The sequence below is a fragment of the Rosa rugosa genome, chromosome 2 (assembly GCF_958449725.1).
Source record: "Rosa rugosa chromosome 2, drRosRugo1.1, whole genome shotgun sequence".
Taxonomy (NCBI): domain Eukaryota; kingdom Viridiplantae; phylum Streptophyta; class Magnoliopsida; order Rosales; family Rosaceae; genus Rosa; species Rosa rugosa.
The window spans coordinates 6424693-6563899 of record NC_084821.1 but is presented as its reverse complement, the minus strand read 5'-3'; the positions used below and the strand labels follow the sequence as shown (position 1 = coordinate 6563899).

Here is a 139207-nt window from a genome sequence, read left to right as displayed (position 1 = left end):
TGGCAATTGCCTACATCTCTTGGAAAATAAAGACTTAAACAGAATTGGCGATCTATTGATCCCAGCCAAATTCGTAGTCTTCAACCCTTCACTCTAGATCATCTTCTTGATCTTCTTGTTCTACATAGTGAGCTTCTCTTGCTTCACAAATATGCTTTGTAGGCGGTGACAAGTTCTTCACGAGCTCTACAAATGTGTGCCCAATGATCAGACACTCCACATTGAGAACATACATCTCTTTGCTCAAACTCCATTGATTAAGGCGCTTTGAAAGCGTCATTAAGATGGCTCTTAGTGTTGGTGGAGCCACCAACATGGCCAGAGGCGTTGCCTCCCTCTCTCTTTCCACGTTGACCTCTTCGGTTCCGTGTTCGCCTATTTTGGCGATTACCTTCCCAAGTAGAGCGATTATATGGACCAGAAAGTCCAGAAGTATCCCTAATGTTAGGGTTTTGCTCTTGGCGCCTTCTCTTAGGGGCACGACTATAATTGGATTCCGGAATATGCTCTGTTTCCACGGATCTCGAATTATAGTTCTTCACAAGGATGTTGTCATACTTTTCAGTGACATTCATAGCTCCAATGAGCTCATGAAACCTTGTGATCCGTCCTGCAGTAACATCAATTCGATAGTTCTTAGCAACCATCAATGCAGAAACGGGGAAGGTAGAGAGAGTATTCTCAATCAACATCGCATTTGTGATCTCTTTACCACAGAATTCCATTAAGGATTTAATGCGAAGTGCTTCCGAGTTGTAGTCAAGAACTGACTTGAAATCATAGGAGCGGAGGCTATGCCATCTCACTTCTAGGTCAGGAAGCAAGGAAGGAGTTACGGACGTTGCCAAATCTTTCTTCGAGTGAGACCCACAGCCTTCTGGGGTCTTCTTCATTCATATGCTCGTACTGGAGCGAATCATCCATATGACGAGTCATTAGGATGATGGCTTTCGCCTTATTTGCCTCTAAGGCTGCTCTATTTGCTTCCAAAGCTTGAGCTTGCTCAACAGTTAGCACGTCCTGGCTAGGCTCGAGCATCGTATCCAGGATTCCATCGGCCTTGAGATGCTGGCGGACATCACAAACCCACCTGTGATATTCAGAGCCAGTTGTTCCCAATGGAGCAAAGTCCAATTTGTTCAGGTTACTCATCCTGAAAGAGAACAAGAAATTAGGGTTAGTTTCGGAGCGTGAAAGGCTACCACGAAAACATATAAAATTTCTGAGCGTAGTCGCTTCCAAGAAATTAGGAATTTCCGAGCGTAGTCGCTTCCAAGAAATTAGGGATTTTCTGAGCGTAGTCGCTTCCAAGAAAATCCGATTCCAAGAGGGGTTTTGGATTAGATCGAAACAATGATGTATGTGGTCGATCGTTTTTCTTCTCAACAAACTCTAAGTTTGGAGGACTCTACAAGCTCCAAGCTTGGAGTGAGCACGAACCCCCACAGTTCGGCTATTGGTCTCCCCTATGAAGAAGAAAGGGGGGTAGAAGAAGGGATGTTGGAAGTCCCTGAGAAAAAGAAGAGAAAAGTAATAAAAACTTCAAAAACGGGAACTTTTAGAAAAGTTTACCTTGAAAAGTTGCCGGAAATCTTGACCGGAAAAGTTGGCCGGAAAAAAGTGATCGGAAAAGTCGCCGAAAAAATGTCGCCGGAAAAGTGACCGGAAAAGTCGGCCGGAAAGGGTTGACCGGCGTTGACCTGGGGTGCTGATGTGGTGGCCGGTTGCTGACGTGGCACTGACTGGTGCTGACGTGGCTACTAACGTGTTGCTGACGTGGCTTGCGTCAGTGGGCCGTGGCTTAGGCTCGGCTTGGGCTGCGGCTTGGGCTCGGCTTGGGCTGCCTCTTCCCCCTTTTTTTTTTTTTCTTCTTTTCTTCTGCCGGTTTTTCTGCCGGACTTTCAGTCGGCCGGTTCAGCAAATTTCAGGCCGGTTTTCAGGGAATTTCTTCCGGTTCTGGATTTATGGGTTTGAGATGCTACTGCTGGAAAAATTTGGTAGAAATCGGAAGTCCGGAAGGTGGTGAACCGGTGAGATATTTGCTGCGGTTTGTTTGGAGCTTCCGGTGGCCGGTTCGGTATGTTTCCGGCCGGTTCTTGGGGTGGCGCCGCCGGTTCTGGACTCCTGGGAACGAGTGCTTTAAGGTTTGAGGTGGAGGCAGAAAAGGCTTCAAGGTTTTGTATTCGAATTCAAGGTTTTTAGCTTCTTGAATCAGGGTTTGGCTATTTGTTTTAGGGTTAGGGCTTCGTGCTGATAACGTGTTGTAGAGAAACTGAATTTGAGAGGAATTTGCTGTGTATTCTCATTGATAATAGGGGCCTCTTTATATAGAGGATTACAATGCATAGAATCTCAATCATACAAGGAAAGTAATCTTACATTGAATAGGAATCTAGATCCTTCTAATTTAACCATATTACCACTAGGTCAAGTAACCTAGAGTTTGGGCCAAACACATAAAAGAGAGATTTCCTTAAACAGTCTCAAAATTTTTACAAGCATTATTGATGGGGGAAAAAAAATCTTGGTAGCAAGCCTTAGATTAGCCCGCTCCAAGTTTACATCCTGGATCCGCCACTGGTAGTAATAGTAGCCTGTTCCGGAGTTTTCAAATAAGTCTTCTGAATCTGTGGTCAAGGACTCCATTCTTGCCTTCTCCTTCCAATCTCCCCAAGCTTATGGAAATGGACATGTTTTCCTCTCTTATTTTATAGATAATTAAGCCTTTGGCTTCTACTAACTTCCCATTGTCTTTCGATTTGGCTACTCTTGTGGCTCGTGGTCTTCGTCACAATCCAAGACCCAATCATCCCAGACGAACCAAACCACCTCCCGTGCACTCTTGATTTTTCGATGGAGTTGGTGTTGTGTTCTTAAATTGAAACAAAAAGACATGTTTATTAATGGGTGGAGGATGAAGAATGGTAGTGGAGCATGAAGAACTGGAAGAGTGCGCAGGATAGCTAGAGAGAGAAAAGAACAAGGCATATTGGCAATAGTAAAGGAAAAGTGAACTTTAGAAGCAAAATGAAAACCAACGCCATTAGATCTAATAATAGACACATGTCTTCATCTCCTTGAAAGCTTAGGTAGCTCAGGTAGCTCAGGTAAAATACTAGCTTAGGAGAGGATCCTCTCCCGAGAGAAACTCCCACATTCTCCAACAAACTTCAATCAAAGACATAACCTCATATACAAATTTTGAGACAAATGTTCACAATTCTCACTACTTAAATCATCATAAGTGAACCCTTCTGGAGTACTTCTGGTTGTGAGTAATATGTTATAAATTAATAGGAATTATAAATGACCTTTTTCTCTTGTCTTCGTAGAAGCTCTTCTCACCAGTCGTACGTGCAGTGCTCTTTTATAAGTTCATTAGGAATCATACGAAGCCTTTCCTTTCGTGTTTCTTTCATTATAGTAGCGCTAGCGAGTTGAGTAGACGAAACCTGCGATGAAAAACGTACTAAACCACGCAGATAAAGATGATAGCATGCGTAAATCATAATGGCAGTTTTGGGGACCCCAAAATAATCAATAATCATGCATTTTCTCTCTTGCAACTATCTTTTTCTCTTGAGAAAAGAATACGATCGAGGGACTAAAACAAAGCAACTATATATCCTATAATGGATCGACTAAAGACTAAAGTAGTCGATCAGGGTCGGTATAACCTATGTGTTGAGATACAAATGACCTAGCGCGGTTGAGAAACTGTACATATTGAGTTGGATCAACTTGGAAGATAAACTCTTGAACAATCTTTTCACAAGAGGGTTTCGTTATGCATGAAAGAATGAAAGATCGAGCTTATGGATGAGTGAGTGAGTGACTCTAACCGGCCAGTTGGTGAGTGAAGTTATGTTAGGAAAAAGAACATTTTTAAACAATATTTTGAACCGATGGGTTTTAAATTATTGATCGGTAGTCAACATTTTTTACTTAAGGTTTAGATCATACGTCTTCGATTGTTGAACTATATTATCGTTGAAATATGTACTAATCAATATTACCAATTAAAAAAACTCTATTACACATCTTTTAGCTTACGCAAGTTTTGCAAAATTAGTGCATTGAGTTATCCATTAATCTCGCTCAAGGTTCACTCCTCAAATGCATGGTAAATTGCCTTTAAGCATGCATATATGCTAACTCAATCATTCTCTGCTGTCATTAATGACCACATAGTACAAATAATTATTATGCTTATAAGAGAAGTCTTCTTCTCTCTCACATAACTTTCACTAAATTAACCAAACCAAAAGTAAATTAACTAAGAGAGAAAGCACTCTATGCCCCATAATTTGATATAAATGGAGAAGGTTCCACTAAAATGGTCCATCAAATGGGGCACCAAATGTAAAAAAGAATCGAAAAGCTTTCCCTCCGCAATGATTTGAAAGTGGGGGATCCAACGTTCGAAAGTAAACCTAACCAGGACTAACTTTTGCCCCCTTGTTCATTTCAAAAGAATAGAAAAGAAAACCCTAACGTAAACTTGGTTTGTTTGCCTTTATTCCACGAAGAATGTGACCCAGCCACCGAAGATATTGATTGAAAAGCACCTCACTTTACCTACCAACAACGAGGCAGCACAATGAGGACAACTACGTAATTCTCATGTTTTACTATAAAGTCATGCTTTTACCTTCTCTTCGAGAACCTAATCTAACTAATTTTAACTACTTCTCCACTCTCATTCACCGTTGAGGTCGATCCCAAAGAGTTGAGTAATATAATACACTCGCTATAACAAAAATGAGCCAAGTTGTGAGTTACTTATGCGGACTGACACTACGCTACATGGCTAGCTACTTCATACTTGTGCGGGTGAGGTGTATGGCGGACTGGCGGTCCTAAAGTAAATATTTGACGTATCAGTACTTCAGTGCTAGAGCTCCAGATTGATATTTAGTTAAATATGATGCTTGCTTAGATATTTAGTTTACGTTAGGATGTGTTGGACTGCCTTAACCACAGACTATTTTACGAAACAGAGAGACATTCCTTTATTTCTTTAGCAAGAAACAATATTGTTTTCATATAAATTACGAATGAGTCAAAAGCTATAGATTATGGTCAAGATCAATATCAATCAACCAATGGAATCTACATAAGCAAGATTTGGCATTGCTACTCTTCACTAGTACCACTAGCTAGGGATCATAAAAATCCTATTCAACACTAGAGTATTTGGCGAACACCATTGAACATGTAGAGGTCCAACAATACAAGAATTAATGGATGCAGCATTTATTATAAGTCCAAGCAACAATGCCTTTAATAAAGCAGCTTATAATGCTAATATATACTCCCATCATTTTAGCCAAATCATGCCGTCCAGTCCAAAGATCAAAGATCCCCAAAGGACTACACTTTTTATAATCTTATGGAGCTCTTATACCACATTTTGTTGATCTAATGATGTAATAAACTATTTTATTTCGGCATTTTGTTTTTTGATGACATTTATTTCGGCGTTGTTATAGGATATTTTTTTTAAAGTTATTTTGCTCAGCATAATTTATAGAGCAAATGGCAAACATGCATAATTAATTATATGGGAAATGCTAACAATTTTCTTCTATTTAATATTTTTAGAATAATAAAATATTTTTCCACTCAACATTTTAGTATAAATTTAAGCATTCAACTAAAAAAAATCGCCAATAGGTGGGAAGGCTCAAAATTTTAAATATTATTTGTTAGGTTTAAATTATTCAACGATATATTATTTTCCCAACACCCTTAATTACTCATGAGTGACCACACATCAAACTGGCATGGAATTGTAAACACGCAGAAGAAGAAAAAGTCAAGTCATACGAATCACAAACATTCATAATACACATCATATAAGACACATAAAGACGTGATTGAACGGATATATAGCTCATAGTTAGCTTTTATCCTTATGATATTATGTAAAAATTGGGACATCCAACTCAAAATCAGTTAACACTGAATTACTGAATGAGAAGGCATAGAGTTTATATGTTTTTGCATGACTTAAGTTAAGTTTGCTTTGAACTCACTCAAAATATCATTCAATCTACAATTTGACCGTTTTTTCTGGGAGTCTATTTGGAACATCATGGAGTTGAGTAATTTGGTGACTTTAGCTTTTCCAACCTGATACGAGATCACCTCTGCCACGTGGAGGGACCAGATCCAAGTCAAAGTCACCTCAACTTTGACTTCATTTCATATTTCGTGTTTGTAAGCCTTGGACAAGTTGGGAGACAACAACGTTTCAATTTCAGGTCTTTTTAATGTAATCTATGTACCTCTCTCTCTAGCCTCTCCAATTCTCGTTCTCTCTCTCTCTCTCTCTCTCTCTCTCTGTAAGAGTACATGAACAGTTGGAGGAGCATTCAATGAGCTTCTACTAAATTTTGAATGCTGCTTCTTTCACAAAGAACACGGGAAACCTGCTTTGCTTCACCTTCCCATTCCTCTCCTTCAGATCAGATCTACTACAAACTCAAATTCTCAAACCTCCATTTTCTTCTGGGGCTTGCTTAAATTCTCCAGGACTTCAAGACCCTTTAAAGGTTAGAGCTTCACAACCACACTTCACTTGTTCACACCATCAATGTTTCACAAATTTCGTTTCTTTTCTGTGATTAGTATAAAGGCCATACCTTTATTCTTCAAACTCTGTTTCTCACTGACTCTGTTTCTCTCTTTTCTAGATTTTAAGTTTTCTGATAGTTGATTGAGGTTTTTGTCCAATTATATAGGCTAACTAGTTATTTAAATTGCATTGGTTTATGTATTGCAGATTGCAGAATAAAGAATATTAAGTTGTACTTTTTTCTTGGAAACATCAAAATGCCGCAAGAAAATTTCTTATCAAATATCTTTGCATCATCTCCTGGCAAGAACTTGAGAGGGTTGAAGGGTTTAGTCTCCAACAATGATCAGGCTCATAATCCATATGCAAACCCAGATGAGCTCATCAATGACTATGAATTGGCTCAGAGAAAAGCAGAGGAAGCAGGTATAAAAACAGCAACTACTACTAATTAGTGTACTGGGGTGTCACACATGTATTATAATTTAACCTTTTCCCAAGATTCTAGGCCTAAATTATACTTATTCTTGGGATATGGTTCCCCTATTTTTCAATTTTTTCTAAAATATATGTTTTGGTAGAACTGTTTTGAATTATTAATTCACTGTTATTTGTTTTCCTGGTAAAAAAATGTATTTGTATTTACAAAGATATTAAATTTCGTAGTATAGATGGCCATAGTGCCATATACCATAATGTTGCGCAGAATGCGGGTGCTGCTGAAATGTGGTGATTATTGCTTGTGATGGTTTGGGCCCGAAAAGACATCAACTTATGACTTGGACCCATTTTTTGTAATTTTTTGCTTTTTGACTCTTCTAATCTTATACATTAATCCGAAAGGAGGCTTAGAATAAATTTGTACACCAGTAATCATTGATCATGATTCTAATGAGATTTGAAAGCAAAACATATATTTCTTTTGCTTTTGATATCAAGATCAGCGTCACCACGCTTTCGAACCCCTCCAACTTGTGGGTTATTGCAAAGTCGAGTGCATTTCTTTAAAAAACTTACAAAATTTGCATAAGAAACACAAATTTTCAATTTTTTAAATTTGGTTCTTGACCTTCAACGGGGAAGAAAAAAAAACGCTTTAATCTTTAGTTCTTGATCACCTTGATGTGTTTATAGTCTAGGATGACCAACTTCAGTGATGGGTTTGTTTGACCTGAAAGTTCAAATGGCACTTTACGTGTATTTGAAAACGTTTACGAGTATTTGATGACTGTAAATTTGTAATTGTGCTAATTTTAGCTGCAAGGAGATACCAAGCAGCAGAATGGCTGAGGAAGATGGACTATGGTGCCTTAGAAACACTGTCCAAAGAACCCTCTGAAGAAGAGTTTCGCCTTTCACTCCGCAATGGCCTAATTCTCTGCAATGTCCTCAACAAGGTCAATCCTGGTGCTGTTCTCAAGGTACCCTTCCCTTGTTGCAAAAATAAGTTCTAGCCAGGGTTAACAGTTTCAATAACAAGGATGAAGGAAATGTGTTTCATCTTTGATTGCATACATGGTTCTTGTTTATCATAAGTAATGTCATACTTTCTTTCTCATTTTTTGTTTCTCTTTTGGGTTTCGAAATAGGTGGTGGAAAATCCCATTATTGCTGTTCAGTCGACAGAAGGGGCAGCACAGTCTGCAATTCAGTATTTTGAAAACATGAGGAATTTCCTCGAGGCTGTCAAAGCCATGAAGCTCTTGACATTTGAAGCCTCCGATCTGGAAAAGGTCAGGTTCTATCATAGTTTGCAACATATTCAATAAAAATATGCATTTTACTGCCTTTAATTCAAGACAGCATGAAATACACCTACTTTAGTATTTCAACCCTCAGCTTGTTACGGTTTCTCTATGGTTCTATATGTCCTTCAATTGTATCTTTCTATGTTTGCTGGTCTTTTCCTTTTCTAATTTTTGAGAGGTTCGCATTTTCAGGGAGGCTCGTTGAGTAAAGTTGTAGACTGCATTCTGTGTCTCAAAGGTTACTATGAATGGAAGCAAGCAGGTGGAATTGGAGTTTGGAGGTATGGAGGGACTGTGAGGATCACATGCTTCCCAAAAGGGTCATCCTCCTCCTTAGGAGGCAGTGAAAGCGCTGATGAGTCAATAGATGAATCCGATTCATCACAATTTGAACAACTGTTGGACTTTCTTCATCTCTCGAGTGAGGTGTCAACTGAGGAATCCAGAACTGCCGCTGCTTTGGCTTTCCTTTTTGATCGTTTTGGCCTTGGACTTCTTCAAGCTTACCTTCATGAGACTAATGGGATTGAAGATTTTCCTTTGAATGCAATGGTAGGTAAGACTCTTGTTATTTATATGATTCTACTGTTTTACACCTTTTAAATAAAGATTCTATTGTTTTATGGAGTCTGATTAGTATAAGTTGTAAAATTCTATAGGTAATAGATACTTTGCTAAGTAAGGTAGTCAAGGATTTCTCAGCACTACTTGTTTCTCAAGGCACTCAGGTATGTAAACATTTTTGCTCATCAAAAAGTTTTTCCTGTTACTAGTATCTTGTTGAAGTACTTCGTTAATTGGGTCCAAAGATTTTGCCTGATTATGAATTTCTTGTAATAGTCAACACACAACTAACCTTATCTCTCTTTTGCAACGCTCTATAGCTTGGCCTGTTTTTGAAGAAACTATTGAGAGGTGATATTGGTGCTCTGTCAAAATCTGAATTTTTAGAAGCCATGAAAAATTATCTAGCACAAAGAAGTCATATGCTGTCGAATGATCTGTCCAAATTCTGTATTTGTGGGGGAAAACGAGAGGCTCTCCATCATAGTATTAGTCACTCATCTGATCATGAAGAATTAATTGCCATTCAACAGAAGCAGCTTGAGGTGAGGAAATGCAATGCTCCATTTCCTATAAGTACAATTGTGACATTGAGCAAGGAGCTGTCAACTGAAATTTTAATCTGCAGTTGAGTCTTCTCTTATATCTTACTGTCTGTCTCGGATATTTTTAGGAGTTAAAGTCCTCTTTCCAAGAAACAAGACTTGAAGTCAAACATGCTCATTCAAACTGGGAGGAGGAACTTAGAAGGCTTGGTACGTTCCATAGATTTGAACATTTATGTCAAATAGGAAAGGAGTCAGTTATTGTATTACATTTCGTCAAAGGATTGGATGATCTTACACTTTCTTTTGTCTCAGTGCACCATATTAAAGGTCTTGAAGTAACTTCCTCTTCTTACAACAAAGTTCTTGAAGAAAACCGATTTCTCTACAATCAAGTTCAAGACCTCAAAGGTGTTTCACCTTATGCCAACTCAATAAATTATCCGGTATATATATATATGATTTCATGATTCCGAGCTTAACTGAAAGAGTTTGTTTTTTACAGGAACAATTAGAGTTTATTGCAGAGTGAGGCCCTTCTTAGGTCAATCAAATGGACAGTCCTCTGTGGATTACATTGGAGAAAATGGAACCATCATGATTGTTAATCCCCTTAAACAGGGAAAAGACTCGAGAAGGGTCTTTACCTTCAACAAAGTGTTCAGAACAAATGTCACACAAGGTAAATGAAATGACATGCACGCTTTGTTAGATCAGCCATGAGTAACATTCTTTTATAATTTTTATAGCTTAACAATTTGTCCTCGGACAAGACTCATGATCTCTCTTCCCTGTTTTGTGCAGAGCAAATATATGTTGACACTCAACCGTTGATCCGATCAGTTTTAGATGGTTATAATGCCTGCATTTTTGCATATGGACAGACTGGTTCGGGGAAGACATACACTATGGTAACTCTACCTATTGTACTGTGATATATGTGGCTTCGAATATAACCTACAGCTTGATCAGTTGGTCTTACCTAGTAGAGCATGATTGTCGCATAATATAAACTATATGTTTTTCCTTTTACAGAGTGGCCCTGATTTGTCAAGTGAAGACACATGGGGAGTGAACTATAGAGCCCTGCGCGACTTATTTCAAATATCAAAGGCAAGGGTGGACATAATAAGATATGAAGTTGCAGTACAGATGATAGAAATATACAACGAACAAGTGAGAGACCTCTTAGTTAATGATGGTTCTACCAGAAGATATCCTTAACAATTGTATATTCTCAATTAGGTGTCACAAATTCATAAGCTATATACTACATTGCTGCTTTATTTCCTTAACAACTTGTACATTAGATATACGGAACAAGTCACAGCTGAATGGCCTTAATGTACCTGATGCAAGTTTGGTTCCAGTTACCTGCACTCAAGATGTTCTTGAGTTGATGAAAGTTGGTCATAGAAATCGTGCTGTTGGTGCTACAGCTCTGAATGAAAGAAGCAGTCGGTCTCATAGGTAGATGTTTTCATTTTTTCTGTCAAATTTTAGCAATTTTAATGAATGGTGTAAATATTTTTTCTTGTAGTAGAAGTTATTCTAACTAGTGACTTTTGTATTTCTTCTGCAGTGTCTTAACAGTCCATATACTTGGAAAGGAGTTGGCTTCTGGTTCTATTCTACGGGGTTGCCTCCATCTCGTGGATTTGGCAGGGAGCGAGAGGGTTGATAAATCTGAAGCCACTGGTGAGAGACTAAAGGAAGCTCAACATATAAATAGATCACTTTCTGCACTTGGAGATGTCATCTCTGCTCTTGCACAGAAGAGCGCACATGTTCCTTACAGAAACAGCAAACTTACTCAAGTCTTGCAAGATTCTTTAGGTAATTTCAGAATCTATGTTTTAATTTTAAAAAAAATTCCCTATACTTTATTATTGTTATCTTGTTCAACTGGAATGTATACTGTGATAATATAGAACTTTACTTTGTCTATGTTTAGGTGGTCAAGCCAAAACAATGATGTTTGTACATATAAACCCGGAACTTAATGCTCTTGGGGAGACGATTAGTACACTCAAGTTTGCTGAAAGGGTTGCATCCATAGAACTTGGGGCAGCTAAATCTAATAAAGAAACGGGTGAAATCCGGGAACTCAAAGAAGAGGTCTGTTCATATTTCTATTCTGCTGTTCTATTAGTTTCATCTTTTCATCATCAGATGCTTAAAAGCATATTCATATCTGTGCAGATATCAGATCTTAAACTGGCATTGGAAAGAAAGGAAGCTGAACTAAACCAAATCAAAGGTGGTACAAGAAACACCATTGATTCCCAAAAGTCTAGAGCCGTTTCACCTTTTCGTATTCCAAGGGGCATTGGCAACAGTTCAAAGCAAGAAACTTGTCAGCGACCCTTAGATGATGCTAAGATTTCTGAGGTAATATGTACATGTCCAATATCTTTCCATTTAATTCTACGTTTGAAGGCATATTGATGGTCAAAATTTAATTCAGTGAACAGCCAATGGATTGATAAATGTACAAATATGAGATAGCTGAAAATTGAAAGTACATTTTCCTTGACCTGTAATGGTACCACTAGACATCTGACATAGCACATGATAAATCTTCAACTCGGTTTTTCTCAAATTTTACTCTACTCAGGCAAGAAGCTGTTCTTCGGGCAAGCAAAGGAGATCAAGGTTTCCTTCTGCATTCACCGAGAAAGAGATCATTCCAAAGATACCATTTCCAGCTGAAGAAAGATTAGTGATCTCTGGAAAACACAGATCACCATCTCCTCCTGTCAGGCGATCAATATCTACTGATAGAGGGGCTCTCATTAGACCCAGAGTTAAGGCTGACACAACAGAAAACCAACCAATTGCAAAACCAACATTTCCATCAGCTAGAGTACCAGTCAATAAATCTCTTGCTAGTACCATGCCATCAATCCCATCAACGGAAAACTTGAGGGTACTTATCAGTTCACAAGAATCAACAAAGCACGATGACATTTCAGATGCATTGTATAGCTTCCAGAAGGCCAAAAGAGTTCATCCAGAAAATGAAGACGAGCAGTTTAAGCAAGCTCTTAATGTAAGACATGGCGGTATCAGAAAAAGCAAGAATGAGACCAAGGCTAAGGCCAAGCAGAACCGAATACCAAAGTATGATGCAGTGACAGCTTTGTCTTCTGACTTGAATGGTCGTGAAAGGATCGAAGAGGCTCGAAAGAGTGACTTCTCGGAGCCAGAAAATGAGCATCTCCCCATTAGTTCACCCATGCATAGTTCTTTGATGGCAAAAAAGCTTCGGCAAAACTCATCAAGGAACTATATAAATCTTGAACCACGGTACGATTAATAGATTAACCTTTTGCTTGGGCATTTCATTTTTTTTTTCTATGTTCATTCTTAACCATTGTAGTGTGCACGTCCTGTTACATGCAGAGGATCTGTGCAAGCAGCAGAACCTTTAATGGCTGGGAAAACAGAAAACAAGCTTCCAAATGGTGGAACTCGATATCAGAAAGAAGGCAGCAATATGTCCATGCCTGAATTAAGAAGAAGCCGGTCTACACCTCGCGGGAAATTTTTTAATTTTACATAGAGAGTTTCAAAGTCTTCAATTTTCTTTTAGTGCATTTTTGTATAGTGGCTTTTTGTGTTCCAGGTGGCATAGTATTGTATCTGCTCTGAGTTTACAGGAGGTCAATTCTTGAACCTTTTTTCGTATATCAGACAATAATCTATCTAATGCAATATGGGTTATGTATATGTTAATTAAAAGAACAAAGTTATACCACAAAGAGTATTTTGTACTGTCAAAGCTGATTTTAGCTATTAATACCTTCTTTTGCGTGTATGTGGTTATTGAATTTACTATAATGATGATCGACAAGTATTATTCTGTTTTCTGTTGAAATAAAAAAAAATAAAAAAAAATAAAACCTCAAAGTGGAACTTTTATTAGTTATGGTGTAGTTTTCTTTGGATGAATAATTTGCTGACGTATTAAAGCTACTAAATTAGCTTGAAGAAACGAAGGAAGATTGTAGTGCCAATAAGATAGCCATCTAGCCACCCCGGAAGTAAGGAGACACTATTTATAGAAGACAGTAGAACAAAAAGAAGAAAAATTCTGTTTCTCTAACCTCATTAACAGAAGGGTTCGTCAACGTAGTAGTTAACTGCAGCTTGACGCCATAGTTTCCTAACTTCCAACCTATTCTTTGAGTCTTAACCAATTGACTTTGATGTCTCCAAATACTGAAGTCTTGGCTTCATTCTACATATTTTGTTGCTTCAATCATCTCAAAGAATTCTGTTCAAAAAAAAAAAAAAAAATCATCTCAAAGAACGTGATCAGCTTCAATCATCTTCCGAAAAAGGGAGAGCTTATCGTATGATGTAATTTAGACCAATTAGATGATGAGGCCTGTATTTCATTGTGACAATGTCTAATCATCTTCTTGGATCCATACCCTTTTCGATTTCAAAACCACCATCCAACGAGAATGTTTGCCAGGTACAGGAAAGTAAAGATAAGGCAGCTCCACAGAACGCTGTGACCTATGTCTATCAAGCTAAACTAGCCGGATTGTGCTGCAATGTCACAGCAACATGGGGCAAAGACCTCAAAAATCATTTCCTTTGCATCGAAGTGCCAAAGCCTTGTCAAGAAGCTCTCTACATTTGCAAGATTGACTTAAATTCTTGTCAATTGTGGGGCAAGAAAGGTCTCAAATCCTTCGACATAGATGGAAGACGAGTAGATGTTTACTGGGATTTTCGACAGGCAAAATTCTCTGGCAACCCGGAGCCATGTTCCGATTACTATGTTGCCTTGGTGTCCAAGGCAGAGGTGGTTTTACTGCTAGGGGATCTAGTGACAGATGCTTATAAGAGAACCAGATCAAAACCGGCTTTAGAAGAGGCTACATTGATGTACAAGAAGGAAGTTGTGTGTGGAAAAAGACTGTTTTGCTCCAAAGCCATGTTGGAAGTAGGGAGAGAAGAGCATGACATTGTCATTGAAGCTTCACTATCAGGGCCTAATGATCCTGAAATGTGGATTACTGTAGACGGGACAATGACGATTCGGATCATGAACTTGAATTGGAGATTTAGAGGGAATGAGAGTGTGATGTTGAATGATTTTCCAGTTGAAATTTTGTGGGATGTGTATGATTGGTTGTTTAGTAAACAAGCCACAGGCCAAGGCTTGTTCATTTTCAAGCCAGGCAGGCTTGATTGGGAGTCTAGTCATAGCGACCCTGGTAGTAGAAATTCTGAATACAACTCACCAAAAGAGAGCTCATCAACTATAGAGTTTTGCCATTTTCTTTATGCCTGGAAAACTGAGTAAGAGTTGTTGATTGCAAATTTGCTAAAGTTCATATCCAATCCATTATCACATTTGCTTTTATCCCAATTGTTATGTAATGCACTAATGCCTAATTGGGACTCAGTTTGTTCATGTAATTCTTTATTATTATTTTTTTGCTTAAACCCCAAGGAGCAAGAGTAATTTATCAAAAAGAAAAAAGAGTACACCATAGTACGTAGGAGGGACCTAAAGTTATCCCACAAAAAACAATTAACAAACCTATAGCTCGCAACTAACAAAGAAAACCAACATAACTGAAAGTTGGGACGCCCCAACCAATCGCGCGCTATTACAAAAAGAGAGAACAGAATCCGATGGCAAGTCCCACCATGTCAAACTTGATGAATTTATCCCTTCATTTGCCAAAGCATCTACAACTCGGTTACCTTCACGAAAACTATGAGAAGAGCGAAACTCCATCTGTGAAATTCGGTACAAGCAGTTGCTCCACTCTACACTTAGTTGCCAAGGCACTAAAGTAGGAGAGTGAAGGAAATTTAGAACTAGCTCTGAATCCGCTTCCAACCAAATATGCTTCCACTCCCTTATCCAAGCTAATTCAATAGCTTGGATAACAGCCATAACTTCAGCAGCAACGGCACTTGGAATGTCCAAGTTAGAACAAAAAGCACCTAGAAACTTGCCTCTATAATCCCGAAGCTCCTCGGAGGAATTAAACATGCAGCCAGTAGCTATCTTACTTGATGAAATAATATGGCCAGAAATTAGAGAACATGCACGTACAGCATCCACCCTAAAGCCATCATATAAAATCTTAATTCTTGAACTCCAAATAAACCAGAAAGAAGTAACAAAGCATGCTGACCAGAATTCCCTTAATTGTGGACTACGAGAAGAGCTTAGACCAAGGCTCTTAATTCTTGTTCTTATATAAGGCGAACTCTTCATTTTACTACGTACAGAGATGAAACTTTTATGTCCAGCTGTTTTAGCTTATTATGTAGATATGTAGATATATATATGTTACAGAACACTATGTAATTTCTTTCAATATCATTGAAAAACCCTCAACAAACTCCAGTCTTTTGGGGTTATCTGTTAAAGCGTTTATCAAATTAAAGAACCACACAGAAAAGAAGATTTAAGTATCTGAATAGCAGTCAATATACCCATTTTTCATCATCAAGAAATTAAAATCAACAATGAAATTAATTAAATACCTTAATTATCAATCTGTGATCATGATTACTTCTTCGGTGGCCTTGTATACTCACGACAGACATGGTGCCAAAGCTTTCTGAATGTGATACCACCACTTTCATATATGGAATATGGATGCTCTGTTCTAATGATAGTGCTCGGAGCTGCTCCTAACTATCTCTGTCTCCAATTGCCTATAAAATGCAACCTTTGGAATCCCTTCTGTCATATAGTTGGACATTTCTCGAAACCTGCAGGTATGTTAGATCCTTAACAACCCTAGATCTTAGATTTCGATCTTTTTGCTGATAACTGTATTTTCTTGATTAATATATAGCAAATAATGTTATTAATAATGATCGACTTACATGTACCTGTCATATGTGCAGATTCATTACGTACCAACATGAGGACCATACTTATCATATGCGTTATTGGCTTTGTGTTGATGGTGGCATCTCTGCAAGCAGATGCTAAACGGTTTGTTTTGAATGACCGTCACTTGGTTCAAGTTAAGAATGAGCCAACTCTGCGTCGAAGCGCCGAGGCTCTTGCTAGTGGCGGTGCAAAAGATCAATCTCAGTCTCAGCCCCGGACCACAAACAAGAGTAGCAGCAACAGCGATGCTAAGCATGATGATCATGCCGACGATGATTCAATCATTCAAACGAGACTTATGGTAAGTCCGGACATGGCTCTTCCGAAAATGGTGAGAGCCATTTTTTTTATCGGCGATACGTACATGAGATCCCCCAGGATTCCTGGTGCTGGCAATGGACCCCATTAATTATCCACTGATCTGGAGCCTTCATAAATCAAGGACGTGGTGCAATATGTATGTTTAGCTTGTACCTTACGTGATTAATAAAGTGAAACTACATGTAAAATTCTTCTATGCATTATTGTTGGTGAAAATGAACCAGCAATTTTAGCAAATCTGAGCCGTTAATATTTATATGTAATTTTTTTTAAATAATAAAAATGTAATTGATGTTATTCAACCGTTCATTTATGTTGGTGTACTAAATACTCTCTCCTCTCTTATGTATAGTTTAAAAAGAATTGTGTACGAAACAATCAGGAAATCTGAGACCTAATTTGTAATTTTCAAACTTCCCATTTCACATTGCTCGAAATTTGCATTCCTTGATAATTTCTATAACACTAACACGGCTTTCGACTAAAAGTACTGATATGGATCAATAGTGTATTTGGATCAACGTACGTATTCAACCGAAATGATTGAAAAAAAAAATGAAAGAGCTAATAATGCCTTAAATAAATGAAGTATAACTGATCCCTCGAAACTAAGAGTAGTAGAAGTTCCCAGGTCTAGCGTTCGAATCCCAGCTCCACCCCATGGCCAGCAGATTTGAGGGACCTAGGTTGATTAAACACCAAGGTTTGTGCGTCTGCGGTGCAGTGATTAGTCTGGCTACGATGGGGTACACTGCATGAGGGTGTGTGTGTGGTTACTACGTACTGTCGTCCAAACCTAAAAAAAAAAAAGAGTAGTAGAAGTACTTATATGCCCCAAATTTTTCTACGCAGTGATGAATCATGCAACTGGCCTCTGTTGCAAATATGGAAGTTGGTCAATTTCCATATTTTGAATGTTTTTGGCGTTAATCAAAACCTTTCCAAGATAATCTAAGCATGAACAAACGCGCAGTTATATACAATAAATGAATGCTGTTTAGAAGAAGGAACCCTAAACGGTAACTCTTGGTTTACATGTGTATACCCTAAAGCCTATATAACTCTCCTGCACTATCCCCAATATAGCTAGTCCCATTTTGGTTTTATACAAGGACGTGCAAAGGCTGTCTAGCATGTTTATATACGGCAACTGTTCATACAGACCTCCTATTAATTATATAGTTACAACTACAAAGGGACCTTTTAATTAACTTCATAGCGTTTATTATGACAGCATATTAATTGACCATCTAGTTCTTTGTGTTGAACGCAGTGTTGCAGTATTCGTAAGAACCCTAACACTGATGGGTTTTTATGCTTCTCTGTTTAGGGTTGATCAAATTTCTCATTAATAGAAGTAATCAAAATTACCAGAGAATTAAGTACTAGATCAGAGTTGAATAGCGGTCAATTTGTGATACCCACAATTAATTATTAAATAATTAAGTTCAGCGGTGAAATTAATTAAAAACCCTAATTATTGATCATAATCATAATTACTTCTTTAATGCATAAGCCTGTCGATTGACAGATATGGTGCCACAGCGTTCTCGATGTGATACCACCATTTCATACATGCTCTGATCACTCAAGTGTGCTTAGGAATGTTAATTATCTCTAATTAATGCCACCTTTCGAAACCGTTAATTATATATGTCATGTAATTGCTTCTTCATGTAAAACCATAGTTACATGCTCACAACATATGCACAACAATCATAATAGGTTTAAGGCTTACCTTCAGCAATAACAGTCATGGATTCCATCTTATGCAACTGCTTAACTCGATCACTGAATATAGTCTTCTGTTACTTACCAACTTGCTTCTCAATGGACAGAACAATATGCAATAGTCGTGGTAGTAATCAGGGACCAATTCATCTGTATATATATATGAGACTTAAACCTCAAGAAGCTTCCCATTAAAGCATTCCTTGTCGGTTTAGGTTTCACTGTTAGATTCCTAATGTATCACAACTTGTAGCCTTTCTTGTAGACTAAGCAATGGATTACTATCCTTAATGAATTGATACACTATTCATTAAGTTACTAGTATTGATTTACTGTTTGTATCCATGTTAAACTAGGATTGATATTAAGCTAATCATCAATTACTTTATGATGATATGTGTTATGTCCATATTTGATCTTACAATCTCCCCCTTGGACTCACACATATCATGCTCGATGATTTGCACCAGAGAACATCAAAACCTACTTAACTTACTGAAGTGCGCGCCAGATAACAAACTCAAATCGAAAATCCATTCCAACATGGTCAGATCACAGTTACTTATGCAGAGCAAGAAACAGTATACATTTTAACAAAAATGCAGAGTTTCAAAACCACTAACACAAGCTTCTGCAGTCCACATATGTTCAACCAGAAGTGATACAATATATGTTAATGTGTATCAACAAGTAAACATATATTAGGTCCTACTTTATGTTTCCAAAACCAGAAACTCAAGCAAATTCACTGAACACTGATGGCTTAAAAAATATTGCTTGAACCTTAACATCATGCTTCACATGATTTAAGTCATCTGATAGCAAGTATGATATTCAAAACAAGATGATAATTTCCAAAATAAAACAATAAAGCTGCAGCAAAATCATAACTGGAAATACCTCAAAAGTTTATTGATAATAATAAAATCTGTCATTACAAACAAGTTGTGATAAATAAAGTCAAAAGACCACAACTAAAAAAAATACAAGAACTCAAAAACCTTAGAAATTTAAATTGCTCCAACTGGATTAACTCTCTACTGAACCTAAGCATCTAGACTAGCTAAAACTCCAATGTTGGCTGTATGCTTCTGGAATGCTGCTACTGACAATGCCTTGGTGAAGGGGTCTGCTAGCTGTGAATTCGTGTCAATGCTCAAAACAGCTATCTCACCATGCTTAACCCTTTCTCTAACACTGTAATACTTTAAATCAATATGCTTAGAATTATTTGATCTTTTACTGTTCTTACTGAAGAAAACTGCAGCTTCATTATCGCAATAAATCACAAGTGTGTCTGCCACAATGTGACTTAACACTTTGGTCTGCATCAAGAAATTCCTGATCCAAAGTCCTTCACACACAGTTTCATATACTGCAATAAATTCAGCTTGCATGGTGGAGGTTGAAACTAGAGTTTGCTTCATGGTTTTCCAAGCAACTGCACCTCCTGCTAGCATATACACGTATCCACAAGTTGACTTCTTGGAGTCTGGATAATTCCCTGCGAAATCAGAATCTGAAAATCCAACGAGGTTCAGATCCTCCACTTGCCTATAAACTAGCATGTGACTTTTAGTTTTCTGCAGGTATCTCAACACTTTCTTCCCAGCTACCCAATGTTCATGGCTTGGATTAGACTGAAATCTTGATAAAATCCCTACTGCAAAAGACAAGTCTGGCCTAGTGCAGACTTGTGCATACATGAGACTTCCTACAAGTCTAGCATAAGGCTTTGACTCCATATTTTCTTTCACAACATCACTTTTGGAACTTTGCTTCTTGGTTAGTTTATCTCCTTTGGACATGGGGACTTCTCCAGTTGCACACTTCTCCATACCAAATCTCTTTAGAATTTTGGTAACATAATTCTGTTGAGACAAACCAAGTAGTCTCTGTGCTCTATCTCTTTTAATCTCAATGCCTAGTACATAGGATGCTTCTCCTAAGTCTTTCATGTCAAAATTCTTTGACAGAAAGCTCTTGGTGTCTTTAAGCAGTTTGATGTTACTGCTAGCCAAAAGTATATCATCGACATAGAGTACTAGGAAAATAAAATTGTTCCCAACTGTCTTCAAATAAACACACTCATCAACAAGATTTTCTGTAAATCCAAAAGTAGAAATTACAGAATCAAATTTCTTGTACCACTGTCTAGAAGCTTGTTTTAGGCCATAAATTGATTTTCTTAACCTGCATACTAAGTTTTCACTTCCAGTTTGCACAAAACCTTCTGGCTGCTTCATATAAATCACTTCATCTAGTTCACCATTCAAAAAGGCTGTCTTAACATCCATTTGGTGTAGCTCCATATCAAAGTGAGCCACTAAAGCCATGATTATCCTAAACGAGTCTTTTGTAGAAACTGGAGAAAAAGTCTCAGTAAAATCAATGCCCTCCTTCTGTGTAAAACCCTTGGCAACTAATCTTGCTTTATGTCTCTCTACATTGCCATTTGCATCTCTTTTGGTTTTGAAAACCCATTTACAACCTATAGGTTTCTGATTAGGGTCAGGTTCAACTAATTCCCAAACTGCATTTTGGCTCATGGAATCAATTTCTGCTTCCATTGCTAGCTGCCATTGGTGAGATTCATTACTTTCAATAGCCTGGTTAAAAGTAGTTGGATCATTGTCCTCTGCACAATCTATTTCAATTTCTGCTTCTTGCAGATAAACAATGTAGTCACTATCTTCCCCCCCATAAGTTGGTTTTCTTGCTCGCTGTGATCTTCTAGGCTGAGGGTTGTCAGTTACGTGGTCAGTTACCTGACCAGTGACAGTTACTTGGTCAGTTACATGGTCAGTGACATGACCAGTGACAGGTACTTGACCAGTTACTTGGTCAGTGACATGACTAGTTACAGGTACTCGACCAGTGACTTGGTCAGATACTTGACCAGTTACATGGTCAGTGACTTGTCCAGTGACATGGTCAGTTGCTTGACTAGTTATAGGTACGTGATCAGTTACTTGGTCAGTTACTCGACCAGTGACTTGATCAGTTACTTCTTGTTCTAAAGGCAATGCTACGCTTATATTCTCATCCGACACAAGTTCCTCAAAATCTGAGGATAAATCCTCAAGGTTTGTATTGTGAACTTTTTCACTTAGAAACTTTACTTGATGTGTTTCAAAAATTCTAGGTGAATGATAAGCAGAATATAATTTATAGCCTTTAGATTTATCTGGATAACCTATAAAATAGCAACTAACTGTCTTAGGATCAAGTTTATTCAAGCTTGGATTATAAATCCTAGCTTCTGCATGACATCCCCAAACATGGCAGTGATGAAGACTAGGTTTTCTGCCACACCAAAGCTCAAAAGCAGTATTTTCTATGGCTTTGCTAGGTGTTCTGTTGCAAATATAATTTGCAGTTTTTAAAGCCTCACCCCACAGAAATTTAGGCAAACCTGTTGTACACATCATGCATCTAACCATGTTCAAAAGAGTCCTATTCTTTCTCTCTGCAACACCATTCTGTTGTGGGTTATAGGGTGTTGTATATTGAGCTTTAATTCCATTGTCTTGTAAAAACAAGGCAAATGGACCCTTTTGTTGGCCGGATTCAGTGTACTTGCCATAGAACTCACCTCCTCTATCTGATCTTACTGTTTTGATTTTCTTTTCTAGTTGATTTTCTACTTCAGACTTAAAGATTTGAAAGGCTTTCAATGCTTGTGCCTTTTCTGAAAGTAGATAAATATAACTGTATCTAGAAAAGTCATCAATGAATGTGATAAAATACACATTTCCACAGATAGTTTGATGCCTAAATGGTCCACATATATCAGTGTGTATGAGTTCTAATAAATTTTGGCTTCTATATGCAGTCTTCTTTCTAGTATTAGTTATTTTTCCCTTAAAGCATTCAACACAGTCTGTTAGATCAGAAAAATCAAGTTCATTTAGGATGTTGTTTTTCACCAAAATTTTCAGTCTCTCTTTTGAAACATGGCCGAGTCTTCTATGCCATAAAAATGCAGACTTTTCATTTAGTTTGGTTCTTTTAACACCTGTTAAAGTGCTAGTACTGTTAGTGTTATTTTCAACAAGTAAAATTTCTTGTTGAGCCATTGAACAATTTAACTGTAAATAATCATTCATAATAACACCAGAACCAATTTGAACAGAATTTTTAGAAATAAGAATTCCATTACTATCCATAACAAGTCTACAACCAGATTTTACTAAAAGAGAAACTGAAACCAAATTCCTTCTCATGGAAGGTACATAAAAAACATTGTCCAGAACTAATAATTTTCCTAATCCTAAATCGAGCTTTAAGGTTCCAATAGCCTTGACTGCTACTCTCATGCCATTTCCTACACACAGGTTCACTTCATCACTTTTTGGGATTCTCCTCCTTATGAATCCCTGCAAAGAATTAGTAATATGAATAGGTGAGCCTGAATCTATCCACCAAGACTGTGGTTCAACATTTATAAGATTAATTTCTAAGGAAAAAACTGTATTAGAAAAAATCTTACCCTTTTTGGCTAACCAGTTCTTATAGCCAGTGCAGTCCTTTTTCATGTGTCCTACTCTTTTGCAAAAGTAGCACTTGAACCTGAATGGCCTGTTTTCCTTGGCCACTACAGCTGTTGAACTCTTAGTTATGGCTTTGGTAGGCTTGAGCTTATTCTGGGGCTTTTTCCTTTTAGGCTTCTCAATGAGGTTAATGGTTGTAGCAGGTTCCTTTTCTTCCTTGATCCTAGATTCCTCATCCACACAGATGGATATAAGTTCATCTAGAGTCCAGTTTCCCTTTTGAGAGTTGTAACTGGTCCTAAGATGACTAAAACTGTTAGGCAAGGAATGTAGTGCATAATGCACTACTTGCTCATCCCTAACCCCCATCAAGAGTTCCCTAAGTCTGCCATTTATATTGATCATCTTCATAATATGCTCTCTAACTCCCCCTGAACCCATGTACTTCAAATCATGAAACTCCTTAGTCAGCCTAGCTGCTTCTGCTTTTTCACTTTCTTTAAACTTAGCACCTATGAGTTCCAGAAAATCTGATGCTAGCTCAGGCTCTTCTATACTTCCCCTGACAGTCTTAGACATAGATGTTCTAATGAGGTTCTTAGCCATTCTATTGGATCTATGCCACTTCTTGTAAAGGTCAGTATCTTTCTTGGTGCTCTTTTCATTTAACTCTTCAGGCTTATTCTCAGTAAAGCAGTAGTCTATGTTGTCATGCATTCCCATATAATTTTCCACAGAGTCTAGCCAAGCTCTATAGTTGGTTCCAGTTAACATCAAGACACTGTTCAAGTTCATGTAAGAGTTACCTAAGGAGCAAAACAAAAATTCGAGTGAGTTCTCAGTTTGTAAAGAAAATTAATTTTAAGTTTTCTGTGTTTTATTTAGCTTTAAGCAACCAAAACAAGAACATACAGAAAACCTAAACAATCCATACTTGCATTTATATCAGTCCATAACCAAAAACAATGTTAAGCAACACTTTTGAGCAGAAGCATAACATTCTGGAGTTCTTTATCAATATGCCATGTTTAATGAAAACAAGTTATCCAAAGAAATTTATCCACATCTTTAGACAGAAGAAAAATTTCTAAGTATCCGAATTTATTTTCATCAAACATGCATACTGCTGTTTTGTATTCTAAAACCACACTTGACCACTTCTTTGGAAGATAAAATTGAAGCATAGTTTTAAAACACAAAACACAATTTTAGTTTTGTTACTCGATCAGGTACAGTTACTTGGTCAGTTGCTTGGTCAGTTACTTGACCAGTTACACGTACCTGATCAATGTTTTCTGCCAACATCAATGAAGGATGCTTTGTGCATCATAATCACTTATGCCAACAGAAAACCACAAAACATATGAGCTCTTTTACTTTACATTCTATCCAGATTCATCCTTGTAAGAAAATTAAGCTCTTGTATCTGTCAACTTTAACGTGTAAACAAAATCTGGGAGATTTCTGTTCTTCATACAATTTTACACAATCACAGATACAATACCATATCATCAATCAATTCAACATGCATATTCAAGCATAACCAAAATTGATTCGATTCCAAGAAACCACAGAACAATCAAGAAATTGTAAATTTCATCCGGTCACCATCTACTCTAGCCTAACGCACGCCGGGAATGCAACTAGGGTTCTTGGGCACAATCAAAACTTAATTATCATGCTATGAATCGAAAACAATTTTCACAGAAAAACCTGTTTTTGCTTTTTCCCCAATTTGCTGCTAAAAAATCATAGCGGAAGCGTGAATTTTATAATTAACCAGATGCAGCAGTCGACTTAAGTAACTTACCTTGATCAGGTACCTGACCAGTTACTTGGTCAGTTACCTGGTCAGTTACTTACTTGGTCAGGTACCTGATCAGTTACATGACCAGTGACTCGGTCAGTAACCTGATCAGTTACTTGACCGGTAAAGCAAAAAACCCTTAAAAATTTTATGTTCGTTTTGCAAAACCCTAAAACGATTTTTCATATTTGTGAGCCTATGCTCTGATACCAATTGTAAAACCATAGTTACATGCTCACAACATATGCACAACAATCATAATAGGTTTAAGGCTTACCTTCAGCAATAACAGTCATGGATTCCATCTTATGCAACTGCTTAACTCGATCACTGAATATAGTCTTCTGTTACTTACCAACTTGCTTCTCAATGGACAGAACAATATGCAATAGTCGTGGTAGTAATCAGGGACCAATTCATCTGTATATATATATGAGACTTAAACCTCAAGAAGCTTCCCATTAAAGCATTCCTTGTCGGTTTAGGTTTCACTGTTAGATTCCTAATGTATCACAACTTGTAGCCTTTCTTGTAGACTAAGCAATGGATTACTATCCTTAATGAATTGATACACTATTCATTAAGTTACTAGTATTGATTTACTGTTTGTATCCATGTTAAACTAGGATTGATATTAAGCTAATCATCAATTACTTTATGATGATATGTGTTATGTCCATATTTGATCTTACACTTCAGACACTAGACATTTCTGATAGAAAAAAGCTAGGGTATGTTAAACTTCCGAAACCCTAAACGCTAGGCTATGTTACACTTCCAAAACCTTAAATTAACCCGAGTCAAATTGGAAGACAGTAAATATTATTGGCTAATACAAGCTATTAGCTTATTATTGAAAACCCAAAACAAACTCTGCTTTTAAAGTAGGATTGGTTGCGGGGGACTTTTCCTCTCTCATTCAAAAAAAAGTAGGATTGGTTGTAATATTTGTGAAAGAAGGATTGGTTGAATTTTGAAGAAGTAGATGACTTAGTTGTATATAGTTTGAAGAAGAAGAATTAAGTGATTGTGAATGAAGAAGATTTAGTTGAATATTGCAGGCCATTTTTTTTTTTTTTGGACGGGATGGTTCTGGATATGATTTTGGTGTTGGTTATGGTTTGAGGAGTTATGGAGGTGGAGCAGGTGACAAGATTTTATCCACTGGACCACTGGTAATAGCAGCAACTATGATCCTGGATTCCTGGTGTTGGTGTTGGACTGTTGGTAGTGCTGTCAACTCTACTATTGGTAGTGATGATAGATTTGGTGTTGGTAGGGCCTTGATTGTCATCGAGGATCATTCACTTGCCATTGTCTGGAGTAGGGAGGATGGTCTTGCCTCAATTATTGTGTACTAATTTCAGAACTACCCGTAGAAAAGGAAGGTGTATCTGTAGCAAAAGTTAAGGAAAACCTTTTTGAGTGGCTTAAGTGAACCTTAATGCTTGCAAGTGCTGATGTTCCTGTGGTTTACTGCATTCTTCATACAGACCCCGAACCCTTATCAGTATCCTATTGGGAAGAAAGTATGCAGCTGTAAATCCTTGTTTTTGCTTCTGCCATGGCAACTCTCTGGGACTGTATATCATCTTAGAGTCTATGCGCAGTTGCGCACTCTACTTTCTGATGAGGATGAGTTCAGCTTGATCAAAGATCGAGAGCAATGGGTTGTGGGTATTATGCCCGTTGTCACTTTGGTGAAATTGCTTCTGATGCTTTATTGCCACACTGCTGCTGTAGTTTTATTTGATGCTTTGCTAGATTAGCAGGGTTTTTCTTTGTTCCTGTTCCAACCATTATGCTTGGATACCAAGCATATGATTGAGGGGGTATGTTAAGGTAATAATAGGTATTAGGTAGGTGTGGTCATTTTAGAATAGTATAAAGGCATTAATTTCTCTGTTCTCTCCCTTGCTCTCCCTTTCTCTTCTCTCTTTACCTTTCTTCTTCAAGTTTCTCTGTAATGCTTTCAGCATAGCGCGCAGTCAATATTTGGTACTCATCATTCGTACGCGTCATCAAGTAATCAAAGTCAAAATGAAATCTATACCTAATTATCACTCCATAATCATAATTACTTCTTTGGTGGCCTTGTACCCTCTCGACAGACATGGTGCCACAGCGTTCAGAATGTGATACCACCAAGGATTAAAATATTTGTATCTACATATCTATCGGAACTTAAAAAAAAAAAAAAATATCGGAAATATTGGGGATACATGATAACAAATATCGTTTTTAGAAGAGTCAATTTATTGGAATTACATAAACATACATATGAATGTCAACTTCATCTACAACAAAAAAGAAACTCTAGGTAGTTAAAAAGCCGCTTGCTGATCTACGAAAATGCAATTATCAGACCAAGACATATAACCCATATAGTGCGAATTGTAGTGATGAACATGATAATTATATATCTCTTTAAAGCTACCAACTGTTTCCCCTATAAGGGGATAATAAGGATGAATCCAACTGGATGATTGATCATGTAGTTCTCCATATTGATTATATCCATAAGCATTATTGCCAAATTGATTGTTGCATTCATAAGATTCATTTGAGGTCTCACTGTGCTCTATGCCTAAACTGATAGAGTCAACACTTAAGGCAATTGAAGAAACATCAGATGGGGTACTTTGATCATCAGTTGCACCTCTAGTCCTCCTTCCATATGGGGTCTTCTCTTGAGCACCATGACCAGCTGTTCTCACTCCGTGGTCTTCATCTTGGGTGGTATGATCAAAATTACATTCACAGGTAAATTGGTTTAATCCTCCACCCACAGAAGATTGTCCATATTCGTATCTTTTACCTCCACCACCTGTTCCGCTTCCACCATCATCAGAACTATATGGAGTTGCTGTACCACCTTACGCATGCATCATCACTATCTGAATTATCTCCTTTTGCAAAGTCACTTGGCCTCATTTGAATAATTGAACCTTTATCTTCTTTATATTATTCAACTACAGACTACATATAGACTACAGAGTACGAAATGATTCATATAATTGCACCACTTTTTGAATTACTTCTCAACCAGAATCGCCTTGAGGGAATTTCTCCTCACCCAGATTTGTCTTGAGGAGATCTCTCTTCACACAAATTTGTATTTAGAGAACTACTGAGTTTTTTTCTATTTTTTTCATCAGATTTTACAGATATTTCTTCACTTTATTAGAGATATATCATAAATATCTAATATATTGGTGATATTTGATGATATCAGAGAAATTTCGGGGAATAAGGTGGAAGATAAGATATTAACCCCTTAGATATATCGGTCTGTCAAAAAAGGAATATATCGGGGAAGATATCGGAAATATCGCATATATTTCAATCCTTGGATACCACCACTTTCTCATATGTATGCTCTGATCTAATAGTGTGCTCGATCAGAGTATAAAATGCGATATTTGCGTTCTTCATCTTATAGATGTTGCTTTAGACATTAGATATTTCTAGAAGTGCAGGATATTCTATATCTTCCACAACCCTAATTGATCTTAGTTTCAATCTTTTCTTAGTTTTGATCTTTCATTCGTATTGACTTACTAACTTTTACTCGTCATATATACGTGTAGATTGATTACTATCATGAGGACCATACTTACCATATGCGTCGTTGGCTTTGTGTTTATGGTGGCATCTCTACAAGCCGATGCTAAACGGTTTGTTTTGCATGACCGTCACTTGGCTCAAGTTACAAATGATCCAAATATGGATCAAGCCCCTGAGGTTCTTGCTAGTGGTGATGCAAAAGATCATCAGTCTCAGTCTCAGTCCCAGACCACAAGCAAGGGTAGCAGCAACAGCGATGCTAAGCATGATGATCATGCCGACGATGATGTGAACGATAGTTATGGTAAGTCCGGACATGGCTCTTCCGAAAGTGACTCTCATAGTGGATATGGACTTGCATGCAATATTGGAGATCGAAAGAGGCCTCATTGTAATTAACTACTGATCCTAAAGCCTTCATGCATGAATATATCAGTGACGCTGTGTAATATATATGTATGATATGTTTAGCCTGTACGTACTTTAGGTAATTAATAAAGGGGAACTCAAAAGCATGTGGCAAAAGTATCCAAAATAATTATAAGGCACATATTTGTTTTTCCCAGAATCTTGATAATTAGATGGTGATCAGCTTTTAGTCTGTTACTATATATGTGTTTGAACTGTATCATATAATAAAACGTTATGACTTCGTGCATGGCTTGTCAGCTTGTGTGCTGCATGTGTCGAATATTTACAAAATATCTGCAGTTAGATGCATAGGCACTGATGTGAATTCTTAATCAACCGCCTGAATCGTTTTGCAAGTTGGAGAATGAATTATTAGAAAAAACTAACTAGATTTATTTAGATTTTCATCGACTGTAAAAAAAAAATTAAAACTTCGCTGTTGTTTGCTATCAGTCGTACCTATTTAGTAATTATATAGATTACTAGAACCTCGAACCCTAGTTTCAAGATGTGAATACTTTGCAAAACCCAACTATTTCCAACAACTTTAATGTGTTTGATAATTCACTTCAAATACATGTTTAAAATAGAAAATTAAGAAAATTCACAAGTAAAAGAATTAATCATATTGTGTACTGTACTTACTTCCAATTTCCATTACAATAAAAATCTTTATGCATGTAAAAAAAAAAATCGGGAAATCCAAGAATTTATAATTTAACCTCCTACTGTACATTGTTTTATTTTTTGAGCGAAGTATACCAATTGTGTTGATGAGATATAAATATACAAAATAGTAATTGTGTTGAGCGAAGTATACCAATTGTGTTGATGAGATATAAATATACAAAATAGTAATTGTGTTGAGCGATAAGGGTTAAAGTAAAGTAAACCCCAACAGAGGATGTATAGTCATGACAAGAGCTAGCGGGCACCTATTAATTAGATCCAAGGCACACAAGAGAGGAAATATGGCTCCACCAAACAACAACACAAAGGAAACAAGGGTAGAAATGGTTAAGTATGCTGAAAGGAAACAATGACCAAAGTGCCAAGATGATTTTTTTTTTTTTTTAGGGAAACGGAAAATAATTCAATTGATAAAAATCATATGACCTTAAATTGGAGGGGGGGGGGTGGCGAAGACCACTCCATTACATCCACTACTCAATTATTTATTACTAAAATTTAAAAGGAAAATGTAAAAACTAAAATCCACAAAACAAAATGCAACGAAAAAAAGAAATCTAAAAAAACTTTCACACAACCCTAACCCTAAACACCCGTTTTACTTGCTTGTGGCCTAGAGACCTTCTTGGTTTTACCTCTCCACAAGTCAACACAGGATAGAGCCCAGGTTTAAGGCAGTGCAAGGCCACCTTTCCTAACCCTCTTGGGAAAGGGATTGCTGCTCCACTCCATCATCAGTACGGGTACCAAAGTCGGTACCTCCAGAACTGGTCACCCTAGACTCCGACTGCACCAGCTTCGGGTTAGCCATATGTTTGGGGTTGTTCCTCCAACCACGGGGTCTGCGTGCCTCGTTTTTTCACTTTCTTGGCCGAGGTAATGGTCACCTCAACCAAACCCTCTGAAGATAAAGCCAGCCCAAGGTCCTCGGATTGGAGACTTGTAGGAGCAGCGCCAAGTTGTTCTTGGTCCGTTTGCCACCATCCACCGAGTCATCCCCCCGCTGACGGCGCACACCCAAAACATTAACAGAAGGTCAGAAGTGACAAGATGACCTTGATAAAATCTTGGCCAGATAAAAATTTTTGGTATAAAACTTTAAACAGATAAAAGAGTACCACAAATAAAAAGTACCTCACAAGTTGCACAGTGATTCGTTGCAAAGATAAAGACTCGAAGGATGCGAGCCATCATCCTACTCTACATCGATTTAAAATTAATTAGGAACTTAACTATATATATTTCTATCACACCGACACCTTCAAACTAAGAGTACATCGGTATGTTTGCATATCAATGCCCCAAAAGTGGATAGTGGAAGTTGGCCACATTTTGAATTTTTATGATGTCCGTTACACAAAACCTTCCCAAGATAACTGTAAGTACGAACAACATATGGAGTTAATTTAGTACCAACTCGATGCACGGAATATATTTACTATTTACAAAATGAAACTTTTTTGAATAAATCCAAATCAGGTGTCAATTTCATTCATCACATGCACAGCGGCTATTACATACATTTCTGCTGCCTTCAACTAGACATATTAAGAAGGTATGCTAGTACCCACAGTGGTGCATAGAAATATGTCCACTCATTATACATCAAATTCGTATAAAAGCGTAAATCCTCCTTCAGTACTACTCCAGAGGCACTTAGAGACACAAAAAGTGCATAGATCCCTATAAAAATTTAGGAAGTTATTGAAAGTAAAAAAGCTACTAACATAGGATCCCTAAAAACAAAAGAGAATTTTTTATGGGCCTAGGGCAAAACCCAGCCCAAATCACACAAGTCAGAGAACAAGCCAAAGAATAGCGGGCTCAAAGCCCAGCAGGCCGACCTAACTCAGGCCCGACTCCATTCCTTTGCACAGCAGCCAAACATGCCCTATTCCAGCGCCGCCGCCGAAACCAGCCCCGCCAGAGCGCGTCATTGCCCGAAATGAGTTCACCTGAAAAACCAAATCGATGCGTCCATCAGAGGTCGGTGTCCCCTCTTGGAAGTAAAGCAGATCGAGATCCAGCCTCCTCAGTGGCGGAACCACATGGAAGGCTGTCTGGGCTGCAGCCTAGACATAATTTTGGTCCAAAAACTCTCAAGTATATGTATATTTCCCTTCAATCCATACTAGCCCCCAAAAAAAAAAAATTATATGCAGCTACTCGACTAACTCGAGCCCTCGTGTCCTCGGGTCCTCGTCTCCTTGACGGCAGTGCGGCACCAGTTGGAGACGAGCTCGATGATCTGGTCATCTTTGATCGATGGACTCCCCGATGACTGCCTTGACCTTCTGCTAAACAAGCAAAAACTAGCGAGAAAGAAGATAAACGACAAAGACAAAAACACCGAGCTACTTACTCTGGTTGATTCTGAGGATTAACTGCACCGTTAAGATCCATCTCCTATCAATCTGTCTATGATTTCTCCTTCTCTTTTCCGATACCCGCTGTTTGTTTGTTCAAATATGACACTTTGCCCTCGTCTATATATAGGAAATATAAACCTCTAGTGGCTAAAATGAGAGTAAAACAAGTTTGCAGAGTATTATTTTACAGAGTACTACTATTAACGTACGTGTCTAGCTTAGCTTAGGATGGTTCCAACTTTCAAGTCATGCTGTTGATGTCAAGTTTCCTTTACTCTGCACTTTTATTTTTTTAAGTACTCTGCAATATACAGTGTACTTCTAATTAGCCTAGATGACTTTTGTATCCTGAATCCGCCACTGCCTCCTCCCATTCCAAGCCGCCGCACACAGCCCAGAAACCGAACAACCGGCCACTGTGATCCAAAGAGAATCAACCAGCCAATCGTCGAACCGTCAGCCAATGCTTCGAGCAGCCGCGATCCCAAGAAAACTGTCTCTAGCCTTAGTCCTCATCACCCGTCCGGCAGCGAACCACAAACGACAGGAAGGCCAGAGGCCAGCCCAGCAGCTCCATGTGCCGCCGGACGAGCACGATCGAAATAGAACGACACCTTAGAACCCTAAGGGTGCGTGCAGCGCGTTCCACTCTTACGCGTTCCTATTTACAAAATGAAACCTAAGAGTAAGTTTACGTATGTATAGAGCTAGCCCCATATTGGTTTTATACAACGACCTGCAAATAAGCTGCTCTCTGCTCTCTTATATAGGGAAATTCTTCATACAAACTCCCATCCCTTATATAGTTCCTACCACACAAAACATGGACCTTTTAATTAATTACTTAATTAACTTCATTGCGGATGTTATGACAGCATATTGATCAGCACTATCACTGACGTGGTGCAATATGTGAAATATGTTTAGCTTGTACCTTAGGTGATTAATAAAGTGGAACTCAATAGCATGTGGCCAAATATCTTTGAAAGGGAGCATGTTTAATTTCACCAGAATATTGATTGTTATCAACTTTTACGTAGTATGTATGTGTGTTTGAATTATACCGTTTATGCTCATCTATTGATCACATTAATTGTAACATATAACAAAACGCTGTGACTACATGCATGGCGGGTGTGCTCTGCCATTGTGTTTATGACATATCAATAGCTAGCTATATACAATTATACATAGCATTTGCCAAGTTTAATTGAGAATAATGTTGGAATAATGTTTCTGTAGCTGTTTGCTTGGGCTAATTTTCATAAGTGCAAAACGTTTTTGGGACGTGAGTAATTACTCTGTTGAGGTACATCCTTAACAGGCAAATATGTACATTCTTAACGTCATAGATGAGCAGTTTTTTGTTTATAAAGAGATAAATAATGTGCAGAATCTCAAATACTATTGAATTAAAGGACCTTTTTGTTTTTGTTTGAAGTAAAGGTTACATTACAAAACTTTAAGTAATACTTTTTGTTCATACCACATGGGTGCAAAGGCACAAACATCAGTAATATTTGGCTCAATAGCCACCAAAAGCAATGAAAAGATCACTAAAGGCTAAGAATATGCGCCAAACGCCAGTCAACTATCCCTTACTATCCCTTAACATGCAAAGGGAAACATTCCCACATCGAAGAAGGAATAAGCACTCCACCCAATATCACCTATAAAAAGGGAAAATCCTTCCCAATCAAATAAGTCCACTATTACACTCTATATATTTCTCTGTCCTTATCTCACAAGCAGATACTGACATAGGTATCGGAGGGTTATAGACCGGCAACCCCGGTCTCCCCCCTAACCTATTTCTATGTTGACAGGTATCGGAACAGAGTGTTCAACCCTTCCATCCCTGTAGATAGTGGCTCTCGACACCGCATCAACACTTTTAAGTAAAACATTATTAATGGGTGATTTCCTTCAATATTCAGTAAGTGTCCGGTATCAGTGCGCTGAGAATTTTATGAAGTTTTGTCACTTAATTTAGTTTTTGTGTATGAATCATAAGGTTAGTTTTCTTCCAATACCTCAAATTCTTCACAAGCAAAGAGAGTCCATAACTAACATATGAGAATTGGTCACCATTTCCACAGGGAATATAAACAACACTAACACACTTTTTGAATATACATATGAACGCAACAGAATCCTCATGATTTTGCCAGAAAGAAGAAAAACAGTCATCTCATGCCTTACCTTTTTAATCACATCCATGGACATGGATATGGCATTTCGATTACTGAGAAATGAGAACAGACACCTTTCTGCTCTAGTGATCAAAATTAAACCAAGAAAAGAAAAAAAAGGAAAACAAAATTCAGAGAAATGACAAATTTTGGACAAAAGTGGAGGTTACCCTCGATTTAAACTTGGTCTTGCCATTGGGCTTCTATATCATTTCTGGATTTGGGCTTGAGATATTTAAACCCAACCCGGCCCACACCTGTGACTCGTCTACTTGCTTTATCCGCTCCCTTTAAACCAAAACCCTAATTCCATCCAAACTGGGGTTTTCAGAAATTCACCAAAATATGGCAATTTACGCGGGAACCCTCTGCTTCAAAACCCAATTTCAGCTTCACTGTCGAGTTTTCTTCATGCCCTGGTGAGAAATTCTCATGCTTTTTATCATTTTCTTCTTTACTATGTTTCCCGGAAAATGAAGGAGAACTTCAAGAATGAAACTTTACCTTCTTTGATATTTCAAATTATAAAAACCCAATTTATTAGTTAACAATTTGAGCGACTTGGGTTCTTGCTTCTCAGTCTCAAACACTGAAATGTACTGATTTTGTTCTTTTGTTGAGCTTATAGTAACTAGAAAGAAACTTCAGCTTAGGAACTGAGTCTGATGTGTTGAAAGTTTTGGGTGATGAAACTGTGGTGGGTCAATATTGAGTTTTTCATTTGCAGGGTTAGAAGGAACAGTGCAATTTCATGCTTGAAAAATAGAGATTACAGTTCATCAGTTCCGGCTAGGTACATTCCGAAGAAATCTTCTGAAGTTAACAAATCGGAAACTTCTCCCCAGAGAAAGGGTTCTGATAAAAAAGAATTTCGTGAGCTTTCGGATGGTTTTGCATTGAAGAGTGAGGTTAAATATCGGAGAAGTGTACAGAATTATAAGAACTTTGATGACAAGCTTCCCTATAGTAACTCATTGTCTAATGACGTTGAGCAAGGTATACCATTTTTGAATTTCACCTAGCAATTGTGTTTCCGTGTTTGTTTGTTTTTCAAGCTCCACTTTGGTATCTGTTTATGCACAAATTTAAGTGAATTACTTCGAAACATTGTAGCATCTCCAGAGCTGGAGGATCAGATCAATCATCTATCGGGGGCTGAAGGCGATGATGTACTCATGGAAGAGCCTGAGGAGGTTTCTGAAGAGTTGAATGTATTGCAAAATAGTAAAACTACGCATGAAGTTGAGAAAGCAGCAATAGAATTACTTGCCGGAAGGTTCGAACTTCTGCAATTTCCATAACCCCTGTTGCATATATGTTCGCTAACTTTGATAAATAATACTGTTGATTCAATACATGGTGTAGTGCCTAGAATGTTTAGGGGCATAGATACTTCTGAGTACATTACTTTGGCAAAGGTACTTTTGGAATTCATAGAATTTTGAGCAATTTTTAAATGGGAGTGTGATTCTTAACATTTTATAGATAAGACTGTTTTGCCTGTGAATGAAGAAAAAAATTCAAGCATTTCTTTTCCTATGTAGGGCTTTCACCGCAGTTGAATTGAGAAAGAAACTATGTCGAAAGGGATTTTCTCTTGACACCATTGAGGCAGTGATAAAAGATTTCATGAGAAGGTATCTTTCTACATATATGAATGGCATGTGTTAAGAATGCTCTTCAGTAAAAATGTCATAGTGATCTGAGTTACTGATGCTTCATGTGTTGCATTTTGTACCACAAGTTCAATTACTATTCAAAAGAAGCAGAATAAAAGCTGATGACAGACACCTGGATTTACTATTTGCAATTTTATAGGCACTAGGCGCCTTAAAGCTTGATACCACTCGCGTTGATATTTTTTCCAGCCTGAATCAGGTCACTTTTTGTCGTCAATGTTAGATCTTATAGGGAATACCCTGTCACTAAAGGAGTAATACTGGTGTAAAAGAATAAACATCTTAATATGGCATGTGTAACCACAGGGGCTTTTGTACCTCAGTATCCTTTCCCATCCTTTTCTTTTCCTTGGTCTTTTAAAACACCTGATGAACACTTCTTTTTTTTTTCTTTTTCTTTTTTACAGTCATTAATAGATGTTGGTATAATTCATTTGGATTACATGTTTGTCACTGCACATGTGAACTGATCTGCTGCAAATATGTACTTGCTTTTGCTGGAGTTACTTTTTTAGTTGCATAAGTGAGTTCCAAAATTTTCTCTCCTTTTCATATGTAATAACAGTAATATAGACCATCTAATATGAGATATATCATATTGATAATGATTCCTTAACCAAAGTATCTTTTGACATATTATCCGAGTTTGTCCTTCTGTGAATTGTAGAGGGCTAATCAATGATAGCATGTATGCGGAAGCATTTTCACGTTCTAGATGGTCTTCCTCAAGTTGGGGACCAAGGCGGATAAAGCAAGTAAGTGATCCTATCTGAGTATGAAAAGTTACTTGGTAGATTGACATGACTACTATTAGAATTGATATGCTGAATGACAGAAATTGTCATAATAATCGTCATTTTACCATAGTGCATCCTCATCTAAGCAAGAGTAGTCATCTTGATGTTACATTAGGTAGTCAGCTCCTTGTCAGAGTTTTAAACTTCATAGAAGTTTAATCAAGAAATTGCTAGAATTACCAAATTAGTTAGGGTGTCATATCTGCCTTTATATAATGAAACCAAATCTGTTTAATCAGGCACTTTTCACCAAGGGGGTTAGTGAAGTTGATGCTGAGAAGGCAATTAAACTGGTGTTTGAGGATAGAAAATCAGATGAGGATGGAGAATCAGATGAGGATCAGGAGTTAATTCATGGCATGTCAAAGCTCTCAATGGACCATTTATTTGTTCAGGCCTCGAAACAATGGCTCCGAGGACGAGAAGTTCCTAAAGAGACGAGAAAATCAAGGATTGTTCGATGGCTTCAATATCGTGGTTTCAACTGGGGTGTTATCAGCTTTATATTAAAGAAGTTAGAATCTGAGCACCCACCCTAGAACACAATAAACTCATCTCATTTTCAGGCCATGTAAGAACAAAATGGTGTTGTCCATACTCCATAGCCATCAACTGAAATGCATATTGTGTAGTAGTGTTCGGGTCTCTGTTGTCCCTTGTTACTGTAGCCAGAGAACTAGTCACTTTGGACCTTATCAGAACATAATGTCGCATTAGCCGACCCTGGCACCACCTAGTTTTGATGAGTTGAAGCCTACACTAATGACAACATAGCTAGAGACAGGCAAGAGGTGGGCACTACTTAGCTGTTGTTGGTAGGATCAACATTTTTGGAGCTAAAAAGGAAACTCTCATGTACTGTAAATAATTTCTTCAATAAAACTTGGTCGTTTCTGTTGCTGCATTTGATAATCACCTCTACACAACCTCTTTTTATGGTCTCGAGTGTAGCTGTCAACACCTACGTATTTGTATCTGTCGATGTGTATGTATGTGTACGTTAAAGGAGTAGCAACTCATACTAATTGTTATAAGATCCGCTAGATTTTGAATCACTCCATACTCTGCTTTAAAAAGTGGGATAATCGCAGTTCTTCCTCACCCATCTCCGTAGATCTCTCTGCAATATGCTGAAAAAGTAGACGCAAATCCATGTGAGGTGTAATTTTATAGAACAGTAGCTACTTTGTTCGAGTATTATATGTGTTGCAGGTATAATGGTCCTACCTTTCTTCTGCATGTGCTTCTGATTATGACTAGCGAGTCTTCTAATCCAAGATTAGTATCCTTTGCTGGAAAGTCTTGCTCAGATAAGAACATGGACATGTGATAAGGAGTTAGGGACCATGTGAGCTTTGCTGGAACTACTGGCTCTCACCCACAAAAACATATACATATATTAAGAGAGAAAGAGAGAGGTGAAGGAATCTCGTTCCCATATTAAATTCTAATTACATAAATCCAAAAATACCAATCATTGTTATAACTTCTACATGCCCTACTAGGCTACTACTCTTGCTGCTCCACAAGACAGTTAAGCCATCCTTGTTCCCAAGAACATCCCCATAATAGTTGGGGGGAGCCATTAAGGAATTTGAAGATTTCAAACTCCCCCAAGACCATTGATTATTTCAATCTACAAGAACCACAAATAGTGAAAAAAAATTAATTTACACTATAATACCCTAACATTCTCCCTTTGTTGTATGGGACTTTCCGAAGAGATATTCACATAGCTTCTCTTTTACTCTTCTTCACTGCATTGAATCTTCAGAGAAAGCAAAGGAGCAGTTAGAAGAGCCTTGTGAAACTGCTTTTCTAGCAGCAGGAGATGCTAGAATTGATTGCAATGCTCCTCCCTTTGACATTTCTGGCTCTGACCTTGCAGTGTCAACGTGTCGAATTTCTTTGAGCATTGCCACAACATCTTTCATAGTGGGACGATCGCTGGAACGAGTGCTGACACAAAGAAATGACACAGCTAGTGTTTGTTGCATTTCGTGCATTGTAGGATCAGCTCTTCCTCTAAGCTTTGAGTCAAGAATGTCTGATGGGTCTCGCTTTGCGGCCAAGTGCTCACGAACCCATTGAACTAAATGTGCACCACCAGGCAAAGTTGGGTCTAGTGGATGCCTTCCTGTTAACACCTCTAACAGAACCACACCAAAACTGTACACATCACTCTTTTCATCGATCCTCTGCATCGAAGCATGCTCTGTAGTTATCAAAAAATGAAAGCACGGTTAGTCATTTAGAGGAAGAAAATTGGTTAGACAATAAGGAACCAAGTAAACACAGTGAAAATGATTAGATGTAGATTACCTGGAGCCATGTAGCCATAAGAACCAGCTAACTGAGGCCTTTGACTTGGTTTGGATAACTCATCATCATCACCATTGCTGCTCACGATCCTAGCTAAGCCAAAGTCAGCAAGGCAAGGCTCATATCCAGGACCCAACAACACATTCATGGCTTTCACATCACCATGCAAAATAGCAGGCACACAATCATGATGCAAGTACGATAAGGCATGTGCCACACCTAAGACAACATCATATCTAGACTCCCAATCTTGTCCTCCTTTACCAGCACCATGTAATTGTGAGCTCAAGCTTCCATTGGGAAGGTAATCATAGAACAGAAGCTTCAGGTTTCGGTTGGAACACCAACCAAGGAGCCTGATGATGTTCTTGTGCCTAACTGAACCAAGTGTCTGAATTTCAGAACTGAATGCTCCTGACTCTTCTGATGACCACATCTTCTTCACTGCTAGTGTCTCCCCATTTGGAATTGTCACCCTGTATACAACTCCAGAGCTTCCAGTGCCAATTACATTAGACGAAGTTAAATTCTTGACAATGTCATCAACAGAGAACTCGAGCTTCTGGTACAAGGTCATTTCCCAGCTGTCATCTTCCCTGAGAATGTTGTTGGCTATTCGGGCACGGATTAGCGTGTAAACTGCAAGCAGGAGAAGTAGTGCACTAGCACTAATGAGAATGGACATGATTAGCTTCATAACTGATCTGCTGTGGCCGGCTCTCATTCTGTCAGCTGGAGTTACAACCCCGCCTGCGATGTAGAGACCTTTGTTTGCAGCAAGGTCACTAAGAGGGAGTTTCCGAAAGAATGGGGTGTTTGGCAATTCACCGGAGAAGTCATTGTTAGAGACATTGAGGGAAACAAGGTTTTGAAGGTCTGTGAGAGTGTTTAAGTTTCCTGAGAGCTTATTGTGGGAGAGGTCAAGGACTCCTAGCTTGCTAAGACCAGAGAATTGGGATGGGATCTCACCAGAAAAAAGGTTACAGCTTAAGTTGAGAGAAATTTCAAGTGATGGAATTTGACCAAGTTGCTTTGGGATTTCACCTGAGAAGCCATTGTTGCCAAGGTCTAGCAATTGAAGCTTGGTGCAAGAAAGAATCTCAGCTGGTATGCCTCCAGAAAGTTGATTCTTCCCGAGATTGAGTTTCGTTAATTCGGTTAATGAACCAATGCTGTGAGGGAGCTGACCGTTGAGCCTGTTGTCTGAGATGTCAACAAACTGAAGACTTTCAGGCAGAGTATCAGGGACAGAGCCAGTGAGACCATTTGAATGCAGATCAAGAAACTCAAGGTTTTGACATCCTGATATTGCTGGAGGGACAGCTCCAACAAGGCGGTTGTTGCTCATGTCAACAAAATTCAAGCTCTTCAAGTTGCCAATCTCAGCTGGAATAGCACCTGCCAGCCGGTTCTGATTCAGCCTTAATCTGTACAAACTCGAGCAGTTTCCTATATCCGGTGGTATAAAGCCGGATAAATCATTGGAAAGTAGCAGAAGCTTGGTGAGATTTCTCAGTCCAAAGATATTCTTCGGTATTGGACCAAACAAGTTGTTGTAAGATAGATCAAGAGCTTGAAGCTCCTGGCAATCAGATAGACTCTCAGGAATGTTGCCTGTGAGCCTATTTTGCCAGGCGAAAAATAGAGTTAAGCTCTTGAGGTTGCCAATAAGAGGAGGAATCTCCCCCGAAATGTCGTTGTTGTCAACTTCCAAGTGTGTCAGGTCCTTGCAGTTTGAGATTTCAGAAGGGATAGTACCTGATAGCTGATTGACACTCAACTGCAGCTCCTGAAGTTTCGAAAGCTCACCAAAAGTTTTCGGTATCTGGCCTGTCAGAAGATTTTCGGATAAGTCCATGACTGTGAGCTCACTGCAGCTTCCTACCTCATTTGGAATTGAACCCACCAAGCTGTTCTGCCACAGCAGCAGACTCTGAAGCTTGCTGAGCTCACCTATCTGCTTTGGGATTGGACCGGTGATTGAGTTCTGGTACAAGTACAGGCTCTGCAAGTCACTGCAGTTTCCAATCTCTTCTGGGATTGGACCGGACAAGAGAGACGTGTATATGGCAATTGTTTGGATACTTTTCAGTAGTCCAATCGAGGAAGGAAGACTTCCGGTAATGCTGGTCTCAGCAAGGCCTAACATGACCAAGTTGGTGCAGTTGCCAATCTCCCAAGGAATCTCACCATTGAGGTTTTTGTTCCCTCCTGCTCTGAAGACTTGTAGCTTGCTCAATGCTCCAATACTCTTTGGGATTTCGCTGCTGAGTTGATTGTCGAAGAGTGTCAGGTACACTAGGCTTGAGAGGTTTCCAATGCCTGAGGGGATTTTGCCTTCAAGGAAATTCGTGTTGAGAGATAAGGTTTCGAGTTTGCTCAGCCTGCATATTTCCTCTGGGATTTCACCAGAGAGAGAGTTGTCACCGAGATCAATGAAACTTAGCTCATGATAATCTCCAAGCTCTTTCGGGATTGTCCCGGTGAGATTCGTTGAAGAGATGATGAGGCTTCTCAAGGACTTGAGAGGCTGAAAATTTGAAGGCAATGAGCCTTGCAAATCTATTGCCTTCAATGTTATCTCTGTGACTTCTCCATTCGAGTCGCTGCAGCGGATCCCAAACCACTTGCATGGACTTGCGTCTGAAGAAACCCATGATTTCAATGCATCTGTGGAGCTGTTTAAACTGTTCTTCCATGCTAGAAGAGCCTGGCCTTGTTCATCAATGGAATAACATGAAGAAAAGAAAAGAGAGTTTATTGAAAGAAGTAAGATTATTGAGAAGATGTTATTGGGAGAAAGCAATGGATTCCTTAGAGTAGCAGGCATTGCTGAGAGAGGAGAACAGTTGATCTGTTTTGGGATTGTAGAGGGAGGAACCCCATGTTTTGTTTATAGAAGAAAAGCAGAAGATCTGGATCCAAGAGAAGGCAACTTCTTTATTCTATTAATTAATTTGTGATTGGGTATACTTGTTAATTGGGGGAGATGGTGATGCAGATGGGGTTTTTGGTTTTATTATAAAAGTGGGTTTTCTTAAATGGGACTCGTTGTTCATTCTGTGTCAAGTAATTAATTGGCAGAAAAGGTTTTGGTTTTTTCTCTCTAGATGGACTGTCTTTGGTGTTTTTGTTAAGCCACTTTCTTTTACCATGTGTAATACCCAGAAATCACATTCCTTCTGTCATAAAAGAACATTTCCTTTTGCATTGATTATTTTGACAGTTAAACCCTAACTTGGTTGAAGAGTAAAACCATTATCCCAATTTTTGGGGATCGGCTCTTAGACAGTGATAGCTTAGTGATCAAACCAACAAGACAGAGCAACTCATTGAATGTGTTAAGCTGTGGATTGTGTTAATCAAGATGACAACATCTTCTTAAATCGGGCAAGGTCCCAAACCCCAAATGTGGTCCATCAATCTTTGTGGCCACAGCTTTCTTAGCAGCGGCTTGTAGTAAGTTATGGTGATTGTAGTAGACTAGTAGGTAAGTACCAATCCATGTTCCTACTCAATTGAGGAACACACCCATCTAAATTACCTCGTCACAGACGAATATTGAAAAAAGATTGGTTTTGGTTAACTAAGAGTTAAAAAATAAAAAAATTAAATAAAATAAAAAGCAAAGGAAATTCTTGTTTTGCAATCATTGCATACATCCTAAATGCTAAAGCTATCAAGAAATGAACCAACAATTTGAAGCATACACAATTCTTTAGGGGCAGCCATATCATGCCAAAAACCTTTAATTATCGAAAAATGAATAGATAATGAATATCATACTAATCGATTTCTATTATTTATTCAAAATATACTTGAATTTCAGGGATCAGGAATGGTTAATCTTTAGAGGCAGAATGAGTTGTATATAGTCATTCTTTAAAGGATGGTGATCTATTTGAGTTTATGTTCGGAGGAAATATGTATGTGGAATGACTGGAATCTGGTGGAGTAGTGAAGTGCACATGGAAGTGAGGAATATGTGAAAATATGGTTTTTTTAGTTTAATTACTGCAAATCTGGTCATGCTGTCGGATGGTCTTGCTGGAAAGATTAAAAGAAAACAAAGAAGGAATGCTGGCCTTGTTTGGAAGGAACAAAGTCACCAACTAAGACTTGCTAATTATTATTAGTTCTAATCACAAATCAAAACCAAATCACCTATATATGAAACACAATGAGATCATGTTGTTTATAATATTGATGGCCAATCAGCATAATTAAGAGTTCACGGGCTTCAGAGCTTATTAAAACTAAGTTGGTTTTTACATGTTTGTTTTTTGGGATTGTGTGGTGGTAACATGCTTCTTTTGTCTCTATTTTCATTAATAAATAAATTACTTAATTGTGCATAATTTAGTTTTACTACATGATAGTGGCTAGCCAGCAGTACAATTTAAACCATTAGTTGTGTGAAGATGTGCTTTTTAAGGATAATGTTATTGATATATGAGCAGATATATAAATTCCATATATACCAGCAAACAAGTTTTAAGCTTTTATCAGTGTTGCCAGGTTAAGTTATCTTGTTCTTAGACAAGAACTGTGATTTTAGATAGGGGTAAAGCTATGATATGTTAACATTTCTCATACATCAACTATTTTTACCACTTTAAGGACTCATGTTACCACTTTGAGGACTAATATTACCATTTTGAGGACTCATATGGTAAACTAAGAAAATTTACCACTTTAAGGACTCATGTTACCACTTTGAGGACTAATATTACTATTTTGAGGACTCTTGTGGTAACTAAGAAAATTTACCACTTTAAGGACTCATGTTACAACTTTGAGGACTAATATTACTATTTTGAGGACTCAAATTACCACTTTTAAGGCAATTGTATGCATGTCATACGTTAACATTTTGTAGAATTTTCCTTTAGATAGATTATCCATTTAACAGATATAACAATATTACAGTTAAAATAATGCAGTGAACAATAATTGGAACTGATATAGACCCCTTCAGGTTTGGACAGCTTTAAGAACACATAAATCTTCTTCTCATCTGTTCATGAATATCTATTCTGATGTGAACCCTTGATCGCTTAAAGATCCTTTACGCACACAATTCCGTCTGTATATAATTGTGATTGATTTAATTTCTCTAAATTTTCGTACGCCTTATATTACATGAACACAAATCATCCATGATATATATGGACCCCATATGTGCCTCTCCCTTTTATGTTTCACTCATTTGCTGTCCAGAAAGAAATCTATATCACATACAAGGGAAGCTAATAAACAATATAGGGACACATACACCTAAATTAAAGAAGGGATACAACCAAACTACAGTTAGATATAAGGGTAGATATAATTTATGTGTCTTTCTCTCCAACACCACTTTTCTCATTTCTCAAATTTCTTTGTGAAAAGCAAGCTAGCTCAAAAAGGCTTCTTGTCCTAGAAATTTATAAAGGATTTTTTGTTGGATATAGAATTTTTCTATGCACGAATGGAAGTGGATCATGTGATCACTTTTTTACTACTCAGCAATAATAGGTAGTCAAATATTGAAATTCATAGTGCATTCATTATTTCATTGTTGACATAAATAATCTAATTATCTATATATATATATAGCAGATTTGTCTGTAACTTGTTCATCTCAATTATTAACCAGCTGCATGCACTAACTTATGAAAATGCAAAGGCAGTGTGTGATTTGGATCTAAATCAAATTCTCTTTTATATTTCAGATCCCATCACATGCTTGTATATATTAATATTGGGTAACAATATATCCCATATTCATAGATTACCCAGAGAACTTATATAGGAATCTGATCTTTGTCAATGGTTTGTATTGTGCACATGACAAGACTTAATGGAGTCTGTTTGGTTTTTCTGATATAGAACATCTTGCTTTCTGGTTGTTCAAATAGTGCATGTTACAATCCTCACTTGGTGCAACTATTTTATTATTAGGGTTTTGTCAGCTCTGGTTTCTGGCATGAGACCCGCACATGTAGAGAGAGAGAGAGAGAGAGAGAGTATGGAAGAAGGGTGGGTTTGGCTTTCTTTATAGTTTATGAATAAAGCTTTGCATATCGAATTTGTATATGGATGTATTTTCAGGGCGATCGAGAGTAGAAGCTAGGGAGGAGAGGAGCTGAAAGAGTCTTTGTCATGGCACACGTGCAATGGAGTTGGCAAAAATGGCTATGAACCCTAGGGCTTTTTAGTTCTGGAAATAAAAACTACTGATGAATAATAATGATAGACCATGATGGATCCAAGTCATTTGTCATTTGCCTATGTGATCTCATCGACTAAGAGATCCATAGGGGTCTATTCACCGTCCAAAACAAGAGCAACTTTGGTAGGATTGCAATGTCTTATTATGATGTTGATCAATGTAGTAGGCTAGTCACTCAAAAGCGCCACTATTGCTTTGTATTGAATAGCTAAATACTCAAAAGCGTCAATAACTGATATAGCAATTTAGCTAATTAATATTAGATATAATGATATAGGATTTTTCTCTAGTAAAAATACAGAAAGGTTCTGAGTTCGATTACCTCTTCTCATTTTGATTAATATACATGATAGTGACAAAACATGCAGATAGTTTGTGATATATATAATACGAATTCAATGGAGTTCATGTCATAATATTTTGTTACCTTTCTTAATTGGCCTACACAATGTACTTTAGCTTTCCACGGTCAAATTAATTGGAATGCATAATTGGGTAGCTATTTGTATTTCTAACACTAATACTAGTGAGTCAATGAAGCACTCTAAGCATCTTTTTGTTCACTTTTGATTGAAATCTAATCTCTCATCCAAACTCTAATATGATAATCCATTTGTTTAGTAGCCGGCTTAGGATACACCAATTGTCCTCTCACTTACCCATTTGAACGCTACTTTGGCTTTGGCTTAATTTATTTCTGATTATGCCAATTGATCTTTGAACCCATCACTTTGTTTTACTTAGTGGAGAAGATGGCCCTAACCTTTCTCAATAATGTTAATACAAAAACAAGGCCTTAACATATAGAATGTGTTCTCTTGCGTAAGCTCCATCAAAAGGTCAAAATCCTTGTCGCCTAGTTACAATTTGTTGTCCTCATCTTTCCTTGATTTCTGGATTTTGTTGTTTGAACACAGCCTTTAAATCATTTTGTATCACTATCCATTGTCATTAGACTCAATTCTATAAGAGTGATTGGAATTGGTGTAAGGTAGAGGACTAAACTCGTTCCTTTATCTTAAAGCACCGCATGTGCAACAATTCTAAACCGCACTTAAGGCCTTAATAGTCAAAATGTGTGTGCCAAGGGTCCAAGGTTTTTTGCTTTTACTGTATATCTTTAGAACATTAATCAGTTTTTGATAATTTGATAAAACTAATCACTTCCTAATTCCTAACCAGACATGGTAAGTCGTAACACCCTACCAATGGAAATGAAATCTGTAACCTTATTTCAAAACATGTTGGATTAAGTTTTAAACTCTAAATTCTCTACACTCAGAGGTTCCAAGTCTGATCTTCTATCTCATGGCCATTAAAGAAACCCTAAAAGGCTAAAACCAAAAAGAAAAAGAAACTGTAGTGTTGCCGGCAGAAGCTCCTAGCTTCTCTGCAAGGGTGTCACTGAACAAAGGAAAATGTGGATTTAAAAGCACTTGCATCTTCAATTATACATATTGCTGCCAACTTAATAATCCATTGGTTTTGCTCAGAACAGGAGGACAAAGCATTGTCATTTCATCAAAAGATTTCTTCATTGATGTGTTTCTTAGCTGTAGTGTTTCAGGAGAAAAACCAAGAAGAAAAACTTCAATGTTGTGCACTTGGAACCCTATCTTGTTTGGGTAATATAACAATGGAACAGAGCAGGGTCCAGCATCATGTGGCTTAAATTATGTGATCCATAAACTACTAGAAACTAATCAAAATTGAAGACAATTGCATAGAAAAAGTGGGGTTGGTTCTATGGCGCATGATAATAATGCAGAATGGCTAGTATAAGCATCCATATCTAGCCCCAACATGGTAGCCTACCACACAGTAGTAAGTAAATGCTAACTGAACCCCGAATGTGGTTATAGGAATAGTCTCACTTCCAAGATAATGAACAACTTGCAGCAACAAAGCTTTCCAATATTTTTATGGTAGTATGGTCTGATTATCCCAACAGCACCATTTGTATCCTATCATAATTTGGTCTTTTGGCACGGATATCTGACTTAATTTAAAGTTCTAACTAGGGACATACTAAAAGTCTTTCTTGCTAATGTCACTTCAAAATGCAAATTTGCAGTTGTAAGTCAAGACAACTGAAACGAAATAGACAACTCCAAAACCTATTCATAATGACATCATCCTAGTTTTCAATCTCATTCTTGTTACCACTCACCAGGCAATATGATACAAATTGACTCGTATATATCATGCCTTGCAGAGACAGCATTTCAGTCACCTCATATTCAAAGGGGGAGACTAATAAAACAGTAAAAGAATGTAGTGTCAGCCCCATGGGATGGCCGTCCATGACATTGCCTTGGCCGGCCATCCCATTGCCTTGGCCAGTAGATACTCAAACAGGTTTACTGCCAATTGATTCATGGTGTCACTGATTCACACTGATTTTTTTTTTCTTTTCTAATGAAGGTGCACTATCAACTTCCAAAGGAAAGAAACTCTTACATTTCTTAAGGGTTCAAATTAGAATTCTTTCTCATGCCATCCCATAGTTTCAACTACACTTACAAAAAAACTTAGGCAAGAAATATACACGGCAATCATAGAAGTAAAAGAGGTCAATGTCACCTCCCAAAACATTTCATTACTGAAGACGTAAGGGCAGAAGATAGGAACTTCAAACCCGCTGATCCACCAGGAAAGTATGAAACAGCATAGTATGCAAGAGCCAGAACCTGGTAATATCATTTGAGCATGAGTGTCAATGTCTGATTGGACATATAACTATCATACGATGCACATACACACACACACACACACACACACACATATATATATATATATTTTTTTTTTTTTCCTGCTCACTAAAACAACCAGGGTGATGAAGTTTCAGGAGTCACAAATAAATTCATATTAGATCTACTTCAAAAAACCAAATATGAGAAGCAGAGAAGGACTAGACAATCACAGGAAATCATCTGAAAAAGCAGAATCAGCAACTAAAGCCTAAGAACAGAACTAAGAAGAAGAATGAGAGAAACAAAGTTAGATACCTGTAATACAGAGAAAAACACAGAGAGAATATAGCTGTGAAGCACCATCGAGACATATATGGTACCCACCATACTGCCTAAAAATCCAAGTGTGAAAGGAAGTCTCTGCATAAGTAATGGAAAGTTAGAAAAGAGTGAAGTATACATCCTGTATATTAGCTGGGAGACAAGTTACAAAAACAAGAGCATAGGTAAATGTGGTAGAGATACCTCTTTTGAGGACATGTGAACAAACTGATTCTTTGGACCTTTAAGTGCAAAGAAGGATCCAATTATAAAGGCACACCCGAGTGTAAAGCAGATAGCAAACTTCTGTGGCATCAATACCATAACCGGAAGGAACATGGTAAATGCAATAAAAACGAAGAACACCCCAGTTGCCAGAAACAAACCAAAATACATGAGAGCTTTTCCTGAAGGGACACTACTAGTGGCAGACTGGAGGTTCCCAGGTAGATCTCTAACTCCTTTGGAAACCCTAAACATGTATCAACAAAAATCAAATAAGGATTCCATTGTGAGATAAACAATGACACAGAACAAAATTAATATGAGACTCTGGTTTAGAATTTACCAAACTTATCCCCTTGACCATTAATATGCCGTTAAAATTTAACGAGTGATGATATGTTACAGAAGAATAACAACCTTTCTGAGGTATATAGAACAGAAAAACCATTGAAATAACTGGAAAATTTCAGTCTTGTTTTAGTTCTATTTATGAAACTGCACACTAAAAAGCCAAGGTTAGCCTCGAACCTCTAGTTTACATAAATCCAGAGTGCTAAACTCAAATCCTCTACGGAAAACCTACATAGGTACACATTTTCTTCAGTCTATAAAGTCAGCATTCTTAATTTCCTCCATGATGGAGCTAACTCTCCATATTCTCACTCAAAAACCTTCATCGTAGAAGCAAATGCTTCAGTTCCCTAGCATTCAATCACGCAATCCGACACAAATTACAAACCTTTAAATCATTTTACGAAAACATAACCAACATCATGCATCAGATCAAGTAGCAGCTCTCACAAATTTTCAATAATGAAGCAAAGGAATCAACTCATAAGACCCCAAAATCCAATTCATCTTCGATTTCAGATTCATCAACATACAGTAGTACATACACACAAACATCACCAATCCAGTATTAGACTTCACTTAAATCGTACACAAATCAACAAATCCACCTAAACAAATCAAATTCCAACTAAAAATGCTGACTTGAATCGAGAGAGAGAGAGAGAGAAGAGTGAGATCAGATATCTACTTACACGCTGAAAGTGCCCGAAACGGTGTCGTTTGCGGAGCGGACAGCGGATTCGAGATCGAAGCCGAGGGCCGAAGAGGAGCTGTCCTCTGCGGATTGGGAAGCGGCGTAGGAGTTCCAATCGGCTAAGAGAGAAGACGCCGGCTGCTGAGAGTCGCCGCCGGCGCCGGTGCTGCCGCCGGAGAACCATTCCTGTGCCATTTTCTGCATTGTGGGTTTTTTTTTTATTTTGGCTCACACCCAACAGTCTCTGACTATAGGCTTTTTCTGGGAATTTAAAATTGAAAAGGGAAAGGAAAGAAGCGTTTCGGGTTTGAATTGGGGGAGTTTCTTTTTGTCGAAACGTCTGTTTTAGTTCGCGCGGTTGAGAGGCTTAGGAATTAAGCAAAAAGCTGAATGGTTTCAATTGAAGAATGGCGGTGGTGGTTTTGGGCTTGGTTAGTTTAGACTTTAGTGGAGAGGGGATTCTTGGTATGACTTTATTGAAATAAATTGAAATAATCATATTTCATGCAAAATAAGTTTCACTCGCAACTCACAAATTAATCACTTTAATTCCTACGTAATTATATTTCTCGTCCACAACTATACATAAATAATCATATTTTCACTAGAAATAATGGGATCAAGAGTAACTAATATATGGTCTGCGACTATCACATGTCTATGATCCTAATTACTATGACATCGACACATACATATAAAGCAAAGGAAAAAAATTCCTTATGAGCACACTATATAGTTCAAACTTCAGACTTATCAAATTCACTGTGAGACGCAGAATAACTTGATGATGATTTAGTCTTCTTCACTAAACAGTCTAAACCTAGCCAGACTCCCCTGAATTATGGACTCGGTCCAAGATATTGATCAAACATTACAGGAATACAAGATACCATAAAGATGACCAACTCAACCACCCTAAACTTGCATGGAAAAAGAAGATTGATGATATTCTACTACTATAAAGTGAAACCCTCAAAAGTTTCAGCAAATTTTATACTACCTTAATTACTCATATTAAGTTAATTGAAACAAATAAATACAAGGATTATTATTGTAATAAGCAAAAGAAATAGACAAAAAAAAAAAGGAGATGGGTAGTAGGAGAAGTATATGATAGATAACTGCATCTATTTCAAATTCTAACGTCTAAAAGTACGTGGACGAATTGATTATTGTTTTTGTTACGTGACTTTGTGATTCCATGCAAATGCGCGACAATATGGGTAAAAATAGTATGCTATAAACCACAATCATCATGACTTTATTGTCAAGCTTAAATACACGACTCCACGTCGGTATCTATTTCTAGTTACTTTTTTCTTTCTTATTACGAAATTATGCTTTTATAAATATCGGAAAAATAGACAGTCAAGAATTACTTCTCTATGGATCGTTAATAAGTCTGAAATAGCAACATATCAGATTTTGTAGTATCAGCTAGATTGCTTCCTGAGAAACATGCACCATACTTTTGTAGAATTCCACTGATATAAGGTCTTGAGCAGAGAAAAACATATAAAGGAAGAAGAAATTGAAGATAGTGCTAAAACGCGCCTTAGCATCGTGGATGATCAACAATTGTCCCGCACAATTTTTTCTTGTCATCGCCGTTTGGCTGATGGCACAAGGCGAAAATTAATTCGATGGCATAGCAATTATGGAAGTAATAGAACTCTGCAGCCTCGAGATCAGCAGAGAGGACCGGATTGCCAGCAGGGTCGTTCGAGATGGAAACTCGAAACACTGCTACACGCGTATACCGAGAGTCCATTAGATCATTTCCAAGATACACTAACCACATCCGGCCACCGCCACATTTACCCATTGCATAATAATTAGCGAATAATAAAGGGCAGAATATCACATCAAGCTCATGTAGTACCCGATACAGCTTGGGGACCCCATTTGAATCCCACCGATAAGCAACAAGCCCCTTTCCGAACATAGGTACGGCAATTAAAAAGCCCTTGAATTCTACAACAGCATGAACCTCATGAGGGAGTGCTTTCCAAGATTGATCTTCACCAAAAACCGTAAGAGATGGATACCCATAACCATTAGCTTCCCCCGGAACATAGGATTTGTCCTCGATATCGATGCCGGTGAATGTGTAACAAAGATCCTCGCGAATGGAACCCTCGCATTGGCGAAGGGATGGACCCTCTGGGTCAGTTGGATCAAAGCAATAAGTCACTAGATCACAGTCAGGAGAAGAATGATCGGAACCCTCAATGTACAGTTTAGAACCCACAAGTGTGTGTCTTCCTTGTAGGGGAATTTTTATATGTTGTCCAGTGGGAATTTTACTTGGATGATAGTAATCATCGCCGTCAGGATGAGAAGCATCGTCGTCAGTATCGTCATCTTTGAGTTCACACAAGCATTCAAATAGCAACGGATTCTCAGAGTTTCTTTTGCAGAATTCATCAATATTTAGACGGCATATAAGGTCGGACATCGTCAAGTACAAAAACCAATCCTTCTTTGGGGGTGTTTCTTCCATCTCAGTCTCGGGAGAGAAACAAGAACAAAGGTATTTACTGATACTGAGACCACAGAATCGATCGCACATCTCCGGCCACCGCATTGTCATATTCTCTTCTATCTAATAAGCTTCTTGATGAGACGATTGCAGCTAGCTAGGGTTTGTGTTTTGTGTTTTGTGTTCATGGGAGGTGCTGCCTCCATATATTTATAGGATTCCCACTTGTTGCAGTTCCTTTCTCCTCAAGTATTATCTTTTCCTGTTAGGCTTAGGGTTTTATTATTTTGGGCCGTTTTACAAGGAATAAACATAATCCTATTAGTAAGCAGGATATTGAATAAAGCAAATTATTGTATTTCATGCCTTGTAAGATTATCAAATTACTTGTCATGGCCCAAAAACAGAAAGAAAGAAAGAAAGAAAAAGAAAAACCCCAAATTTTTCTTTGCTCTGTTTTTCCTGCGATGCAAAGGATAATCTCCTTGACCATAGATTATATCCTTTGATTTATTACGAATTTTGGCTTAATTGACGTGCTTGATCAGACAAAGGATGTACAGAGATATCAACTCCTGCATGTTTAGGATTTTGCTGATGTTACACCCTTTGGTCAAGGTTGGTCAACACCAGTGCTTTGGCACCATCTTTGCTGTAATCCGTAGCAGAATGGTGAATACTAACAACAATAGTTCAGACCGGCATCCATCCATGGTCGGTTGTTATGTTATAAGCTTTTTTTCGGTTAATTGACAGGCATCAACAGGAATTGGAAGCAAAACCTCAGAGCACCAAATCACAATGGCAGAGGCTCCCCGTCATGAATATGTCTAAAGTCGAAGATGGAGGAATCCATTTCAAGTTTTCTACTAGCTAAAAGTTGGACTACTGGGTGCTAATCACTAGGCATGGAATTATATTGCAGCTCTTGAAGGTGCACAGTCAATTTTGTTCAACTAATTGAAGGAATTTTCATAATCAGCTGGGTCAAAGGTCCAAATAACTATATCACTCCGGTGCAAAATCTTAAGAGTATTTATCTTGGTACAACTTTGTGAGTGTTTGTATACATATACACTCAATAAGAGTTTGAATATATTTACACTTTATAAGTGCTTTAGTACATATACACTTCATAAACTCAAAGTAGTTTCAAGAGCTGCACCTCGAATATCAGAGGCTCATTTACATGAGACAAGAGGCTGCGTCGAGGGCCAAACTGCAACCAACAGAATTAACGCAGATTACTTTAATCTGTGGGCAACCGAAACTACATCTTCAACTACAGTCATAGCCATAAGGAAAGCTAGGGAATGAAATAAAAAGAGGGTTTCTAAATGAATGGCACGCCAAGAAGAAACCATTTAACAAGAGTTGAGGGAAAGTATCAAGTATTGATAAGTTTACCTCTTCAGGAATTGGTTGTAAGCTTTCAGTTGTGTATCCCACAGAAGGAGGTATCAATGCTCTCCTTTTTCCTGAAAAGTAAGCTGAATATGAGTAATTTGTTCTGTATGTATCTAATAACTCTTTTTTGGTCAATACTATGTATGTGATAACAAAACTCAAAAAGATGGTATCTCAGGCCTAATAACATCATGCCAACAGATCAACAATATTTTAAAAGCCATATATAAAAATTCAAGCCAATTACTTTTTAATTTTTTTTTTTATACTTTTTCTCTCATAGAATGGAAGCGATTTTGGACAGAATTGAAGACATCTCAAACATAAGATACATTACGGATGATCATATTGTTAGTTTGTTACACAATGCCTGACCTAGCAATGAGAGGAAGTATAGCAATAACAAAGAAGTACATCTATCAGTACAAGAGTAATGGCAAGAGGAAAGATCAACCGCAGTGATCCTTGATCAAAACTGTACTTTATTTTTACTGTATTCCTAATTATAAAAAGAGTAAGAAACCAGCAAACAAGTAAATAATGCAGCTCTTATAATTGTAGCGTTAAGAGTTAGAACACACCTCCAATTCTCATGCCAACCAGAACCTCCTCCAAGCCTTTTATAATCTGAATAGGAATTATGTAAGACTTGATGGCGTATTCAAATGAAGTCTGGAGTGCTAACATTCTCAAGAATTCATATGCTACAATGAGACAAAATATAACCTGATTTTTGTCCAAAGGAAGTACCACAGGTGTGCGCTTTCTCCACTAAATTGATCAACAGTGCTACATCAGAACAGATTGGTAGTGAGAAACATTGAAGAGCTAGAAAGAAGAAAATTCCAAATGACATTGCTTACAAATGGAACACAATCTACAGGATTTAGTTATCTACCTATGAACAAAATAGCCATTTGTGCGATGGCATACGTAGTTAATTTCAACCAAATCTCCTTCGGTGGCTGCTGGTCCTTGCCCTCCAACAATCTCTAGGAAAAGGAAACCCTGGATTAATGTCACTCAAGATTAAATTGACTTAATCACACAAGTCCAAGGGACCTTGTTGCTGGGACAAACGATGCAATTCTATGAAATGGGAATGTGATTTGATTCCACATACCGGGTTTTCAAAATTTTGAGCTCAAATTACCAACAGCTACGCTCATGGAAATAGCACATCACATATCTTTTGTGGAATCTTAGAATACCAATCATTATGTGGAATTACAGGCAAATCCTTCCTGAGTAAGCATTATGTGGAATCTTATAAATTCTGTACCTTGGATCCTCACACCACTGGGAAGCTTTAAGGTCCTGGAAGCTTCAAATTTCCAAAAAAAAAAAATTACATATGAGACATACATATTTTAAATATGAAGCTCATCCTCAACATCACCATCAGGCTCTCAACTTTGAGCTTAAATTTGAAAGCAAAAATCAAAACCAAAACAGAAGCAAACAAAAGCCCACATACAGAACCTTACCGAATCACTTCAGGATCCTTCATCTCCGGCATTGGTGCAGCTAAAACAGGATGCGATAGGATTGGGAAGAACCCCATAAAGTCATAAACTGCAAAAGCAGCCTCCTTGGTAATCTTTTGGGAAATCTTTCATGCAAATTCTTAGCAGCCATAGTGTTCTTGGCAAGCTCTTTATCTGCATTTCTGGTTTACACACAATAACATAATCAATATTATCTCCCAGCATTGAAACCAATATGTAAGGAATATAAAAGATGACGATGACATAAATCTCAATCACCCAAAATTGTCTGTATAGCTCCAATCAGAACACTGAGCAGCAATTTGGTAAAGACCCAAAGTTGCATTATGATCAATATGAGAGTATGAGAAGCAAAAATTGGATTTACAAGTTTCAATGCATATGTAAGTCAATAGAAGAATTTACACACAGTAACATAATCAATAGTCTTCACACAGTAACTGAAAATATATGAAAATGAAAATATATGACAGAACATAGTAACTGAAAATATATGACAGAACATAGTCAAGTGGAAGAACATAGTCAAGTGGAAAACATAAATTTCAATCACCCAAAATTGAATCTTTAGCCTGAATCAGAACACTGGGAATCAATTTGGGTCTTGAGCACATTGTTATGCAATTCTATAAGAAATCTTTCATGGGTGATCAATGTAATTTGGTTTACTATATTGAATGCATTTGAAAGTTGATAGAAGAATTTACCTTGGATTTTTTGGAGAACATGGGAGTTGAAGCAAGCTTGGAAAGGAGAGAGTTTCCATTTGCCTAATGGGAGTTGAAGAATTTGGAGATAAATGGATAAACCTGGAGGGACCTAAAATGTGGAGGCTTGGGAAGGGAGGGAGAGTTATGCTATGTGTTCCAGTGTGCATGGAACACTCCATGAGCCATTGGTTTTGGACCCGAGTCACCCGACCCGGAGGGCAGGGTCTTCGAGTCAAGTCAGTCAACGGGTACAAATGATTCATGAAGAATTAAGCAAAAAGCTGAATGATTTCCTATTGAAGAATGGCGGTGATGGTTTTGGGTTTGGTTAGTTTAGCGGATAGGGGATTATTGGGCTTTCCCTGTGTTTTAGGACTGCAAATCTGTGGTTTTGCTATCCACCTTCTTGTTGAGTGGGGCATTTTTTCACTAGAGATAATGTGATGTTAATCCCTTTGAAAGAGTAATTAAACTATGGTTCATGACCATCCCGTGTCTGTGATCCTAATTACTGTGACATCGACACATACATATCAAGAGAAGAAAAAAAAATAGGGACAATGACTATGAGCACACTTCACAGTTCAAACTTCAAACTTATTAAATTCCTTGTGAGATGCTGAATAACTTGATGATGATTTAGTCTCCTTCACTAAACGGTCTAAACCTAGCCAGACTCCCCTGAATTATGGACTCAGTCCAAGATATTGATCAAACATTACAGGAATACAAGATACCATAAAGATGACCAACTCAGCCACCCTAACCTGGCATGGAAAAAGAAGATTGATGATATTCTACTACTATAAAAGCGAAGCCCTCAAAAGTTTCACCAAAGTTTATACTACCTTAATTACTCATATTAAGTTAATTGAAACAAATAAACACAAGGATTATTATAGTAATAAGCAAAATAAATAAACAAAAGAAATCAATAAAGAGATGGGTAGTAGCCAGTAGGAGAAGTATATGATAAATAACTGTATCCATTCCAAATTCCCACGTCTAAAAACAAGTGGATGAATTGATTATTGTTTTTTTTACGTGACTTTGTGAGTCCGTGCAGATGCGCGACAGCATGGGTAAAAAGCTAGTATGCAATAAACCACAATCATCATGACTTTATTGTCAAGCTTAAATAAACGGCTCCACGTCGGTGTCTTTTTTTTTTCTTTTTTTTTTTCTTTTTTTGAGAAACTGTCAACTCAATTTTATTAATAATAAACAGAATAAAGATTACAACGGATAGATGTAGAAACTACATCAAAATATAAAATAGTAAGAAAAATACTAGATGCAACAAAGCATCGGAAATAAAACCTAGCACGGGTACGAAGGGATGCAATTAAGCATTTGATGAGGCACCAGACAGAGTCCGGGCTATGTAAAACGGTACCAATAGTATGGTCTACCATACTTCCACGCAAAGATATGCGTCGAATAGAGGGTAACCTTCTATCAAGGTGACCGCCGGTAGTGTGACCGATCTTGCCTACTCCACGCAAAAAAATGCGCTGAATAGAGAGCAATCTTCTACCTAAGGAACCAAAGCAGCAGATCCAAAACTCATAACAATGTAAGATCCATAGAGCGTCGCCGGGATCCCAAATGCGAACCCGAACCACTATGGGCTCATACACCATTTTCAAAGCCCTATGAATGAAGACCCACTCCAACACCCTTTGGCAGTCCAACAGAGCAAAGGCCCATATCCACAGCCTGCTATGGGCACCCAAAATCACTCTTGGCACCCATGCCATCCCTGACCTCAGCCTTGATCTCTGCTCCACCGTCCTTCGTCGCAGAAAGGGTATCCCAACCGGAACGCAGATCTCGCCCAGATCGATCCCACCCTGGTCACCTCGCCGCCAAACACATTCACAGACGCCGCCCTCCGTGGCGCGGATCTTGGTTCGACCCGGGACTGCGCAATTGCTCCGCCACACCCAGTCCCCTCTCAGATCGGAGGGACTCTGACTAACCGAGCCTGACTCCGACAAACCCCTACCCAGGAGAAGTATATGATAAATAACTATATCCATTCCAAATTCCCACGTCTAAAAACAAGTGGATGAATTGATTATTGTTTTTTTTACGTGACTTTGTGAGTCCGTGCAGATGCGCGACAGCATGGGTAAAAAGCTAGTATGCAATAAACCACAATCATCATGACTTTATTGTCAAGCTTAAATAAACGGCTCCACGTCGGTGTCTATTTCTAGTTATTTTTTTATTTCTTATTACGAAATTATGCTTTTATAAATATCGGAGAGGTAGACAGCCAAGAATTACTTCTCAGCATTTGATGAATTAAGAGCTCAATGACTTCCAAAAGAAAACCACACAATTTCAGCGCTTCTTCGTTGATTTGTTGCTTATTGGAATTTTTTCACGAATAGCAATAATGAAAAAAAAAAACTCGTTTATTGCAGGAGACATGGGAATGCAAGGACGAAACAAAGAGAAAAAAATTATGTTATGAGAGAAAGTCTCTATAGACAAGTTGATCTTTAGTTGTATTAAACAAAGTGAGATCGACAATTTTTATTGGTTTGACCATATTACTATAGAAAAAGATGAATGAGTAAATCTGTACAAATATCAATAAAGATGAAATAAAACTGAAAACGCTTGAATATTTACTATATACTAATTCTCAACGCCACTGTTCATCGGCTTATGAACAGTACCGACTGGAGCCGAGCCGGTAATGGACGAAAAGACCATTTTGCCCCTGCATGCTGTGTCTTGCTTCAACACCTGGGGTGCTGCTCGGTGCATGCTGTTTCTTGCTACAACACCTGGGGTGATGCTCAGTGCTGTCGTGTCTATGGTACTTCACTCCACCGAAAAGATGAATGAGTAAATCTGTACAAATATCAATAAAGATGAAATAAAACTGAAAACGCTTGAATATTATCTTTGAATTGAAACAATACTTGGCTTCCTATATGAAGGTACGTGGCTTCCATAGTTCTACCTCTTTAATTACATCTCTATAGATCGTACAAAAAATGAATTAGCAACACATCAGATTTTGTAGTATATATATGTATCAGCTAGATTGCTTCCTGAGAAAACATGCACTATACTTTTGTAGAATTCCATTGATATAAGGTCTTGAACAGAGAAAAAAAATGAATATATCTTCTTCTTTTTTTTGAAATGAAAAAAAAAAAAAAAGAATATATCTATCTATACTATTATTAAGAGAAGAGAGCTTGCTCTCCAAAATTAAAATTTTGGACCAATTTAACCTTTATTTATTATAAAACTATGAATTATAATGAATCAATAGGGATAATATGGTAAATTGTATAATAGAAAACAAAAGAATAAAAAAAAAACAGAAAATGTGGTAGTTGTACTATAAATTTCTCCACTATCTTTAACTTCTCTCCACACACATAGTGGGTGGACCTTGCTAATAAAGGATGAAGAAATTGAAGATAGTGTGTTCCCACTAGGAGAATTTTTGTGTAGTTATCTATTTGAAATTTCAATAGTGATACTTAAAAAGGGATGAATCACAAGTACATATTATCTATTGAAAAAGTGCAATTCCATTTATTTAGTTCTCAAGTAATAAACATTACATAAAAGATTATCAGCAACTACAAATCTCGCAACATATTGCCGCAATGGCTAGTTTTTTCTGTTTTGGACCATCCATGTGAACGCTTATATTGAAGCTTGGATATACTATCTTTTTTTATTTTTAGGAAAAAAAAAATCTAATATAATAAAACTAAAAGGTACAAAAGCTTTAGTGAATCACATTTGGGAAAATCATTCATTATAACCAAATACATAAGTTAACCTTCCTTAGCAATCTAGTATTTGGAAAATTTGACGCTTCAAAGCTTCTGACTCAAATCCCTAGAATTCGACAACCATCATCTTTGAAATACCCAAAATCCTTAAAAACAATGTAATTGATAAATTTTATGACAAACAGATTCATTAATAGAGATGCAAGATACCCTCAAAGTTAATTTTCTATTTGGAGACTTCTCTTGATTAAAGTGTACGATTTTAGTGAAGATTTATTGGGAGAGAAAAATTGTTTTCTGCTCACCGATAACAGAAGATTTTGAAAAGTAAAGAGAACATAGGAGAATGTTTGTTCCTCCAATTGCTGAACACGAGAGAACGTACACCTGCTATTAGGTTTTCTATGTACTTTGTTACTCTTTTGTCCTTTTTTTACTAAATCTGTTTGATTATAATATATAGAGTTTTAATAAATCTGGGCATTATGTGTAATTCAACAATTTAACCATCCCTTCCCACAATTTTGCTTAATTATTAAAATAAAAATGCTGTCAGTGTATGATTGGTTGAGAGATATCTGTTGGTGTACCCTCCCACACATAATCAACTCTTCATCTTGGTAGCCCAAAGCCCACGCAACTCGTCTCATTTTCAGTTTTTTCAATTTTCACAGCCGCGCTTGAGTCTCGATCCTCTCTCGCTCTGACGCTCTCTATCCCCTCCGCCGTCTCAGGCTTCTCTCCGCTCACTCTCTCTCAGGCTTCTCAGCATTCGGGTATAAATTTTACGGTTTGTGGTTTGCCGTCTCTGATTGTTAGAGTTTCGATTGCTTGGGCATTCGATTTTTGTTTGCCATCTCTGATTGTTTGGGCTTTCGATTTGCTGTGTGTTAATGGATTTGTGGTTTACAGTTGCTTTGTTTGCTAATTTGCGTTGTTTTTGCTTTGTTTGCAGTGTTCTAACCAGAAGTGTTATCGAAATGCACACCATTATTGTTTGGAACCTGCATTCCGGAATTGACAACAAGGCACTGGAAAAGGAATTTGAAAAATATGGCCCTATTCGAAGGTAAGAGATTCCCATTCTTTGGACTAGTTCAATTTAGGGTTTTATTACTAATATTGATTTGTCCAGTGCAAGGGTTTTTGTTCCGAGTATACCGGGAGAGATGAACAGAGGAGTGGTGGAGTTTCAAACTACCAGTGCTGCTGCAAGTGCAATTTGTGAAATGAATAGTTTGTCTTCTTGAATTCTTGAATCTGTCCCCGTAAAATTGTGCCATTGCGACTTTTTTCGTTTTTTAATTTCAAATTCTATTTTTGGTGCAGGGAAAAATGGATGGATTGTTGAGTATGCTAAAGAAGGAGCTTGCTGGTGGTTAAGGTGAGTGTTGAATTCTGGAAATGTTAATGTACATGTTCATATTTTGTTTTGATGAGGATTTGAATGTCTTATAATTAGGGCTTTTATAAAGCTATATTTAGGGCTCTTAGAAGGTTACAGAGTCTATGGTTTTAGTCATGTGCTTAGGGCTCTTATAAAGCTATATTTAGGGCTCTTAGAATGTCTTATAATTAGGGCTTTTCAGGCTTGTTCATTTCACTTTCTCCCATTTGACTGCTTGTATATTTCCTTTTGGCCATTTGCTTAGTTGTAGAGATCAACTTAACATATATCCGTCAAATTCTTTTGAAATTTTAGTGCATCATGGTATGGCAAGCAATCTTTGATATAACAATTGTGATATAATGGTGTTAAGTGCAGTGGTTCCAGTTAGTTTTATAGCTTCTAAATGAAGTGGGTATGGTAGTGAAGTCTTTACCATCTAAAATAATCAGTAACCCTTTTAGACATTCTGCAATCTAAAGAATTGACTTTTATTTTTACTTTATCAGTAGTATTCAGAGTACTAATAACTACAACATACTTAATAGCTGTTTAATTATATTGAATTTCTCATCAGTCCCGCCGTACAGCCTTCTGGACTGACGCCTTCCTCCGGTCAGACCATCCCCAGCCCCAAGCTCAATCTGGAGGACGTTAATGCCCAATTGTTGAAGATTATGGGTCACTGGACAGAAGATCCGGTCTTGCCTGTAACTTCTGTGAAAGCTCAGACCAAGTTAACGATTGTTGAACAACCTTCTCACTCCTGGTTAACGAATGCTATTGCACCAAGACAAGCCAACTTAAACCCTCCACCTCCACAGACCAGCACAAGCAACATTGTCTCACAACCGTTTCACTCCAGCTCAAGGAATGCTATTGCACCAGGACAGGCCAAATCAAACCCTCCACCTTCACAGACCAGCACAAGCAACATTGCTGCACCACCTGCTCCACCTACGAAAAAGAGAAAATGAACACTTGTTTTCTTTGGTGTTAACTACTAATCTCTGCAAATTTTGAGCATTTCGTTGTTAAAATTAAATTGCTTCTCTTTCACAACTTTGTCAAGACAAATTATAAGTCCATCGACTTCTTATCTGATTTGCTTTTATACTGCCATTTTCCAGTGTCTTGTATAACTACTGGCTTTGGGTTGCTGGATTGACAAACTCTTGCAGTTTCAGTCTTTTATATTTGTCTCTTTCTGCTTCTTTGCTCACTTGTACTTGTATAGATGACTGTTTTGTCTGTCTCCGAACCTCAAGCACATGAATGGCTGAAACGGTGTGTGCATAAACACATACACCACATAAGAGACTACTTCTGTCATAACTTTTTGATTATCTAGGTGAAGAATCTAAGCTTACTTTAGAGAACTTTAGAATAGTTGAAACTTCCTTTACTTCGTAGGAGGCTCCATAGAACCTCACATGCTTTCTGTATATGCTAGCTTCAGAAGCTTTGTCTAGATAGCTGTGGTGTTAAATTTGGAGGAATCTATGAGAGACTTCGATGGTACACATGAGAAAAATGATTTAGGTTGACTGGATCTATACTGAAAAGTTTATTCTATAGTCTCAGGAGAACTGAATTCACTTCTTGAAAGGTTCAACTGAAGGGTGTAGGCGCCTTGGTGATCCTTGAGGGATGCTACAGCTAAGGGGAGGATGATTAGTTTACAGGGCAGACACATTCTTCTTTCTTATTAGGCTAACAAAATGTAGTGGTTCGTGCAGGGCCCTAGTTTATGATATCTTGCTATTACGTTTAAAGGTTATGCTGAAAAAAAGTACATGATAAATCACATCTAAGTTTACAATTCAATTCGTCTAGACCCCTTTCTGATATCTTATTTTTATAATATTAGATTATTAGAAATGAATCTCATTTACTAGTTCCTGTCTAAAGTCTTCTGCAACCATATTCTAAAATTTACTGTTTTGTTCTATTGAAATGATTATGTTCTGTATTTATGCCGAGCTAAAATTGGTGGTAAAGGGTTGAGTGCATAACCAAGTGAAGTCAAGGCTTTGTTTCAGCTTAGTGAATTGAATGTTGTGTTTGGACCTGTGCTCAGTCAATCTTAATAACACTGTTTTTTTCTTCTTTTTTTTGGTTGAAGTAATACTCGTCTGTTGCCCTGTTGGTAGAGAAACATTAGGCTTGTACTTCGTGCTTAAATTACCTTAATAAACTATAGAAAGATAATAGTTTACACAGTAGTGCTAGTATTCAGTAACTATAACATAGCAACAGTACCAAGTATGACTCGTTTTTGTGAGGATTGAGATGCTTGAGGCCTTTAGGGCTGCTAACCTTAAGTTGATACATTTGAGTGTTTGACATTTGATCATGAATAGGACTTGGGCAGATATGATTTTTTTTTTTTTGATGCGATATGATACATGCTTGGATTTTGTGGCAAATGGTCATTCATGTTATAAGAGTCTACTTTGTCACCAGTAGACCAAATGTATATTTTCAGAATGTTAAATGGGTGGTTTCAACTTTCAAGTGTGTCTATTCATGGCTACTCGGACATGGATAGGTAAATACCTTACATGACACAGCAGGGGAAGTACACGTACGACTTGTTAGTCACGTGATGAAGGTAAGAATGCTGACTCCGTTAGAACCAGATTTTAAATCTAAACAAGAATCATCGACCACCGACTGCCTTCAATGAAAAATCATCAGACATCTTATCCGACCTACACACTTTGGGAGCTAAAAATCTTTGCGCCGAGGAGCTACTCCGGTCATCCGAGTCCGCGCAGCCCAATACTTGCCGGCTTGCCAAGTCCTCAACTTGATGGACACCCGGCACTAGACACCACCTCTGTTCAGAGTCGACGTTGACTGTAAATACAAAAGGACCAATGGATGGCATGGATGGCTGACCCACATATGGACGGTTCATATTGCATAAAAGTTGAATGCTTACACTGCCGTGATAGAAGATTTTTCGGACCATTTAGGCCATCTTAGCCTCTTAGGGCATCTCCAACAATGGAGTCAAAAGCCAAGGTCATATGCAAAATTTGACTCTCCTAGTGTCATCACTATTCATTCAATTTTTGCATCTCCAACCATCTTTAGTCAAAAGCTAAAGTCATTTAATAAATTAATCATTTTAGAGAATTAATTAACTACAATATGAATTTATATATCATACATAATTATATTATATAATATATCGTCATTATAGAATTTGTTAAAGTTACTGTTCCAAAGGGCAAAAAACATTTTTCTGATTTTTTGGAAAATTTTCTTTTATTTTTTCAATTTTTTTTGGTTTAAAACACATTTACTTTATTATTAGCCGTTGATTTTAATCCATATAATTTTTTGAACCGTCAGATTAGATATTCCCACAAAATATATTTATTTTTTTATTTTTAGAATCAATTAATCTCAGCCTTTCATTTTAAATAGAATTAATCAAGCTTCAATCTACACCGTTGATTTCATGACCGTTGGAGCTTGCAACGGCTTCTGTCGCAGGCGGGGCCCGCTGTCGGCCACTTTTCTCTGCGTGTGTAAGGCGCGTTTCTTCAACTCTGATCGTTATATTGTCTTTTTGCGAGAGTAAGGAAGTCAGACTCCCTCAAGTGCGTTGCTTGTGGCATCTAATTAAAATCCCATGTGTGGCTGGGACCCACATCTCTTTCACTCCTTAGGTACATTTTCTATTCTGCTTTAAGAGACATATTCGCATAAAAAGCTTGCTTTTTTAGGTACATTAGGTCAGAATAAGAGTTGGCTGAGAATTATGATATAAATTCAATAATTAAATATTTTTGGTTCTATTCAAGAGCACCAATGCAAATATGTTCTTTTGTCTTAGACTTTTGTTATCGAATTTCTATCAAACATTATAATGTTGATTTTTTTGGATCAGTTAGTTATTTGATTATTTAATATGTAATTAATATATGATGTGGTTTAATTTAAGGAAAGAATAAAACATGTTACTAATAAAATTTAGGAAAAAATAAATAAATTTAAGCATTAGTAAACTTTTATTAATTTTTTTTTTAACCCACCCTATCTTAAAATCCTAGCTCCGCCAATAAGAAGAAAGGAGACCAGAATAAAGTTTATAGGTTAAAGAAAGCTCTGTATGGACTAAAACAAGCTCCGCGGGCTTGATATAGTCTTATAGAGTCCTACTTTGCAAAAGAAGGCTTCGAGAAGTGTCCCTACAAACACACTCTGTTCATTAAAACAAAGGAAAGAGGTAAAATGTTAATTGTATGTCTCTATGTTGATGACTTAATTTTTACGGGCAATGATGAGCATATGTTTATTCAGTTAAGAAGTCAATGATGCAAGAATTTGACATGACAGACCATGAAAAAATTAGATATTTCCTTGGTATTGAAGTGATGCAAGGATCAGAGGGTATTTTTATCTGTCAAAAGAAATATGTGCAGGAGGTGTTGGAAAGATTCAATATGGACAAGTGCAATTCAGTCCACAACCCAATGGTTCCTGGTTCCAAGCTTGTGAAAGATGAAAATGGAGTGAGGTTAGATAATACTCTTTATAAGCAGATAGTAGGAAGTTTGGTGTACTTGACTGCCACTCGTCTTGATATTATGTTTGTGGTGAGTCTCATTAGTAGATACATGGATCGTCCTACTGAACTTCGTCTACAGGCAGCTAAGAGGGTGTCGAGGTATTTGAAAGGAACTTTTGATTTGGGGATATTTTACAAGAAAGGAGGAGATGAAGAGTTGATTGCCTATACAGACAGTGACTATGCTGGGGACCTCAACGACAGGAAGAGCACTTCAGGCTATTTGTTCGTGTTAAGCTAAGAATCAGTTTCTTGGTCATCAAAGAAGCAACCAATAATAGTCACTTTGTCCACTACAGAATCTGAATTTGTTGCTGCAGCTTCATGTGCTTGTCAAGCAATTTGGTTAAGAAGAATGTTGAAGGGTCTTACTCTTGCTCAAAATAATGGCACAATATATAGTCTATTGTGATAACAGTTTGGCGATTAAGCTGTCAAAGAATCCAGTACTGCATGGTCAGAGCCATGAATTTAGATTTTCTGGGGCACAAAAAAAAATAAATTTAAATGTAATTTCTATCTATTACAATGGTAATTGCCCTCGATGAAATTTTATATTTTGAAATCCTTACATGATAGTCTCATTATCTATGCTAGTAAAAATGTTTTTCTCAATATATGAAATCAAGCAATCATCAGGAAACTCGTGAGCTCTAGGTTGACAATGACCTTTTTGAAGATAATATCTGCGTACTTCATTTTGAACATTAGGATGATAAGTTGAAATTAGAGGACGATTTCCATGATTAGAATGATATTTTTCATTAATTTCGGGACAATGCTTCTCTAAATTACTATCATTCTTCTTTGTTTTTTTTTTTTTGCGGGAGATGAATCTAATGAGGTATTTATACCCAACGACTCCTCTGCATCAGGATTTTCTTTTCTTTTAAAGTATCTTAATATATTTGAATGATCAAAAGAAGTTACTACAACAATACTCTTCACAAGAGAATTGATTGAGAATTGTCAAGTGACTATATATATATATATATATGTTATTGATGTAACAGAATAATTTTTTTTAATCCTTTTTCTATTAGACTTAAAAATTTATAAATAATGAGAAAATAAAAATCATTAATTGTAATCAATTTTATTGTTGATGTCAAAAAAATTAAGAAAAGAAAAATATCATATAAATCAAACGTGGGAGCCCACGTTTTCTTCCTCAAACAATCCCAACAAAGAAAACAAAAAAACTTATCAAAAAAAAAAAAAAAAAAACAAAGAAGAGCACGTCACGTGCTCTCTGAAGGTGAAAAAAATAATATAAAAATATATATTAAAAACCGGATATTAATATAATACTAATACTATATATATATATATTAACTTTTTAGTGAAAATGTGAGTGGGGCACGGAACCCACTGGGCCCCTTCCTCCCTCCGCCTCACTTGGCTGGCAAACACAAACAAAAAGGCTTGTGAACTAATGATCCTTCATTCTCTATTTTATTCATTCATTCATGTTCATCTACTTTGTCCTTTTTCTTTTCTCATTTTCCTGGTAATTTGAAATACTGGTAATTATTATTGCTTAGCTGTAAAGCTGAAATTTTCCCTAAACGTTGATTTCTTCCACTTCTCGTATTTCCTAGCGCGGGTAGTCATCTTTCCTATTTTGTGCAAGATTCTGAAGACTAGACTCTGGAGGCGTGCTTGGCAATTTAAGATAATTAAGATGACAACAACTTTTTTCGTTTGCAATGAAAAAAACGATTCGTGAGCCATGAAAGTTTTCTTTTATGAATTTATTTTTTGAACAGAAAAAATTCGAACAGCATATATTTTGATCAAGAAAAAAAAAAAAAAAAACCTAGATCGATGGATTGCTGCAAGCCTGCAACTGAAAACATAATTAAAAATAGAATTTAAGGCCAAAATTAAGCACCTTCAAGAACATAACTGATATTCAGAATTAATTAATTAAAGCATATACTATAATAGTTTGATCTGATCGATCCACCAGTACGTACTCAAGGATCCAATAATAAAAACCAGACACACCAGTACGTAGTACCCTAAGAAGATGAAGATGAAGTCAACTAAACCCTACCAAATTCATGAGACCGAGCCTAGCTTGAAGAAGAACTAGAGCCAGTACCCAATCAACAGCAGAATGCAAATAGTGATGCCGTTCACCAATAATATGTGGCCTATGTTTTACAAACCACTAACGTGATATGTGGCTAAGACCAAATCAAAACTAGACAACTATCCTAAACATGCATTTGGGATTATTCAAACAGACTTATTCAACTAACATTTCAACATTTCCTCCCTTAAACTGATTGCTGACATATGGATTTGAGCAAACTCCCATTAGGCTTCGCATCTTTACAAACATATCAAGCTTCAAAGGTTTTGTCATTATGTCTGCCACCTGCTCATCAGCATGACAATGAACCGTCTTTACAACTCCATCCTTTGTCAGCTCTCGAAGAAAATGAAAATGGACATCTATATGCTTGCTGCGAGTGAAGTGAGAAAGCCTCACTCTACTACTTACAGAGACAGCTAGCTCAAAGCCTCAAACGTAGTACGTATCATTTTTCTAGTTGACATATGCAATATCCAACTATACACAATGCTTAAAGTAAACTTGGGACCTAAAAAGTTATAATTTACGACAAATAAGTTAATTGTGTTTAACAATTTAACGACACAACATATCAAATAGAAATAAAATGTTTTTCAAACTTAAGATGTCTTTTATTTATAGTCCATGTCATGTAAGGACTTAAGCGGTTTCATCAACTCTTGAATTTAATAGTCAACATATTCGAGCAAGAGAAAATTGGAGCAAGGGAAACGTTATGTAGACTTAAAATATATAAATTAGTAAATTGGCAGCTCATTGTCAGGTTTGTGCTTAAATGCGTACCATGCAATATACAATTTTTAATTGTTGTGGGTAAGACCGTTTTGTTCTTTTGTTTGTTTATTGTCATCATTTGGATTTTGAGTGCTTTCCTCATCAACTAGGTCTTCACTTATTCAATTACTAATCCTAGCTAGCACCCGAATATTTAAGCCTCGTTTAGTTCGCGCAAAGGAAAGTAGTTCTTTTGTTTTTCTCATGAAAAGGGAAATGAAAATTTCTAAAGAACTTTTCATTCCAATGTTTGGTAATGTAAGAAAAATTATCCAAAAAATTGTTAAAAAGTATGTAATTAATATATTAAAATAATGTGTTGTGAGTAATAAATACAAGGAAAGAAGGGGGAAAATGATTCCTTTAGAGCAACTCCAACAGGTTCTCTATAATTTTGTATTATAGGATAGCAAAAGTCAAAGTTTTAAGCAATTTTTCACGTCCAACTCCAACAAAATTCATATTTTACAGCAATCTCTAAAATCTTCATAATTCTTCCTTAAATTTTAGAGATTGCTGTAAATTTAAGGAATTTTGTTTTCTCTTTCCTCACTATCTCTAAAATGGGGATAGTTATAGGGAATCTGTTGGAACAAAAGAGGTTAATTATATTTTTCCCTAAAATAGAGAAAGATTAAAATATAGGGAAGCTGTTGGAGTTGCTCGAGTATGGAAGAAACTATTTTCCCCCTATTTTCCTTTGCTTCAGAAAAATATTTCATTTCCTTTTGAATCCCAAACACAGGAAATGAATAACTTTTCTTTTCTGATATTTACTTTATGCGAATCAAATGAGGCTTTAGAATTATGCATACATTATTATATTTCCTAAACTAAAGTTACGCATTAGATGGCCAAAAGATCCACACAAAAAACCCTTAGATGACCCAAAGTTTGTCTGGTTATAATCGAAAGGTACTTCCGTACTTGCACATGGCATATTTGAACCCTCTCTCTCTCTCTCTCACACACACACACACACAGCACCAATACAAATAGTAAACCTATTTAATTTTCACAACTCCACCTTCTTTACTCTCCTCCCCTGCCTTCTACCTTCAAACCCTAGAAATAACTCACTTTTAAAATGCAATTGCCTCTCTCCCACAACCCTACAAAACCCCTCAAAATCAGATTGAGCTCAAACCCATCTCCACCATGGTCTCCCATATAATCATATATGTGGTGTGCCAACATGAGGTCCCTCGTAGAATCATATAAATGTGCAATATCTACCCTATCTTCTTTTCTTTTTAGTAGAAATAGAAAGATTTCTGGAGACATTTTATCAATTACATTACCTCTATTGTTAAGATATCAATTAAATTGACGAAGTGGTGTTAGCTCAGTGGTTAGAGCACCCACTACTTAAGATCAATGTCATGGGTTCGAGTCACCATAGAGATAGGAGTGAAATCCTTTATTATAGTAAAAATAATAATAATAATAATAAATATCAATTAAATTTTCCTTCTTACCTCCCACTTGGTTTACTTAGAAATGAGAGAGTCTGAAGATTTATCTAAATTTAAGGTTTTTTTCCCCCTTCCTTTTAAAGAACAAAGTGAGAAAACACTTGAATAGAGTGAGAATATAATGAATTTGCAGTAATGAGAAACAAAATTTGAGGGAAGAAAAAACATGATGTAGTGTGTATCGAGTGACATCTTGTTCTCATTTCTTTGTAAATTAAATCTCATTCATTTGCTAAGCTAGACTAACAACTCATGGAGGAGACCGTGTTGATTTAATATGAGGTTTCCTCAGCAGCATCTTCTCTTAATATTAATTCAACCACATGGATCCATAAATTAGGTAGTTTAGTACAATAGTAATATTGTAGTATAGGACTGAGCTAATCTAGAAGGACTTGGCTGTATATGCAACACTGAATAAGTTGGGGGTCGTCTTGGATACCTTAATGTATGTCATACTTTTAATTTTTTATTTTTAATAAATTAATGAAGTAGAAATCTCCCGCTTAAATTTTGACATGCGTCATTTTTAAAAATAAAATTTACTATATTAACAACACATTATTCCTTAATATGTAATATTCAGAATATCAATATGTAATCACTTATTGTCATAATAGTGAAATATTATTAGTACTTAACAATAACAATCTTCGTGAAAAAACCCTAGCTTTCTCTCTTTCCCATAGCCGTCCAGGTCTCCTCCTCTTCTTCTAGTGTCGCTCGTCCGACGGCGGCCCAGTGTCAGTGTCGACCTTGGTTGCGTTGATGCTATAGAGCTGCTGCCGGACGAGTGGTGTTTTGGCTTGCCTTCGGGCTTGGGATGGGTTTGCTTGGAGGCGGATCAATGGTGGTGGTCAGTCTGTGGTCTGGTCTCACTGCAACGCTTGAGGCGGTATGGTCATGATCGGTTTCATGGGTTGGCACTAGGCGGCGTGGGATGGTCTCACCAGACGGCAGCGGCTGTGTGTTGGCGTAGGGTGGTCACCACACGACGGTGGCTGTGTTTGGTACCATGGAGGCGGCAGATCGGGGTGCGGTTTTTGGGAGGATTGTTGCGGCAAGCCCTCTGGAGATGGTGTTGAGGTTCATCTGGCTCTGATGGTGATTTGGTATGTGAGACGGCGGTGGCGGTCGTTGGGTCTAATGATGCTGCACAGCGCAGCAGGGCTGGGCTGGGCCAGATTTTGGTTTGCGTTTGGGCTGGGCCATTCTTGGGCTTTTGGGCTGCTGCTCTTAATTAGTGTTGCTTGTTTTTTATTTGTCAATAAACCCCTTGTTCTACAGGGGATTGTTATAGTGGGCTTCGGCCCGGTCTAGGCTTTTTTAGTTCTTGAGTCTTTAGTTAGGTGACAAACCTCGATCTTTTTTAGCTCGATGAAGCTCCTCTAGGAGCCTTTGTAGAAGTACTTGGTTTCAACGTACCACAATTGCGTGCTCGGCGTTTGGAGTCAGGTAGAATAGATTGCCTACTGTTTGAGCCCAACACCTACGAGGAGAGGTGTTTTTGCTAGCATAGACTACCCTGCGCTATCAATGTATATACAGAGTAGTCTTTTGTACTATTCTAACCCATGATTCAGGGTCATATTAATGCTATGAACTCTTTATATAAAAAAAAAAAATATGTAATATTCAGAAACATGTAACAAATATTGTCAAAATAATAAATTGCATCTAGTAGAACTAAATTACGACTTGTGTGGTTTTATTGTGGTTATTGTAATTGAGTGGTCAAATATGTAAATATTATAGTTGGACAACTTTTAACAAATGGAGAACATTGATTATCAAATGGAGAACCTTCTTATAATACTAAGTACTGACATATTTTTTGGTCTAATATTAATTTTACCCTGTTCACAACACAAATGTTGTTGGAATTGTAAAATTGTTGACAATATTGTAAATGATGTAGTTTTTTAAGTAATTACTACAAACAGAACAAACGTTAACGCTTTCACATCAATTGTTGGGGGCTGTGGTAAAATGTGTAGTCACTGTAGTAATCATTTCATTAATGATAAAAACATAAAGATTTACCACTTTGATAACAAATTTGTTGTCACACTTGTTAAATTGTCTACAAACTAGTACATTAGTGTAGGTGGAGTAATTACTATAAATAGAACAAAAATGACAGCTTTTACATCAATTAACGTGAATTGTCGTAAAATATACATGGTTATTGAAGTAATCATTTCATTAATGATAAAAACATAAATATTTACCACTCTAACAACAAATTTGTTGTCACTGTTGTTAAATTGTCCATAAATTAGTACATAGGTTGTAGGTAGAGTAATTACTACAATTAGAACAAAAATTATCTTTTTTACATCAAATGTGGTAAATTATGTCGACTGAAAGTAAGTACGACTTCGACGATGGAAATCGCACAATATATTACTTTAATTACGCAAGGGAGAACTTATTACACCAATGAGGACATACGTGGTTTTTGTCAAAATATAATGAAACACCTATATGATAACACATTGTGGTAACATTTGTAAACTAGTTTAAAAAGCAATAATAACAAGTTGTATGTGAAGTAGTTACTACATCTAAAACAAAGATTACTTATTTTTACATTAATTGTTGTGGTTGTCGCAAAATGCATGTAAAAAGAACTATATTTGGTTAAGGAAAAAGAACTACATTAATTACTAATGATATAATTAATTAGTAATAAAAACTATTTAACTAATATTCATTCCATGAGCTTAGGTTAGAAGATTTTTGTTTTTAATAAGGAAAAAAACGTAATTGTCAATTGTGTAATTGTCAATCTATAATCAAGTGTAATTGCGTACCTCACAGAAGAAAGCTACAACCAAGTTTTTTTTGGATAATAGCTACACCTAAGTTCTGACTACGCATTCAATATATATATCTACCCTGCATTGGTTGTTTTACTTGTTTAAGACTCAAAGGCATGAGCCATTTTGGGGATGTTTGCCATGTGGTTTAGTCTTCACTCATTTGCAGTACGGGTTCATTCATTATTGGCACTCTTTATACCACAGAAGTGACAGAACAAAACCGTGAATGATTTGAAAAGAAAAAAGCGCGTACACATACACGTACAATTAGAGAACTATTCATAAAAACTATTAAAAAAGGAACACGAAGACAACACAGGAAGAAAAGGGAGTCCCATGTGGTTTATTTTCTGTTTTATACCTTTGCTTTTCTTCTTCTTTGTAGTTTGGTTGATCCTTGATGCTTTCCCAAACGGAAGAGGGTAAGGTGTTCTAACAATCTCCGTCCCAAAAAATAACTGATCGAGGAGCAAAGTATACTCGCTTCCATTAATTAAGTCTATAGATAATATGCAAAAGTTAGATAATTAATTATTTGATAGTTTATACGATCTTCATGATGAAATGCAGTGACTTCTTGTCTTGAGCTCATAAATAAAACTTAAAAGTTAAAACCATCATAAATATTTGGTTTCTCTCAACTGAAAAAGACCTCTCTCTCTCTCAACCTAAACCCTGACATAGACAAGTGAGTCGCCTACCCAGTACCAAGCACCATGTGAAATGCATAAAGAGTACGTATGGACGTCAGAACGGTACTCATGATCATCTGCCTCTTCTCTCCTCTCCTCTTCCATCTCTCCTCTTCCATTAAAAACATTCTTCCCTACCTTCTCTTCTCTGGTTCAAAATGAACGAACTCGTTAATCGACTTCCATACATACTTGTCCGTTTCAGAGTTAATAATGTCTCTGGAGGGTTCTCAACTGATGTCGTGAGGAATGGATTCATGGTGGATGGCTCAGGCGAGAGGCGACCAGTCCTCGGCCATATCTTTCCATTGAACGACCCAGACTCAATAGAATGGATGAGGTACTCCATTCTCTACAGGCACCAGAACCTACTGTCGGTTCTGGCTTGCACCAATGAAAACGATTTTCCGCATATGGGAATTGTTTTGTCAGAGCACTCGGACACTACTTTCGCAATGTTTCTGCAGAATGATCCTGTAGTAGTGACGACAGAGGAGCCATCTGTGAGTTTCTTTACCTATGCGGCGCGAAAGCATCTCAAGTAAGTTAATCCTAAATTTTTAGTACTGTACCCCGTAGAGCTTCACTTTTAAGTCTATTTTGACATGTTTGTTGGTTGCAGGAGCATTCTCACGGGAATCGTTTATCTCAAGTACTCCGGATGTGCGGGAAATGGGAAGATAGAGATCAACAACATATATATTGTTGGGGGAGTTGCCAAGCTTGGATCTGTGAGCGTGGGAGGGCGGGCTACAAGTGACGTGAGACAATTTTGCGACATGCTGTGGAGGATCAGTCATCGAACAGTGCCAAGCGAATTCGTTTATTTTGTACGCAGTGTGACAGTAGCTGGACCAGGTCAGAATTGGATGGATTTTAATATTGCGAACTCTCCTAATCATCCTCATTGGATGAACAGTGAGGAGTTAATAATATACCATCAAGAAGTCTGGAGAAAGTTGAAGGCAATAAAGAAAAATGATAACCGATTGCATAAGGACTTGAACAATGCATTTAAGAGGAGGCTCAATCACTACAGTATTTTGAATACTGGTTGGATGAATAATGTCATGAGCATAGGTGACCACTATTCCTCTTCTCTCTTGTTGTATGCTCCCTACGACAGCCAAGATGTTTTTGAGTTTGCCAGATTTTGCCGCAATTATCATGCGCACGCTGAAGATAGTACTGGACAAGGGGGAAGTGGTTTTGGGGGAAGACAAGGTTCAAGTCAAGCCTACGGGGCAATTCAAGGTTACGGGGGGCCAATTCAAGGTTCGAGTCAAGGTTACGGGGCTGGTCAAGGTTACGGGACAATTCCAAGTTACGGGGCAGGACAAAGTTCAAGCCAAGGGGCAAGAGGAGAAGTTGCAAATCATGCTATCGAAAGGGCACAATTACTCACCAGCTATTTCCCGGGGTATTTCGCGGTGCTGCATGAGGTGTTATCAGGGTTTCGAGTGTTTATAACACTACCACCTCACGGAGCATTTTTCAGCGTAGCCAACTACTGATGCATTTTATTGGTTCGTTAAGTTCTGAAAACATTATAGTAGGTTTATTGGGTTGTAACTTAAGTTCTACGTTCTGCGTCCTATTCTTGTTTTCCGTAGTTCCACTCAAGAAAACGGTACTATTTTCTTATTTACTTCAGTTTTCTCGTGCATTGAATCAATATGTTGGGTTTTGCCTTTTAAATTATTAGATTTTGGAAACCTTCAATCCAGTTTATCATTGTAAATCTTGTGCCTCAGACTGTTGTTATGTGTTTTGGATTGTATGTGAATTGCAAGCTTTGTTTTTGCATATGGGATTTGAGATTAGCCAACACATGGCAAGCTTTTCCGCTGCCCTAAACCCTTAAACACAAGCTTAAGGGATACAAAACTACAATATCATGATTCAGCGGTGTACAATACTTTTTGCATCTTTAGTGTAATCAGTTTACATTTGAAACTCTCTATTCAATCTTGTGTTGTTTTGTTACACGGTTTTGTTGGGAGTGTTACATTTGATGGATGCCAACAATTGGCCAGACTTTGGTGTCTTCAAGCCAAAGGTTTAAGCTTGGGTTCTTCAGCCCGGAAGCTCAAAAGTGGTTGTCCTCCGGTGACCCCTTTACTTTCAGTGTGGACCTGCCTGATCAAGCACCTCAGTTGGCGTCCACAAATTTGTTTTTGGTTTTTGTTCTATCTCTACTTTACGAATAATCAGTGCAAACACCTTAGCTGAAGAACATGTCGGCAGGAGGTATGAGCTACTCAACATATTTTGAACTGAAATTCATCGAGGTATGATACACGGTAAACATGTCTCTTTCCTTTTCGAATGAATTCATCGAGTATGATCTGAAATTGCGAACCAACAAAATAGAACTCGTGATAGAGTATTTATGGTCCTCAAATTTAGAACCGGAGGTATTTTACTTGGACCTCGCCCCTTTTTTGGCCACTGTAATTATAAACCATTACCCAAAATTGGGTGGTAGAGAAGCAAAAGAGTGACAAACCTACGCAATTTATATTTCTTTTAATTTGGAACTTTTTAGGTCCCAACTCCCAACAATATAGCTGTTCACTCAAAATCTAAAACAGCATTACAGCAACATCCAAAAAAGATATCAAGGGCACCAGACTGTCCGATCTGTCAGATATGCCAAGCATGGCAGGGGGTTTTCAGAAGAAAGCAGTACGTCCTCCTCAGATGCCTGTCATAAGCGGTGTTGAACTTGTCGACTAGCTCGTTCATTGTACTGGGAAAAAATTAAGAAACTAGTTAATATATGGTACTAAAATTGTGAAATCCTGCAATTACAATACAACGTCTATACAGTGTATCCCCTAACACAATTACAAATCAAACATAAGCAGAAACTTAACACAACTCTTGTAGGAGAACAAACTAGCTAAGGCATTAACTACAATTGAGAGGATGTGACTTCCAAACTTCATCATATAGGTAGGTAACCCAAATTTGTTTATGAATCAAACCTTATACCCTACGTCAACACCCACTTTGTTTTAGGCTTGATTACAAAACTTAATATAGGCGTAATAACAAAAACTTTTACCACACTACGAAAACTGTCCACCTGAAAACAGTGCAATGTTTATTTTTCTTTTGTTGCAGGAACTTACACTATTATTGCAATATAATGATGAACATAGAAAAGTTTGGAAGAATATATCTTACCTTGAGCAGTTGGTAAGCACAGCTAGATATGTAATCAGCAATGTGTCATTGTATTCCTACAAAAGAAAACAGAGCAATAGAACCATTGATGAGATAAAGATAGCAGCCTATTCTGTAGTATCTGCAATGATAAACTTTGGTGTGAAGTGATAAGCTTCTTTAGTTGGTATAATCAGACTCATTTTCTTAAATAAAGAATGTGAAAAATCCTTTCCTGGTTTAAGGGGTTTGAATTTCAGGGGTCTTTTGAATTCAAACTATAGCATCTTAGCATTGTCAGTAACCTATAAATTACTAGTCAAATATTACACATTGAAGGGCATAAACAAGACCCAAAATAGTGAATTTTGCAATTGGGAGTTTGAGACGAACAACACTCACCATCAAAAAGTCATCTTGAAATTTCCCCGATTCAACAGCAGGCAACCTTCTGAGAAGACTTGATACTTGTCTTAGCAGCGAATTCTCACAAGGTATTTCTCCTGCATGGAAATAAACAACAAATACCATCAATTCTAGACCTTTCGGTGTACATGCACCCAATAATATATATCTTCTTTCATCAAATGCCAACACAAAAGCATAGAGTTGTACTTTCAAGAAATGAATAGGGTGAAATGACGAAGATAATGCATGTTATGATAGAAAAGCAGTTACAGAAGTAAGTGGCTTTGTATATTCATAATACCTCTTCGCCAAATTAAAAATGGAAAATGTATCTGAAGAGGGAGTTCTAATATATAAAATTTGTTTAGGCATCAATCCTAGAGTTGAGGAAGTTTGAATTCTATCTTGTGACTTTGGCATCTATTTAATTTGAATGTTCTGGGGTCTTTTGACTACAGAAATTTTCTGTGTTCTGATATTGAAATCTATTCCTAATGTAACTCATCTTCTACTCAAAGCATGTTTTCCCCTTTCTGCATAGCTAGAAGATAGTGATGAAGCACTCTAACTCTGCTATTGAGCATCTTGATGGCACTGTGCATTCCTGTAAGATGAGCAGTCAGTGCACACAACCGATAGTTTATAAATTTGTCAAATACTAATTGAAATCTATACTCTTCTGCAAGAAACGTAAACAAGGGGAAAGAAAAAGCATAAGAGGGAGGAAAGCTCACATTGAGTTGCTGCTGAACCTCCATCAGATGGTTTAAGATGAGCAACATGATCTACTGAGATACGTTCAGCTTCCACCGTCTATGAAGCACACCCAAAATTTAGAGAAAAATTGTTTCAGTTAGCCTAATTGATAATAGTTAGATAGCTTTAAAGGTAGATAAGAATGAACATGTCCAACCTCAATGGTGTAGCTTGAACTGACAAAAATTAGCTGTGGAACCCCATCAATGACATGCAGCTCTATAGGTTGTAGTTTTATCACCCACAAAAGACCACAAAATGTTAGACACGAAAAAGAAAAACAGAAATCAATGATTGTCATAGTGACCAAAGATTTGCCAAGTCGCACAACTTCTCCACAAAATAAGACTCTAGAATGCAAAAGGAAAATAGAACTTCAACTTTGCATGTTGACTGACGTGCTAGATCAGACAAAGATGTACAGAAATATCAACTCATGCATGTTTTGGATTCTGCAGATGTACACCCTTTTGTCAAGGTTGGCCAACACCAGTGCTTTAGCACCTCCTTTGCTGTAATTCATAATACTAACAACAATTGTTCAGACTGGTATCCATCCATGGCCGGTTGTTAATTTAAATGGTTTTTTTTTTCCTGTTAATTGACAGGCATAAACAGGTACTGGAAGCAAACCTCAGAACAACACATCACAATGGCAGAAGCTCCCTGTCATGAACCGATTGTCTAAATTCAAAGGAGGAATCCATTTCAAGTTTTCCACTGGTTAGAACTTTGACTATTGGTGCTAATCCACTAGGCATGGAATTATATATTGCAGCTCTTGAAGCTGCACAGTAAATATGTTTGTTCAACTAATTGAAGGAATTTTCATAATCAGTGGGATCAAGGTTCATATAACTATATCACTCGGGTGCAAAATCTTAGAGTATTAATCTCGGGGCAACTTTGTGAGTGTTTGAAACATATAAAGTGTTTGAACACATTTACACTTTAGGAGTCCTTCAATACATATACACTTCATAAACTCAATAGTATCAAAAGCTGCACCTCAAATATCAAAGGCTCATTTACATGAGATAAGAGGCTGCGTCGAGGGCCAAACTGCAACCAACAGAATTAACGTAGTATTATTTTAATCTGTGGGCAATCAAAACTGCTTTAACTACAGTAATAGTCAAAAGGGAAAGAGAATGAAATAAAAAGAGGGCTTCTGAATAATGAAACAACAAGAAACCAGTTAACAATAGAGGTCAGGGAATGTACCAAGAATTGAGAAGTTTACCTCTTCAGGAATTGGTTGTAAGCTTTCACTTGTGTATCCCACAGAAGGAGTTATCAATGCTCTCCTCTTTCCTGAAAGGTAAGCTAAATATAAATTTGTTTCTGTGTATGTATCTAATAACTCTTTTTTTGGTCATTACTATGCATGTGATAACAAAACTCAAAAAGATGGTATCTCAAGCCTAATAGCATTATGCCAACAGGTCAACAATATTTTAAAAGCCATCTTTAAAAATTCAAGCCAATTGCTTTTGATTTTGATTTTTATAATTTTTCTCTCATAGAATGGTAGAGATTTTGGACAGAATTGAAGACATCTCCAACATAAGATACATTACGGATGATCATATTGTTAGCTTGTTACACAATGCCTGACCTAGCAATAAGAGGAAGTACAGCAATAACCAAGAAGTACAATTATCAGTACAAGAGGAATGGCAAGAGGAAAGATCAACCCACAGTGATCCACTTATCAAGTAAATTTATCAAAACTGTACTTTATTTTTACTGTATTCCTAATTATAAAAAGAGTAAGAAACCAGCAAACAAGTACATAATGCAGCTCTTATAATTGTAGCCTTAAGAGTTAGAACACACCTCCGATTCTCATGCCAACCAGAACCTCCTCCAAGCCTTTTATAATCTGAATAGTAAAGTATGTAACACATGATGGCGTATTCGTATAAAGTCTGGAATGCCAACATTCTTAGGAAATATATGCTACAATGAGACAAGATATAACCTGATTTTCATCCACAGGAAGTATCACGGGTGTGCTTTCTCCACTGAATTGATCAACAGTGCTACATCAGAACACATTGCTAGTGAAAAACGTTGAAGGGCAAGATAGAAAAAAATTCCAAATGACATTGCTCACAAATGGAACACAATCTACAGAATTTAGATATCTAACTATGAACAAAATAGCCATTTGTGCGCCTGCATACGTAGTTCATTTCAACCAAATCTCCTTCGGTGGCTGCTGGTCCTTGTCCCTCAACAATCTTTAGGAAAAGGAAACCCAGGATTAACGTTACTCAAGATTAAACTGACTTAATCACATAAGTCCAAGGTCCCTTGTTGCTGGGACAAACTATGCAATTCTATGAAAAGGGAATATGATTCCATTCCACATACCAGGTTTTCAAAATTTGGAGCTCAAATTACCAACAGCTACACTCATGGAATAGCACATCACATATCTTAAGAGTTTCATAGGGCATTGCAAGTGTGAGCAAATGAAATCTAAGTCCTGTCAAGGTAATGTAGAGCTTGCAAGATGTACAGAGATATCAACTCCTGCATGTTTTGGATTCTGCTGATGTTACAACCTTCGGTCAAGGTTGGTCAACACCAGTGCTTTGGCACCATCTTTGCTGTAATCCGTAGCAGAATGGTGAATACTAACAACAATAGTTCAGACCGGCATCCATCCATGGTCGGTTGTTAAGTTATAAGCATTTTTCGGTTAATTGACAGGAATCAACAGGAATTAATTGGAAGCAAAACCTCAGAGCACCAAATCACAATGGCAGAGGCTCCCCGTCATGAACCAAATGTCTAAATTCGAAGATGGAGGAATCCATTCCAGTTTTCTACTAGCTAGAAGTTGGACTATTGGTGCTAATCACTAGGCATGGAATTCTATTGCAGCTCTTGAAGGTGCACAATCAATTTTGTTCACCTAATTGAAGAAATTTTGAATTTTCATAATCAGTGGGATCAAAGGTCAAAATAACTATATCACTCGGGGGCAAAATCTTAAGAGTATTTATCTTGGTACAACTTTGTGAGTGTTTGCATACATATACACTTGATAAGAGTTTGAATATATTCACACTTTATAAGTGCTTTAGTACATACACACTTCATAAACTCATAGTAGTTTCAAGAGCTGCACCTCGAATATCAGAGGCTCATTTATATGAGACAAGAGGCTGCGTCGAGGGCCAAACTGCAACCAACAGAATTAACGCAGTATTACTTTAATCTGTTGCAACCGAAACTACTTCTTCAACTACAGTCATAGCTAGGGAATGAAATAAAGAGAGGGTTTCTAAATGAATGGCACGCCAAGAAGAAACCATTTAACAATAGAGTTGAGGGAATGTATCAAGTATTGATAAGTTTACCTCTTCAGGAATTGGTTGTAAGCTTTCATTTGTGTATCCCACAGAAGGAGGTATCAATGCTCTCCTCTTTCCTGAAAAGTAAGCTGAATATGAGTAATTTGTTTCTGTGTATGTATCTAATAACTCTTTTTTGGTTAATACTATGTATGCCATAACAAAACTAAAAAAGATGGTATCTCAAGCCTAATAGCATTATGCCAACAGATCAACAATATTTTAAAAGTCACCTTTAAAAATTCAAGCCAATTGCTTTTTATTTTTATAATTTTTCTCTCATAGAATGGTAGAGATTTTGGACAGAATTGAAGACATCTCCAACATAAGATACATTACGGATGATCATATTGTTAGTTTGTTACACAATGCCTGACCTAGCAATGAGAGGAAGTAAAGCAATAACCAAGAAGTACATCTATCAGTACAAGAGGAATGGCAAGAGGAAAGATCAACCACAGTGATCCAATTATCAAGTACATTTATCAAAACTGTACTTTATTTTTACTGTATTCCTAATTATAAAAAGAGTAAGAAACCGGCAAGCAAGTACATAATGCAGCTCTTATAATTGTAGCCTTAAGAGTTAGAACACACCTCCGATTCTCATGCCAAGCAGAACCTCCTCCAAGCCTTTTATAATCTGAATAGTAAAGTATGTAACACATGATGGCGTATTCGTATAAAGTCTGGAATGCTAACATTCTTAGGAAATATATGCTACAATGAGACAAGATATAACCTGATTTTCGTCCAAAGGAAGTATCACAGGTGTGCTTTCTCCATTGAATTGATCAACAGTGCTACATCAGAACAGATTGCCAGTGAGAAACGTTGAAGAGCTAGGAAGATGAAAATTCCAAATGACATTTGCTCACAAATGGAACACAATCTACAGGATTTAGTTATCTACCTATGAACAAAATAGCCATTTGTGCGACGGCATACATAGTTAATTTCAACCAAATCTCCTTTGGTGGCTGCAGGTCCTTGCCCTTCAACAATCTCTAGGAAAAGGAAACCCCGGATTAATGTCACTCAAAATTAAACTGAATTAATCATATAAGTCCAAGGTGCCTTGTTGCTGGGACAAACGATGCAATCCTATAAAACGCGAATGTGATTTGATTCCACACACGGGGTTTTCAAAATTTTGAGCTCAAATTACCAACAGCTACCCTCACGGAAATAGCACATCACATATCTTAAGAGTTTCATATGGTATTGCAAGTGTGAGCAAATGAAATCCAAGTCATGTCAAGGCAATGTGGAGATTGGTACTACTGAATAATCATTGAAGATCATAAGGGGTAAGGCCACATCACTGAAACTGTTCACCAATTTTAAGATACCAATTACAGGCAAAATCCTTCCTGAGTAAGCATTATGTGGAATCTTATAAATTCTGTACCTTGGATCCTCACACCACTGGGAAGCTTTAAGGTCCTGGAAGCTTCAAATTTCCAAACAAATATTACATATGAGACTCATACACATTTTAAATACAAAGCTCAATCCTCAACATAACCATCGGGCCCTCAACTTTGAGCTTAAACTTAAAAGCAAAAATCAAAACCAAAATGGAAACAAACAAAACCTCACATACAAAATCTTACCGGATCACTTCAGGTTCCTTCATCTCCGGCATTGGTGCAGCCAAAACAGGATGTGATAGGATTGGGAAGAACCCCATAAACTGCAAAAGCAGCCTCCTTGGCAATCTTTTGGGAAATCTTTCATGCAAATTCTTAGCAGCCACAGGGTTCTTGGGTGGCTCTTTATCTACATATCTGGTTTACCCACAACAACATAATCAATATTCTTTCCCAGAATTGAAACCAAATATGTAAGGAGTGTAAAAGATGATAATGACATTAATCTCAATCACCCAAAATTGTCTGTGTAGCTCCAATCAGAACACTGATAAGCAGTTTGGTAAAGACCCCAAGTTGCATTATGATCAATATGAGAGTATGAGAAGCAAAAATTGGATTTACAAGTTTCAATGCATATGTAAGTCAATAGAAGAATTTACAAGTCACTAGTCTTCCACACAGAACTGAAACCAAAATGTAAATATATGACAGAACATAGAACATAAATTTCAATCACCCAAGATTGAATCTTTAGGTTGAATCAGAACACTGGGAATCAATTTGGGTCCTGAGCACATTGTTATGCAATTCTATAAGATATCTTTCATGGGTGATCAATGTAACTTTAGTTTACTAAATTGAATGCATTTGAAAGTTGATAGAAGAATTTACCTTGGATTTTTGGGAGAACATGGGAGTTGAAGTAAGCTTGGAAATGAGAGAGTTTCCATTTGGAGATAAATGGATAAACCTGGAGGGACCTAAAAGGTGGAAGCTTTTTGAGAAGGAGGGAGAGTTTTGCTAATGTGTTCGGGTGTGCGTGGTACACTCCATGGGGCATTGGTTTTGGACCCGAGTCACCCGACCCGGAAGGCTGGGTCTTCGAGTCAAGTCAGTCAACGGGTACAAATGATTCATGATGGATACATATTTGTCACCTACCCCACAAGTTGAAGCAATTTTTATATTTTTTTTCTTGTTTTGTATATTTGAATTAGCTTTTCTTTGCCTCAAAAATTAGTTCTTGTTTTGCTCAAAAGCTTTTATTTTGTTATATTCTTGGAAGCTTTGCTTATGTAAGAATAAGTTTAACCAAAATATAAGTGTTATGTTTAAAAATAGGGAAATTCGTCCAAACAGTGTCTGAACTTTTCCAGACTATTAATTTTCATACCTATACTTTGAAAAATGTCATAATGGTACCTGAAGTTTTGGCCCCGACCTAATTTCTGTACCTAGCAACAGTAAAGTCGTCAAGGGCGTTAAATTTTGAGGGGTAAATCTGGAACTTCAGGTATTCTCAAGGGAAAATCTTCTAAACAGTGTCTAAACTTTTCCAGACTATTAATTTTCATACCTATACTTTGAAAAATATCAAAATGGTACCTGACGATTTAAGCCTGACCCAATATTCATACCTAGGAACAGTAAAACGGTTGACTCCGTTGAACAGTACCAGAAAAGTATGCCAATAACTACCATGCCCAATACGAGATTCAAATACCAATATCAACATGGTATACCTAGATCTAAATATTCATATACCCGTATCCAGAAGAACTCAGGAAGATCGGCGTACGATGCCAGACCACCGCCAACAGCCGTGCTCAGACCCATACTTGATCGGAACTCGACCTTCATCTACATCGACGACCTGAATTCGGAATCGTCCTCCGACACCCCAGAACCTGACTTAGGGTCCCGCGTCAAGGCTGTCTGGCAGATTGCCCAAACCCATCAAAAAAAGAAAAATTGAAATTGATTTCAGCTGCAAATAATTGAATTTGATTTTTTGGATTGTGGGTTTTGGGATTTTTGATTGAAATCGAAGTAGAGAAGATGCTGGAGAAGATCGGGTTGCCGGCGAAGCCATCACTGAGAGGGAATAATTGGGTGGTTGACGCCTCACATTGTGGATTTGATCTGTAATAGCGAATTCCAACATATCTTCTTGTACCAGAGCTTCTGTTAGGAGTAAAGAACCCGAGTTCAATTTTTTCTCCTGATAGAAAACTGAGGTAGGTAGCTGAGTTCTGCGGCTCTCAACTGAGGTAAGACGAAGACCTTTGACTTCGAGGTCTGGGGGGCAATGTTTGAACCCAACGGTAGTTATTGGCATACTTTTCTGGTATTGTTCAACGGAGTCAACGGTTTTACTGTTCCTAGGTATGAATATTGGGTCGGGCTTAAATCGTCAGGTACCATTTTGATATTTTTCAAAGTATAGGTATGAAAATTAGTAGTCTGGAAAAGTTCAGACACTGTTTGGAAGATTTTCTCTTGAGAATACCTGAAGTTCCAGATTTACCCCTCAAAATTTAACGCCGTTGACGACTTTACTGTTGCTAGGTACGGAAATTGGGTCGGGGCCAAAACTTCAGGTACCATTATGACATTTTTCAAAGTATAGGTATGAAAATTAATAGTTTGGAAAAGTTCAGACACTGTTTGGACGAATTTCCCTTAAAAATATGAGTTGTTTTTCCTCAAAAAGAAAATATCTGAATTGGTTTGCTTCATGTGTCATCACGTCCTCAAGAAGTTTTGATCTCCGAAAATGTCTCACCATGTAGCACTACACTCCAAATGACGTATGATATTTACTTTTTTCTTCACTTTGCTTCTTACTTCTGGCTCAAATGTAGCCGTTTTGTTTTTGCACTTATTAGAAGAACAATTATACTCATCTAAAGGATAGTTTTAAAAGATTGTGAGAGATAAGCAGATCTCAACCAAGTGTATCAAATTCAAAGAATGAAATTATAACAACTTAAAACTGTGTATTTATTATCAGCCATCATATTAGAAGAATATGGAAAAATAAATTTTCAATTTTTGTTAGAAGAGTATGGGAAAAAAAGAAGATTTCAGATCAACACTTCGAATCATATTTTTTATTTTGAAATTATTTTTTTTTAGTATAAAGGGAACCGAACCCATGATCTAGTATATCATAAATAAATCTTCATTACTTAGGCTAACCTGAAGAGCTTGGAGCCTTCTTTGTCAAAATGGAATACAAACAGATTTTATGAACAATAAGTTCTTTTCGTGGAAATTGCAATATTCTTTTCTTAAATCAAAAGAAAAGAAAAAGCCAAAAAAGGAAGAAAGAACCATTCAAACGTGACGAAGACTCCCCTAAACTTCATAGCAACTTACAAATATTTTCCCCTTTTCCCATTGGGCTGTGTCCTTTCCTCTTCAAGCCAACGGGTGGGGGGGCCCAAAACCCTCCCCCTTACGAACAATCTAGACTTTCCACGTGGCACCAATCAAACGCGGGTGGGGCTCCCACAAACCGCAACACCCAAGAAAAACCCGGAAAAAAAAAAAAAAAAAAAAGGATCCAAATTAATTGGCAAACAGAAGGATCTAGAAACCCTAGTGAGTCCACTATAAAACCCATCGCTTCACTCAACCTTAAAGACCAGTACGCTTTTCTCTCTAAAAACTTCTTCGTCTTCTTCGTCGCGCTCGCTCTCTCTGAAACCCTAGATCTGCTCCGAAAACCCTAATTCCGAGCGGCAATGGCGGACACCGAGACGTTTGCCTTCCAGGCCGAGATCAACCAGCTTCTCAGCTTGATCATCAACACTTTCTACAGCAACAAGGAGATCTTTCTCCGTGAGATTATCAGCAATGCCTCCGATGTGAGTCTCCTTGGCTTTTATTTGTTAATATGGATTCGATTTCAGTATTTGAAAAGCGTTTCTTGATTGGTCGTTGTGGTTTATTGTTCTTGTTTGGATTGTGAGCGATTGCATTATGGACTGGTTTTCTTTACATCTAGTGTTGGATTATTAGAGATCTGCGACTCTTCAGACTTGATTATTGATTCTAGGGTTTATGATGGTTTCTTAGTAATAAAAGAGTAAACAATCTGTGGTTTAGTTGTTAATTGGAAATCAGTAATGAAAATTAGATCATGATTTGTGTGGTATTGTGCAGCTGTTGTTTGAAATCAGTAGTGAAGGGTTTTTGACTTGGGTGTTTCTTTGTGGCCTGATAGCTCTTGTGTTTTTGTTTAATTTTGTAGGATTTGGGGGTTTAGGGTTTAGATTTTAGTTAGGGTTTTTGTATTGTTGTGTAACATGCTTTGGGCTCGGTGATAATCATGATCAATGGCATTCTGGGTGTTTTGTATTTCTAATAAATACCATATGCATGTCAATCATGTGGAAAGGAATAGTTGTAGTTGGTGCTTTTAAATTGGAATTGGTAGGGTGCATAGTTTATGGGGATGAAATACATATTCAAGGAATTGAGTTTCATTTAAGATGTTTTGTTTTGATTGTGAGGATGCTTGTTAAGCTGCAGATTAATTAATTTACCATTGAGGGGTTCTTGTATCCAGGGTTGGTTTTGCTTGAATTTGTGCCTTTTTGTTTTACCAAAGTTACTTTTGCTATTTATGCAGGCTCTTGACAAGATTAGATTTGAGAGCTTGACTGACAAGAGCAAGCTTGATTCTCAACCAGAGCTCTTTATCCACATTATCCCCGACAAGACCAACAACACATTGACTATTACTGACAGTGGTATTGGGATGACAAAGGCTGGTAAGTTGCTTTGCTTTTCATTATACACTTTTATATAAATTTTATGTTATTGCAATATTGAAATTAATGAGTTTGCTTTACTTGTGTTTTCAGATTTGGTCAACAACCTTGGTACCATTGCAAGGTCTGGAACCAAGGAATTCATGGAAGCCTTGGCTGCTGGTGCTGATGTTAGCATGATTGGTCAGTTTGGTGTTGGTTTCTACTCTTCATATCTTGTTGCTGAGAAGGTCATTGTCACCACCAAGCACAATGATGATGAGCAGTACATCTGGGAGTCTCAAGCTGGAGGATCTTTCACAGTGACCAGGGACTCTGGTGAGCCTCTTGGCAGGGGTACAAAGATCTGCCTCCACCTAAAGGAGGACCAACTTGAGTACCTTGAAGAGCGCAGACTCAAGGATTTGATCAAGAAGCACTCTGAGTTCATCAGCTACCCAATTTCCTTGTGGATTGAGAAGACCACTGAGAAGGAGATCTCTGATGACGAGGATGAAGAAGAAAAGAAGGAAGAGGAAGGAAAGGTAGAGGAAGTTGATGAAGAGAAGGAGAAGGAGGAGAAGAAAAAGAAGAAAATCCAGGAAATTTCTCATGAATGGTCATTGATTAACAAGCAAAAGCCCATCTGGATGAGGAAGCCAGAAGAGATCAACAAGGAAGAGTACTCTGCTTTTTACAAGAGTCTTACCAATGATTGGGAAGAGCACCTTTCTGTCAAGCACTTCTCAGTTGAGGGTCAGCTGGAATTCAAGGCCATCCTCTTTGTCCCCAAGAGGGCTCCATTTGATCTCTTTGACACAAGGAAGAAGCCCAACAACATCAAGCTCTATGTCCGCCGTGTCTTTATCATGGACAACTGTGAGGAGTTGATCCCTGAATACCTTGGCTTTGTGAAGGGTATTGTTGACTCTGAGGATCTTCCCCTCAATATTTCCAGAGAGATGTTGCAGCAGAACAAGATCCTGAAGGTCATCCGCAAGAACTTGGTGAAGAAGTGTATTGAGATGTTCACTGAGATTTCTGAGAACAAGGAGGACTACAACAAGTTCTACGAGTCTTTCTCGAAGAACCTCAAGCTCGGAATCCACGAGGACTCCCAGAACAAGACCAAGCTTGCTGATTTGTTGAGGTACCACTCAACCAAGAGCGGTGATGAGATGACCAGCCTTAAGGACTATGTCACAAGGATGAAGGAGGGCCAGCAAGATATCTACTACATCACCGGTGAAAGCAAGAAGGCAGTTGAGAACTCTCCTTTCCTAGAGAAGCTTAAGAAGAAGGGATATGAGGTGCTGTTCATGGTTGATGCCATTGATGAGTATGCAGTTGGTCAGCTCAAGGAGTATGAGGGCAAAAAGCTCGTCTCTGCCACCAAGGAGGGTCTCAAGCTTGATGAGACTGAGGACGAGGCAAAGAAGAAAGAAGAGTTGAAGGAGAAGTTTGAGGGACTCTGCAAGGTTGTCAAGGATGTGTTGGGTGACCGTGTTGAGAAGGTTGTTGTGTCTGACCGTGTGGTCGATTCTCCCTGCTGTTTGGTGACTGGCGAGTATGGCTGGACTGCCAACATGGAAAGGATCATGAAGGCTCAGGCTTTGAGGGATAACAGCATGGCTGGTTACATGTCTTCCAAGAAGACCATGGAGATCAACCCCGAGAACCCAATCATGGAGGAGCTCAGAAAGAGGGCTGATGCAGACAAGAACGACAAGTCAGTGAAGGACCTTGTGCTCCTTCTCTTTGAGACTGCCCTGCTTACCTCTGGGTTCAGCCTTGATGACCCCAACACCTTCGGCAACAGGATCCACAGGATGTTGAAGCTTGGACTGAGCATTGATGATGATGCTGTTGAGGGTGATGCTGACATGCCCCCATTGGAGGATGTTGATGCTGAGGCTGAGAGCAAGATGGAGGAAGTCGACTAAACCAGAGATCCGACCCACCAGTAGATGTTTACTTTTTGCGCAGTAGTGATATTTCTATCTTTTTATTTTATTTTACATGGAACCTCTTAATGTTTTGGATGGTTGATGGGGTTTTGCTATCGGATATTATAATTTTTAATGCATTTTGGTAACCCATTTAATCTCCTATCTTCTCTTATTCTTTTAATTTCTGTGAGTTTATCGTGGATATGTTTGTGGTTGAGTTTTTATGTTGTGTTGATGTTACCTGATTGTTAGTCTTAACATGTTGATCTTACTGGAATACTGGATTGTAAGGTGTAAGCCAGAAGTAAAGGCTGCTGCCCTTTTGCTATGGCCTTGATGACATGTTCGTAATTGCTCTTTGGCATAGAGGTTTCTCTATATGATATGAGGTTCTGTGGATGCTGAATGTGCAGGAGAACTTTTTCTTTCAGAGAGGTTGAGGTCGACTAATGTTGACACCTTAGGGTTCTCTGCCCCGGAGCTGTTGTGAACTTAACGGGGCTCGGTTGGGAGGCCTCTTCTTCCTTAGCATCTGTAATTCTGTGCTCTGGTGAAAAAACGAAGTCTACATACTCTCTGACATCTTCCAGTTGTTGAAGATATGGAAATGTCAAGTTGACAATTACAGATACTCACACCTTCTGAACATTCATAGAATCCAGAAACTCTATTGTTTGGGAATGAAATTTCATCTTTCTAAAAGTGGCTGGGTAACATGGAAACTATCATTGTCCCTATGTACTTACTTTTCTTCTTCGGTCTAGCAAATGTTCAGTCCTTGATCATCGGTTAGCCGACTTCGTTTTTCTTATTTGGTCATTGCTGAATCAACAGTTATCATTGGTGTGATATGAACACACCATTTGTTAGCAAAACTTCAATCCTTGATCATTGGTTAGCCGAATTTCGGGTGCGAACGAGAATAATAATATATTGGTTAAGCATCCATGTGTCTCTACCACTGAATACACACCTAAGACAAGTATCTAAAATTCCTTCAACCAATTCAGTATAAAAACCAATGACATTCTTGGCTCTACATAATCAAGCTAATCCGATCAGAGACATTTTTAACCTTTCTTCTCAGAAGTCAGCACCGTCAAAGAATGACAGTTGCAGCAGTGACGGTAGAATATAGATTAAACATCAACATCAAGTGTATTTTTAACCCAACCACCTTTCATAAGATTAGGTATTATAGAAAACCCAAAATCAAAACCGACATATCATTAGCGCATGGTCACTCGTTGAGCATCAATTACACATCCAAAAATATTCAAAATAAACAACAAATATGGTATGAAAATTCTCTACCTGGCCCTTTACATTAGACTGGACCATATTCTTCGGAAACATGCAATCGGAATAAGTTAATTAAAAAATAATGTCTCCGCCGCTTAAAATGGAAATTCGAACTTCTAGGTGTCGTCGACTTGTGAGTGAAATACAAAGCTTGGGAATGTTGTGGTGATGTCTCTGCTCAGAAAACAAACAAAAAAAAAAATCATGGTTATACTCCGAAGTCGAGCATTATGTAGTGGATCTATAAACAAGTTAAACTAAATGTGGAATCTGTAATCCGGATAACAAGATTAGGGTGACACTTTTGGTTGAGAAACCAGTTAGTGTCAAAAATTGTTATTACTCTTAAAGCCAGCATAGGGGAAGGATTGGTGTGTGTGAGAGGCTCTAGCATGATATTATTGTATCTGGGACTTACTTGAGGTACTGAAGAGTCATGTTTTTAAGAAGGGATGGGTGCCGCAAAACAAGGCTCCTCCACTCTTCCTTATCGATCCTCCCATCATGTTTTGTATCAGCTTCCTCAAATGTCTGAAACCAAGTTCCAAAACAAAGAAAGTAAAATCAAAATCAACTTCAGTAAGAGACCATAAACTCCTCCCACTTAACCAACATGTTCCTTAAATCACAGAAATGAAAGACGGATTGAGAAAGCACCTTATCAATTATACTTTCTATCACCTCGTCTGAAAGATTCATGCCAGATTCCGCTAGGGTAGCCACTACCATTTGCTTCACCTAAATGTAGAAATACATTAGTTGTTAAAAACAGATGGAAACTTATAAATGAAATCAAAGATAACAAATGAAACAAAAATATTACCTCCTGCCTTTCAATGAAGCCTTGTTGCTTGAGATCGTATAATTGAAAAGAAACTGGAATTTGACATCATAAAGATCAGTAATACATAAACTATACTGATCAAAGGCTTAAGTCTTATGTTTCGCATTGATATACCACAGAGTTAGCAAAATAAACGTCGTTTTACAATCAACAGCAGGAAATATTCATAATGAATTTCAGATACATACACTCAATCTTATCGTCGATGGGGGCGTTAGGATGAAAGACAGAGAGAGCGCGAGCAAACTCTTCAAAACCTAGTATTCCATTGTGCTTTGTGTCAAACAAGTCAAATACCTGCAAAAACAAGTGATAAATAAGTGGTTCCTTATTAAGACATTAAGAAATTGCCTTGAGATGGTCTAATGATGGAATATACAATAAAGATATGCGATTAAAAAAGACTATGACAAGTTTGATGAGGATTTAATGTCTCACAGAAAAACGTACACGATCAGCAAATAAGCTCTCTTTCTTGTTTGTCTTGAATAATGCCAATTGAAACTCCTCCTACACAATGGCATAAAAGAAAGACGAGGTATGAAGCAAAACGAAAAGAAAAGAAAGTAATTGAGCAATGAGAAAGGGACCTAGAATATGAGAATCTGCAATATGGGAAACCCAAATGTATACAGGGGAAGTGTTCCCAAAGGAATAGAAAGAATGTACAAAATACAAACCTTGTTGATCAATCCGTCATCAATCACTGCACTGCTGATCTTCTTAAATAACTCATAAAGTGCCTCTATTTCACTCACGCTAACTGCATAAAAAAGGTAATAACAAATTCAGTAGAATCAGCATCTATTTTAGTTAACACGAAGAGATTCAAACAGTGGATACGAATACAAATTTATCTTGGGGTTAAATAACATACACACTGTCTCTCTAGCTAGAATTTCAGGGTCTTCTAATCCTCTCGATTGTTTATACAAGTCAAGATCACAGCACCTCAGTAGGGAAGCACATAAATGCTTTAACCCCTCTATGCACTGCAACATGATATTTTTCGGAGATCAAAACACTCCATACCTGGTTCACATGAAAAGAGTAGAAATGAGACATTAAAATTCAAGTGTTTCATTTAGATTCAACATTCTATAACTTGTGAATAACAAAACAAACCTTTTAACCATTTCCTGCTTCTTTTTACACACACCCAAATGCCAAGACCCGTGGAGCAGCCAAACCTAGATCTGTCTTTGACAGATAGATGAGCTTATATTAGAGAAATATCTCACAAAAAAAAAAAAAAAAATTGCTCTTTTACAGCATAACAACAGACCGACAATTAACTGAAACAAGCAAAGTATATAACTGAACATGAAAGTCTTGTAACATCAAATAGGGCCTAGCACATCTGAGTCTTAAACCGAAAAAAACCGTCATAATGCAAAACTTAGCTAGACAGTCCTAATCCAATATTCAAACACTCTTTCAGTGACAATTTCATGATTTACTCGTATCTATCAAACCAGTGACCTTTACAGTACCTCACCACAGATACACACTCGCTCATTCATACCAAAATCAGTATTGGAGTCTCAAAATAAAAATGGATTTGAATATGAAAAACACACACATTCTTATCATCAATACAATCCTCAAAATCACCAGACCAATCTTCAATCTAAACCATAAGAATCGAATTCAAACGACGAATCTTCACCCAGCTAACTGAATTTCTACCATTCTCAATGCCTCACAACACCAATTGGTTCAAAAATTATAAAATCAAAAAAGCATAATTGAAGAAAATTCAAACTAAATTTGAACTTAAAAGTTTATGAAAGTGACTATGCTGACACCAGAATCATTCATACAAATTCTATATGAAACCATCTAATCATAAACAAGAATGGGTTTTGAATCCGAATCCGAATCCGAGATCCAACCACAGAAAACAACAAAACCGAACAGATGAGCATATACAAATTGAAACAGAGATAGCTAAGCGATCTGGGTGGTGGCCCAGAAAATTGGGAAAATCAAAAAACAGGTGAAGATATCATAAAGATGAGATTTTGATTTCAGAATTTAGAGGATTACATGTAAAAAACCAATCTTTACTTGGAGAGAGAGAGAGACAGAGATAGAGAGAGAAGGAGGGTGGTGGTGGTGGTGGTGGCACAGGATCTCTGTGCAACTGGGGGTGGCTTTAGAGAATCTGAAGAACAAGGGCTAAACAAGGAATGTGATTCTTAGAAAGAAGAAGAAGAAGAAGAAGAAGAAGAAGAGAGGAGGAACAAGAAGAAGAGCATGGCGATTGTGTTGTGTTTTATGACGTCAAGTGGAATACGACGCCGTACGGGAGTTGGATTGGCGGATTGTCATGCGCCGATAATGCATTATTGGGAGGTTTGGGGGTTTGTTTTTTCTCTCTTTTTTTTCTTTTTGGGGGATTTTGAGAAAAATAAAATTATCTCTAAGCAATCATTCTCAAACTTTTTTAAAGTCATCATTATTAGGTATTTTGAAATTTTTGCCATGGTTTTTTTTTAAAGCGTGAAATTTATTTATATAAATACAAACACGACGCGACATGTGACGATAAAAATGTCTAAGAAGTTCAACACAACATAATATATACTGATAATCACTTTTTTTTTTTTGAATGGGCTGATAATCACTTTGGGTGATTCTAGTTGGACCTCCAATTTTTTTAAATTATTAATAGACTTTGTCAAGTCATATGAAAAGCCAAATAAGGACAAAGAGAATAAAATGAAAAAAAGTCTTACCTCCCCCAAATATAACATTCAATTAAAAAAAAAAATTCCAGAATTTCCTTATATTGTCTATATAGTTTTATAATTTACCTAAAACAATTAACTAAAAATAATAATTTCTATAGATGGCCCATAATTTAATACAAAAGTAAATTCAAAACAATTTGATTTGGAATTTCTTTAAACTAAATTCATTGAATATTATGATATAGTTATTACTCGATCTTCCAACCAAAACCCTCTTCTTTTAGCATATTCAAAGGGATTCTAGCAACATATTAAGATCGAGAACCGACCCTCTAATTAATTTTGGTGGATGAGAGACCTACTCATAAGAGAGCAGTATCATGTGATTTTGATTCATTCTTATTCTCGTGGTTGAAGATATAGATAAAAAGTAGAGTAACAGATTGTTGTATTCATGTTCAAGGGTGTTTTGATAAAAATAAGGAGGTCTACTTAGTTTTTCAAGTATTCTAAAAAGTAAATTAGAGGTATACTAAGTATGGGAGGTCCAAATAGCAAATTTGGAGGTCCAACTAGAACCACCCAATCACTTTTTATATAAAAAGGAGTTTCAACAACGACGAAAGCAATTCGCAATAAAATTAACGGTTGATTTATCAAACTTAATGACTACAATTAGATATTTCTAAACCATAGGAGTAAACGTAACCATGACTCTAAAGCACAGGGACAATTTTAACGTCTGCGCTTTATAATAAAGAGATTTGACGACGAAAAAGGAAAGCAATTCGCGATAGAAACCTTATCTGACTAATACCATATTTGATGGAAATAAGTCACTAACAAAACACGGGCGACACCCAGAATTTATCGGATGTCTTGGGTTATGAATTACAAACTAAGGAGAGGTGGCATTTATACAACACCAAACTAAGGAGTAAGGAGAGGTGCATTTATACAACACCTTGTCCATAAACTTAAAAGCAATATTGGGGAACCTCAAATGGTATCAAAATCAAAAGAAAACACGAAACCAAAACTCTTATCAACAAAAAACAGTTAGAAAAGAACAAAACCTCAAAACCTCGAGGCCCATTGGACCAAAGGAGTCGGTCCAGTTAGGTATGAATTTGTACTCAGTAGTCCATTTCGAATATCCAAACCAATTATGACCGTCCATCAGAACCATACATATATAATGCGAAAAATCGCAGAGAAAAGTGGAGTAGAACAGAGAGAAAGGAAGAAGAAGAAGACGAAGAGTAACAAAAGCTATTTCCTTCTTTTCAAATCAAAATTATTGAAAGCTTTGAAATTAGGGCAAACAAGCAAGCAAGCTTTTCGAGCTGTGAGTGTATGAGAAGCGAAAGCCCTGAGATTCCAATCCATGGGGAACCGAAAAGAACGACGTCGTCTTGCCGCCATGTCCAACTCTGGTCGCAGAGTCAAGCTCGATCTCTTCACCGAACCCCCTGGTACTCTCCCTCTCTCTCTCTGGTTCTCTCTCTCTATATGTATATATATGTATATCTATGCATGCATGAATTTATCTATATGATTAATTGAGTAAATCAGATTAATCTGTGCTCTTCTAGTTGTAGCTAAGTTAGATTGTATTCTTAATTAGACTGAAGAATTGTAGCGAAATTGCTGAAATTTATTGTAATTAGGGCAATAAGTTTAGGGTAATTAGGGCAAATTATGTTGAACTAAAGATTGTATTGTATGTGGCTGTGTAGGAGGAGATTTGGGTGGCTCTGCTGAACATGAGGGAGTAGGAGGAGAAGTACATTCGAAAGGCGAGTCTGGGTTACCCAATTCACCATCTTCTTCTTCAGGTGGGTTCCGTCAGTTTTCTTCAAAAAAAAGGACTTTGTAGGGAGGACATGTGTGCCCAACATTATGTTGTTCTCGGTGGAATTATGGAAACTATTATGTACAAGACATTGTTATGTTGTTTGCCCTCCCTCCCTCCCCCAAAGAATTTGTTTTCGGACTGTAGGTTGGAGGACATTCACTGGTCGGCCACAGTGAAATTATGAATCACTCCCCATTCAGTTTGCGCTTTTTGGCAGCGTCAAATCATTCTGGAGATTTCGGCTGGGAAATTTTTCTATCGGTTCGTATGTCCCTGGCTTTATTGCTTTGCGCCCTGCTGACATTTTCCTTCCATTTGTAACAGGTGCTTGCAATGAAGAGATCCGGAATTCTCAGTTCAATTATTATATTGCATGCTTAGACAGCTTTCGCCTCTCCCAATCTTAGTTGCAATTACTTCCATTCACATAGATATTGTAGCCTTTCTGTTTGCTAAGGTTTTCATATGTTGGTGATTACTGAAGGAGGCATTAAGAAGGATTGAGTAGTATTTGACATGCTAGTATTATTATGTCTGCAGGTCAGCAACCAGAAAATCCGCTGCTTTTACTTGGCCAGTATAGTGACGAGGAGTTGGATGATGGCTCAAATAAAACTCTTAGTGATGCTGCTGTAGAGAATTCCTCGCCTCAGAATAATGATGAGGTAATCAGAATGAATTTCTCTTCTTTCCTTCCATTATACCTCATGGCCTCACCAATCTTGATCTCAGTTTCTGAGTACCTTGGTGCTTGTACAGTGTTCTCTCTCTCTCTCTCATTTTTTTGTTGTCACAAATTTCTTAGTTAACATGCTAAATGCTTTGCCTTTATCAGGTTAAGAGTGCGCTTAATGAATTGGGCCAGAATTTGGACATCAAAGGCGGCGATGAGCCTGCTTCTCATAAATTCAATCAAAAGGAAGTGGATACGAACTCTGATACACTGGATCGTGATCAGAGCATGGAAGACAGTGATAAAAGAGAAAATGGTGATCTGGCCCCCAGGGATTTTCGTACAGAAGTGGATTTGACAGAGAAAGTTTCTTTGCCTGAAAGTTCTAATGTACAAGTCATTGGTGATGTCAGTTCAGGTTGGAAGATTGTGATGCATGAAGAAAGTAAAAGCTATTATTACTGGAATACTGAAACTGGGGAAACTTCATGGGAAGTGCCTGATGTTTTGGCTCAAGCAACCAAGTTAACCTGTGACCAGCCTTCTGTTGATGAAAAAACAGAGAATGTACCTGTAGGTACACAAGAGCATTCTAATTCTGACGTGATTGAAGGGTCTTCCAATATGGTTCCTCAGGGCATATATGGGGATGGGTCCCAGATGAATGACTGGAATCTAGGATGCCATAATGGATCAGAGATTGATCCCTCTTCTCATCTTGTAAAATATACGGAGGCTCTGTTAGAGAGATTGAAGTTGCTACAACGGTATTCTCTCCACCCCTCCTAACTTCACATAGAAATACATCTTATCATTTACTTATTTTCTCATTCATTCTTCATTAGTTGTATCTTTCCTATATATTTTTTTTATAATAATTACTTCTTTGTATGCTTCAGGTCCAAGGATCAAGTGCAAGGCGTTGACTGGATCACAAAGTACATTTTGGAAGTTGAAATTAGACTGTTTGATTTGAAGTCACTTTTTTCCTATGGGTCATCTCTGCTTCCATTCTGGATGCATTCTGAAATACAGCTTAAGCGGCTTGAGAGTGGTATTAATGATGAAATGTCCAACATTGTTAAGTCTGGAGAATCAAATGAAGTTGAGGCATCTCATACATCATTCTCCCAGGGAGAAATAAATGTCCCGGAAAGCATGGGGTCTAAAACTGAAGTAGATCGAGCAGAAAATAAGCAACTTATGTCCTCTCTAAATGATTATCAGGGTTCTCTTAGTGCGGATACAGTCAGTGAAGATCAAGAAGTTAAAGACTCCATTGTAAAAAATGAGCATGTTTCTGCAATTGGCTCCCCAAGTAGACATATGGAGGTTGGTGCAAGTGAACAAGTCCATGGGATAGTAGTTTCTGATGAGTCAACTATTAAGAATGAGGTTTGTGCTGAGGAAGATGTTGACATGGATGTGGACATGGAAGTTGAAGATTCAAATCCAGCAGGAAATACAGCTATTTCTTATGCATTGCATGCCCAGGAGTTCACTGGAACAGAACAGCCAAATCAGTCTAGTCCACCTTCCCTATATACATCGCTAGTTTCAGAGGATACTTTCGCGGTTCGACCTCCTCCAGATGAGGAATGGATTCCTCCACCCCCACCTGATAATGAACAGGTTCCTCCGCCTCCACCTGATGAGCCACCACCTGAACCTCCATATCCTCCACTTCCGTCTTACTCTGAGACAGGACAACCTCCCTATGCAGAACAGTATAGTTACTCCTATCCAGTTCCCAGTTTTGAATATTATGGACATGCAGTTGCTGAAGCACCTGGTGGTAATTATTATGGACACACTGAAGGATGTCAAGTTGCTATACCCCATGTACCAGTTTACTATGGTGCAGTTCCTAGCACCTACACTGAAAATGCTCAGGTTGTGGCAAATCCTGTTGCGCCTGTCGCATATTATGGGCTTCAAGATGGAACAGTACCTGCCGCACCTGTAGTCAGTAGTGTAGACTCACAATTTCACAGTGGGGCTGCTCCTCTTAGCTCTGACAACCTTGCATCTGATCACCCTAGATCTATCAACTCCTTTGAAGGAGCAGGCAGCAGTGGTTCAACTGTGCAGGCTCCATCTACCTCAGCCACAGTCCAAGCATCTGCAACTATTATGGAAAAAGATACTATTGTTCCATTAACTAATTCGGTCTCTACTGCTGCACCTATTCCGGCTACATCAGTGGTTGCGAAGGTTCAATCAAAAGGTAAAGCTTTTGATCTATGGGTATCTTTGTTGCTCATGATAGTGTTCTCAGAAAAAAACCTTATAAACTTGGTCTCATGTATGGACTTTTTACTGGTTGAATTTTTGGTAAGTATGCATCATTACTAGATGGCTGATATGGTACTTCAGCGGCCTGTTATATATTTTACAGCTGTTCAATTAAAGTGTAACTACTATTTTTTTTTTTTGGAAAGTTATTTCTGACTATATTAAATACAGTACGTGTTTTTCTTGATTGGATAACATGTATTCAGAAGGTACAACTAGTTAAAGAAATGCTCCATAATAGTTTTAATCTTCCTTCAAGTATGTCCTACTTAACAAACGATTGTAAATGAAATCTATGAAGGTGTTGATGTTGCAGTACTGCCACTCTTGTTCTTTTGTTCTGTTCTTGAATTCAGCAATGACAGATTGCAACTCATTGGCAATATAATGTGTAAAAGAGAATTTTTTTTGTCTTTTTGGCTTATTCCCCTCTAGCCTGCATAGTTGCATATATTATGAAAACAACAAGCTGACAAGTACCTTTTTTTCATTTAATCATATGATATTAAACCTGCTAATTGACGACATGTATATACAACTCTCATTATTTAATTCTCTTTTCAGTTGCACGTACTAAAAAGCGGACAATCCCAGCTTCTTCTTCCTTGAGGTCTAATAAGAAAGTCTCCAGTTTGGTAGACAAGGTATGTTCCCTCTCATCTAGTTTGCCACGATTCTACTCGTATCTGAATATTTTGGATTCACCTGAATTTAATATGTAAATTTGAATCAGTGGAAAGCAGCAAAAGAGGAGTTGCTTGAAGATGAGGAGGAACCTGAGAATACATATGAGTTGCTAGAGAGGAAGCGACAAAGGGAAATAGAGGTATGCTGGAATTTATTTATACAAGTTACTTTGTTTTGACTCCTGGTTTCTTACGTTCCTATCCTTGCAGGAATGGTATTCGCAACAAATTACGAGTGGAGAGGCCAAAGATAATGCTAATTTTCAACCTTTGGGCGGCAATTGGTATGGGAACTCTTTGGTTAAAGACATTTTTCAAAGAAATTATTTAGTTTGCTTAGCGGCAGTAGGGATGAAATTCCAACAAGATTTGCATATGTATTCATACATGTATATGCATAATTGTGACTTAGTTGTTTTCTCCATGTTGTATATCTACTTCAATGCGATCTTATGTGATGTGAAATTCTGTTTCATACAGGCGTGAGAAGGTGAAGCGAAGAAAGGCTCAGTTAGCCCGTGAAGCTGCACAGACTGCACCTGAAGCACCTAGTAATGGGAACCAGCAGCCCGATCTAACAGAACTTTCAAGGGATCTGCCCTCTGGATGGCAGGTATATGTATTTACTGGAACCCTTATTTTCCACGAGCCATTGTTTACTGGCCAGTAATTTCACTCTTTAATGGACAGGCTCTCAAAGTAATCCTTATGTGGATTAATTTCATGCCTTTGATGATCAATTACATTTTATGGCTTTTGAAATATAAACTTTGCTTTGTCCGATTTTCAGGTTTACTGGGATGAATCCTCAAAGCAGGTTTATTACGGAAATACTGTAACCTCAGAAACTACTTGGACGAGACCAACAAAATGAGTCATTTGACTCATTTCAAATTTTGAAATTTTTTGAGAAGATAATGTGTTTTTGCTTTGTATAGTCACCCTTCAGTTAGCAGTTACATCACTTGCCTTCTGTTGTGCTCAAGCGATCTTGTTATCGTCACAATGTTATATGCAACTAGTTGCAAGTACTTCTAAGAAGGAACCTAGGTTTTTGTTGCAATGGAAAATCCCCCTTTATGCATCCTTCAAAGGAGGAAAGCATCTAGTACTAGGTCAGCTTTTAGCACATTATGCAAGTTCGTTGACAATTTAATTGTTTCTCTTGTTGATTATCCTTTTTTTAAAATTTATTTGTTAACCGAAAATATCAAGATGTTACAGAAACACAAGAGTACTCTTTCGTAGTTCCATTTAGCAGTTGTCCAAAAAAATAAAAAAAACACAATAACTGACGAAGAAAAGAAAAGATAACGAAGAAGAAAAGTCAACACTAAACTCTGCGTGTCTAAAATTGCCATTGCCTTCAAACAACAAGATGGTTATGTTTGCGTGTCCAGATGGGTTTTTGGCAGGTGTTTGATAAGCTCGGTATAGATTTCGTTAGCTTTTCTTGAAAAATCCGCTAGCTTTTTGAAAACATCAGAGAACCCTGTCTGAAATTGATTCACCATTTGCTGCGTCTCCTGCATTTTACTTCGATGCGTCTCTTTAGTTCTCTCGATCCTCTCCTTTAACTTCTCAATCTCCTCCAAGGTTTGCTTCTCGTTCACAGGATTAATCATCCGCTTCTTAATCTCGAGTCGGCTCTCAAGTCGCTTGACCTCCCTCTTTTGGTCATGCTCCTTCCCTTGTTGGCCTAATAGGGCTGCAACATCTTTCTGGAACCTTTTCATCTCAGTAGTCACCTCCTTTGTATTACTTTCCAGATTTTTCAGGTTAATCAACCAATCACCATCATTGTCTCCGAGTATTATTGGTTTGTCGTTATGAAAGAGCCACCAACAAAGAGATTCCATGTATTTCTTTTGTAGAGAAACGTAGGACTTAAAGCAGTCGAGCCAATTGCAAAGCTGTGCTTTGAGCTTTTTGGTAGCTTTTTGGTGCTCATCTTCGCAGAGTAATGGATGGTTGGGAGATTCTCTTACTTGAGACATAATCTTTTTTTGGCTTTCATGAAACTCTGACATTGCTTTCCAGTTTCCCGCCAACCCATCTAGCTGCTCACCAAGTTTGGGAAGCAAACATTCCTTTCTCAATCTTGTAATCTCTTCGGAGTCATTATCAGCGGCCCTTTTGGCAACTTTACATTTCACATTCGACATTATTTTCATCTCGGTTTCTGAATTAGGATGGTTTTCGCTGCTGGAATCTTCGGGTTTCTGCCTCTTGGGTTCGGCCTTTTTGATCGTCTTCAGTTCATGATAGAGTTTCTCCTCCCAACGCCTCAGTGCTCCTAGGGTTTCACCCATTATTTCAGAACCATAAAAGGTTGAACAACCAACTCTAGAGCTGCTTCTTGACAGTGACCTGACCAGTTTCGAAGGTAGTGATGATTCAGCTTTGATTCCAATACTGTCTGTCTCCAACTTCTTTGAGACATCCTTACCAGACTCATGGGAGTTACGAAAAAGTTCTTTGACCTCTTCCAATGCCTTCAAGAATTGCGAGACGTCCCTCCTTTCTGGCACATCATTATTCCCTTGTCTCCTTGTGATCAAACCACCCTCATCAGCATTCTCCATAATCGAAAATTCAACTAGTTCGCCTCTAGCTTCCGGGGTTTCAGAGGGAGAGGGATTCTGTTCCTTGATGAACGCCATTATGGCATCGGCTACTTCTTGGTGACAGCGATTAAACTTCAGCTGTTGTTTCATAAGGGCACACCTTCGCTCTAAAGCCTTTGTCAGATCCTTCCGTCTCTTTTTACAAAGAGATATTTTTTTGGCTAGAAATTTATGATTGGACTCCATGTGTGACGCAGAATTGCCCAAGTTGATCTCTGTTTGGTCTGGATTTACGTCCGACTTTGGTAGAAAAGAGAAGAAGGGGTTATGGTACGTAGTTGGTTGCAGAAAAGTAAAACTCAAAAGCTGTGGTTTTGTAGAGGAAGCACTACGCGAAACAGTTTTGAATTGTAATAAGTGCAAGAGGTATGCCTTTTATATAGGCAAATATGGCAAAAACCTATAAAGATAAGGAAAATATATAGTGCAAATCTATTAAACAATAGCTAGGAATAATAGTGCAGACCTAGAAGGAACAGGAATATCTTTTTTGGTAAGTAACTAAGTATATATCTTTTGGTAAGTAATGCTCACCAAACAATTTCGGGCGGTATTCGTTGGTGGTTATATCTTTAATTTTTTTTGGTAATTAATATTTTGTTGGTTATGATTTTTGGGTTGTGCCTCTGACTCTGTGGCCTGTGGGACTTGGAGAGGGATCATATACATAACAGTTGAATAGCTTTTAACAGAATATTAAAGTTCCAGAGAGTTTCTTCCGCTTTGGATGTGTATCTTCTCCTGGAATTTTTTATTTATTTTTTATTTTTAATCTTCTCTTGGATTGTTGGGATTGCGGACGAAGCAAAATATAATTTTTGTAAGAAAATGTACCTTAATATGAAGTGGTGAATGATGCTGATAAGAAAAGAGGTAGGCCTGTGCCTTGTTGTCACAGTTTTGGCAGATGAATTGACAGAAACAAGGTCAATTTTTGAAGAGAGCTAAGGGTGTAACACGAGAAGTTTTCCGGACTTTAGAAACCTTTCTTAAACAAGTTTTATTTCTGGGAAAATTCTACAATGTGTTAACGTATGACATGCATACAATTGCCTTAAAAGTGGTAAAATGAGTCCTCAAAATAGTAATATTAGTCCTCAAAGTGGTAACATGAGTCCTTAAAGTGGTAAATTTTCTTAGTTACCACATGAGTCATCAAAATAGTAATATTAGTCCTCAAAGTGGTAACATGAGTCCTTAAAGTGGTAAATTTTCTTAGTTTACCATATGAGTCCTCAAAATAGATTAATTAGTCCTCAAAGTGGTAACATGAGTCCTTAAAGTGGTAAAAATAGTTGATGTATGAGAAATGTTAACATACCATAGCTAAACCCTTATTTCTGAGTCTTGATTGACCCTCCTGCGATCCTAAATAAAGTGTAGGAAGGATATAGATTAATTGGATGTATCAACGAGAATACATAGATTCTTTGATAGAATTTAACATCAAAATTCTCATAAAAAGTAAATAAGCATAAAACAATAGATGAATAAACTAAAAGATACATCAAAACTACTTTTAATTTTTTAGACTCTTAGTAGCATTAATTTTAACTACTTGAATAATTTCTCTCGACAAACAAATTGTCACCATTTCGTATTCAAATTGAGTGGGCTAAAAGAATAACTACGCCCACTTGTTGGAGTTGGTCGCATTTGGGCTGGTGGGCATGTAACTTGCTCTGGCAGAGTCAGTCTGGATCCTTTGTCTTTTGGGATTGTTGAAGAGGTCTTGCTGACATCCGTTTCTCCATATCCATCTACGGAGAGGATTCCATGCACCGTCGGGTCACTTGCACCAGCAGTGTGCAAGTCACGTGCGTTAACAGACGTTGCCATCCGTTGGTTAGTGAAGAAGACGGAAACGAAGAACAAAAAAATCAAAGTGCAGTAAAAACAAAATTTACCCCGACCAGTTGGCATGCACGTGGTTGTTGAGATCGACCTTTGTTATGCCCGACCTTTCAATTTTTGTTCGCGGGGAAATTGCAGCTAGCAGAGACTGTTCACTGATCTTGATGCAGAACACAAAGGAAAGATCAACAAGAGAGAAGACAGAGAGCGGTTCTAGTCTCCGAAGGGTCCCTCCAAACAAGAAGAATTAGAAGAACACCAATTCTTGATAGTTCCTGAGGTGAAGACCAATTCTTTTCTTTCAGGTTGAGATGGGTGTCCCTCCGTTTCAGGTTATTCTTCACTCTGCGAAACCCTAGTTCCTAATTCAATACCGAATCCGGAGTTCTTCTTAGCATTCAGCCCACGGAGCTCAAATTCCCCTGTAAGTCGTTTGCTTTTGGGTTTATATTTGATTCGATTTGATTTTATCCAGGTGATTTCTTGAGAGGTGAATAAGATTTGACATACAACTTCCTTCTTTGAATGGGTCTATTGATTGGATTAACTGATTGGGTTTTCTGAAGTTGTCATGAACTCATGATATTTAGAACCTTGCATACAAGAATCATTTTGTGGTTGCATGTTAGGTTTTAATCGAATTGAGCGTGTGCATTTGATTTTGGGTTGAGCTCATTTAGTGAGCTACGATTGTGGAGATATCTCAGTTACCCTTCGACCTAAATCACCCACATTTAACAACTTCAAATTCTCTGTTTTATCAGAGCTGAAAGATGATGATATAAAGACACTAATCAGTCGATTATTAATTTATTTTCATGTTCAAGTACTTTGTCAAAATCCTGAGATAATGTCTCTATAACTGGATTTTTTTTTTTTTTTCTTTTTTGTAGGTGAAGCTAGTTTGGTATTATAATAATGCACTTGGACGACCAGATAAAAAGAAATTCATAGCTCGACATAAATCGTATATTCACTACTCAATTAATTTGTTTTCTCCTTATTTTCTCTTGTCATTGTACTCAAGTCCTTTGATGTTATCTTTGTATTATGACAGGTACCATGGTTCAACTTTGATAGCAGCAAGCCTTTCATACCCAATTCTAGTGAAATTTCAGGAAAAGATCACCCTTCAGTTCATTAACTGTAAATTTCTTTTCACAGCCTCCCAGCTCTGCATCAAAAATTTGATCTTCCTGCTCCATTTGTATTGCACACTGATTGCCCCCATTATTGGCGCTATCACCAGCCAGGTCTTTTTACTTTTCACTGGTTTAATCTTTCAGATTCATATTTGACCAGTTCTATCAAACTTTATCTTGCTAATGGATATGACAGGTGAGTCGGAGGAGGAATTCTCAACCAGATTAGCCAATAATTTGGAGAATCACCAGAGACTGTAAGTTATTCATAATATTCTCTTAAAGACTTGCACAGATAAAATCATTCTACAAGTGCAGAGACACTTCACATATTGCCCACTTTAAAACTGGATAGGAATGAGACACTTCTTTGGTGTTCTGCACAATACTAAAAAATGCTTACATGGATAGGCTAATCATCAAAAGTATCCAGGTTATATTGATATGCTTACAAATAGGTGTCTGAGCTCAAATTTAATTTTTGCTGCTACATGTTGTGTAAATTGTCATGGTTCCATATTATATGGTTCTGTATATAAAATCAAACTCACATGTTCCATGAAATTCATTCATGTTATCACATTCTCTGCAACTTGCTATATAAACTCAAACTTCTCTTTTTAGTTATTTACTTCTTCATATCCTTTTTTTTTTCTAATTGCTCGATTTTTAGATTGAAGCATTGTAAATACAACTGTAATGTTCAGACCATTTGACCCAGTAGTGTAACAAGTCACTGCTGATCTGGCTATCTATCCTTTTCTATAATTTGGTATAGATAATAGATTGACTCAAAATCAGCATGGAGAAAAATGTTTTGCTTGGACCAGACATCAATGCATTGGTCATCCTTTATTTTGGTTACTTAATCATCTGTCTCCCTTTGAAGTTTGTCTTTGGAGATACGTTTTTTGCTCTATTAACAGTGTTAAAATTTAAGAGAAAAAAAACCTCCCTGAAATATTCCCGTAGTGTCTTCGGGTCATAAATTTAGATGTTATCTACGTGTCAAGACTAGAGGGAAATTGACTTCCATGTAATAATGTCTTGCTATAGAATTTAGTGATGGTTTGCACTCATCTCTGGAAAACAGACATGCAGCCTCTGTTTGGAAAATGTTCAAGGCTTTAGGCATGCATTATGGTTGAAAATGTTTTAGAATCTGTGAAAAGATACACATGTTTTCAATTCCAAACACAATTTCGAGTTAAATTTTTGTGTGTTACCTACCTCTAAACAGCATCCTTAAGGCATTGGGTATTTTACATGCTGAAAGGAAGGTTAAGGTGTCAAACATATTAGATCCCTTTAGGTGCCTTTTGATCATTTAAATCCTCTTTAGTGCAGAACTTATACCCTTAAAAATAGGGTCTTTGACCCATTAGAGTAGTCTGCATATGCTGAATAAGTTATGTAATTTGGAGCTTGATAAATCTTTAATCACACTTTGATTTTGATATACTTAAATATTTCTATCATTATTAACTTGTATCAATCCTATTCTTATGCGTATTTATGTCCTAATATATGAGGATTGCAATGTGTCCCAATATCTAGTACTATTAGGCAATTTGTTAAATCTCCAGTTTCTTGGTCTCTATTTGTGGCAGTCTCATGAAGAACTGTAACTTTACTCGTCTAGTATTGAGCTTTTAATAAACCTTTTTCCTGATATTTTACTACCATCCTTATGTTTTAATCTTTGTTTGAATAGATTGTTAGTTTCTTTACAGGCAATGGATAAAGTTTAAACGTTGTATTCATGCTACCTGAAGGACAACTTAAAAAGATTGGAGAAAGAGGTGAGAAACAGATTTCAAGTAATATAGTGCAAGCATTTTCGTTGCTCATTGGTTTTTCAAATGGTTACATATTCGGATATTCCAGGAAAGATGCAGAGGACTTGTGCAAGGAAAGGAGAAGACTGCTGGAGATTAAAAGGTGGCAGTTTGCATATATATCTTGATTGCTGGAAGACCCCACTCCCTTCCTGAATTTGTTTTTGCAGAAGTCTTAGTTTAATCACTATTTGTTAAAACAATCTTATTCCTTTCAAAAATAGATACAATGTCAGTTGTATAGTATAATAAAGTGAACTCATGCTATGGGTTTAAGATATGTAACAGGCCAATCAAGATTCAATGTGTTTTAAGTGTAGAAGTTGCAATTCAAAATACTCAGTATTTTGTCTTTCAAGGAGAGTTGCCGAAAATGGGATTCTGATGTTGTGTTGTGTGAAATTGAAGTTCTAGTCATTGATAGAGCTCTTGTAAACTCCAGTTTTTTGTTTTTTGCCGTTCATTGATAGAGCTCTTGATCTCCTTCTCCTCGCCGTCGACAGCTTGGTGCCCTTGATGCTATCGCGGAAGACCTTACGATGTCGTTTTGCTCCTCCCTTACCCAAAACCTTGCCTCCATTTCCACGCCCAGACATCAGTGCTCTGCTTCAATCTCAAAGATCTGGAATCAAAAAACAAAATCGAAGAGTTAAAAGAGACGAAATAGGACTAGAATTTGATGATTTTAAACCTAACTGAGAAGAGATTGGGAAAGACTATAGAAAAAGAGAGAGAAACCAGAAATTGGATGCGTCCAAGAGTGACAAGGTTGGGGGAGACCTCTGAGACAGACTCTCCTTTTCTTTTCTCCCCCGCTTTGTTTTTTATTAACTCAAATTTAGGGAGCGGGAGAACAAAATTCGTGGCGGGAGTTTTTGAGTTTTAATTCAATTTTTCGCGGCCTCAGAACAATGAGGATGAGAGCAAGCGGTGATGGAATGAAATATTTACAACATACTGCTAAAATTGGCTGTAAAATGAGAAAAATATATCATACTTATTTTTTGTTTTTCCTTCTCAAAACAATACTTTCATTTACAACATTAAAATTGTGTCAAATTTCTTGTAGTGTGATAAATATATATACAATGAAAAATTTCGAAAGAACAATTAGATTTCTGCATTACTCATAATAGTATACGGTCACGGCAGCTCAAATATCGAATTTTTTAAAGCTGTTGTAGTGACAAGGTATTTTGATAAAGATAAAATTAAGAACCAACCGCCTTGATTGAGGCCGGAATGAAGACATAAGGCCAATTTTTTTTACGTTGTGCATATTGCTATGAGAGATATATTTGGACAAGATTGAATCTATCATTTTTCATTAATTGATTTCTTAAATTGCACGAATTTCTTAATGTACCTACTAAAATTGTCTAAGTTGTTTATTAGTTGTGTATACATGTCAAAATTAATTGATCAAGAAAAATGAAAATGGTCAAATCAACTGTTGGATGTGATGACCGGGATGTTACAGACACATGGTAAAATTCTTAGCCATTATCGTCATCTTTTCGATCTTGATCCACGTGGTTAACCAATTATACATGCATACCTCAAAAGTCAACCCCATCAACACATATGAAATTTGGAAAGTTGACCGTTGGATATGACCATTGGAATCTTTTATAGTTACTGTCAAATTTTTAGCAAGATTCGTTTACGTATCGACTTCGATCCATTTGGTCAACCTATGTTTTCTTTATAATCCTATATTTATTTATTAGATTCTTCAAAGGACAACACCTTCATGGGATATGAAACTTGGGAAATCACCCATTTGATGAGATGATTGTAATATTCTATGCTTTCTATCAAAAATTTAGCTAATTTCGCCATAATTTCAACTTCGATCCACTTGGTCAACCAAAGTAACATTCATAACCATTTGGTGAACTGATGTCATATCGACCACGAACCATGTCAATTTTTCCATATGGCATATATAACTGTATGGTGGATACCTGTTAAGGGTTGAAAACAAAAAATTTCAATTTCGAGTTGGCGGATCACAAGAAATAGCGATGTGTCTACTAGTGTTGTCTAATTTGTATATTGCATATAAAGTGATGTTGACCTTCCAAAAGTGACGACGCAAAGAAAAATGAATTTGGCTAAACCAACCGTTGGATGAGAAGATTGGAATCGTGGTTGTTGTAAAAAATTTAGTCAATTTTGTCTTTGTTTTGACTTCGATCCACTTGGTCAACCATTATTAACTTTATAACCCTATGTTTATATATTAGATTACTCAGAGGGCAACCCCATCGAGATAAATGAAATTGGAGAAATCAACCATTAGAGGAGACGATTTGAATATTTCATCCCTGGAGTAAAAAATACATCCCTGTAATAAAAAATACAACGACTTTCATATTCGTTTCAACTTCGATCCGCTTGGTCAACCGAAGTTACATTTATAACCATATAACTTTCAATTAGATTCTTCAAAAGGAGTCCTCATCAACTCCTAATGAACTAGGAAAACAGATATTTGGATGCAATGATAAAATAAATCAGCCATTGAATTGTGGTTTACTTGTGTACTCTTTCTAATTAGTTTGGTTTTCATAGTATTTTAAAGGGTTTTTGTCCATTTACACCATTTTTAGAGATATTTTTCCCACTTACCCCATTAAGTTTTTTTAATTCTCTCTTACCCAAAACACTCTAAGGAGGTCTTCCCTAATACCCCATTAATATTTTTTTTTTGTTTTTTTATTTTTTTTAATACCATTTTACCCTCACCCCTTTATTACTTAGAGAGAGAGAGAGAGAGAAAATGGAAGAGAGAGAAACCATGGGAGACTTTGCCGGAGCCCCGTCACCGGCCGCCGGCCGCCGGAATCCGGTCAACGGTCGCCGGATTCCGGTCACCAGCTACCGCCCACCGAAATTTGCTGAAAATCTCACCGGAAAGTTTTTTTTGCACCCAATAGACATCTATTGCCCCCTAATAGACGTCTATTGCCCCCAATAGACGACTATCAACCATGTATTGCCCCCCAATAGACGACTATCAGCCATGTATTGCCCCCCAATAGACGACTATTGCCCCCTAATAGAACTTTCGGTAGCCGGACTATGAACTAATCTTCCTAAAATTAGACAGATAAAACTTTGATTAAAGAAAAAAACGAAGAAATTATATGAATTTTAAAACGTCTATTGCCTCCCAATAGACATCTATTGCCCCCCAATAGACGTTTCGATTACCGAAATGAGAACTAATTTTTCTAAAATTACACAAATATAACTTTAATTAAAGAAACAAAAGAGGATATTACATTAATTCAAAACTTCTATTGAGGGGCAATAGACGTCTATTGCCCCCCAATAGACATTCAAAACAAAATTTCTTTCATTCTGTCCGGTTACTTACTTACTTTAGAAAAAAAAAAAATCTGATATGGGCACCCAGAAAATGATCTGGACACCCAATCTTCTTCTTCCTCGATAACCGGAACCCTCTCTTCTTGCTGCACCAAATCCCCCAGGCTATCAGAAACCATACACAACATACAACAAGACTAGACTAACCTTCAAAGCTGATTCAGAATCCATGGAAACCAATCTTCTTCTAAGAGCATTTGAAGTTCAGATTGAGATTTGATGGCCTGAGAAGGTTCGAATCGGCGGTGCTCGAGCAGAATTCGGCGATATCGGACTCGGTCATCGGCGCTAGCTCCTGCGTTCTCGAAGGCATCGAAGATTTTCTGGTCGTGGTTGAAGACTGCTGTCTGTTCTGCAAAACGGAGCTGAGGTCTTTGCCGGATCAAGTCCTCAGGTCCGGCGACGAGTTGAGGCTGGTGAAATCGGAATGGGTTGCCGCATTTAAGAACCAGAGGAAGAAGAAGCTAGAGAGGTCCAGGGTGAGCTTCTCCGATGAGTTGGATCTGGCCAGGTCGGAGGGGAAGAGGAAGAACACGGCGGTGGAGAGGGGGAGGAAAGCGACGGTGGTGGATATACAGAGGGAGTCTTCGGTTCGGCGGAGCGAGAGAGAGAGAAAGTGATCGGAGAGCAATGAGAGAGAGAAGACAGAGTACTCGATGGCATTGATGTAGTTTTTTAATAAAGCTGAGGTCAAAATTGTTATTTCACTTCAAATTGTGTCAGTGGGAATACAAATTTGTTGCTGGGGTAAGTGGGATGATTTTGGTCTATTTTTGTGCATTTGGTCAAGGACCCTATTTTAAAATGTAAAGGGTATTATGTAAAATAATTCTTATTTGACCGACAAACTCTTTTATCTTAAATATAGTTAAATATAGTCCTATTTAAATAAATATATATATAATTAAATATAGTATAGATAAGCAAAGTAGTTTATAAAAATAACAAACTACGAAGTTTTATTGAAGTAGTAGTTTATTAATGCTTGATAAAAAAGAATAAAAAAAAAAGTAGTTTATTAAAGCAAAGATTATAAAATATATAAAAATAAAAAATAAAAGAAAACCTCAAGCTGGTTCGAACCCATGTAGCTGGCCACTAATATGAATAGCATCTCAGCCACTACGCTTTGCATGGCTGGTGGTTTCACTCTCATCCATTCTTATTCTTATATGAGTACACCAAAAACTAGTAATTAAAAAATGGGGAAACGCAGGTCGATCTGAAACCTCTTCTCCATCACTTACTGTATTAATCCGCCAAACCAGATCCGATTACCCTGTGCTTCAATACCAATTACCGATTACCCTCTGCTTCAATACCCAATTACCGATTCACCTCTATATAACCAATTATTCTAGAATCATGAGAAAGCTGAGCCTGGAGGAAACAAAACGACGACGCAGAGGAGGAAAATAGAGGCCACGAGTCTGAGCTTCCGCGCGCCAAAGAAGACGGGTCTGGTGGCGGCTTTGCCTTTGGCTGAAGAGTAGAATCCGCCGTTATATCGGCGGAGGCTATGGCTGAGCCACGACTTCTTTGGCGTTACCTCCATGCCCGACTTTTCCAGTTCCCACTTCCAGATTTCACCCTTGTTTAATTAGATAAATTGAATATTTAACCAGCTTTTTTTTTTGGGGTTTCAATTCTTAACGGCGTTAGTGTGAATGTTAGTGCCACATGAACGGTTGGATCAAATGAATAGCTGAGATTGCATTTTAACTGTCGGGTCACTTGCACCGTCGGTGCGTAGAATAATTTTCGATCCATCTAAAGCAATATCTGCATTGGCGGTGTTGTATTTACACACCACTACACCAGTTCGTCCTCGAGAATGCAAAATTAGATGAAGTAGGTTACCGAGATCATGGAGAAGAAAGGGACAAGGGTAAAGATACTTTCTGGTGGCTGGAAGTTACCTTTAGCTAAAGATTAAAGTTGCAAATAATTTTTAAGGGGCAGTTGGATAGGAGTTGTTGCATCAACTTTGATCAAATTATTATAAATAAAATAAAAAATAAAATAAAAAGCAATGTCTTTATGCTAAGTTGGTTTGAAAACATGAAAAGAAGCACTTTAAAGAGAGCACAATTAACAAAACGTCACTCTATGACATACATTACTATGATAAATAGCTAGTTTACTTATAGACAACATTCATATCCCAGATAAGCTGATCAGTACGTTATTTCCTTTTTTCATGCAACACTTCATTTTCTATAATGGAGCAGAAGGGGAGGATATTCTTGATTTTGGTAGCAATGGCCTTTCATGGCACTGAATCTTTAAGTGATGATGATGGACCTCTTGTTCTTGACTATTACAAAGAAAAGTGCCCTTTGTTGGAAGAGATTGTGAGGCACAATGTTGAAGTTGCAGTTTTTAAAGATCCTCGAATGGCTGCTTCTCTCCTTCGCTTGCATTTTCATGATTGTTTTGTCATGGTACTCTCTCTCTCTCTCTGGAGGACAAAATCTTTCAAGCAGAAATAGTGACAGTTAATATTTTTCAACGCTAAGTTGGTTCTCCAACTGCTAGATTATATTTGTGCAGCTTCATATAAGAAATAACCATAATATGCATCTTTAAATTGATTTTGTTTTCTTGTTAATTTCGGTTTCTTCATTTCTTGTGTGAATCTTCAGGGTTGCGATGCATCTGTTCTTTTAGATAGTTTTGGAGGCATAACCAGTGAAAAGCAAGCAGGCCCCAACCTAAATTCTTTACGAGGATTTGAGGTTATCGATCAGATCAAATACCTCCTGGAAGAGGCTTGTCCAAGAACAGTATCATGTGCTGATATTCTAGCATTGGCTGCTCGTGATTCTGTTGCATCGGTACGTCTCTCTCTCTCTCTCTCTCTCTCTCTCTCACACACACACACACACACACACACACACACACAAATATGTCACTTGCAACAACTTACATTACTACTTTAGGGTATGTTTTTTCACCTCTGCAAGAGATGTTATCAGATGATATGGTACGTAGATGCATGTAACAATACTAATTTACTAATTGAACTTCTTTTCTTTCTTGAAAAGAGAGGAGGGCCTAGCTGGGATGTGTGGCAAGATGATATGATAGATGCATGTAACATTACTATTTTACTAATTGCACTTCTTTTCTTTCTTGAAAAGAGAGGAGGGCCTAGCTGGGATGTGTGGCTAGGCAGGAGAGACTCCCTGCAAGCAAGCTTCAGTGGTGCCAACCAGTTCATCCCTGCTCCAAATAACTCTCTAGAAACCCTCATTTCCAATTTCAAACAACAAGGACTTGATATAGAAGACTTGGTTGCCTTGTCAGGTAATATATTCTTCAGTGAAATAATTTGATTATCAAATGCTTGAACTCATAAGGATTTATGAACAGGTAGCCACACAATTGGAAAGGCAAGATGTTTAAGCTTCAGGCAGAGGGTGTATGATGTGAACTTCAAAGGACAGTACGAAATATACGATAAGTACAGGAGGTATACTTCCTTCCGAAGAATCTTACAGTCCATATGCCCCAAATCAGGGAGGAACAATGATTTAGCACCTCTAGATTTTATGACACCAGCCAGATTTGACAATCATTATTATGTCAACCTACTCCAAGGAAAAGGTTTGCTGGGTTCTGATACTGTATTGGTCACACAAGATCATGAAGGGGAGATCCTAAAGCAGGTGTGGGCTTATGCCACTGATGAGAAACTTTTCTTTGCTTCATTTGCAAACTCTATGGTGAAGATGGGAAACATCAATCCAATCACTGGAAATCAAGGAGAAATCAGGAAGAGTTGTAGGTTTGTCAACACCTAGCTAGGTAGTACATGTATGGAACTCAGAGTTCAGCTTATGATCGAGTTATCTATATCTGTAATTCTGTATAGTAATTGCAGAGCATTTTCAGAAGAAACTTTATGAATAGCGGGATCCTATGTGTTATGTAGTTTTCAATTCTCATATTATGTTTTATGTCCAAAATTGCATGTATTTAAATTTCTACATCATCATTTTCTAATGTAAATATAAACTAAATGCTAACCCTTGTCCAAATATTTGCATAACAATCTTCTCCTTCCCCTCTCACCATTTTGTAATGTAACCAGCTCTCTCTGTCCAATGCTTAGTTAATTTTAGTGCGGAAATATTCGGTAGAATATCTCCTCACCTACTTGGCTGACTAGAGTGAGAGTGAAGGTTTATGGTTCAAGAGGTTGTCTTTACGTTCTCGGGATTTGGATCAGTATTGGCAAATCAAGTTGGATAGGGGGTACCTGAAAAAATTACTCCAATGCCTACGTTAGTGCAGTACGTGTAATTGAGATTAATTGCTTCACTCGATTGTTCACCTTACCAAGTATTTATAGGTTCACCTTACCAAGTATTTATAGGTGAGCCTGAGCGGTTATCTCGATTAGTGCCCGTTGCGGTGTGCAATGTTCGCAAGTCATGCGTTAGTGGATCCATTACGCCACTATCAAGACAACGTGGGGACCACTTCCTGCTTGCTACGGATTCGGCCGAACTGACCGATTTCGCCTTATCTAGATACACCTTGAAGGAATTTCATCTCGAGGTCATCTGACCTTTTCGAAATTTTCCGAATAGATTGGGCCGCCTCTCTCTCAGCCTGTTTCCTAACATTGAACATGATTCTACCTTACCTAGATCTGCCTTGAGGGGATTTCACCTCGAGTTGACCAATTATTCCTTTATCTGGATTGAGTTCGAGTAGATTAGTCCTCAAGGGAATTTCTTGAATAGATAGGGCAGCTTCTTCTCCGACCCTTTTCTTGATTAGGAATCCATCCAATATTTTACACCCCTACAATACCCTTTTTTCCTTTCCACACAAATTCAGAGTGCTGGAAGGAAAAATTTCTTGGATATGCTCCGACCCTTGCCAACGTTATTCGTGTTTCCCCATCTGGCCCATCTACTGTGTGAGATTTACATTAATTTTCTTCATGCGATATGCCTATGCAGGATTCTCATGATGGGGTCTTCAACACCAATTACTTCAACCTGACCTACCTTGGCATGATTTCCCTGATGTTGATGGTTCATCTCCTGCATTGAATCCTTCACGAGCCTCGATCTTTGGTGTTTTACTGATCTTTAACTACAAACTAAAGTGAGTTATTTCTAGGCTATCTTCGTTTTCCGTAAGAAGTGCCTATACAATCTTTGTAGCTTAATGAGTAATAGGAAACTTTTTTTATTATTATTAAAATAAGATTTGAATGAATGTAAATAATGTGTTTTTGCTTGGTATAGTCTTGGTTCGATTAGCAGTTTATATCACATGCCTTATGTCGCTAAGCATCTTGTTACTGTTAAATAGCGACAAGCGTGGCTCGTGACCCACCATACCGATATTGTCCCAACTTAACCACCCATTAGTTTTGGGTTTTAATCACAAAATGTCTCAGTACAATTGGATGTGAGCCATCAACTTATAAATTATATTTTTATTGTCACTTTTCTAATGTGGGATATTGGAGAGATATGCCCTCTCATGTAACCTACCTCTAGGTCTGCGCGCACGAGCAATAATCAATTAACAAATCCAATTCCCACGTTAGAAATTGAGGTACAAGTTCCACATTGAAGACTTAGCCAATCACATCAAACACTTGGTAATAATCCAATCGGAATCTTTCCAATGGCCAATTTAATGAACCAAATCGGATCCATGAATTGGATACATGATTGGAGAGGGACCAACTCTGATATTATGTTAAACAGCGACAAGCGTGGCCCGTGACCCACTATTGTACCAATAGTATCCCAACTTAATAATCCATTAGGTGTTGGGTTTTAATCATAAAAGGTCTTGGTACAATTGGGTGTAAGACACCAACTTATAAGTTATATTTTTATTTGTTACTTTTTTAATGTGAGATCTTTCATTTCCAACAGTTATTGTCACGAGAAATTTTAAATACACACCCCAAATTACTTAATACACACTCCATACTGAATACACCACCCATTTAATTTCTCATTCTAATATTTTACTAAATACACAACCCAAAATACCTAAAAGGCTAAAATATCCTTAATCTCAAAAATCACGAAATATCCTATTATTTAACTATATTAAGGCTACTATTTAATATGATTATTATATTCTAGTATATTTAATTGATGTTTTGTAAATGAGTAAAAGAACCTAGCGCTCTGCTAGGGTTGAGAGCGGCTGCCCTCGCGGTCTGCTTCTGAAACTTCCTCCATGAATATGGAGGATTTGGGTGACTCCAGTGGCGTGGCGGGGATCTGGCGTAGCGGCGAAGGTTATTTGCCCTATTTCTCTTCCTTGCGGCAGAGTTATTACTATGATTCTCGAAGCCATTGGAGGATTGGATGGTGGAATAGCTTTCCGATTCTGGTGGTGGATAAGGGTAGTACGGTGGACGCGGTGGTGAGCAGGTCGAGCGGTTGCCAGCCAACAATGGAGGCAGGGAACCTAGTCCCTGTTCGTGGTCGTGTATGACAGACCTGGATTTGCATATGGAAGGCTAATATGGGCGGCATCTGGAGGCGTGCGGAGGGCGACAGATCACCGGATGCTGAGTCTATGGTAGGAAGCTTTTCTGGGCTGAAGACGCCGCGTGACGACATGGTGCAGACTGGTCCGAAGATCCGGATTTGGGATCCGGGTGGGATCCAGATTTAGGTCTGGTGCTGGGTCTAGATCTGGATCACGGGTCGTGTCTGGATTTGGACTTGGTACTGGGCCTGGATGTGGGCTTTGAGGTTGATTTTCATTTGGTTTTCATCTTTTTGTTTCATAGGTCACTTTGGTGGAAGATTGATCTCTGTTTGGCGTACTTTTTACGTGGAAGATGTTTGGATGGTCACATCACCAGTTACATTGTTAGAAGACTGCCCTTTAGTGGTCGATCACACTATCGATAACTTAGGTGGAAGATTGTTCTCTTTTCGATGTAAGATGTACAAGGAATCTGCTTGGTCAGTCATACCACCGATTACTTTGATAGAAGATTGCCCTTTTATGGTTAGTCATACTTTTAGTAACTTTTCACATAACACGGTTTACACCCGATGCGTCCTCAGATGCATTTTTGCATCCAATCATATTTTTGCTAGGTTTTATGTTCATTGTTTTATTTTCGTACTTTTCATTTATGATGTAGTTTCTACATCTGTCTTTTGTAATCTTTCTTATTATTAATGGAGTTGACGTTTATTCTAAAAAAAAAAAAAATTTTGATGTTTTGTAAATAACCATATTGATTACTTGTGTTAGTTATTGAGAAATCCATAAAGATTTATTATTGTTCCTTTTAAATAGATGCACATAAATAGGTTTTGTATTATTTGAGTTCTCATCCACCAAACACCATGTTGATCAAGTATAAAATTATGAGTTGAACATTTAACCAAAACTATATCAATAGTTTCTCCACAATGGTGGAACTACAAAGTTGTCATTAATTAGAGGGGCCAAAAAAAATTAACAATTACAAACTTTTTTCATTGATGTTTTATAATATTAGAAAATAAATGGATTAATCGTATCTCTTATAAAAAAAAAGAAAATTAACTAAAAAAATGGAAGTAAAGCGATCCGTTTTAAAAACATTTAATGCCATTGATTTTGAAATTCTAAATATTATGGTTTCTAACCTCACTTAATTATAATTTATTTAAGAAAAAATTAAATTAAATAGTATAACAAACAATAAGGCACATGTTGCATTGGATTCTTGGTCCATTTAGCAACCTTTTACATCTCAATGAAAATGAACTATTTTGACCTAGCTGTCTCTCTGCTAGGGTTTCTCATGGTTTTCTTCCTCGATAAAATTTCTATATCTTCTGTCCCCATGGCTATCTCGAGGAATGGCTCAACGGCGTTGGCATCCAACTCTGCACGAGTGTCATTGGGATCTGCAGGGCTTATGGCCCTAAACCCTAAACCCTTAAGGCCCTAAAGGCATATCATTGGTACATGGTAGGGCGTTTGCTGGGTCCCAAAACTATGTTTCCCGGTTTTAAGGGCACGATTGCTACCATCTGGAGGATGCGATTAGGGTTAACAATTCAAGATGCAGGAGATTGGTTTGTCTTCCAGTTTGATCGTGAAGCTGATCGCATTAAGATATTGCATGGAGGACCGTGGTTCTACCGGAACACCATGTTGGTGTTGGGTGTGTATGGTGGTGCAGGGCCAGTGGCGGAAGTCCCGCTCAATCTGTTAGAGACCTGGGTTGTGGTCAAGGGCCTTCCACTGGTTCTCCGTAACAAGACTGCGCTAGGATTAGTTGGGTCATCCCTTGGTCAAGTAATCTGTTTTGATCAGTCAGCCCTTAACCGGAAGGAGGAGGAGCAAAGCATTCATCTCGTCCTCGATGTGCATTCTAGGATTGGGGTGTGGATGGTGTTTGAACTGACACTGGTGTATGAGAAGATAAAGGGATTTTACAGGAACTGTGGGCTTTTTCTGCATGATGCTGCAGGTTGTGACTCATTGCTGGTGAAGGAAAGAGAAGAGATTCTTGCGCAAGCATCGGCGGTGGCTATGGCTGGGCTCTCTTTAATCTCAGATGGGCAAGTCGCTAGGGATGACAGTGAGGGAGAAATTCCGAGTGGTAGTAAGGGAATGGTAAGAATGGCGCTGACTTTGGTGGGTGATGGGGTCATACCGGATATGGTGGAAGCCTATGCATCAATGCCTTCCAACAATATGGGAGCCTCAAGCCAAGTTGAGAAAGCTTTTGCTTGTTGTAATATGGCTGACTTTCTAAAGAATTGGGATGTGCAGGCTAACAAGAGTACGGGGTTTAGGGCTGTCCCTGGAGAGATGCCATTGTTGACGGCTACTCAGCCTTTGCGTCCTGACTTGGATACACATTTACGCAAGCGTACGTATCATTGTCAAGATAGGGAAATATTATGCCCAAAATTATCGTACCACGGGGATTAGTGGCTAACCAACAATCCTTGGGTAATCGGAAAGTGGCTAACCCACAATCCTTGGGTAATCGGAAATAAAGACACTTAGCAAACAAAGAAAAGAAAAAGAAAATAAATAAAAAGCTAATCTAAGGCACCGAGCCTTAGCAATGCTCAACTTTGGTTTGCACCGAAGCCTAATCAAAACTAAGACCTAGTGATGACTATTTACAATGAAGTAGGAAATGTCACCGAAAATGGTAATTTGAATTTCTAGAAACTAAAGTGCAAGAATTTAAATGAAAACTCAAATAACAACTAAATTAAATAAAGTAATGCAAAGTAAGAAATGATATAGATATGGGATTGGTAGTTAGGAATGAATCCTAACCCTAATTCAATGCTCTAGATGCTAATTTGATTTACATGCAATTTATTAAAGATGGTAGAAGCCGTACCCAAAGCTTTTCAAGGCTCAAGGGTCGAAATTCCCTTCCATGGTATTCCTACTCCGGTTCAAGGGCCGTAGGAACTCACTTGACATGAATTAGAGCCGGTTCAAGGGTCACTAATTCACATCAAGAGGCCTAGAGTTCGAGGAATTAGGCAACTAAGCTCACCATAATTGCGATCAAGCTAATCATGTAGTGAACCATGTTTGTACTTCCCACAAATATTAAATCGGGGTTCTTGCTCTAAAATCTAAGGATGTCATCCCCTAAATTTTAATCTAGAATTATTAAAACACATACCCAAGAGTTGACAATTCCTAAGCATGCATTCTAACCAATTATCACAAAACACAAGCATCCAATGATTAACAAATTCCATATATAAATTAAATTAAGCATCTATTACATCAAATTTGGGCTAGGGAACACAACCCTAACCCCAACAAGGAAATTACTCACAACCCATAATCATAAACATCAAAATTACAAAATTCAAATAGAAAATAGTAGAGAAGTGTAGGAGAAAACAAGAATAGTCACAAATAGCTAAAAAGCTATCATGACTAGTCTTGATTTACAACTCCCATAATTACCCAAGTCTTGAATCTTGTAGCTCTTGATGTCTTCTTGAAGCTTGTGTGAGAAATTCTACAAATACCCAAAAGAAAACTAAAGCTACTATGCAAAATGGAGGAAGAGTATGGGAAAGAAAGCAGAAGAGAGCAGCCCAAAGGGCTGCCCTGTTTTTGGTGCGGCGCTGTAGGTCTGTAGGGTTCTCTGTAGAGAATGAATTGATGATTATATATGGCGACTGCTGCACGTGAGAGAGATAGGGAATGATGCTGAGCCGTGCGTGTGGCTGTGGGCTTCATGGTCGAGAGAGAGAGAGAGTGATTGGCCGGCTATTGTGAGAGCCCAAACGGAATGGATCACGTCTCCGTCTCATGGGTCACTAGCATTCATTTAATTAAACATTGGTTTAATTAAGAAATCAGCTGCATGCCATGTGTCAAGGCTGTATTGGCACCCAATCAATTAAAGCAAAGCATGCATGTCCACGTTTTCTTTAATTAACCTAAGGTTAGGTTAATTAAGCCAATGCAATTCTAACACCATTTTCATTATCATCTTTTCTTTTCTTCCTTGACGTTGACCACGTTGAGAATTTTAATATTTTGTCGAAAACTCAAATTTGCTCCGCATTTACACCAATTTCTCTCGGTTTCCGCAATTCCGCTTATTTCCTACAAAATAAATAAAAGTTGATTAGTTACATAATAATTGACATGTGGATTAGCTTAATTCTATTATTTTAGATATAATTACACGTATATAAATGCGTGTAATCACGTCCGCATGGTGGCAATAATGTGATGGTAGTGCAAATTCCTCAAGTGCAGCCATGGTTCTAAAAAACGGCCTAGGCGGCCCCTAGGCGCTAGGCGCTGGGTCACCGTTCTGACTTTGGCCTAGGCGATTGCGTTAGGCGCGGGGCTTCTCGGTGGCCGCCTAGGCGGTCTAGGAGGAGGCTAGGCGCTCTAGGCCGAGCCGCTGGGCGCTGCTCCTCGAGCTCTGCAATATCGGTGTGTTGTCGTGAAACTCGGCCAGAAATGGATGGGTTAATAAGAGATCGGGTCGGGGTCTGGATCTCCTCGATGAATCCGACGCTGCAGTCGGAGCAAAAGATTGAGTCTTAGCCAGGTACCTGACCCAAATCGTTCTGCTGCATGTGTAGCACCAGTAGGAGGCGTCCATGGAAGCCATCTGAGATGAGCTAATCCCTAATTTCACAAAGGGGGCCAAATTTGGCAAAGAGGCAAAAGAGCAAAAGGTTATTGCTTTATGGAGGAATTGAATCCGGTAAACTTAAATTAGAGGTCAGAAATCAAGAATGAATTGGAATTGAATGGGGTTGAGCTTTGTGAGATTTTGAACTGCAGTGAAGCCAGAGAGAGAAACGAGAGAGAGAGATGAAAGTCAAAAAGAAGAAGAGAAGTAGAATGATGATTTAGAATTGATTGTTAATGAATTATCAATGAATTGGTTATTAATAATCAATATTGTTCTTTTATTAGCTTAATATTAATCAATGAAATAAAATTGATTGCTAATAAATAATTAATAAACTATGATATTTTATTTGTATAATTATATATTATAAAAATAAAATTGAAAAAAAAAAAAAAAAAAGTATCCTAGTCCCCGCCTAGGCCTCTAGGCGCTAGGCCCCGGACCACCACCCGACTAGCGCCTAGCGTTTTTTAGAACCTTGAGTGCAGCCTTTACTTGGGACTAAGAGGAAGGCAGTGGACATTCTAGGCAGGGTCGACAAACGATATGTTACCCCCTTTGCTCCCCTGCTTTAGGTAGATGATGGAATGCAGTTGGTGCTCCAACACAAACATGGTAAGCTGGTGGTATCTCCCCGAAAAAAGAAATTGGGGCGCCCTAAAGGGAGTAAGAATAAGCCCAAGTGTGCTAGAATTCTTGATAAGGAGTTGCACGGTAAGAAGCTTAGGAAATGGAAACTACGTGAGGTAGGCGAGGGTGTTTTATCACCAACTGCAGCAACTGGGGTGTCATGCTTTGAGGACGTGGCCTTAGAGAAGATGGAAGAAGGTCCCAAAGCTAGAGCTGATATTGAGGGTGCCATGGCATCCTCCTCTACTAGTACTTTTTAATCTTAGTTTTGGGTCGCAAAACCTACTGCTCGATTGAAATTTTATTTAAACAGCTGCTGAGGAGTTAGGTTTTGTTAGAATAATGGTGCGTGGATTTCTTAAAAGGTAGGTGTACTCTGGATTGTGGAGTTCTCTATTTGCTAAGATAGGTTCTTTGTAAGTCCTAAAGGACGACTCTTTATTGACGACTCCATTGGGGTGTGTCGTTTGGTACTGCTTGCTGAATTATAAAATCGGGTTGACCTCTTTTGATTAAAAAAAAAATTAAATAGTTTCTAACTTTATTCTTGTATTAAATTAGGAGGTCATGTATAGAAATTTGTTGTGTTTATCTAACTATTTATACATAAATAGAATAATATAAGAAAAATATGACTATTTTTTTTGTCTTCTAATGCATAGATGTCTATTTTGGTCATTTAACCTACTTACAAAATTTAATTTGAAATATAAAATAATAGAGATGTGTATTAAGTGATTAGGGGTGTGTTTAGGGTTTTTTTGGCTGAAAAAGTGCAAAGGAATAACCCTGTTCGAACGAAATCATCTAGGCCAGCTTTTGCAAAATTGCCCCTAAAGCTAAATGTACGTTGGGCAGTTCAATTAACAATTGAATATTGTTGATTATCCTTTTTTTGTTTTTGTTTTTTTTTTTTTTGAAGAAGGGCGGTGCGGCTGCCCTTAAGCCTTTATTAATGAAACATGATACATGGGGGGGACATGGTGCCTTAACCCCAACTTACAATTAGCGGCAAGAGAATGTCCCGCAATAATAGCAGGAATATCTACAAAAACAATGTATCCTAACATGCACCAAATAGCAATGGTTGCATCTCTAGCAACTGCATTTGCTTTACAAGAGTGGTGACATACCAGAAAGATCAATCTCACGAAGAGCATCAATATACAAATAATAAAAGCAGCTTTTCCACTATGTTGCCAATCGGAATCAAGACCGATGACACTTTGTTTCATTCTTCCACTAGGAGGTTGCGTCCAGTCAACAACTACTCGCCGCCTCACTAGGTCAGACAAGGCATTATGCAAGCCGGGACAAAGCCCACCTAACTCTACCGCAGAGTGGCAGAAATTTATTTTAAATATAAACCTACGAGGACTGAAATAATCAACAATACCTATAATACCTAATAATAATGAAAGGCAAGCCCACTAGATTAGGCCCAGCAGCCTAGATGAGGCCCAAACTCCTTCGTTCCCAGCAAGTTTGACGTGCTCAGCCGAAGAACATCGGCGCCGACGAAACTGTACCGCCACCCTCATGGATTCACGTTGCAGCATTGAGCCATGAACAACCAGCGACATGGACGGTTGAATCGCCCGGAATCGAAGAGCCAAACTGAATCCGGGTACCTGAGTGGGACGATCACCATGTCTTCCATCAGAATTCCACAACCCCAAAACAGGGAAAGATGCAACGCCATCCCAAATCAGCGACAGAGGTCATCCTCGCGAACCACCGAGTTTTTCTCCTTTGTGTTGGTTTTTTCCATTATTTTTGTTAGTTACAATTAATGTGTTATTTTTTTTTTTTGGAAAATTGATTAATTGAAGAGTATTCTTTTCTTTTTAAGTTCTGTGTTCGAGATTCTGCAAAACAACTATAATCAAGCAACAAACTGATGCACTTTGAATGAGCATGAACGTGTAGATACCCGACACGCTAAATTTTCCACTATAATGTTACTAAGCAAAAGGAACGGTTTTCGTGCTTGGTGTTTCGGAGGTTGTGTTGCTCCGTCCGGCGGCCCGTCCCTGTGACGTTGTCGTCGGACTAGTAGAGGTAGGTGAGTCCACCGGCAAGGGGCAGTGGTGTAGTTGGGGCCGGAACGGGAAGAGTGCGTCGTCTGTTTTGCATACAGTGAGGACACGACATGCGGAGTTATGCGGGTTTGTTCGTAGCCGATCGACGATTGGGTCAGGGATGTGCGCAAGGGCGGAGTTATGGTGGTGGATCGCTGATTTGGGATGGCGTTGCATCTTCCCCTATTTTCGGGTTGTGGAATTCTGATGGAAGACATGGTGATCGTCCCACTCAAGTACCCGGATTCAGTTTGGCTCTTGGATTCCGGGCGATTCAACCGTCCAGCACATATCATGGAGACTTTTGTAGTTTAAGGTTTCTTTCGGTTGTATATATCAATGTTTTAAAAGGCTGAGGCGTAGCCGAGACGTTTTCGGGAGAGCCTCAGCAAGGCGTTCGCCTCGAGGCGTAAGGCGTAAGCCTTACGTATAAATTAGCCGTATTTATGTATAGAACTAGTTTTATATAGAAAACATGTATATTGCAGGGTAGTGAATTAAACATTGCATTACAAATCCAAATTCCAATTCCAATTGCACATAACATCCTATCAATTACACTCATATACATGATGATATCCCAGATTATTAATCACTTAATCAGTAACATGACCAAACAACATGATAATCCCAGATTGCTATTATATGAGTAAAATGACCAAAGCACATGATAATCCCCAACGCTATGGTCTGCCTATTCTGCAAACCTTGCCAATACCCACGTTCTTTCCCTCATTTAGTATCAATTGCTAGCATTGCACTGATTGCTATCATACATGATTTTCATTCATTTATGCTATTATCATAATCCCACATTCCCAGTTGCACCAAAGTGATTAATTGAACAAGCAAAATAGAACAAGTGATTAATTTGAAACAGAACTAGTTAATATAGGTATTATTTCAAAACTACTTCAAAGACTCAGACCATACAAAGCATCGAATTCAAGACATTCATCATTCAAAGCATCAGATTCATCAGCAAGATCGAGGAAATCATTCATACCTTAAATCCTTTACTGCAAATCCAATTCCAACTCTCCAAGTGAGAAAATCTCTTGCTCCAAGTGCGAAAAGAGCCTCCTTTAGAGCCAAATCCTTGAGAAAACTCATGGGCTCTTGATGATTTTATCAAATTTGCTGCTTGGGATTTGGGATTTGGAAGTGAAAGAGTCGGAGTTTTGATGGAGAAGGCTGAAGGAAGTCGAAAATGACTTCAGCTTGAGACCTGAAGGAGTTATAATTCTCACACCAAAACGACGTCGTTTTGGTGTGTAAAAAAAAAAAAAAAAATTCCCAGGCGTACGCTCAGCAAGCCTTAAGGCGCGCTTTCGCCGCCTTCAACGCCTCCATCTCCGCCTTTGCCGCCTCTGCGCCTCATCTGGAAAACAGAGGCAATTTCCTTCACGCCTCACGCCTTTCACGCACTAAGGCGCGCCTGACGCGCGCTTTTTAAAACATTGGTATATATAATATATTATAACAGAGTTAATGAATAATTCACAATTGTATGATTCAAATATCTCAATTGTATGATATTTGATTGCTTAGAGTCTGGTGAGTGGTGAGTATGTCTCAAAGAAGTTGGAGACAAAAAGTATTGAAAACAAGCCTAAATCATTGTAAACTCCCAAACTCTTCCGCTCAACCAAGATCTATCGTAGGCCTTTGGCTTTCAGATCTTGAGCGTCAATCGTCGCCCGGTGCCGGAGATGGAGCGGCTGTGTGGAGGAGACCCATAGCCGGCGACATTAGGTTTGGGTCTGGTCCGGTGATTGGCAGGGATGGAATACTCCAGTTCAGGGGTGATGGCTGGTTTAAGGCGGAAGGGAAGATGGTATGATGATGGCGGCGATTAGTCTCCGGTGGAGGCGGGTGTTTAGGCAGTGGCGATCGGGGATGCCAGCAGCGTGGGTGTCCTTAGCAGGGACCAAAGGGGTTGGGCCGGGTTATGTGTGTTGGGCCCGGGTTGGTGGGCAGTTATAATTAGTTTTTAGGGTTGTGTTTGTTTTGCTTTTGTTTTTCGGTATTAAGTTTTAGCTATTAGGTCGGTGCACTGCAAGTTTTGGCATAGATAATCTCCTCTTCGGCGGTCTAGAGGGTCGTTTCGTTCTGGAGTTGGGTCAGCAGCGGTGGCGAAAATGTCTGGCTGTGGCATACTAGCATAGACAATCATCCTTGGCCTTCTAGTGGGTCGTTCCTTTCTGGTTTCGGGTCGGAGTTGATGGCGATTTGGAGCATTTGTGGATTGCCGGTGTTGACATTAAGGTGGCAATGGAGTTGGGTTTAGTTTAGTCTCAGGTCTGATGGTCTAGCATTTCAATTTGGTCGGGTTCGAAGTCACAACGAGTGTAGACTTGGTCGATCAAAGACATGTCAAGAGGACTCTGGGTGGCGAGTTAGTGTTGACAAAGTTGTGAGTTAGGCATTCACTGCTCTTGCGCAAGTTGTCTCTGCCTTTTAGTTGTTGTGTCAGTTATAGTCTGTAGTTGAGTCAGTCAGTCAGTATGGATTTCTAGTGTGAATTCCAGTGGCCATTTCTGTGTTAGAGATGTTGCCCAAACTCATTGTAACCAGTTCAGTATTAATGAAGTTTCTTCTTGATCAAAAAAAAAAAAAAAAAGGCACACACTGTCTGAAATTGACATGCCTTGAAACTAAAAGATGGTCATCTTTACGTGCGCAGGCATTTGATAAGCTCAGTGTAGATTTCTGTAGCTTTGCGTGAAAACTCTGCCAGAGTTTCGAAAACTTTAGAGAACCCGGTCTGAAATTAATTGATTCACCATTTGCTGCGTCTTCTTCATTCTACATTGAAGTTTCTCATTATTTTCCTCTATCTCGCCATTAAATTTCTCAATCTCACCCTTTAACTCCTCAATCTTGCCCTTCAATCTCTGGATCTCTGCTCCATCACCCTCATGAGAAATATTTTCTACATCATTCTCAAGTTCCGAAATCCGTTCCTCTCTATGCTTGACTATATTCTCAAGTCGCTTGATCTCCATGTTTTTGTAATGCTCCTTCCTCTGTTGAGCTAACAGGGCTTCAACATCTTTCCGAAACCTTTTCATCTCACTAGTCACCGTCTTTGTATTACTTTCCAGAATTTTTAGGAAACCTAACCAATCACCATTATTGTCGCTAACTAATGTTGGTGGGCTATTCTTTGAGAATTGAGAGCCAACAATAAAGAACTTCAACGTATGCTCTTTGTAGGGATATATATAAAAGCAAAGCTAGGGCACCAATTGTGAAGCTTTTCTTTTAGCGTTTTAGTAGCTTCTCGGTGCACGTCATCGCAGAGTAATGGGAGGGATTCTTTTATTTGAGACATAATCTTCTTTAGGGTTTCATAAAAGCAATGTCAGAGTTTCCAGTTTTCCATCATCCCATCTAGCTGCTCAACTAGTTTGGGAAGCAACTGTTTGTCTCTCAATTCAGTAATTTTCTTAGAGTTGTTTTCAGCACTCTCTTGGAAAACCTTAATTTTGGCGTTCACCATTATGATCTGATCCTCCTCTTTCTTGGTTTCTGCATGGGGATTGCTCTTATCTGATTTCATGGCTTCCTTTTCGTACTTCAAATCCTTGTAGAGTTTCTCCTCCCACAGCTTCAATCGTGTCAGTGTTGAACCCATTATTTCAGACTCTGCAAAAATTGAACAACGAACTCTAGAGCTGCTCCTTGATAGTGAGCGGAAGAGTTTGGGAGTTTACAATGATTTAGGCTTGTTTTCAATACTTTTTGTCTCCAACTTCTTTGAGACATACTCACCACTCACCAGACTCTAAGCAATCAAATATCATACAATTGAGATATTTGAATCATACAATTGTGAATTCTTCATTAACTCTGTTATAATATATTATATATACAACCGAAAGAAACCTTAAACTACAAAAGTCTCCATGATATGTGCTCTCAAATCTTTCAATGACCATGATCTCCTGTCCTTTTTTCTCGATAAGAACCCTCGTTTTCTAAATCCTTCAAGTAGCTCAGGTTTTCTCGATAGGAACCCTCGTTTTCTAAATCCTTCAAGTAGCTCAGGTTTTCTCGATAAGAACCCTCGTTTTCTAAATCCTTCAAGTAGCTCAGGAAAAGAAGAAAGCCGAAAAAAATGAAGCCTTCTGATCCTCCGTTGTTTGGAGGTCGACCCCTCCCATTATTACCACCACCGTCATCATTTCCCTTGTTACGAGGCGGTTTACCACTATCATCAAGCTTATGCTGCAGGGAATTCCTCTTCTCTGTAATTTCATCAACTATTATGTGAATTTTCTGAAATTTACTGGAAAAGGACTATCTACTACAGAATAAAGAAGACAAGAAATACATTCTGTTCTCCAAATTTTTAGAAAACCAGCCTTTTCAATGCCACCAGATATGCAACTAACAATAAGTATTTGCTCATGTTCAGAAAAGCAATAAGTATTTGCTCTTACGGGGAAGACTTGTGATTGTTGGAGCCTGGTGTGTAACAGGTTTGGTTTGTAGTCCTGTAGCACATCTGGCATTCTGCAAAAAGAGTAGCAAAATCAAGACAAAAAATGTAATACATCTATAGGCAAAGCTAGTCCATATGTAGCATGTTTATCGCAATACAACTAGAGTTGCACCAAAATGAGCATCAGTATATTTGTAAAAGGTATGACTAATTCCAGGAGATATTGAAGCCAATCAACAATCCTACTTAATGAAGTAAAAAGCATTTTCAAAAAGAGATGATACAGAAAATGAGAACAAACTGACCAAAGCAGAAGCACATATTACAGAAGCAGACTGCATTCGACTAGACCCCACGATTGGTGTGATTGGTTTTCTTGTCTCAAGTGACAACCCTCCACCAATCCCCACCGGTCTCATCTGAAAATGTACCACGCTTCTATCAACACAAGCTCTTCTTGAACCAGACCCATAAAGCCCAGCTTGTCTCTGTCTTTGACCTGCTGAACCTACCGCATACAAAGAAACATCATACAGTACTCATATCTCATATATCAGCAAACTGAAAATCGGAGTAAAACCGCATTCCAACCGCCCACACTTTAATGGAAGAAATTCTTCCAAGAGAGCCTGTTGTTGTACCTGTAAATGAACCCCGTAAAGCGAAATAGGCACAAGGAAAGAGCAATAGGCCAGACCAACCTACAAAAACAAACCAGTTCCTTCGTAAGTCATCGATCCTATTATGTATTCGCAGTCATATATGAGTATGTAACCATAGTAGTTTGACAGAAAATTCAAGTCTACACTTCCTATAAGTATTAAAAAAATGAATGGTGGATACTCAGACAGTACCTATTGGCAATGGTGGTGAGTTAGCAATTGTATTTGCAGTTGCAGCAGTCAACATTCCCACTCGATATAGATTAGCTGAAAACACAGAGGACCATTGATGTAGCTTAAATAATCGTAAAGTATATTATGCAAGAACCCTGATGTCTCTCTTTGTTTCAATCCCAATCATACAATACTCCCCCATCAAAAGCATGATCTAATAAACATTAGACCTGTTTCAGCTAGCCAGTAAATTCAATAATCTAGTTTCAGATTCACTATATACAATACATTGATAAGTGGGGAGAAAACTGAGCAGTGAAAGCTTTGAATCATACAATATTTCTAATATAATCAGCAGATCGATGAAACATTTTGCGGCTTTTATCATGCCATATACAAAGAGTTAGTGAAACGCTGATGGAAGGTTTGAATATTTTACATTACCTGATTTACCTCTAAAGAAGAAAACCCCAAACGCAGAAGACTACAGAGAGAAACTGAGGCTTAGGGTATAGAGGGTTTTACGAAGCATGAGACGTGTATATCAAGTATTTTCTATTCCTTTTTTTTTTTTTTGGGAGAGAACAATATAAGGTTTTTTTTTTTATTTAGATTTTTATTAGGGGTGCAAGTGAACCGAGTCGGAGCGAAGACCAAGGTGATCATGTTCAGCTCATTTACTTTTTATCGAGCTCGAGCCGGGCTAAAGCTTGAATTTTTTTTTTCCATGCTCAAGCTCGGCTCGGCTCGATTTATTGGACGAGCTCGAGCTTGAATAGGCTCGGCTTGACTCATTTAACTTTAAATTTAAAAGATAAAAAAGGAAGAAAGAAAATTTAAAATAATAATCTAAATTTGATTATTGTAATATACTTTACTTAAATTCTTAGATTCTCTTCTAATTGATAAGGAAGGTAACAAAAAGAATTAAAAATTTTAGATCATAAAAATTTTATTTTTATTTATACTATAAATTTTCATGGAGTAGTGCTACAGATCCCAAAAAATTATACCAATATGAATCCCAAATGACGTGGTAGCTGCCACATAATCTATTTTGACTTGCTAATTTCTAATGTGTAAATAAAATTAATTTCTTTGAGGATCTAATATAATATTTTAATTCAAAACCCTAATATCCACACACTGGCAGTATTTTTCTTGACTTTAGGTTCAATCGCATCATAATTTTATGCTTATGTTGGGAAAAAAAAAATTAAAATAAAAAAATCACCTTTGTTATACAATTGGAGAAAAGGATACTGGAATGAAGCTGAAATATATGTAATCTGATGGCATATATCAAACCTTTTCTAAATCCGGGAGTACGTAGTAAAGAATAATGCAACTTCATTTTTTCTTTTTACCATAAATTAATGTTCAGATGGTGAATTGTAAATTTTACATTCACAAACACAAAGCTTGAATCTTGTTCATCAACCGGTACATTTTACGATCCAGTTTTAACCTCCTGGCAACTGTTACAGGATCTTCATTTCCAAGAAAACAACATTCCACAACTGACCTGAACAGCCTTAATTCTGCAGCTGAAGTCCCCACTGCAACAATAATGTATCCATTTATATAAATATCACACCTCAACAGACGTCCGAGTGCCTGTGAGTTTTGCCTCAAACGTTCCCTGTTTTCCCTGTTTTTAACATACTTATCCTTCTAGTACACCAATTTTGCACAAAGCCCACCATTGTGAAACCCAGTCTTGATGACTTCATGTTGCACACGACTATTTAGTATTTCTACTGCCTTGGTTGCCGGAATACTAGTTCGATTACTTGCCACAAGTTCAAGAACAACCCCAACCTTGTCTATAATATCTGGATTCATTGTCTTTCTAGTTTCTGGTGGTTGAAATTGTCAAGCGACGCCCAGCCGTGTTCAATGTGCATGAAATGCCATGCTCATGTAAAAACCACTGCACAAACGGCCAAGCTTCCTGCACCTCAGTTTCTCGGCCTGTTGAGATGGGCAAAATGTAAGAGGTTACTTCGATCAAGCGTGCCATATGAATCCAAGCAATGGCCACACTTCTGATCCATTTGGGATAAGTATTAGAATCCTAATACGATACAAACTAGATATTTAGGAAAACTATTTGGAAACTATTAATCGGATCATACCATCGTTAATCAATATAAAATTTTGAACTTTAAACAAGGAGGAGAGGCTGCTAGGAAGAGATCACGTTCCTGTCACAGCAGATTGATATAATATTACCAAAACTGTAAGGTTGACATTTCTCAAGACTGCCTTCAAATTCTTCAAAGTGGGGAAGAAAGAATAGGGAAATTGGTCACAGGGGAAGATCTATGAATTTTGATATTAGACGAGACTTATGTAATGAAAAGCATTTAGGTACAACCTATTTGGGGATTTAGTAATTAAGTTGATGAGGTTATTAGGAATTGAAGAACAATGTAATTATTTTGAGATGACTTCTCTTAAGTTCTCTAATGAAATGGAATTTTCATTTATGTTCAATATATTGCAGTGTGGTCCTACTGTTCATCGATTTTCCCGCATGCTGTATATAATGTCTGTATTGCACTTGATTGAGTTGCTTGCTTATTGGAGAGCATTTTGATATTATAACCTTATTTAGCTGAACAAGCCTATCCATGACCATGCTGGAGCTCTCATAGACACCTCGAGATGCAATGCTTTTATAGCCATAACAATGCAGTTATTGTTTGATACCATCAAACCTCTAGTATGCATTTCAATTCTGAGTTTCTGACTTGTATTATCTCATCTCCTAGTGAAAGCAGCGATGTTGTAGCTCACTTTGTGAGTCACGGGTTTTGCATTTTCTTTCATTTAAATACTACCCCCCTCAAGCCTGTTCGAGTGTTCAACGTTTTTTAACATGTATACTGTGGTCATATATATATATATATATACAGATCCTATCCAGAGCGAGGTCTCGCTCTGAAATTAAAGTGCGAGGTTGGAGTTTAGGGTCACTTTTCGGTCGCATATCCACATCGCACTACCCTAAACTCCAACCTCGCACTTTAATTTCAGAGCGAGGCCTCGCTCTGGATAGGATCTATATATATATTTGTGTGTGTTTAGTTTGAATTAATGTAGATAAAGTGGTGATCCAGGGAGCACATGGCCACATGATGCAAATAAGGCAAGGCTACAGTGCAGTTTCTCTTCCACCCAAACACCAGCAACCACCACCTATGGCCAGTCGGCATAAATTAAAGTTCAGATGGTGAATTATAAATTTTACATTCACAAACACAAAGCTTGAATCTTGTTCATCAACCGGTACACTTTACGATCCAGTTTTAACCTCCTGGCAACTGTTACAGGATCTTCATGTCTAAGAAAACAACATTCCACAACTGACCTGAACAGCCTTAATTCTGCAGCTGAAGTCCCCACTGCAACAATAATATTGCATCGATAATCGATTTATATAAATATCACACTTCAACAGGCGTCCTAGTGCCTGTGAGTTTTGCCTCAAACGTTCCCTGTTTTCCCTGTTTTTAACATATCCTTCTCGAATACCAGTTTTGCAGAAAGCCTAACAAGGAGAAGGCATTAACATGTTCCTCACAGACAGATCTTAATTACGAAAGAAGATGGGACACCAAATAAGCTAGCTAGAATTAAAAACAGAACTAGAAACAAGGAGAAGGCATTAACATGTTCCTCACAGACAGATCTTACGAAAGAAGATGGGACACCAAATAAGCTAGCTAGAATTAAAAACAGAACTAGAAAATAAAGAATAAGAGTGAAACAAGGCCAACAACATGAAAAGTAATTCGAGCATCAAACAAAAAATAAAAGAAAAACGAAATGAACACCATCCTTTTTCATTCACTTCTTTCATCCACCATGCACCCATATTATAATAAGGACTTGGGAGTACTAGCACCCTTGTACATCTCGGTAAATATGGGATTGCAGATGTTTTCAAGTTTTTTCATCTTGCTGTTGTATTCTTCGCATTCAGCAAGTTGGTTCTCATTCTCATCAAGCCACTTAATCACCTCTTCAACTGCATTCGAAATTTTCTTTCTGTCTGCTCGGTTGAGCTTAGGTAGATTAGAAACTGTGTCCTTCATGTTATATGTATAGTCGAACAAAACCAACTTAGCCTCCAATTTCTTCTTATTCTCCTCGTCCTCTGACTTATACTTATTTGCCTCCTTGACCATCTTCTCGATTTCCTCCTTACATAGCATTCCTTTGCTATGATTTGTTAGTGTGATTACACTCTTATTTTCCGTTGATTTTTCCTCAGCAGAGACGATCAAAATTCCATTGGCATCAATCTCAAACCAAATGTGGACCTCAGGGACTCGCCTTGCAGCAGGACGAATGCCTTTGAGCTTAAATGTACCCAACAATCTGTTCTCTTTGGCAACTATTCTTTCCCCCTCATACACAGGAATCTTTATGCAAGTTTGCCCGCTTACAACAGTTGAGAAAAGTAGTAGATTCTTGGTGGGGACAGTAGTATTTCTTGGGACAACGACACGCATCTTTCCTTTAAAATCTTCTACACCAAGAGATAGCGGAGTGACATCCAATAAGAGTAAGTCCTGAACCTTCTCAATTTTTCCCTCTCCGCCCAAAATTGCAGCTTGTACAGCAGCACCATATGCAACTGCTTCATCAGGATTGATGTTTTTGCAAAGCTCCTTGCCATTAAAAAAATCTTGCAATAGTTGTTGTACCTTGGGAATTCTAGTGGATCCACCAACAAGTACAATATCATGAATAATGCTCTTGTCCATTTTAGCGACTCTCAAACACTCGTCCACAGGCTCTATGCATTTTGTAAAGAGATCTATGTTGAGCTCCTCAAATCTTGCTCTGGTTATTGTGGTGTAAAAGTTTATACCTTCGAATAAAGAATCAATCTCAATCGTTGTTTCAACACTCGATGAAAGAGTTCTCTTCGCTCTCTCACAACTTGTTCTCAATCTCCTTATTGCTTTGCGATTATTGCTAATGTCTTTTCCGTGCTTCCTCTTGAACTCTTGTACAAAATGGTTCACCATTCGATTGTCAAAATCTTCACCCCCAAGGTGGTTATCTCCAGCAGTAGCTTTCACCTCGAAAACTCCCTCTTCAATTTTGACAAGAGAAACATCGAAAGTACCGCCACCAAGATCAAAAATAAGAACATTCTTTCCACCAACAGTGCTGCTTTTTCTGTCAAGACCATAAGCAATGGCGGCAGCTGTTGGCTCATTGATGATGCGCATGATGTTCATACCGGCAATTACTCCAGCATCCTTTGTGGCTTGACGTTGAAAGTCATTGAAGTATGCTGGGACAGTTACAACAACATTTTTTACAACTGACCCAATATAAGCTTCTGCTATTTCACGCATCTTTATTAGAACCATCGAAGAAATCTCCTCAGCGGTAAACTTTTTCTCTACACTCTTGTAATTGACCACAATCATGGGTTTGTCCCCTACACCACAAACTTTGAAAGGCCATAACTTCATGTCACTTATAACAGAGGCATCACTGAACCTCCTACCGATTAACCGCTTTGCATCTAAAATAGTTTAAACAGAAAGAATTAGAAATTATCTGATATCAAAATTGTCTGTGAATGAAGCAATTATACCTAACTAAAATCGTCAAGGGACAAAGTAAAAGTATTTGTAAACAAATGAATTCTACCAACAAACAAGAGTAGAACAAGAACAGTAAGTGGATAAAATAAGGTCAGGTGTTCGCACAAAAGTAGAACAAGAACAGTAAGTGCATTAACTGTGAACTTATTAGTCTTAGTTAGTTATCATGAAAAAGACGTCAACGACACAATATTAAAGAACCTAGTGATCACATATTTAACAGACGGGTAACTAGCAGTCTAATTCTAGCAAAATATTTACGATATAATAGCATCAATTGGATTGTTATGATTAAAATATATATATATATATATATACACACACGGAGGTGTTCCAAAGAGGACGTCCGCACTTTCGTTAAAGTGCGGACGGCGCTGCTGCAGCTCGGCTCGGGGCGCGACGGAGAGGCGGAGGTTGCCGGAAGGACGCCAGGGGTCGGGCGGAGAGGTCTGCAGTCGGTGGAGTCGCCGGCGACGTCGTTGTAGCGCCGCCCAGAAAACCTGCAGTTGCAGGTCGGGTTGCTGCCCAGAACCTGCAACTCGGACCTCCTCCGACCTCGAACGCTGCCCAGACCCGTCCGCCAAGCCTCCGGCCTCCGTCCGCCAAGCCCCGAGCCGCCGTCGCCGTCCGCACTTTAGCAAAGTGCGGACGTCCGCTTCAGAACCGGCCTGTATATATATATATATATATATATATATATATATATATATATATATATATATATATATATATATATATATATATATATCACCAAAAACAGTGTTATATATATAATTCTCACCAAAAACAGTGTTAGTCGGGTTCATGGAGACTTGGTTCTTGGCAGCATCACCAATCAAGCGCCCATTGTTCGTAAAAGCAACATAGGACGGTGTTGTTCTGTTGCCCTGGTCATTGGCTATGATCTCAACGCAACCATGTTGCCAAACACCAACACATGAGTAAGTTGTTCCAAGGTCAATACCAATCGCTGGACCCTTGCCTTTTGCTGCCTTAGCCATTGAAGAAAGCTTAAATCAAGTACAAAGAGGAAAACTGTTTATGTTATTCTGTACTTTTGTCAAGGTTGTGATATATTATATAACATTTTAGTGCTGTGGGCGTGGGTTTTCCATATGGAATAGTTATATCCGGAGGTGTTCAGCATGACAAATCCATTTGTCACTAGAAAAAGGAATCCTACTTAACTGAGTTTTGTATAAAAAAAAAATAAATAAAAAAAGAATATGTTGAACAAACTTATTTCAGAATGAGTCATAGTAATTAAGGGTTAATAAGTACTATACGTACGCTGAATCGATGGGAAACTGAATTTGACTTAATTCCCTTCTCTAATTTCCAACTTTGGCACCTGAGTTTGTAAACTTTTGGAAACAAGTCAAATAATTCTCTATATGTTTCTATATATTACCAGCTTGGACATCTTTCGATAGCTTCTGCAATGACCATAAAATGATGCACCTACAAGATCTACAGAGATGGGAAGGAGTTCTATATGTTTCAAGAGTACATCAACACCATTAATGATCTGTAATTGTTCTGTATCAATGTTCACGCCTTAGGAGATTATACTTACAGTTGCCACTGATTTTGGAGTGAAATCTACTCTTGCTCTTTGGTTCATAGAATCCAGAAAGAGAGCGTGGGCTATATAGCCTCATTTAGCGTTTAACTACCAAAAGATAATTGTTGTTTATATACTATAATCGACTGAAAACACATATCGATAATAAAAATACCCGCAACAAAGCGCGGGCTATTTATCTAGTATTATATATAGAAATAATAAAACCCTGAATTGATAATAATAAACATCAAGTCGTGAGATTGACATTCTTAATCATGATGAGAACCAAATAGAGAAAAATGATATCATGAAAGAACCTACATTCTCATCTAGCACATCAAGTAGTGCATAAACTAGACAATCAATCTAAGCATAGCACGTAAAGTCTTTTAGAAACACTAAAATAACCATATAAACAGATTACGATTCCTTGTCCAATTACGTTTGCTTCTCCCTAGATAGATTGTGATTAGGGTTTATCATGTTTTGTTGCTCTATATATAAGCCTTAGCTATAGTACGTATATTCTCCGTAATACGCTGTTTGATCGATAAAACTTGCCGATCGACCACCAACAATGGTGAAGAGCACCGAACGCGTTTGCTACTATGAGACCTTGGGCCTCGAACCCGTCTGCTCGATGGATGATATCAGACATGCTTACCATGAACTGTCCAAAATATACCACCCGGACAAATACAACTCCAGTTGCGGTGTGCCAAAAGATGAAGCCTCCGCCAAATTTCTAGCAATCAAAGACGCCTACGACATCCTCAAAGAACCCCATGAGCGAGCCTTCTACGACTCCTACCTCCAGACCTACGCTGTGCCAGAGGCTTTCAACCCCGACCTCGAAGCCGCCTTCGACAACATCGACTTCAACGGCTACTCCGACTCCGGCCGCGGCTTCTATAAGGTCTACTCCGAAGTTTTTGAAAGGATTTACGCCAACGAGCGTGCTTTTCAAGAAAGGAATGACCTGCCGTGGGGTTCTGTTCACAGCCCTCCGCGCATGGGAAATCTGGACAGCCCGTATCCTGAGGTTGTTCAGTTTTATAACTACTGGCTCAACTTTAGTTCCATTATGGATTTTTGCTGGGAAGAACCTCATGATGAGTACGATCTGAGTCAGGTCTCCCGCAGAAGAGTGAAGCTGTGGTCCCGCCAAAACATGAAAGCTAGGAAGAAGGCCAAGAAGGAGTACAACAACAAGGTGCGGAGTTTGGCACAAAATTCCAAGAGGCTTGACAGGAGGGTTATGCAGATGACGGCGAAGAGGGAGGAGGAGAGAAAGAGGGAGATGGAAGAGGAGAACGAGAGGAGGAAGCGGTTAAAGAAAGAGAAGTTGGAGAAAGCGGCTAGGGAGTACGAGGAGCCGGAGTGGACCAAAGTGGTTGAGAGGAGGAGAAAATATGGTGATCCTGAGGAGGAGAAGATAAAGGAGATAGAGGAATGGGAGTGTGTTGTTTGTAGGAAGGGATTTAGGAGTGAGAAGCAGTGCAGGAATCACGAGCAGTCGAAGAAGCACCTTCGTAGGGTTTCAGAGTTAATAGAGTTGCAATCTAACCATTGTGAAATTGTTGTTGAGTCGATGGAGGACAAGAGGGATTACGATGAGCTTGATAAAGAAGAGGTTTCGGTGAAAGCAAAAGGGGATGAAGTGGCTGGAGAGAGTGATGAGTTTTCTGATTGTGTCAGTGACAATAGGTGGAAAAACTTTAGTGAAGCAGTTAAATATGATGAGGAGGAGGAGGAGGAGGTTGTGGATGAGATGGGTGTTCTTCTAGCCATGGTGGCAAAGCAAAAGACTATGGATAGGTTGGTAAACCAGTTTTTGAAGCAATGGTTGAGTATATGGCGACCGGTAGTCATGTGGATAACGATGCCGATGAGGTAGCCATAAAACATGATCAGCTAAAGCAAATGAATAATAATGGAGGAGACAGGAAACCGAAGAGAAGGAGGAGGGTGAAGACTGAAGAGTACTAAAACTAACCAACTTGATTGTTCAAACAGAAAGGAACCAAAACCTGATTCTAGAGTAGCAAATGGAGATGATGATGAAATTCAGCAGAAAGGACGGAAAAAGAAAGGATCGGAGGAGCAAGAAGAGTAAAAGTAGAGAGATAAAGAGCAGAATAAAAGGAATGGAGGAGGGAGGATGGGAAGAGAAGAAGAGTAATGGTGGACAAAACTAGAATGCATGCATGGGAGTGTGCATATGGTTTATAGGAAGGGATTTAGTGTACTCCATAAGGTGCAGACTGGTTCCTTAACAGTAGTTTCGAAACTGCCGTCGGTACAAATGTTTCCAACATATATATCTGTTTAAAACTTTAAATTTTGTAATATGTAAAAGGATTTCCTTCTCAATCTCAAAAATCTTAAACAACGCAAAAAAAAAAAAAAAAAAAAAAAAAAAACAATTGAAGATGATATTAGGCACCGACATTGGGGTTTTTGTATGGTTTGGATCACTATAGCGCATGATATATCCTTGAAAAATAAGTATAATCAAAATTATCAATGCTGGCTAGCGTGGTTTGCATATGTACAAAGAGAGTATATTAGAGTTCTAGCTCCTACATTAGAGAAACAGAAAACAAGCCAAACTTCTTACAATACTTCCTAACTTGGAAAAAACTGTTGCAATTTTATCGACTAAAATTCCCACCCGAAAACATGCATGTATATGCAATTTTATTCATGTCAATTTGCCTGGTTAACTGAAGCCCCATGCACGCAACTGCTTTTCCAGATATACAATGCTTTTGCCCCACTTCAACCCAACACAGATTGTTTTGCCTCATATATAATTTCCTCTAACTGAGACAATTGGTTTAACGTAAAAGTTGTCGTTCACAAAACATATTTGTACATAAAGTTCCCAGCCATGCAATGCCAACTGAAGTTCAGTTAATTTACTTGCAGCAG

The 139207-nt window shown here is 37.9% G+C and overlaps 17 protein-coding genes, 1 long non-coding RNA gene and 2 pseudogenes across 28 annotated transcripts; 11 read left to right on the top strand and 9 right to left on the bottom strand.

Moving 5' to 3' along the window:
* Positions 1-6263: 6263 nt before the first annotated feature.
* Positions 6264-13250, top strand: LOC133732885 (kinesin-like protein KIN-14F). The gene is made up of 18 exons (XM_062160486.1): positions 6264-6557; positions 6788-7006; positions 7838-8001; positions 8170-8313; positions 8521-8880; positions 8988-9056; positions 9213-9437; positions 9566-9647; positions 9753-9848; positions 9943-10119; positions 10242-10348; positions 10473-10653; positions 10745-10907; positions 11020-11273; positions 11392-11555; positions 11640-11828; positions 12055-12746; positions 12843-13250. The coding sequence occupies exons 2-18, from the start codon at positions 6838-6840 to the stop codon at positions 13000-13002; spliced, it is 3396 nt and encodes a 1131-aa protein (XP_062016470.1). The 5' UTR covers positions 6264-6557; positions 6788-6837; the 3' UTR covers positions 13003-13250.
* Positions 13251-13848: 598 nt separating this feature from the next.
* LOC133730244 (uncharacterized) lies at positions 13849-14760 on the top strand. The gene has a single exon (XM_062157871.1). The coding sequence runs from the start codon at positions 13849-13851 to the stop codon at positions 14758-14760; it is 912 nt and encodes a 303-aa protein (XP_062013855.1).
* Positions 14761-25862: 11102 nt separating this feature from the next.
* LOC133730243 (metal tolerance protein 11-like) lies at positions 25863-26441 on the top strand. The gene is made up of 2 exons (XM_062157869.1): positions 25863-26007; positions 26128-26441. The coding sequence occupies exons 1-2, from the start codon at positions 25863-25865 to the stop codon at positions 26439-26441; spliced, it is 459 nt and encodes a 152-aa protein (XP_062013853.1).
* Positions 26442-34183: 7742 nt separating this feature from the next.
* Positions 34184-37281, top strand: LOC133728602 (uncharacterized). The gene is made up of 6 exons (XM_062156023.1): positions 34184-34320; positions 34629-34897; positions 35015-35177; positions 35446-35538; positions 36248-36335; positions 36617-37281. The coding sequence occupies exons 1-6, from the start codon at positions 34247-34249 to the stop codon at positions 36914-36916; spliced, it is 987 nt and encodes a 328-aa protein (XP_062012007.1). The 5' UTR covers positions 34184-34246; the 3' UTR covers positions 36917-37281.
* Positions 37282-37792: 511 nt separating this feature from the next.
* LOC133728601 (LRR receptor-like serine/threonine-protein kinase RGI3) lies at positions 37793-41717 on the bottom strand. Its single transcript, XM_062156022.1, has 2 exons — positions 38700-41717; positions 37793-38592 (listed from the first exon to the last, which is right to left on the bottom strand). The coding sequence occupies exons 1-2, from the start codon at positions 41527-41529 to the stop codon at positions 38132-38134; spliced, it is 3291 nt and encodes a 1096-aa protein (XP_062012006.1). The 5' UTR covers positions 41530-41717; the 3' UTR covers positions 37793-38131.
* A 5246-nt stretch (positions 41718-46963) lies between these two features.
* LOC133731967 (protein transport protein SFT2) lies at positions 46964-49599 on the bottom strand. Its single transcript, XM_062159417.1, has 4 exons — positions 49196-49599; positions 48132-48399; positions 47922-48026; positions 46964-47603 (listed from the first exon to the last, which is right to left on the bottom strand). Exons 1-4 carry the CDS (start codon positions 49399-49401, stop codon positions 47493-47495), a joined length of 690 nt encoding a protein of 229 aa, XP_062015401.1. The 5' UTR covers positions 49402-49599; the 3' UTR covers positions 46964-47492.
* Positions 49600-52754: 3155 nt separating this feature from the next.
* Positions 52755-55425, bottom strand: LOC133734529 (peptidyl-prolyl cis-trans isomerase FKBP16-1, chloroplastic-like; annotated as a pseudogene).
* A 4310-nt stretch (positions 55426-59735) lies between these two features.
* LOC133728579 (uncharacterized) lies at positions 59736-61620 on the top strand. Its single transcript, XM_062155991.1, has 5 exons — positions 59736-59853; positions 60033-60146; positions 60213-60313; positions 60407-60461; positions 61042-61620. The coding sequence occupies exons 2-5, from the start codon at positions 60058-60060 to the stop codon at positions 61439-61441; spliced, it is 645 nt and encodes a 214-aa protein (XP_062011975.1). The 5' UTR covers positions 59736-59853; positions 60033-60057; the 3' UTR covers positions 61442-61620.
* Positions 61621-72951: 11331 nt separating this feature from the next.
* LOC133734894 (uncharacterized) lies at positions 72952-74640 on the top strand. The gene is made up of 2 exons (XM_062162533.1): positions 72952-73460; positions 73542-74640. Exons 1-2 carry the CDS (start codon positions 73078-73080, stop codon positions 74431-74433), a joined length of 1275 nt encoding a protein of 424 aa, XP_062018517.1. The 5' UTR covers positions 72952-73077; the 3' UTR covers positions 74434-74640.
* A 3408-nt stretch (positions 74641-78048) lies between these two features.
* Positions 78049-79933, bottom strand: LOC133730242 (peptidyl-prolyl cis-trans isomerase FKBP16-1, chloroplastic-like; annotated as a pseudogene).
* On the bottom strand, positions 79383-83024 carry LOC133733591 (peptidyl-prolyl cis-trans isomerase FKBP16-1, chloroplastic-like). Of its 3 annotated transcripts, XM_062161229.1 has the most exons (9): positions 82890-83024; positions 82239-82412; positions 82034-82068; positions 81536-81629; positions 81365-81425; positions 81220-81265; positions 80629-80699; positions 80397-80450; positions 79383-80180 (listed from the first exon to the last, which is right to left on the bottom strand). In XM_062161229.1, the coding sequence occupies exons 1-9, from the start codon at positions 82946-82948 to the stop codon at positions 80127-80129; spliced, it is 648 nt and encodes a 215-aa protein (XP_062017213.1). In that variant the 5' UTR covers positions 82949-83024; the 3' UTR covers positions 79383-80126. The 3 variants fall into 3 exon arrangements, with proteins under 3 accessions (XP_062017213.1, XP_062017214.1, XP_062017215.1); XM_062161230.1 differs by lacking the exon at positions 79383-80180 and having other exon boundaries at positions 80224-80450; XM_062161231.1 differs by lacking the exon at positions 79383-80180 and having other exon boundaries at positions 80224-80450; positions 81536-81617.
* A 2618-nt stretch (positions 83025-85642) lies between these two features.
* On the top strand, positions 85643-88867 carry LOC133731569 (heat shock protein 90-2). The gene is made up of 3 exons (XM_062158939.1): positions 85643-85870; positions 86638-86779; positions 86873-88867. The coding sequence occupies exons 1-3, from the start codon at positions 85748-85750 to the stop codon at positions 88699-88701; spliced, it is 2094 nt and encodes a 697-aa protein (XP_062014923.1). The 5' UTR covers positions 85643-85747; the 3' UTR covers positions 88702-88867.
* Positions 88868-89916: 1049 nt separating this feature from the next.
* LOC133731570 (calcineurin B-like protein 3) lies at positions 89917-93246 on the bottom strand. 3 transcript variants are annotated; one of them, XM_062158941.1, is made up of 10 exons: positions 92903-93246; positions 91979-92053; positions 91731-91885; positions 91534-91616; positions 91292-91363; positions 91042-91150; positions 90833-90885; positions 90667-90747; positions 90428-90540; positions 89917-90183 (listed from the first exon to the last, which is right to left on the bottom strand). In XM_062158941.1, exons 3-10 carry the CDS (start codon positions 91852-91854, stop codon positions 90126-90128), a joined length of 693 nt encoding a protein of 230 aa, XP_062014925.1. In that variant the 5' UTR covers positions 91855-91885; positions 91979-92053; positions 92903-93246; the 3' UTR covers positions 89917-90125. The 3 variants fall into 3 exon arrangements, with proteins under 3 accessions (XP_062014925.1, XP_062014924.1, XP_062014926.1); XM_062158940.1 differs by having other exon boundaries at positions 91979-92049; positions 92903-93245; XM_062158942.1 differs by having other exon boundaries at positions 91304-91363; positions 91979-92049; positions 92903-93241.
* A 1518-nt stretch (positions 93247-94764) lies between these two features.
* On the top strand, positions 94765-100250 carry LOC133731488 (uncharacterized). Of its 6 annotated transcripts, none has more exons than XM_062158850.1 (10): positions 94765-95024; positions 95289-95387; positions 95948-96072; positions 96243-96847; positions 96980-98307; positions 98940-99019; positions 99109-99201; positions 99272-99345; positions 99542-99674; positions 99852-100250. In XM_062158850.1, exons 1-10 carry the CDS (start codon positions 94937-94939, stop codon positions 99933-99935), a joined length of 2709 nt encoding a protein of 902 aa, XP_062014834.1. In that variant the 5' UTR covers positions 94765-94936; the 3' UTR covers positions 99936-100250. The 6 variants fall into 6 exon arrangements, with proteins under 6 accessions (XP_062014834.1, XP_062014838.1, XP_062014836.1 ...); XM_062158854.1 differs by having other exon boundaries at positions 94975-95024; positions 95289-95668; XM_062158852.1 differs by having other exon boundaries at positions 94975-95024; positions 95289-95731.
* Positions 100251-100443: 193 nt separating this feature from the next.
* LOC133730241 (nitrate regulatory gene2 protein-like) lies at positions 100444-101874 on the bottom strand. The gene has a single exon (XM_062157868.1). It carries the CDS (start codon positions 101872-101874, stop codon positions 100444-100446), a length of 1431 nt encoding a protein of 476 aa, XP_062013852.1.
* A 1587-nt stretch (positions 101875-103461) lies between these two features.
* On the top strand, positions 103462-106880 carry LOC133728260 (uncharacterized). Of its 2 annotated transcripts, none has more exons than XR_009855713.1 (6): positions 103462-103966; positions 104436-104509; positions 104600-104795; positions 104881-104941; positions 106418-106486; positions 106572-106880. It is a non-coding gene; the product is annotated as an uncharacterized LOC133728260 (long non-coding RNA). The 2 variants fall into 2 exon arrangements; XR_009855712.1 differs by having other exon boundaries at positions 106399-106486.
* Positions 106881-112059: 5179 nt separating this feature from the next.
* LOC133732991 (peroxidase 20-like) lies at positions 112060-113932 on the top strand. The gene is made up of 4 exons (XM_062160589.1): positions 112060-112362; positions 112564-112755; positions 113062-113227; positions 113294-113932. Exons 1-4 carry the CDS (start codon positions 112141-112143, stop codon positions 113722-113724), a joined length of 1011 nt encoding a protein of 336 aa, XP_062016573.1. The 5' UTR covers positions 112060-112140; the 3' UTR covers positions 113725-113932.
* A 13219-nt stretch (positions 113933-127151) lies between these two features.
* LOC133730240 (uncharacterized) lies at positions 127152-129166 on the bottom strand. Its single transcript, XM_062157867.1, has 6 exons — positions 129089-129166; positions 128876-128935; positions 128540-128742; positions 128233-128305; positions 127726-128037; positions 127152-127435 (listed from the first exon to the last, which is right to left on the bottom strand). The coding sequence occupies exons 1-6, from the start codon at positions 129141-129143 to the stop codon at positions 127152-127154; spliced, it is 987 nt and encodes a 328-aa protein (XP_062013851.1). The 5' UTR covers positions 129144-129166.
* Positions 129167-132954: 3788 nt separating this feature from the next.
* On the bottom strand, positions 132955-135692 carry LOC133730239 (heat shock cognate 70 kDa protein 2-like). The gene is made up of 2 exons (XM_062157866.1): positions 135488-135692; positions 132955-134624 (listed from the first exon to the last, which is right to left on the bottom strand). Exons 1-2 carry the CDS (start codon positions 135510-135512, stop codon positions 132955-132957), a joined length of 1695 nt encoding a protein of 564 aa, XP_062013850.1. The 5' UTR covers positions 135513-135692.
* A 1158-nt stretch (positions 135693-136850) lies between these two features.
* Positions 136851-138389, top strand: LOC133730238 (DNAJ protein JJJ1 homolog). Its single transcript, XM_062157865.1, has 2 exons — positions 136851-138091; positions 138290-138389. The coding sequence occupies exons 1-2, from the start codon at positions 136851-136853 to the stop codon at positions 138387-138389; spliced, it is 1341 nt and encodes a 446-aa protein (XP_062013849.1).
* The last annotated feature ends 818 nt before the right edge of the window (positions 138390-139207 follow it).

Excerpts from the sequence above, each read along its gene's own strand:
- LOC133730241 (XM_062157868.1), bottom strand. The coding sequence starts at position 101,874 with ATGGAGTCCAATCATAAATTTCTAGCCAAAAAAATATCTCTTTGTAAA.
- LOC133732885 (XM_062160486.1), top strand. The coding sequence starts at position 6,838 with ATGCCGCAAGAAAATTTCTTATCAAATATCTTTGCATCATCTCCTGGC. Across the intron at positions 7,007-7,837 it reads GAGAAAAGCAGAGGAAGCAG|CTGCAAGGAGATACCAAGCA; the intron begins GTATAAAAACAG and ends TGCTAATTTTAG. Across the intron at positions 11,556-11,639 it reads TCCGGGAACTCAAAGAAGAG|ATATCAGATCTTAAACTGGC; the intron begins GTCTGTTCATAT and ends ATATCTGTGCAG.
- LOC133730240 (XM_062157867.1), bottom strand. The coding sequence starts at position 129,143 with ATGTTGACTGCTGCAACTGCAAATACAATTGCTAACTCACCACCATTG. Across the intron at positions 128,743-128,875 it reads TTTACGGGGTTCATTTACAG|GTTCAGCAGGTCAAAGACAG; the intron begins GTACAACAACAG and ends TGTATGCGGTAG. Across the intron at positions 128,306-128,539 it reads TAATATGTGCTTCTGCTTTG|AATGCCAGATGTGCTACAGG; the intron begins GTCAGTTTGTTC and ends CTCTTTTTGCAG.
- LOC133731570 (XM_062158941.1), bottom strand. The coding sequence starts at position 91,854 with ATGTTGCAGTGCATAGAGGGGTTAAAGCATTTATGTGCTTCCCTACTG. Across the intron at positions 91,364-91,533 it reads ATGACGGATTGATCAACAAG|GAGGAGTTTCAATTGGCATT; the intron begins GTTTGTATTTTG and ends GCCATTGTGTAG. Across the intron at positions 90,886-91,041 it reads CATCGACGATAAGATTGAGT|TTTCTTTTCAATTATACGAT; the intron begins GTATGTATCTGA and ends GTCAAATTCCAG.
- LOC133730239 (XM_062157866.1), bottom strand. The coding sequence starts at position 135,512 with ATGAACCCGACTAACACTGTTTTTG. Across the intron at positions 134,625-135,487 it reads CCCGACTAACACTGTTTTTG|ATGCAAAGCGGTTAATCGGT; the intron begins GTGAGAATTATA and ends AAACTATTTTAG.
- LOC133731488 (XM_062158850.1), top strand. The coding sequence starts at position 94,937 with ATGGGGAACCGAAAAGAACGACGTCGTCTTGCCGCCATGTCCAACTCT. Across the intron at positions 95,388-95,947 it reads TTCACCATCTTCTTCTTCAG|GTCAGCAACCAGAAAATCCG; the intron begins GTGGGTTCCGTC and ends TTATGTCTGCAG. Across the intron at positions 96,073-96,242 it reads CGCCTCAGAATAATGATGAG|GTTAAGAGTGCGCTTAATGA; the intron begins GTAATCAGAATG and ends TGCCTTTATCAG.
- LOC133731569 (XM_062158939.1), top strand. The coding sequence starts at position 85,748 with ATGGCGGACACCGAGACGTTTGCCTTCCAGGCCGAGATCAACCAGCTT. Across the intron at positions 85,871-86,637 it reads TTATCAGCAATGCCTCCGAT|GCTCTTGACAAGATTAGATT; the intron begins GTGAGTCTCCTT and ends CTATTTATGCAG. Across the intron at positions 86,780-86,872 it reads TATTGGGATGACAAAGGCTG|ATTTGGTCAACAACCTTGGT; the intron begins GTAAGTTGCTTT and ends TTGTGTTTTCAG.
- LOC133731967 (XM_062159417.1), bottom strand. The coding sequence starts at position 49,401 with ATGCAGAAAATGGCACAGGAATGGTTCTCCGGCGGCAGCACCGGCGCC. Across the intron at positions 48,400-49,195 it reads GTTTCGGGCACTTTCAGCGT|GGTTTCCAAAGGAGTTAGAG; the intron begins GTAAGTAGATAT and ends ATACATGTTTAG. Across the intron at positions 47,604-47,921 it reads TGTTTTTCTCTGTATTACAG|GTTCTGGCTCTTGCATACTA; the intron begins GTATCTAACTTT and ends TGATATTACCAG.
- LOC133734894 (XM_062162533.1), top strand. The coding sequence starts at position 73,078 with ATGAACGAACTCGTTAATCGACTTCCATACATACTTGTCCGTTTCAGA. Across the intron at positions 73,461-73,541 it reads GCGGCGCGAAAGCATCTCAA|GAGCATTCTCACGGGAATCG; the intron begins GTAAGTTAATCC and ends TGTTGGTTGCAG.
- LOC133730243 (XM_062157869.1), top strand. The coding sequence starts at position 25,863 with ATGATCCTGGATTCCTGGTGTTGGTGTTGGACTGTTGGTAGTGCTGTC. Across the intron at positions 26,008-26,127 it reads TGTCTGGAGTAGGGAGGATG|TGCTGATGTTCCTGTGGTTT; the intron begins GTCTTGCCTCAA and ends AATGCTTGCAAG.
- LOC133733591 (XM_062161229.1), bottom strand. The coding sequence starts at position 82,948 with ATGGAAACTCTCTCATTTCCAAGCTTACTTCAACTCCCATGTTCTCCC. Across the intron at positions 81,266-81,364 it reads TTCCTTTGGACGAAAATCAG|ATTATAAAAGGCTTGGAGGA; the intron begins GTTATATCTTGT and ends TTTACTATTCAG. Across the intron at positions 80,700-81,219 it reads GCTTGGCATGAGAATCGGAG|GAAAGAGGAGAGCATTGATA; the intron begins GTGTGTTCTAAC and ends CTTACTTTTCAG.
- LOC133730238 (XM_062157865.1), top strand. The coding sequence starts at position 136,851 with ATGGTGAAGAGCACCGAACGCGTTTGCTACTATGAGACCTTGGGCCTC. Across the intron at positions 138,092-138,289 it reads AAGCAAAAGACTATGGATAG|AAAGGAACCAAAACCTGATT; the intron begins GTTGGTAAACCA and ends TTGTTCAAACAG.
- LOC133730244 (XM_062157871.1), top strand. The coding sequence starts at position 13,849 with ATGTCTAATCATCTTCTTGGATCCATACCCTTTTCGATTTCAAAACCA.
- LOC133728579 (XM_062155991.1), top strand. The coding sequence starts at position 60,058 with ATGCACACCATTATTGTTTGGAACCTGCATTCCGGAATTGACAACAAG. Across the intron at positions 60,147-60,212 it reads AAATATGGCCCTATTCGAAG|TGCAAGGGTTTTTGTTCCGA; the intron begins GTAAGAGATTCC and ends TGATTTGTCCAG. Across the intron at positions 60,314-60,406 it reads TGCAATTTGTGAAATGAATA|GGAAAAATGGATGGATTGTT; the intron begins GTTTGTCTTCTT and ends TTTTTGGTGCAG.
- LOC133728601 (XM_062156022.1), bottom strand. The coding sequence starts at position 41,529 with ATGCCTGCTACTCTAAGGAATCCATTGCTTTCTCCCAATAACATCTTC. Across the intron at positions 38,593-38,699 it reads TTATGGCTACATGGCTCCAG|AGCATGCTTCGATGCAGAGG; the intron begins GTAATCTACATC and ends TGATAACTACAG.
- LOC133728602 (XM_062156023.1), top strand. The coding sequence starts at position 34,247 with ATGGCAATTTACGCGGGAACCCTCTGCTTCAAAACCCAATTTCAGCTT. Across the intron at positions 35,178-35,445 it reads ATAGAATTACTTGCCGGAAG|GGCTTTCACCGCAGTTGAAT; the intron begins GTTCGAACTTCT and ends TTTCCTATGTAG. Across the intron at positions 35,539-36,247 it reads ATAAAAGATTTCATGAGAAG|AGGGCTAATCAATGATAGCA; the intron begins GTATCTTTCTAC and ends TGTGAATTGTAG.
- LOC133732991 (XM_062160589.1), top strand. The coding sequence starts at position 112,141 with ATGGAGCAGAAGGGGAGGATATTCTTGATTTTGGTAGCAATGGCCTTT. Across the intron at positions 112,363-112,563 it reads TTCATGATTGTTTTGTCATG|GGTTGCGATGCATCTGTTCT; the intron begins GTACTCTCTCTC and ends GTGAATCTTCAG. Across the intron at positions 113,228-113,293 it reads AGACTTGGTTGCCTTGTCAG|GTAGCCACACAATTGGAAAG; the intron begins GTAATATATTCT and ends ATTTATGAACAG.